This window comes from Brachyistius frenatus, unplaced genomic scaffold, assembly GCF_029030835.1.
Source record: "Brachyistius frenatus isolate BFR_SWC_R1_liver_20210118 unplaced genomic scaffold, ASM2903083v1 Contig_367, whole genome shotgun sequence".
NCBI lineage: Eukaryota > Metazoa > Chordata > Actinopteri > Embiotocidae > Brachyistius > Brachyistius frenatus.
In genome coordinates this window covers 127,396-252,538 of record NW_027210966.1, presented here as the reverse complement: position 1 = coordinate 252,538, position 125,143 = coordinate 127,396, and the positions used below count along the sequence as shown (strand labels likewise).

Here is a 125,143-nt window from a genome sequence, read left to right as displayed (position 1 = left end):
AGGAGCTTCTGGGTTCGATAGGGGGTCTGGAACTTCGTGTGGAGGATTGCATGTTCTTCCTTGAATGTAATGTTTTACATTATGGACAACATGCATAAGTTAGTCATCCTTATTATGGACGACAAACTTTACTTTCTGGTCATTGGTTTTGCAGGAATAAGGAATTCATGTTGAAAGGTATAGACGGGAATCGAACCCGGTACCTTCCAACTGAGAGACAACAACTCTGACAGCTGCACCACTGTGTTAGCTTCCATGACATGAACGGAAGTCATACTTATAGCATGTCGTCTAAAATATGACCAAAATGTCATACTATAGCATGTCGTCTACAATATGACCAAAATGTCATACTATAGCATGTCGTCTACAATATGATTCAAAAAGTCATACTATAGCATGTCGTCAGAAATTTGAAGGAAATATATCATGCTCTCGTGTGACTTTTTGTCATATTTTAGACGACATGCTATAGTGTGACTTTTTGGTCATATTTCGTACGACATGCTATAGTATGACTTTTTGGTCATATTTTTGACGACATGCTATAGTATGACTTTTTGATCATATTTTAGACGACATGCTATAGTATGACTTCATTATCATATTTTGGATGATATGCTATAATATTACTTTTTGATCACATTTGGGACGATATGCTATAAATATGACTTCCATTTAAATTATGTCAGGCAACACAACAGTGCAGTTGTCAGCGTTGTCGTCTCACAGTCTAAAGGTCTGTGTTTCGATCCCTGCCTCGGACTTTCTATGTGGAATTTGCATGTTCCTGCATAGGTAATAAGTAAATTAAAATATGTTGTCCAAAATATGGACAACTAACTTATGATTGTTATCATGCATATAGTCCATGATGTAAAACAAACATCATGTAGTCCTTTTCATCTTTTGATCCTTTCCCCAGCGAGTCTCAAACCTGGAACTTTCTGAATGGGAGGCAACAACACCAACCACTGCATCATAGATCACTCTTCCTCAACATGTTTAAAAGTTATATAAGTCAGACAAGCATGCAACAGTCATCAAAAATGTTGAAGTTTCAAGCCAGTGTTGTCATCTCACAATCAGGAGCTCCTGGGTTCGATATGGGGTCTGGAACTTAGTGTGGAGGATTGCATGTTCTTGCTTGAATGTAATGTTTTACATTATGGACAACATGCATAAGTTAGTCATCCATATTAACTTTACTTTCTGGTCATTAGTTTTGCAGGAATAAGGACTTCTTTAGCACTTTTTGGAGGACATGTCATACTATAGTATAACTTTTTTTTTTATCACATACATTGTATGACTTTTACATTTATATTTCAGAAGACATGCTATAAGTATGACTTTTTTGTCATATTTCGGACGACATGCTATAGTGTGACTTTTTTTTTATCACATTTTAGATGGCATGCTGATTGAACCGAGTACTTCCTGATTGTGAGATGACAACGCTAGCAACTGCAAAGTTGTACTGCCTTTATTGCATGTTTGTCTGACTTTTTAACTTACAGTGCATCCGGAAAGTCGTCACAGCGCTTCACTTTTCCACATTTTGTTATATTACAGCCTTATTCCAAAATGGATTAAATTCATTTTTTCCCTCAAAATTCTACACACAATACCCCATAAGGACAATGTGAAATAAAAAAAAATGAAATTTTTGCAAATCTATTAAAAATCAAAAACGAAAAAAATCACATGTACATAAGTATTCACAGCCTTTGCCATTACACTCAAAATTGAGCTCAGGTACATCCTGTTTCCACTGATCATCCTTGAGATGTTTCTACAACTTGATTGGACATGATTTGGAAAGACACACACTGTCTATATAAGGTCCCAAAGTTGACAGTGCATGTCAGAGCACAAACCAAGCCATGAAGTCCAAGGAATTGTCTGTAGACCTCCGAGACAGGATTGTATCGGGGCACAGATCTGGGGAAGGGTACAGAAAAATTTCTGCAGCATTGAAGGTCCCAATGAGCACAGTGGCCTCCATCATCCATAAATGGAAGAAGTTTGGAACCACCAGGACTCTTCCTAGAGTTGGCCGCCCAGCCAAACTGAGCAATCAGGGGAGAAGGGCCTTAGTCAGGGAGGTGACCAAGAACCCGATGGTCACTCTGACAGAGCTCCAACGTTGCTCTGTGAAGATAGAAGAACCTTCCAGAAGGACAACCATCTCTGCAGCACTCCACCAAGCAGGCTTGTATGGTAGAGTGGCCAGACGGAAGCCACTCCTCAGTAAAAGGCACATGACAGCCTGCCTGGAGTTTACCAAAAGGCACCTGTCAGACCATGAGAAACTAAATTCTCTGGTCTGATGAAACAAAGATTGAACTATTTGCCCTGAATGCCAAGCGTCATGTCTGGAGGAAACCAGGCACCGCTCATCACCTGGCCAATACCATCTCTACAGTGAAGCATGGTGGTGGCAGCATCATGCTGTGGGGATGTTTTTCAGCGGCAGGAACTGGGAGACTAGTCAGGATCGAGGGAAAGATGAATGCAGCAATGTACAGAGACATCCATGATGAAAACCTTCTCCAGAGCGCTCTGGACCTCAGACTGGGGCGAAGGTTCATCTTCCAACAGGACAACGACCCTAAAAACACAGCCAAGATAACAAAGGAATGGCTTCGGGACAACTCTGTGAATGTCCTTGAGAGGCCCAGGCAGAGCCCAGACTTGAACCCGATTGAACATCTCTGGAGAGATCTGAAAATGGCTGTGCACCGACGCTCCCCATCCAACCTGATGGAGCTTTAGAGGTCCTGCAAAGAAGAATGGGAGAAACTGCCCAAGAATAGGTTTGCCAAGCTTGTAGCATCATACTCAAAAAGACTTAAAGGCTGTAATTTCTGCCAAAGGTGCTTTATTGAGCAAAGGCTATGAATACTTATATACGTGTTATATTTTCATTCTTTATTTTTAATAGATTTGCAAAACTTTTAAACAAACTATTTTCACTTTGTCATTATGGGATATTGCGTGCAGAATTTTGAGGGAAAAAAATGAATTTAATCCATTTTGGAATAAGGCTGTAATATAACAAAATGTGGAATAAGTCAAGCGCTGTGAATACTTTCCGGATGCACTGTATATGACTTTGAAACATTTTACGTGAGAAAGCACAGTGGTGCAGTGGTTAGTGTTGTTGCTTCCAGGTTCAATTCTTACCCTTGACATGGCTTTTCATCTAAGATGTTAATGTCATCCTTCCCAAGGCTTGAACGAAAGTCATACTAATAGCATGTCGTCAGAAATAGAACAAAAATGTCATACTTCTTTAATGTCGTCCAAAATATGATTAAAAAAAAAGTCATACTATAGCATGTCGTCCAAAGTATGAGTATTTTATCACTTTTTGGACGACATGCTATAGTATGACATTTTTTCCATATTTTAGACTACATGCTATAGTATGACTTTTTAATATTTTGAATGTTATATAGCCTGTATAGCCCTTATTTTTACAGTCTGTTTTATATTACTTGAAGGGTCAATCCTATTCTTCTGTGAAAATTTAATTTTGGGATAAACAATCAAGGCTGCAAAAAACTTATTTCATTAGATAATTTCTTTGTCCTGGTATCTAGAATTGTAGATTTGAGGTGGTATTGGTACAGACTACCAAACCCTTGGTATTGTGACAGCCTTACTCTGGATACCTACAATTTGGACGGTCAAATAAAATAGCTACATGTAGATTTTGCACACGAATGTGCTAATAGACACAGCTTCAGTTTCCTTCTTCTCAACTTTTGTGTTACTATGTACCTGATGCTGTCTGAATTCGGTAAATTCCATCCATCTGCTGCTCCCCCGAGGTTAAAACAAACACGCCAAGTTGTCTGTAGCTGGATGACCCAATTCCGAGTGAGGCTGTCTCCATTAGTGGCTCTTTGTTTGTAAAAGGTTGCACACTACATTTTCAGTCTTCCATCTCATCTCACCTGAGTAGGTATCTGTGCTCGCAGAATGTTCTGCTCTGTTTCCATAGAGATACCCGCGACGGTGGTTGCCAAGTGGGGGCTCTGGCTGTCCATTGCTGGACTGGGCATCCCGGGCTGACTGGCACCCGTCTTCACATCCGACCCATTTCCGAAGGCCAGAATGGCATTTTCTGGAACACAAGAGCAGCAGAGAAATTGCTTTTAAGAATCCAATATTGTATAAATTCTGATTTTGCTGGTCTGCTTGTGGTTCCTAGAGTTTACAGAAGTAGAATGGGAGGCAGAGCCTTCAGTTTTCAGGCTCCTCTCCTGTGGAACCAACCAGCTCCCAGTTTGTGTTCGAGGGGCAGAAACCCTCTCTAGCTTTAAGATTAGACTCAAAACATTCCTTTTTGATGAAGCCTATAGTTAGGGCTGGCTCAGGTAGACCTGAACCAACCCTTAGTTATGCTGTTATAGGCCGAGGCTGCTGGGGGACCTCGTTACACGCTGAGCTTCTTTTCTTTCCTCCTACTCTTTAACTGACTCATACCTCACCATCCTTTTCTCTCCCATAGCTTTTTCTTACTGTCTGTTGTCTCCATTCAGTTCCCTCGCTCGCGTAGTTTCTCTTCTTTCTTTTGCAGATGTCCCGTCATGGAGCTGCACGTCTCGGCCCTGCGCTTGTCGTCTCCACCAACAGTTCTTCTCTTCTATCTCCATGCTGTCCTTTTCTCTCTCTGCTCTCCTCTCGCCCCAACCGGTCGAGGCAGATGGCCGCCCACCCCTGAGCCTGGTTCTGTCGGAGGTTTCTTCCTGTTAAGAGGGAGTTTTTCCTTCCCTCTGTTGGAGGTTTTTCTCCCGTAAAGAGGAGTTTTTTTCCCCCTCCTAGCTTATGTGGGAATTGTTGAATTGTTGGGTTTCTCTGTATAATATTGTAATGTCTTGCTGTAAGGACTTTAATGTGTTAAGTGCCATGAAATAACCTATGTTGTGATTTGGCGCGATATAAATAAAGTTGAATTGAATTGAATTGAATTTCCTTGTGGTTTTTCTTTTATTATAAAGCAGGTCAAAGTGCTATACAAATACTGTGAAAGATTAAAAACATGCACACAGCCTCCATTTAGCAACCGTGGCATTTGGACAAGCCCTTTGGGATTCCCTTTTTTTGAGTTTTTGATGTCACTGTGAGTTCACAAACTCACACCCATGTCAACTCGCTGCAGGGCCTAATGTGCAATCTTTTATCTGGGAAAAAAAAGGCACTGAGTGGTCATTCAGTGGACGAGCTAGCAAGATACAAGACCAAAGAAAACCTGTGGTCAGCCTATCTGTGTCACTCAGAAAAAAGTCAGCCTATCAGAACAAAGTCATTCATATCAATTCACCTTAAAGACACAAACATAAAACAACCTTTTTTTTGTAGAACTCCACAGCAAAATTCAGGAGAGATGTAAGACTATATCAAGATGTTTTTTGGTTCTAAAAGCTCCAAAAATACAGAAAAAAACAAACATGGGAAAAGTGTAAAACTAGGAACCTTTAAAGAGACATGACTGGAAGACTGATAAACACTGTTCTTGTCATCTCGGTGCTAAACAGCAAAACCTTGGTCTTTTTCACGCGAGTCATCATCTCAAGTGTTCTCTTGCTTTTCTCCTGCATGACTCTTTTCACTGTGATTGGTCACTTTATAATTACAAAGTGGGGGACGGTAATTACAACATGGTCAACTTTTCACATAGTGAGTCACCAGGCTGCTGAATGACTGAATTAAATAAGAAGCGTAAATTGCAAACAGCATTTGGCAACATTTTAGAATAAAAGCACATTTTCTTATCAACCAAAATCACGGCATGGTACTGAAAACAGGTAAGGTGTGACCAGAGTTTGCTTCTCAAAGTTTTAAAATTCAAGTATGTAAATTATTTTCTGCTCGCAGAAAGTGATGCACTGTAGGTAAAGAGAAAAGTACAAACTGTCCATGAAACAGCAGTGAATGTTCCATCTGCAGAAAGGCAATCTGGATAATGGTAGTTTAGATTGTACAAATTCAAGAAACTGCCTACAAATGTGCAACATGTTTTTCATACCTTGGGAATAAATTTAAATAAGTTATTCTTCAGGAAAATGCTGCAATCCTCAAGTCTCGTACACTACTGTCTGCCATCACACAAGACAGAAAAAAAGTGTTGTGTGAGCAGAAATTGACTTTCATATGTATGAGATTTTAATGCCACTATGGAAAAGCCTGTCGTTTTGGCCCAACAGAGCAGTGCCTGATAGGCAGATGGATGCTTTGGTTTTAATTACAAAAAAAAATAATCTCAGAGGCAAGAGCTGCCGCAAGTCAGATATAATGCAAGCCTCCTTATTGGCAAATTTGAATAGCAAAATTAGAACCCAGTTCATAATATAAAATAATGAATAATCCATTCTCCGTCAGAAGCTTTGCTAGCTGTCTCACATAAATCGCTGTAAAGCAGCATTAAAAGATAGAATTGAAAACTTTACTGAGTCAACTTGACTACATTTTTACCTTCTTGTTGAAAAAGCATCCAAAATCAACCTTGTTGATGAATTTTAAATTTCATTATTTAAATCACCGGTACTATTTACAAGAACAACAGCATGGGACAACAACAACCCAAAGTCCTACAATCAACCCCCAACTGAGCGGACAAATAAGTTACGACGATGAGTTTGAACATCAGAGTTCAATTTGTAAACTTCTCTGTGCAGTTTGTAATCGAGATGAAAGTTATACACACAACATTTGATTTTATGCATGATTGATTTTAAAGTAAGGTCAAAATGATATGAATTATGCCGTGGGATTTTCATATTTTCCAGTGCTTTTCATTCACTCAGTAAAAATCAAGGACGCACACTCTCAGACCCTCTCAACCTCGCAGGATTCTCTCTTTAGTCAAATATGAGCAGCACACAGGGTCATGGGAAGTGGCGCGCCAACGCACACAAACCATCAATATCTGCTGAAAGTCCTCTGCTGCAGTAATGGAAGTGAAAAATGGAAATTCATCATATCATTATGAAATGTTAATAATTCACTGAAATACATCTTAGAAGTGGGTGAGTGCGCTGGAGGGGAGAATTTTACAAAACAAACGATTGCAAAAACATTTTCATAAAAGACACGCCTATTATTATGACTTGTATAATAAAAGTTATGAAAGAGAGGAGAGGGAGTCGCTGATTGGATGGAAGAATGGAGCTCACTGATTGGCGACGGCTGTTGTTGCCATTAATTTACAGTTGAGAGAAAAAAAAAAAGGGGGTGGGTGGCGCTGTGCATTTACTCCATTATTTACAGCATGATAAAACAGATGTATGCTTTAGTGCCACTTGAGAATACAGTTAACTCCGTGTCCTCTGCATACGGCTGCCATCACTAGTCATGAGTGGTAAATATCAAGTCCAGTCCACAGGAAATGTGAAGTAATGACTGAACACAGACAGTTTTCCAGCTGCAGCCATTCCATCCAATGACCAAATCACCAAACAATGGTTATGTCAAATAGATTTGAAATTGCAGCCAGTGAACAATTAGCTTCAACAAAAGTGAAGTTATGTCATCTCCTGCTGCAGCGATTCGTGAACTCACATCCTGCCCTTGTGCTGTCAGCTGAAAATACCGATTTAATCTAAATTTCAAAGGTGCCATTATGTTATAGTTTCAAACTTAAAGAGCATGTTTGATAGATGGAGATGGGGAGTAGGTGGTGAGGCTCAGAGGTGATACAAATAACTGCAGTAGAGCAGGTGGGATCAATCATCTTTGATCTCTCTCATGCTTTATATGACAACAATAAGTGTCACTAATAAAGTGAGAGTACTTATACAAGTTTCCTACTTAAGTACTTTAGTTGGTAGACGCAGGTATGTAAGAGTTCTCAGTCATCCAGGTCTTGGTATTTCTAAGTGTTATCCAAAGGCACCTGGATTTTATTGACCTTGACCATTTTTTATTAAGCTTTTATTGACCTTGTGTATATCGTCAACCTGACTGAACCCCAGGCATGTCAATCAAATCAGACACGCCCCCCCTCTGCCCCCCAAACACACCTCTCTTTCCTGAAACAGTTTCACATTCATAATGACTGGAGACCTTTTCCACAGATGTTCACGTTTGAATGTAACTCAATGAGATACACAAACGCTTTCGATGTTTTGGGTTTGACTCCTCACCGAACTGAAAGAGACAACGCTTCAGGCCATGCTAAGATAATTACAGGAGTGTGAGATGCAAACAAACAGGCTTCCATTTCAGATATTTCTTCAAAGTGTTGGGTCAGACGTAAAAAGTCATTTGTAATGACAGTTTCCCAAAATGAAAAGAAACATTGGACTTCTCTAAAAAATGAATTCAAAACCTTAACATTTTTTGTCAGTTGTCTTTTAAGGTCTGATATAATGATCACTATGACTGGGAGGGATATTACAGTATGAGCAATTTGTACCGTGTATAATTTACTATCTGGGGGATGTACATGGTTTTATACGCCCCTGAAGCAAAACCATTACATCACGTTCTTGGATTTACCCCAACCCGAATGACTTATGATCTTTCGATGAATTAATATTCCATAAGCATTCATTTTCATTCGGCTAATGGGCTCCTCGCCTGCAATTGCGTTTGCATGAAAGTCACTTCAATTAAAATATGCTCAAATGACGACATGAATGAGAGATTCATCAATTAATATCCACAGCTTATACTGTAAGATGGATGTGAGTGCTTAGACATAAAAATCATACCATTATTACATCTGTTGCCAGCAAAAAAAAAAAAAAAAAAAAAACTTCAGATTTTAGAAGCAACTGACTGGTTATTAGTGATGGGATTTCAAAGCTTTCAGCGGAGTATCGGGGTGTGACATACAAACATTGATTTCTCACAGGATCATCATAAATTGATCCAATCTCCTGAGGTACTTTGCGTTCGCAAACAAAATTCTGCGGAAATCAATGCGGAGCCTCGACTCACCTCCCTCCACTGGTGAGCATCAACTAGGACACAGAGAGGGAGGGTGGCGGATGGGTGACCTGTGCGCTCCCAGCATCAGCCCTGCAGATAATTAGGGAATCTGCATGTTGCGACAAAACAGCGACGAGTCAACGGTCTGGAAAAACAGATTGAGGGGGCGCGTGTGTGTGCATATATATATATATATCCACACCTTCTGATGAGGAGGGCCGTGGACCAGCGTGCTAATGGTGCTGCAGGTCATTAGCGTCGGTGGGACAGGTGGGAAAGTGCCAGTATGCTCAGCGTGCGCAGTTAGCACTCGGCGGCGCGCGGCGACCCTCCCCGGCAGGCTGACGGATGAGAGAAGTGAGGGGTGCAACTCCAGCTGCTCCCCACCGCGCCTCGCCACCCGCCGTCGCGCAGAGATGAAGTGCCAATTGATATCTTCAGTGGTAAGCTGTTGTGACAGCTCCTTTGTAAATGTTTGGACATGGCTGTTTAAGCACCGCCATCTCGCATCTCTTTGACTTTTAAGTTTCTCCCCGAGGGCTCTTTTCTTTTTTTTTTTTGACTGACTTCATAGTTCCCCCGAGGCAACGCTGCAGAGCACATCGTGTGCATGGCCCCTGTGCTGTCCCCAATCCGCCTGCCGTATCACTGGTTACCCTCACTTCTTCCTGTTGCACTACCATTTTAACTTCCAGAAAAAAATTAGAATAATTGCAGAAATATATTAGCTTCACCTCCATCTGTCCTCTCATTTTTAACTGACACACTCGGCTTTTTAGAAAACCAAGAAGTCCAGAGATGCAGTTCTGCATAGTGATGTGGCTATTATCGTAGTGATGAGGGGGTAAGGCAGGGGCGACAGCTGTTTTCAAAACCTGAGTGCGCTCGCTCTCGAGAGGCGTATTTTCTTCCAGCAGTTTTCCTCCTCCTCTGTCTACAAACAACTGTATTCTTCCCTGCCACTATTCTCTCTGTCCGCCTCATTAGTTCGGAGGCAGGAAACCAAATTACGCTCAATTACAAAGTCACGAAAGGCCACCTGAAGTCCTGTCTCAGCAAGTAGGCCCCAGAGCAGGGAGGGCCGGCGTGGAAAAATAACTCGGAACTCAAAAAGATCAAGCAGAAGAACCGGAGAGTCTTTTGGCTCCTGTCAAAAAGAAAAGACTTAATTCTTTGTACACTGTGATTACATGTGGAACACAGAGGAGAGAAAAACATTCAGGAGCTCCCCCACGGCACATTCATTTTCCCAATTATTGGCTGGAATCCAAACTTCCCCCGTGCCAAATCATTATGTACACTTTCTCCTCAAAATAGAAGTGCAAAAAAAAAAAAAAAAAAAAGACACAAAATTTCAGCAGGGATGAGAGCACAGCGTGCATCAGCGGTCCACCAATCGCCTCCCATTAGAAACTCGTTCATCCTCATCATCACACGTGCACTGTTTGGCTTCAGCTGTTTGCTCAGCCATGAGGAGAGGAGGCTTTTTTTTTTTTTTTTTTTTTTAGCTGCAGACGCAGGGAAATGAGGCCAGTCAGTCTGTGGTTTGTTTTTCTGGCTCTCTAAGGAGCTTACAGTAAATAGCACGCAGGAGCTGCCACAGCAAGTCTGAGTGCTGACTGCAGGACGCACATGAGGAGTTTCATTGAAAAACAAGACATCCATCAGACAGGTGAAAAACATGTGTGACTACTCCGGGAGGTTTAACTCTCCACAGAATAATGTACTTGTAATCTATTTCCTTCTATTTTGAGTTGGTTCTTTAGACAACAACAACATTTCATAAATATCCTTATGTCTGTTTTTGAAATATCAAGCCATGCCTGACAGGTAAGCAACGATTCTCTTAAAGTTCATTTGTTATGTGTCTATAAGAGGCTTTTTCTTTCGCTTCATGGGACGGTGCCACAGCTGGTATCTTCAGATAAACATCAGGAAAACCAAGGAGCTGGCGGGGGACTTCTGGAGCACTGAGAGGCACATGTACAGTAAACACAAACAGCTGTATGAGGCCAGACAGATCATGTTGCTTGTTCGGAGCGGTTTGGAGCAGGAAGTGACCATATTTGGACGAGCTGGGAGCGGAGCGAGCGGTGGATCTGACTGATCTGATTGGAAACCTGACGATACCACGTCCCGCCCACCGATAGCCGTAACCTGACTGCACCACAGACCTGTCAATCAAAGACAGACACGCCCCCAAAACCACAGCTTTTTGAAGCTTATTTTCTAATGAATGACGGATCATTTTCAGATGGACCGCCAGAAAACTAATAAGGAGCGACTTTAGCTAACAACACCGGGATAACTCATGGAGAAAATGTATTGACTTTGTATTTCATGAGAGAAGTTGAATGGGAGTCTATGGAGCCGATGGTGGAATCGGGGATATGAGGCCACTTGTGTGACGTCTGATGAGAATTTCGTTGTGTTTTGTTGAAACTTATTTATATAAACCTAATAATCTGTGACCTTGTACTTAGTCAGCATATGATAGCGGTTCGCTTTGTTCTGTCACTGGTGTCATTGGTCTGTCACTGCCGGTGTTACTCACGCCGACAGCTTCGTAGGAACTTCTCTTCTTTTGTTGTTATAAAAAAAATAATAATCTCCCAAAATAAACTCCAGTGTGTGTGTGTGTGTGTGTGAGACACCAGCAGCTACAGTTTGTGTTACTTTGTCACTGGTGTCATTCTTCTGTCACTGGTGCTATAAGTCACTCAGAGGGATGATCTCCCATCATCAGAGATGTTTCGCTGCTGTTGTCGGATGAATAAAAAGCTTTGACAGACACTAAAAGGCTGCAGAGGATTGCTGGATACATCTTATGTAACAGCAGCTGCAGTTTATTAGTCACCACAATGTCTCGTTTTATCATCTGTGCTTTCACAAAGAAAACATGTTTCTATTATTGTGTCGTTTTTTTCTGCAGAGAAAAACTTCCCTGCATAGTCGAAACATATATACGTATATCACAATAATAATTTATGTTTTAAAATAAATAAATTATATCCAGCTACTGGAAATCCTGTCAGGTAAAACAGAGCTACAGAAAGTGGTTGCCGTGGACATCTCGTCCGGTGGCTTTGGTATAAATTAGCACTGCCTGCATCAGTTCGCCCTCTGTTGGAATCAACTTAAACAGCAGCAGCATTAGCCTTGAGATTCATTAACGTAATTCTGCCTTTAATGCATTTTTTTTTAGGTGTTGTTTTGTTTTCAGTTTAGGACAGCAAGCCCACGTACAGACGGATGATGCAGGTTAATATTATAACTTAATCGTTTCATGACAGCAGAACAACTTTTTACTAATTATACACACATTTCCCATGCGTACACCTACTAACGGGCATATATGGAAAAAAATTACAAAATACGGCTGGTGATTGAAAGACTGAATCAACCGTTTTGTTGAACAATAACTAGACAGAACGCTGAAATCTTTGTGCTGTCGACTGTCACATTCTGAATCGAATACAATTTGAGAAGTTGCTAATTCCAATCAAGAATGAGAAATTATGTTTGTTAATAGATTTGCTGTTTCCTTTTGGAGCCTCCCCAACGGCAAGGGGATGAGGCGGGGCTCAAAAGCACTGGGTGTGGCCTCTCTGCAGGCTTCCTGAAAGTTGGCCAATCAGAAGAAAGTGGGCTTTTAGGGAGGGGGCTCTTGATTAGACAGCAGCTAAAACGGATAATCTAAGGGGCTGCATAAAGGGCCAGTATGAGATAAATATGGATAAAAAAAACAAACTGAATCATGCAAAGCTACAAAAGCTAAAACAAAAATAACAACTGAAAATGAGCGTAATATGTCCCCTTTAAATGTCTCTAAATGGTGTTCGTTTGTTCATCTGTGAACAAAATTAACCACAAAACAGACACGCAGACGGAGATGTGAGGGCAGCAGATGAAAAAAAGTTTCATTAACTCGGTTCAGCCCGACTCCCATTTGTGTTACGGCACATCAAAGGACTTCTGCAGCATAAAAGTGTCATGGGTTATTTTGCTCACAATTACAGACTCTCCTAACTCGCACACTTGTTCTGCTTCTTTGTCGGGGGATGTTATTGTTGTTGTGTTGCCAGAGGTCTCTCTCTGTGCAGCTGGTACTCACTCAGGCAGAAGTTGTCGTGGAAAAAAGTGAGGAAGTCGTTGCATTGCTCCCTGTGGTTGCCGCTCGCTGCGCAGGAGCACCAGGGTCCCACGTTGGAGGTGGAGTTGTCAAGGTAGTTGGGAGTTATTGTGCTTCCTGTAAAAAGGAAGAAACAACACAATCTGTGTGAGGAGAGCCAAACTGAACTAATACAGCCAACACGTTGAATATGTCCTCAAGTTAGTTTACATAAATAGGAAGCAATCTGTTTGATTTACTTGAATTGAGCTGAATATTTAATATTGTTTCCTGTCTTTTGTTGTTTAAGCTGTCCCCGTTTTTGTCCTGTGCCACTCTAAGAAATTATCTACATTTAAACACCTCATAAAATGTGAAAAAAGGCAAAAACCTGTCTGACCTTAATGTCATTTTTTTTGTGCAGAATTCCAGCTCATTTAATTGTTTTGCTTGGCCTGATTATGACCTTACCCTGATTATACGATAATCAAATAAAGCATTGTCCTAATCAGGTTAAGACTGACCTATTAGTGTGCATGTAAATGTGGTCATTAAGGAATTTAAACAGAGGAACGGATGAAAGCGGAGTGAAATAAGATGCAGCGGGCAGGTTAGTTAAGGATCGAACACGGCAACATGTGATAACAAGACTACCTTCTTCGGTCAGGAAAGATGTACTGTAGGTGGAGCTTCTCTTTCAAAGGAGTATGTATTGGAAACCAGCGAACAGCAGCTAAAAATACTCTTTTCGTAGCAGGATATGACTGAAAATGTGATTCTCTTTGTAGATGTATTCACCGTATACTATATATGCATAAAATGAGACCCAGAGCTGCTTGCTTATACTGCATCAGGTCCAAGCAACAAGTAGAGGAATTTCCCAAACATACATATCCACCGCTGCAGGCAACTCGGTGGGCTCTGATAAGTGCAGTGGCCTGAAATGTGAAGCCCATCACAGATGTCGTATTCTTTTTCCTTTTATTCCTCTCCTACCTTTGGAGCTTTTTCAGCAGGAAATGATCGGGAAGTCATTCTCTTGGAAGGTTTATACAGCCATGTAGCTTGTATTTTTAAACAGGGTGAGAAATAAAAATCGCTGCACTTTAAGGCAGTGTGGCCCAAAAAAAAAAAAGAAAAGTTCTGTTCTAGACTTCCAAACAAAAACAGCTCACTCCGGCCTCTCGGTTGTCTACAATGGCTGATCACTGCTGAACAGCTCTCCCTCTTCCTTGATCTGTGTCCTTGAGTTCCCCACAAACCAAACAACCTTGTTCTCCTCTTTCTGCAGTAGCTCGGCATGGCGTTGTTGTCCTTGTCCTGTAAGGGTGTGGCTGAACTGAGTGCTTTTAAAAAGCCTTTTTCTTTTGTTGTGCATTACGTGATCTACTGTTGAGTTTTTATCTAAAACACAATAAGCCAGGTTCTCCGCCTCCGCCCCAGCTTACACTCATTGTCATGTCAGGGATAATTCTCTCAAAACAGCGGTCGATAGTTGTAATTGCACTACTTATAATGCCAACGATTTGGCTTGGGCACGCTGCAGCCACATTAATCAACGCTCCATCGATCATCGAGGCGCGCTTCTCATCACAATCCTTGATTCATTCTTTTAAGGCCCGTTCGGTGCACTCGTCTGCCTTCCTCCCTCTAAAACTTTTTTTTTTTGTTCCTGATTTATCACATTAGTGTGGGTGAGCCGGAGCTGGCGCACACAAAAGATTTAGTTCTTACCTATCAGGCCGGTGTATGCAAGTAGACATGCTCCGTAGTTCTCCTGCTTGCAGCCACTGGCACTCAGCTCGGAGGGCTGGCAATCATACTGGAACTGTGCCCAGCGGGACCTGTGGGAGCAATAACATGCCATCCATCATTTACTGGTGCTTGGCCGCTGCACACATTATGTCACCGAGTGGTGGCCAGCGCTGGTAGCTTTCTCTCAGCAGTAGGATGTGGACCCGAAAATCCCCCCCCTCCCTCTCCCCATCTCCTCAATGCTTCTCTGCCTTCCTGTACTCCCACATCTACTTCCTCTGCCCTTCAAGATTTCCCACTCTGCAGCACTTCAGCCCCCACTCCGGTCACCACTGCTGACATTCATCCCTCTTTTTCTCTCCACGCCTCTTTCCCCAGCTGATGGTCTTCTGGACGGCTGCCAGGCTGTAAAGAGTCAATGAGGGGCAAAGATAGGCCTTGGTTTTGCTCTCTAAATACCGTGAGCACTGTCTGGCGGGCCCGGCCGTGAGGAGATTAGACAAATATGGATCTTCCATATAAATTCTTCCTCCCACAGTTGCCCTGCCTCAGTCCCCACTCTTTTACCTTTCCCGTCAGACTTCGAGTATCATTACCATCATCCTCATGCAAGGCTATTATGGCCATCATATCGCCTCAACTGGCAACTGTCGACTGGCATTTGCGACGGTATCCCCCTCCGGGCACCGCGACTCTCCGCTCCACCCTCGTTTGTCATGTCGTTGTAATGATGTGCGTGAAACTCATAGGTGGTGCACTGAGCGAAGGCGTCCTCTGCAGGCTGCCGGTTAATGCCGGCTGACTGGTGCGGGGATTGGCGTGGCCACGCGCTGGCCTCAAGATGCTCGATCTATCGGAGCGGCAGCGGGGAATAATGCCTGATCAATAGCTGTGACAGATGAAGCCCTTTGTCTTCCTGACATTTGAAGAGGAACTAGATTAAATGCTGGCGACCATTTGCTGTCAGAGAGGAGAGGTTTGACGAGATGGGGTCTAAGAAGTCCATGTTGCTGAGTGAAGCACAGCCTGTGAATCTTAATGCCTTCATAAGACATTGTTAGTTCTCTGATTGGACAGTTTACAATCCATTTCAATTTGAATGAAATGTTTGTTTTCATCAGTGTCTCAAACACAGGGATTAAACTCTGAATAAATACACTTTTTCAGATAACTTATCTTGTACAGAGGGTCAGTTCTGTGCAAACTACGTACTGATCCTGATGGCGTCTTGGCTGTGTATTAATAAATATTTTCCGAGCACCCTGGCAGGAGAGTCATGTGTGAATTCCAAGTGATAATAGCTGCTCTAATAATGACTATTTCACATGGCGGCGTGTTGCCTGACTGCTCCCTTCAGAAAATTAATGCATAATTTAATTGAACTAATTAAACACAGTTAATGAGTATAACAATCAAATTAATTAAACACAACTGCCTAATTAAATCTAAATGAACATATCACACCAGCCAGACCTATCTTCCAAGATACACAATGCCATTTATTGTCCTGAGGGGGAAATTAGTATGCAAGGCCATCATATCAACAAAGCACTTTATATTGAACAACAACGGTGGTGAGGATGCTGCCACGTGTTGTAGTCAGTCAAACAAATCCCTTTGCAGCCATTTAGCTGTGGAAGCTTTACAAATATCAGTTAGCGCACTAGTCATCTTAGATATTAATCAGACAGTAGACTCTAGTTAATTTAATATACGTCTTTGTATCTTCAACTTAACAAATGTCAACAACCAAGACCTTTTTAGCAGTTTACTATGTCAGAATAAACCTCAAGGCATTCCTGAGATATCACATTCAGAGTGGGAAACAGATGTGAACTCATAGTGACCTTTGACTATTGACTTTCAAACTTCTTTCAGTTCATCCTTAAATTAAATTGAACATTTGTGACAGATTTTGAAGAAATTCCCACTAGACGTTCCTGAAATTAAAATGTTCACAAGCCTAGGCCAATATGATAGGACAGTGACCTTGACTTTCGACCTTCGACCACAAAAACCTTTTCAGTTTGTACCAAATTAAGGAGTTTGCCAAGTTTAAAGAAATTCCCTCAAAGCGTTCCAGAGATATTGCGTTCACAAGAATGGGACATGAGGTAACAGTGTCCTTGAACTTTGACCCCAAACGCTAATCAGTTCATCTTTGAGGCCAAGTGAACAATTGTGTCACATTTGAAGAAATTCCATCGGGGCATTCCTGAAATATGATGTTCACGTGAATGTGCGGCATTGAGGTCAAAATTAGCTTGACCTTTGCTCCCTAAAATCTAATCAGTTCATCCTTGGTATCAAGTGAATGGTTTTGCCAAGTTTGAAGAAATTCCCTCCATGCGTTCAAGATATCACGTTCACAAGAACGAGACGGACAACCGGAAAACATGATGCGTCCCGCTGTAGCTATCGCCAACGCGGAGGCAAGTTCTAATACTACGCAATCCTCACCCCTTCATTTATAAAGACATCACGATGGGGTTCAATCACCATCAGATAGCAGTCAACAACAACAACATACAAACAATAACAGACAAAGTTAGTGACTAGCTGGTGAGGAAAAGACCTACAACTAAATATACAGATTAAAGACACAGATATTTTTCTCTGGAGCTGGTAGATCAAAAAAGTGGAAATGGGGCTTAAATTCACCAGCTGGACAGAAACACTACTCAAATTAATGGTGATGCTGTTCTATGTCTGCTGGATGATTGTTTTCTCACACATGATCCAGCCACTTTATAAGACCTGCCATGGTTGTTGGTCTGTCAGCTAACGGCCAAAAATCAATTGATGCAGACATGAGAGATTATTCCTCATGTCTTCGCTGCAGCTCAGTTGTGCAACATTTAGAATTAATCTGATTTAGATTTTTTTTCAGAGTAAAACAGAGTCAAAGTAAAAAAAAAGAAAAGACAAAAAGACCCAGATGGTTTCCTGAAGAGTTAGCAGATCAAACCAGATCCCGGATGTGTGAGTAGCCTCCGGCAAGTGTTGACTAACAAGTTAAACACAAGATTAACTAATACTATATCAAAGCTTGTTTCTGTATTTATGTGGGAGTTTACTTTCTGCCTGTAACTGTCAAAAACATTTAACTCAGCTTTAAATCTTAGAGCTTCAGAGCAGCCTTCAGTGCACCAGGATTTTCCAAATCAACCAGGGTGTGCTGGATTAGATTGGCTATTTTAAGTTTTCAAAACAGTATCTAATCTAATGGGATGAAATGCTTTAGAAAAAGGTTTAGCATTAATGTAATGTCCACATAAATAGTAGTGATCTGTAAAACATGCAAAAAGCTTTGTGAACATTTAAGAGAAGCCACAGTTGCTGCAAAGTGTCAGTTCAGTGTGTTAACTCAGGAAGTGTGAAATGCTCTGAGCAGCCGGCAGCATGTACGACAACCTGTCTAACTCCTACCTGCACACGTAGTCTGCCTTGCAGACCCGGAGCTGGGCCAAGCAGTTGGGCTTCTCCTTGTCTTCGTAGGAGCAGGACGGCACGATGGTTTGCCTGCGGCGCTCTGCGCAGGCCGTGTCGGTGCAGGGACAGAACAGCAGCTCGTGGGTGTAGTCGGGGGGGACGCGGTCGAAGAACTTCCTCAGCGCCTTGTTGCACTTCGGTCGGTTACACGGCCCCGAGCGGGCCGATGGCTGGATGCAGGACGAGACGTACTCCGTGCGAAGCTTCTGACAAGTCTCATCTATGTTACACGCCTTGGCAGCATCCAGGCAGCGGTTCACTGTTGTTACTTCAGACTCTGCAAGATAAAGGAGACACAAATAGGAGGCAGAAAGCATTTCATCCCTCTGGTGGTTGGAGAAAATCAAGTCCCAGCCAATGCTTACAAATGATTTCAAGGCCTAATTGGAGTCTGTATTGACTTGCCACTCTCACCTCTCGACTCAGATATAGTGTTGCATTTACAGATAAATAAAAAAAAATTGCGTCCTGAGAACAAACTAAACCAACATGATGATTATATGTAATAGGCCTCCTTGTAATGAATAGAACATGAACAGTGCTTAAATGTTTCATGAGCCCAGTCACTGGATGTGTTTCAGCCAAGGCCTAATGGCTGAATATTTCATTCTGCTGGGTTAATGCAGAGTGGCAGTGCTGAAAAAGCGGCTCCTCCATCTCACCAACCGCACAACAAGTCCTGTAATTACTGCTCCTTCGCTTCCATCCATCTCTCCATCCCTCCAAGACTCGCTTTCCTGCATGTGGGCCATCCCTCACTCACCTGACTCCCTCCTGCCCTCGCCATCTTCCTCTCTCGCTGCGTGCCTGCCACTCTCAGTGCTGCTATCACCCCCGTCTCCATCTGTCTCCATTCCTCCCTGCGTTCAGCTCTCTCTTCCCTCCATTCTTCCTCAACTTTGTCCATCTCCGCCTCCCTCAGTGCCCGCGCTCCCACTGACTTCCCCGGTAATGAGCCCCTTTCATAACCGTTTTTCTTCTTGGTCCGCATTATTTCCCAATCCATCATAATGTGTGTGTGTGTGTGCTTTTCTTTTTCCCAAGAGACCTCCCGGTCAATACGGCCATGATGATGCTCAGCTCCTCTGGCTGCTCATTAGTTTGTAAAGTGCCTGTTCTCGTGTCTTCCGGTGAGTTCGACGGTTACCAAGCTGTCATATAAAATACGAATGGCCTTGGAGAGGGAGCTAACAACCCGTCGTAAAGCAGAGGTTATTCCCAAGTTAACTGCTAAGCAGCCGAGAGGGGGTCCAAGGTTGACAAATTGTGTCCAGTGGCCACAAGAATGGGAAGAAAACTACACACGTATGTTGTTAAATTCTTGTCATTATGTTTTTGTGAGCCATCAGTTACTCAGAGGAGACCCGCGGAGCGTGCAGCACCTTCATGCTTCACACACATTCACACCCCAGAGTTTCCCAGTTCATCCTTGAGCTGTCTCTCACTGGAGCCACTGGTGGCTGAGTGCACTCCTACTGTGGGTTATTCTCCAGTCTGTAATATTCAGTATTACATGTCTAAAGTCTGGTAGTATTTGGACAGAGACGTCAACCTCCAGCACAAAGCGACGGAAATGAAACAACGACGGAGGTATTTGAAATCCTGGTTTGCACTTAAAATCGATCTCTTTGTGCAACAAACACACGCTGCTGTGAGAAAGACAACACTCCTGCAGAGTAGCACCTCTTCCCCTTCCAACATGTTTAGTATATTAATATGTAACAGTCGGCCTCTCAGGAGCAACTTAATGCACCACCTGCATGTTCGCTGTCGCCTTTTCATAGATATGGAGCTAAAAGTTCAAGTTTCTACTGTACGAGATTTTTCTTCCTGTTCAAAGGGAGTTTTTTTTTCCTTCCAGCTCACTCGTGTGAATTTCAAATTTTTTTTTTTTTTTTTTCTCCTTGATAACGTTACATCATCTTTTTTCCGTTGGGGTCTAGACACGGATGTCATCACAATGGGGTCTAATCGCCAAAGACTCTCACATCCCTCACGCTTCTATCTGTTTCTGAGCTCATCAATAAAACTTTCTCTCTATTCACTCACATCGAGTCTCTCCTGATTGAACTATTGTAACTTCTGTAGTTGAGTACAAGAGTCATCGCTCATGAAGGACCACTACAAACTATTTCAAAGCCTACACAGAGTATTACATAAGACAAACTTTCAATGGTGTACTCCTAAGGTCTGTGAAAGTGATCACACTGATAACGGATAAATAATGTAGAAATGCTGCTGCCTTTTTTTTTTATATACACTAACTGAATGTTTGCACTCAGCAGTAGGGCAATGGCAGGGATAGAAGTGCAAGAACACACACTCAAACTAAAGCTTCGCACTTCACCCCTGAAGTGTTGATTTCCTCATTGCGTTACAAAGTTTGCGACCAACTTGTTGCATCAAAGAACCGAGTGAGCACCAAACTGATTGTATTTGTGCTACGATAAAGGTGCATGAGGTGGAAAATCCTTTTCGGGAAATGCAATTCCTTCCCCTCATGCAAGCCAGCGATGCATTAAAAAGCTTTTTTCTGGCTGCAGAACATCTGCTGTGTTTAAATAGAGGCAGTTTCCTAACACCGCTGACTTGACTTTAGTTAACTGATTAGTCGGTAAAGGGTGAAGCACTTTGTTATGTGAACACTCCTCGAAGTATGATGAGCTGTAGCTCCGGCTCGCATCTTTTAAAAGGGTCATTACTCTGTTTGAGGGAGAGATGCTACGAGGGTGGAAAAACATCCATTAATCACGTCTTTGTTGTTTTGGCAGTTGGCTTGTCGAGATGCGCGGCGTGGATGTCAACTTTGACCTCCAGCGGAGTTTACTGGAGTGGAATTTACGAGGAGGCAGTACAGTGCAGGTCGAGTGCTGTGCTGTGAGTCAAAGCAGCCCGGAAAACGAGCGCCGTCGTCTTAATAAGCGCATGTACGAGATCACAAAACACATGATCACGCATGTTAAAGAGGGACAATCGTTAAAACTGAAGTGTTTTCTTCTGGCTTCGGTGTGCGGTTTTTCCACGCGTATACAAACACTGTTTCTCACTAACAGGTGAGTGCGCCGTGTTTTCTGATCTGTGATCTCACTTAATTAGGCACAACGAGCCGAGAGAAACTGAATTGGTCACGGAGATGAGGATGAATGTCGCAGCGCGCGCAACGATTTTCTGGGAGCCATGAATGGCGCCGAGCTGATATCACTGCGACAATGCAGTGCTGAGACTCGCGGTGGGTTTGAAAATAGCTGGCTGAGATGTTGGTGGGAACATCCATGAAAATGAAAAGGAACCTGCGAGCACACAGGAGCTCTGCTGCGGGGGAGTATATTCCTCTACATGTCCCTGCATTCCCAGGAGGCAGTAATTACTGTGTTGTGTTAACATTTTCGGGAACAATGTGTGTCGAAATCAGATCCAAGTTGTAATAAACCGTGATCATTCTCTAACTTTATGTGCTCACATAGTTTTATGGCGCTGTCGACCACCAAAACAAACATTTCAGATGTGTCCCTCGAGGTTCAGGTCACCTCAAAGTTTAATGATCTCTGTTGTAAAGCTGTGTTTTGTAAAATGTCCATGTCTCTGTAGCCGGCTGTGAACGAGATCCAATTTCACTGCGTAATTATGGATCTGGCCATTCGGCGTATACCTCGGGTTAATTTTAATCAGCGTGCGCCGTTACTGGCTGACACTCTGCCACCTCTATGGCCCTTGTCCACTAAAGCGGGTTTTTCCTGAGTATGACATATTTTTTAAAAATTGTTTTAATGAACTGCTAGCAGCGTAACGAGGTGCTGAGCGTTTATTTTGCGTTGAACGTTCTGCGATTTTTTTTTCCCAGTCAGCGAGAGTTTAAAAATCGACTAACCAGCCGTCCAATCACAGTGAAGGAGGGGTGGGACAAACGCGCTTAACCACCGACACTAGTCGCCGATTGGTCCGCCCCTTCAGAGTTGGTGTGCAAACGCTAATACGAGCCAAATTATCAGAAATCTGAAGGTGTTAGCGACAGCCTGGCTAATGCCTCTGATCTCTGCCATGATGCCGCTGAGTACCCCGACTTTACCTTCAAGGCTGTTATGCAAACTATCTCCTGAAGTGTCCTCACACAGCTGTTAAATCATTTGCCATTCTCATCCAGGGTGGCGTAAAAAAAGCCTGTGCACTTTACTAATGTCATCTCGCATTAGTTCAGGTTTGAAATCGCAAAATGTGTGTTTGACACTGATCCCTCGTTGCTATTAGGAGCTACCAAAAATGCAAAACTACCTAGTGCAATTTTAACATCACAAGCACACTTCAAATCCCATGATAAATATAATAAACCGCACTGCTTACGTAGTGTCAGAAAAAGGAGACAGTGTGTCTCCACTTTACACCTCAACTCAATGTTATATATCAAAATATCACCGACAAACCTGATGCAACTTTTTAAAGAAAGAAAACACGCAGTTAATTTCCTCACTGTGTGAAAATATAGAGAATATTTTGACTTTTTACTCTTGTTGTTTCGGGTTAATTATGTTTATTTTATGCCCCAAAACTGCATTTAAATGTTTAAATTAAACTGTTTTCTTCCTATGAGGTGCCATTAAACTCTCGTTTTGGTTTGTGTGTGATGACAAGGTTCATTATACTTCATACCGGTATGCATGAACGCCTTTCATACTAATCACTTCATTTAAGTCATTATTTAAGTTTCACAGACTGAGCTGCACTCGTTCGGAGTCTAACGGCTTTCGGAGAAAAAACAAAAAACACTTGACTTCATGTCCCCACCAATGGAAAAAAGAAAAATCCATCTCCTCATTTGTGTGTGACCTCTTTCTTTTTCCAAACCTTCAAATGAAAAAAAAAATGCAGTGTTGTTCGAGTAAACAAACCAGCTGTGTCTTCCATTTTTTTTTTCTCGCTATCTCTGTCTCTTCTCCCTCTTAACCTCTAACCAAGGCTTTTTTTTATTCTTTCTTTTCTTCTCACTTTGTCTCTCTCTCTCCTCCTCTCTTACCTCCCCAGGTTTGCGGCTTTCAGCTGCATTAAAGTAAATAGGTAATTAATCTGTGCCTTGGGGGCTAACAGCAGCACATACCAACCCTGCGGCTTGCCCACAGGCTCAGAGGGAAGACAGAAGCAAAGTGTGGGCTGTTACTCATCAAACACTCTACAAACCCACCGGCAGAAATTATGCACAATAACAACTTGATTTGCTCTCTCTCTGACACACAACTTAGTTGGGACCCACTTATTTTTTTTGGAGGGGTGCAAAATAGATGTTTTTGAATTTCAAATGAACTTATATTTCCTGCAGCAGTGACTGAAGGGAAACTTGCCCAATTACCTGCAGCGATGGAGGCCAGACGGACGTAGTCGGAGCCCCTCTCCTCCGGTTCATACGGGTAGCTTTCCACCAGGCTGAGTCCTGCCAACACAGAGGAGACAGGTTAGTTTATGTTGTCACGGGGACTCAAGGGAGTGTACACTTTTTCAAATGCAAACTTTGACTTTGTGGAGTCCTAAATGATGCAATAACCCAAACAAATGTAGGACTGAAGGTACAATATTTCAAAGTTTTACCTAAAGTTGCAACAGATACTGTAGATGAAATTGTGCAAACGCATCATGCCTGGCTGGATAAAGCTGGCAAAAAAAAATCTGCTATTTGGTTGCTATGCTGATGCCTCACTGTACACAGCATGACAGATGACAAGAGACCAATTAGTATCATTAAAGTTGGCTTTGATAAATTGTGAAAAGAAAAAAGAAAAAAAATGTTTTTCATAATATGAGCGCACTGAAGCATAAAATAATATAATAAAGGACCTAAAACTAGGTTTTAAAACATGGCCCAGTGCAAATTTGGGTGCACAAAACTACCTTTTAATGCAGGACCGTTGTTTATATCCTGCTTTACATACTGGCGCTAATTCTCAAACAAATTAACAATCAGTGCAGTTAACAGAATGACAACAGATTTGACTGCAGTTATAAACACCTTCATATGAGATTGAAACCAATTACATGCCTTTTAAGTTGTAAAACAAGTCTGCATCTCATTTAAAAATAAAGAAAACACAAAAAGAACTCTGCCAAAGATCCCTTAAGAATGAAATGTGCTTATTGGTCAAAACACATCTAGTTTACATGATAGAAATCAAGCTAAAGGCTACGTATGAACTTTGATGACTTTAATTCATAATGATGCAGATTCTAACAGCAGTACATGTTGGGATAAACATGTAGTTCAAATGTTACAAGCCAAAGCAAACCCAGCATATTTTTTTAGAAAATGAAGTCATTATAACCATTTAATTCTATGTTTTTTGGCCTTCAAATCACACAATCAATATTCACTGTGGAGGAGCAGCTGATCATCGTATTGTTTGTTGCACATTCACTCCACCACTGATGTAAAACTCAGGCAGCTGAGCTTCACTGTTTGGCTCGTCTGTCCATGATCTCAGTGCCATGTCTTTTATGTCTTTAACATTCATGTTCGACTTCCTGAATATTCACAATGCTGCCAAACTGTTCTGCTCGTTTTCAGTTGTTTTGAATGTATGCTAAATATCTAAATTTGTAAATGTTTGATAAAAAAACGGGGTTCAAACGACAATGAGAGTGTAAAGCATCTCAAATCTGAACAAAAGTGATCAAATACAATGAGTGTGGGCAGAACAAAAGGAATCAGACCTTCAGTTTTATTTTGGACTCAATAATCACTCCTTTCCTTTCAGCCTGTGAATCAGCTGTTGAGCTGTTTGGAGGTGGAAGACTAATTCACACGTAATGGGCGGCACACCCTGGATAATCCCAATAACATACTGTACCTGCTCCCGCCCACCTTTCTGGAACACAAACCATCAGTTTCTGGGTGCATGTGTGTTGAATGCCGGTCTCACCGTGCAACACGGACTGGTGCAGGCTCCAGTAGATGCTCAGGCAGTTCTTCTCCTTCTTCATGCCCCGTTTACACTGGCAGCCGTGCAGTGGGGTGGACAGCAGCGCCGTCATGGCGTTCTCGCACTGGTTTCGCGCTCCGGGCCCCAGCTTCACGCTGCCGTCCCCCGCCACGCACTGCCTGAGGGTGCGCAGACGCGGGCTGCAGGTGTCGTCGCTGGAGCAGGTGTCCCCGGCACGCAGGCAGTCCCGCCCGCCCGCAGAGAGAGCCACTCGGGGGACTCCTGGAAGACGAGACAGACGGTAGGTTAGAGGCATGAGAAGGTCTCAGGAGATGGTCAGCGGGTTAGTTTCTCTTCATTTGTTCAATTCGACACATAAAACCACAAGTTGAGAGTGAAGGACAATGAATTATTATCTTCATTTATTCATAACCGTCTTAACTAATTTGATCTCATTGCTTATTTGACGTGGAATCACATCAGGCAAAAGACTATGATTCATTTTCAGGTTAGACCATCAATAATTCTAAAAAGTGGCATGGATCAAAATCTTTGATGAAAAAAAAAGCATAAAAACTACAAAACACATTTTATTTGTATTTATTTTCTGTGCCTCATACACTAACTCCACACATATAAAACAGCGACAGAAAAATGTATTGATGCTTGAGTACTTGCATAGTTACAAGAATTTGATTTGATTTGTTTAAATGGTTAAATTGCTGCAACCTTCGCTGACCTTCACCACCAGTTTGTTACACTGACTTCATGTTATAAATCTGCAGTTTTCATGCCGAGAAAATCTCGTCATCAACATCAGTGTTAATCAACATTATCAGTGTTAATTTGTGAGACTAGTTGAAGCTCTCCAGAGTCACACAGAATATCATAACTATATTTACAGACTCCCCATGATGAGTACACTGACTTTGATGTCTATAATTAGTGGATTACTCCTTTAATCAAAGTCTAAATCAAAACAAACTTGTTGATAAATGAGAGATTTCTGTGATTCACTGTTTACAATATCATTAAAGTGAGTTTCAGAACTGGATTATTTTTCTTACATCCCTTGTTCAGCGGCAATCAAACACGGTCAACGATGCATCTCACCACTGTATTCAAGCTCTTTTTAAAATTACAATTCATAAACCCGAGGGGGGGTTGTTATATTATTCATGAATTTATGCAGTTGTCACTGACGCCACTGACTGGATTTTGATGAAACTTGGGATGAAGACGCGTCTCGCCAATTCATCCTGACACGGTAAAAAATGTTTACTGTTGTCTTGTTTCATGTGGCACTAATTACATGCAAGCTTTATTCCCCTCAGGACAATAAAGGCTTGTTCATTCCCAGCTGTCTAAAAGAGCCCTTATTCACTCTTAAAACGGATGCAGTCCTGAGTCTGGTTTGGGATAATATTCAATATATATGTTAGCCACAAATTATTAGAGTATCAACAGGTGCATCTCTCAGTGAGATAACATTTTTTTTAAATGAATCCATTAAATCAAAGTGCTCCAGACAATAAATGAATAAGAGTGTCCAGTCATGCTAGCAGTTCCATGAGGCTGTAATTAGACTGAGTGCTGCTCTGACCGAAATGCAAACATCAGCACACCTGCGGTTCATTCACACTCCGTACAGATTACTACATCGGAACCCAGGACACTTCAGTTATTTGGCCTGCCTGGTAGATTATCAAGGGTGCACACTTGGTAGTTCTAGTATAGTTTTACAACGCCGGTCACGTGCTGTAGGTCTGCTTTCCTCTGAGTCTGTTCCCGGGGTTTCCCGTTCAAACCGAGTGCTGAGGCTAATCAACTGTTTAATACGCCTGTAGCGGCGTGATGTTATCAGCATGCGAAGGTCATTCAAAAATACAAAAATAAATTAATTTACCATAAAGGCAGGTTTATCTGAGAGCTATTTGTTGGACTCAGTTAAGGACAGTTATTGAATTATTTTCCTATCTTGTTTTTTGCAGTAAACAGATTAATATCAATATTAATTCTGGGTTAAGATATTTGCATTATTGTGTGTATTATTGAAATCAATAAGCCTGATGGGAGTGGCATCTACATTTAAAGTGGCCTCCTCAGGATGGAGGAGTCTGTGTGAGCCTGGTTACAGAGAAGGTAACAGCTACTTTGTTGAGGCACCGATGATTTACTTTTGCCACTTTTTGGTTTAGAATTAGTATTTTTTTTTTTTTGCAAAATTTGTTTGTAGTTTGTTGGTACCTTTGTCTATTTGTAAATATATTTTTGCTACCGATCTGCACTTTTCTGGGAGACGAGCACAATACATTTCACCATCACTCTACCTGCGACTACGCCATGTTTTGATTTATCTGAGGGCTGAAGCTGAACCCCGTCACGGTTTGCATTCGATTTACTGATGTTTAATGCCTTTCCTGAGTTTTGGTAATTTCCCAAAATGTATATTGTGTGGGTGTGTTCTGCACCAGATTTCATATGAAAACATCCAATATATGAGATATTTCAACCTGGTCCAAAGCGATGGATCCTGATCTCTCGGGCTGTGCTGCCTACTTGACTAAAAAACCTCAGTAACCTAACGACGGGTCAGTGAGCAAACACTCCTGCTGTGCACCAACACTGTCCTCACACACACTCAACTTTATTCTACATTCAGGTGGAGAGCTGAAACGTTTCCACACGTATCAAATATGCCAGGCTGGATTCTCATGGAATATATGTATAAAATGATGCGGGGTGCATCTCAAATATTTCAATCTGAGCGACCTGAGAGGCCATAAAAATATGTAGTCTTGAATATTTCACGGTGTAAATATATGGCCTCGATGAAAAACTGGAACATGCAGAATGAATACTGTCAGCTCGAATGGAATAAGACACTTCTTCCAACTTTAAAACTGCCTAAAGGGAAAAAAAAGGGGGAAATTGCATCTTAAGGGTTTATTAAATATCCATATACAGCAGTGAAGCTGTATTAAGGGGAACACCGTTCACTGCTCGCTTCGTATTTCATAAGGTGGCATGCAAAGTGGTAGATATTAGTTTAAAACAAGTGAGAAGAAATCCTGTCCAAAAGCGTTTCTGTGTCAGCGACTCCTTCGTGAGACTTTCTGGCAGCGAGTCGGTTTTGGTAATTAAATCTTAATCAAATTTGATTCCATCACTGCTCAATCAAGTGATACGGAGCGAAGGCAGTATATCCCAAATAAAAGGCAGCAGCTTTGGCAATTTCCACCGGCAGACACACAAAGCTGTCAGAGTCCGACATCTTCATTTGACTGCAACTCTCCCCGGGTACGACGTGCCTCCAGAGTCAATGAGATAACACAGAGAAGAAAGACTACAACATGACTGAATCCAGTCTACGGTCTTAGCATGATGCATGCTTTACTCGTGGAGGAAACGGGTTAACCGCCATGTGCTCGGTAGGAGACTTCTCAACCTTTCCGAGGAGTCGGCTAATCTGGCGGCAAGCTGTCAATAAAAGTCGAGGCAGACAGTGAGGCGAGGAGCCGGCTGCGATGGGTGTTTGGATGTTTGCGGATGCTCCTGAGAGAAAGCATCTGCCACTCAAATGAAGAGCTCATCTTCGCCGAGGTCTTGACAGGCAGCACTTATTGTGCCCCAAAAAAATATCCCCCCTCAACAAGTAATTTATTCCACTATGGAGTATTAAAAAAAAAAAAAAATCTGATTTATTTTATGGAAAGCAAAGGGAGGTAGAGGAAGAAAAGAAAAAAGTGCAGGGTGAGATAATGTCATTCGTTTTTGATGCAAATCAGCTCCACTCGAGTTTTCTCGGATCAAGAAATGGTACCTTGAAAAAAAAAAAGCAGAGGAATCTGCCTTATGTCAAGATACTTCAATTCCGCTCGCAGAAAACTCCAAATGCAGATTTGCATTGGAAATGCGCGATATTATGTCATCCTAGCAGGAGAAACAACATTTAAACATAGAGGTTTTTTTTTCTTTTTTCTTGCTCTTCTTATGTAAGTATGTTGAACTGCAGGTGGGAACAGATCCGTGGGTGGTGTGTGTGTGTGTGTGTGTGTGTGTGTGTGTGTGTGTGTGTGTGTGTGTGTGTGTGTGTGTGTGTGTGTGTGTGTGTGTGTGTGTGTGTGTGGGGTGTAGGTGGGTGTGGGTGTTCTCATATTGAAGGTGGAGCAGAGAGGAACCTTAAAGCTGGTTTGGAAAAAAAGAAAAATGAAAAAAAAAACAGCGCCTGTGAGCAGCGGCAGTGCAAATCTTATTAAATTGCAACTAATCCAGTGTGGAGAGAGGTTTGATATTTGTCTGGGAAATTAAGCAGCACTCCAGATTGCGGGCGATAACTGTTTGCCTGGAAACGGAGCCGCAGTGTGCCGGCAGTTCAAAGACAGACAGTCAAAACCAATTAGGAGGAATCAGTTGCCCTGTCATTCAGATTGGTTCCATCCTATATGCCTCCCTGTTTATCCCACTGAGGTAAATAATCTCTCTTTCCTCTCTCTCTCTCTCTCTCTTCTCTTTTCCTTTTTGTTTCTGCTTCTCTCTGATTTCCTCTCTCCCGCATCACCCTCTCCACTTATCTTCTTTTGTTTTTTCTGTTTGTGCTTTTCTTCTCATCCATCACCCGCCCCCCCAAACAATCACACCTGCTGCAGTTCAAAGAGCAGATTCTGAAATTGAAGGAATCTTTTTTTAAGGGAAAAATATTTCACAAAAACAGAACGGAATTCACTTGTCATTCCTGCGATCTCGGGTAAAAACATTTTTGCCTTCATTACAAATACAAACAACAACAGCTGTGATGTTCACAGAAAGTGAGCGACTATCCACACTGAAAGCGACTGTTCACAACTGCAACACCAGAAATCACTTCGTTACAACCAGGATATCTTACAAGAAACTCAAAATAACTGCCTGCTTATCCTTCCTTTCTCTATCTCAGCTGTGAGGACGGAGACAGAGCTCCCCTCGTCTCATTGGGTGGCTCCTCACGTCCCCCCCCCCGCCCACCTAAACCCCCGACTCCTCCAGAGCCAGCAGGCATCAGTCACTGCCATCAGCCGTGAGCTATCAGCCGGCGACAGAAAGCTTCCTTTAAAAATCTATAAGCTCCACGGAAAGGCACTGCATCCTTATAAAAGCCACATAAAGGAAGCTCAATGAGATTTTGTTTTTTGATACCTGAAGTCCGTCTCCTGTAAAGAGTTCATAGAAAGAACGGTGATGATAAAAACAGTGATGTTGATGACAAAATGAAGGACGTGTTCACATACGGTGAGCCTGACTCGGGGTGAGTCGTCATCCCAAAAAACAATTTAAATACAGATTTATCATAATCTCATTTTTGGATTATAAACCTTTTGCGTTCCTAATTTCTAGAAATTGTTGCAACTTTCATGTTTGTTTGTTTTTTTAAATACTGCTCATAAAGCACCACTGTGTATCTGTCAAAGAAGAAAATACAGTGGTGTGAAAAAGTGTTTGCCCCCTTCCTGATTTCCATTTTTTTTTTTGCATGTCTGTCACACTTAAATGTTTCAGATCATCAAACAAATTTAAATATTAGTCAAAGATAACACAAGTGAACACAAAATGCAGTTTTTAAATGAAGGTTTTTATTATTAAGGGAGAAAAACAATCCAAACCCACATGGCCCTGTGTGAAAAAGTGTTTGCCCCCTCCTGTTAAAACATAACTTAACTGTGGTTTATCACACCTGAGTTCAATTTCTCGAGCCACACCCAGGCCTGATTACTGCCACACCTGTTCTCAATCAAGAAATCACTTAAATAGGACCTGCCTGACAAAGTGAAGTAGACCAAAAGATCCTCAAAAGCTGGACATCATGCCGAGATCCAAAGAAACTCAGGAACAAATGAGAAAGAAAGTAATTGAGATATATCAGTCTGGAAAAGGTTATAAAGCCATTTTTAAAGCTTTGGGACTCCAGTGAACCACAGTGAGAGCCATTATCTACAAATGGAGAAAAGATGGAACAGTGGTGAACCTTCCCGGGAGTGGCCGGCCGACCAAAATTACCCCAAGACCCCACGACAACATCCAAAGAACTGCAGGCCTCACTTGCCTCAGTTAAGGTCAGTGTTCATGACTCCACCATAAGAAAGAGACTGGGCAGAAATGGCCTGCCTGGCAGAGTTCCAAGACCAAAACCACCGCTGAGCAAAAAGAACATTAAGGCTCGTCTCATTTTTGCCAGAAAACATCTCGATGATCCCCAAGATTTTTGGGAAAATACTCTGTGGACTGACGAGACAAAAGTTGAACTTTTTGGAAAGTGTGTGTCCCATTACATCTGGCGTAAAAAGATGCGCTGTAAAAGACTCATTGCAAGTTATCACAAACGCTTGATTGCAGTTGTTGCTGCTAAGGGTGGCCCAACCAGTTATTAGGTTTAGGGGGCAAACACTTTTTCACACAGGGCCATGTGGGTTTGGATTGTTTTTCCTCCCTTAATAATAAAAACCTTCATTTAAAAACTGCATTTTGTGTTCACTTGTGTTATCTTTGACTAATATTTAAATTTGTTTGATGATCTGAAACATTTAAATGTGACAAACATGCAAAAAAAAAAAAGAAATCAGGAAGGGGGCAAACACTTTTTCACACCACTGTATATATATATATATATATTATAAAATTGTCCTCCAAAACTTTTTTCAGTTTTTGTTTTTCATTTTCTGGTTATTAATATTCTTTTTTGAGATTTTTGAGTTTATTAATTTCTTGTAGAGCTTGGATTGGGTTGCTGCTGAGGGTTGAATTATCATGCAAACAAGCTCCCAGAAAAAAGAAGAGGGTTTCAGGATCTGAAATGAGAGGATTGTTTTATGTTTTTCTCATTTTAATATGTCTGAAACTGAATATATTTTGATTTAGATGGACAAAAAAACAAACTTTCAGGACATTATCCTCGGCTGTTTGACTCTACGAAGCTCAAGGCTTCGACAGCCACAATCTGAGTCCTTTGAGTGGGTAGATTTAGGTATCTATAACATATCCAGTTAAAGATGGAGAAAGATCCTGGTTTTGACAAATTTCATTCCAGAAATTTAACCAAAACATAATCAAGGGCCCAAGTGCCCACGCAGCCAGCTTCAAACTCATCGTTGCAGCTCCGTCTTCACAACACTGACTGAACAAAGACGTGAAGCTCACAGAAGTGATGGATGGAGTTTGTTTTTCTAAATTTTAGCGGATGCACTGTGCATGCCATTTGTCAATTCTTTTTCAATATTATTTGTCGACGAGACAAAACACATTTCTTTTCATCAGCTGCTGCACGGCTGAGTGACTCGCTGTATATGATGAATCCTGTTACGGATAACAGGCCCCTGGATTGTTTGGTAAGTCTTTGACAGTGCTACCAAGGGACCGTGCTTTAGTTAGTGTACATGCGAGTTCCTTATTAGCAAACTGCGCCTCCCCGAACACTTTTTAACCTAGATGACTTGCTGTGTTTACTGCTTCTGCTCCTTGTCCTGTTTTTTTCAGCTACTAATAACACCATCTCTCCTCAACAGCAGTGAAAAATGCAATAGTCTTCCCATAAAGGCACACACGCACATCAGCGTGAAAGAACAAACACGTTACCGTAAATTTAGTTTGCATTAAGACAATCGGTCCTCCAAACACGCTGTGAGGGTCGTTTCACTCTGTGTCATTGATTCAGCAGAACATGATGAAATCTAGAGGAGAACCAAGAGACCACTCCGGCCATGATGCAGAATACTAATTTACTTCCAGATTCCTCAGCGACTAATCCATCCCCAAAAAAAGTCAATATCATTCTGCAGCGGTTTTAAAATGTCCACGCAGCTGCGATTTGGGCATTTTTCTTCTTAGAATTACAAGTTTGTGTGGGAATCTTTCAGAGGAAAACTCTGGGAATATCTTTTTTTTTTTCCATCCCCCAATTTTTTTTAAGAATCTATTTTTCCAGCTAGAAAATAAAATGACCCTTTTGATATGGAGATCATACTTTTTGCCAAGACATTCATTATTTTTTTTAAAGTTAATAATAAATTGATTTTTGGACCGAGCTCCAGCGGTGTGAATGATACGATGAAGGGAATGAAATGATTATTCCACTGAAGTTAGATTACCAGATCAGTATTTGAAGAGAAATGAAAGACAAAAGCTCAAGACTTCAATCAGCTGCTCTAAAAAGTCTAAATTGGATATTTTTTTAAGTCAATACAAATGAGAGATATGACATGAAAGTATAAAACAATGTCAAAGAAGAGGAACAGAATTTACCATTTAAAGGTAGAAACTAGCAAAACGTGAACTTTAGTGTTGTTCAGTACAAACATGAAAAACTGGTATTTTACCGAAGTATTTCTATTCTTTTGAAGTTTTTCCTAAACCCTTCAAGGCCATTTGGGAGTTTAGAAAAAGTTGCAGTAAGAATAACATTTAGATTTTTATTCATATTTTTAATTAGTAACTACTGTTTTGAGGGAATTTATAAGTACTTGACATTTTGTACCTGAATATGTTGAAACCAATATGATACAACAGGTCTTTACAGAAATTTATCTGAAAATCCCATAATTTCATAATGCAATTATACCTACCACAATGTCAAATACACAAAAAGCACACACAAAAAAAGATTCAGTTTTAAATATGTCATCTGCATGATTATAGTCTGCATATCAAGTGACATGGAGCAATTAGAGGAAGATGAGGATGATGAGGAGGAGGAACAGACTCTTAACGTAATACTTATTGCAGGACACTCAGGTGGCAGTGATGACGAAGGATGAGGAAATCGTGAGCAACATTGGTTCACCTTTCTAAAATAAAGGTGTGTTTACTGTTGTCAATAAATTGGCATAAAAGCCTGATGTATCAAATATGATTAAAAAAAAATCATACATGTAAATTGATTTTGAGTATTTTTGTTTGTATTTTGTTAAAAACTCCAAAAAGCACGTACACATTTTTAAAAATACTATTTTTGTTTTTTACTAATATTCTGGCTTAGTCTGGCTTTATAGAGTTAAATACATTATAGAGGCAGCTGTACACTAAGACATGAATTGAAACTGGTTTATGTGAGATTCACCGGCTCATGAACCAGTCGTGTGTCCTAAAGAATTGTCACAGAGACATTTAGAGGACACAGATGAAAGCAGACTGAACCACGTCCACCCTGCCAGCTGCACCCGGCTTCACCGCACCAAAAGGCGGGTGTCATACAAGATGACAATGATCCCGACCGCAGAACGACTGGGTGTCAACAAGACGTCCCATTAGCCCTCGCTCTCATTATGTTATTCTTTTCTTCCGTTGTATTAACGTGCTGTTCGAGCACACAAAGCAGAGCAGGTGTCCCCGCGTTACGTTACTCTGAGAGACAGAAGCTTAATAACTGTTGTAGACCACATTGTTGGCAGAAAAATACACTTAAAACGTTATCAGCTTGTGAGTGAAACACTCTGCTGGGACAGGGGAGACTGGGGAGAAAATGTTTTCTTGAATTGGATCTTTTTTATTGTGCCAGGAAATCCATGGACTTGATAAAAAGAGGTGGTGTTAGTCCAGATGTAATTGTTGCCAATTTTCTCAGTTAGAGAGCAATCTGGGGAAACAAGACTATTTGTTTCATCTGTTGTCTAGCTGCTGTCACGCTGACCTTTAAAATCCTTCGTCTTGTTTGAGCGCAGTGGTTTTGACACGTGCGATCTTCAATGTTAGATCTGTGTACTGTCTGGGATGTTGGAGCTAAAGTCTGTGGAGAAGAGCTAAAATGTAGAATATAGAAAACTCTACTGGGACTGAAGTCAAGCAGGAGCTGACATTTACTTTCCCTTGTTTTAGTATGTACTCTTCGGAAACAATTAGTACAGATATTTGAAGTGACATCCTCCTGCTTTCTGTTGGGGAATCCTGCAGCGCTTTAAGGCCCGCTGGGAGATCACCTCAACATCAGTGCCTCCTGGTGGCTCCTGGGTCGGCACGGCAACAAGAAGGAGGCTTGAGGTATACCCCTTCCTAGTTTCCAAATCACCTCAAATGGCTCCTCTCACTCTCAAGGAGCAGCATTAACAAAGAGAGTCCAGCCACCTCAGCAGAGCGATATTCACCTCTGAATCCTTTCTGAACTCTTTGTGTGTTCACGACAAAGTTTGCAACCAGTAAATTGAACATTTTGGTACAAAACCAACAGTTCTCCTACCCATCAACCAAGTCTAATACTACTGCATTACACACTGAAGAAGGAACCCTTCATACTCTACCAAACTGAATACCCTACAGATCGTAACTATGCTTTTATGTCCTCTGGATGTACAGCTCAAAATAACAACATCAGCAACAGGTGTGAGAAGAGTCGTGTCTGACCTCTGCATCCCGATGATAACACCCGGAACGCGACGGGAAACATTTTTAAATCTCCGATATTAAACACATGTTTAGCAAATTCCACTTCCACTTTGATCGATAGGAGCTCCATCTGAAGTGCAATGTCCATGACCTTGGTATAGACTTTCCATGAAAGGCAAATAAGTCAGATTCCTCAGGACTGTGCAAAACTCTTTGTTTTGCTTTTTAAAACATGCATGCAAAAAACAGTGAATCTGGTTCACTGTCAGTCGAAAAATACAGAACAGGGATGTGAATCCATGAGCAGAGGTATTATAGTGTACCCTGCTGCTGTTGTTATTCTTACTAGCTTCTACTTTTTCATGCTTCCCTATTGTAACAATAGTTCCCACTGGCATTTGGCACATTTTAAGGGGGTACATTGTTGTTCTCTGGCACCGAGTTCTTTTTTTTTCTTCCATATTTCTCTAATGATATTTTTATTCTCTAGTGTTATTCGTCTCTCGCTGTCCTCTAGAGACGAGCTGCTATAAAGTCTTATTGGAGCAAAGAATGGAACTAGCAAAAAAATCGGTGGATTTAAAGTCCCGACTTTCGCGCACTTTCTTAACACACATGCCAGAATAGCTTCTCTCTCCTCCTCCCGTCTGCATCAGCTCCCATCCTCCCATTTTTTTGTTTTGTTATAAGGCCATATGGAGATGCCAAACACACACACACACACACACAAAAATGAGCAGAGACAGTTTTTCCACTTGCACACTCTGGATACTTACATGCAGTCATACAATCTTATAAATATTTAACATTTTCTCCGTGCTGCTGGCACCAATTTTTTTTTTTTATATCAAAACAGAAAATACACAAGTATGTTTTATTCTTTCTCCTGAATGTGCTCTTTGGTGAGAGCTCACCTCTTTCTGTGCACGTGTGTTGCTGTGTGCACGTGTGAAACTGAGTTTTTTTTTCTAACTGTCACCGTTTATTCGTGTTGGCTGAAAAATGACATCCTTTAATTGTAAATGTGTGTCTTCCTGTCAGCCTCCACCTCCTCCTCCTCATGTTTGTCTATTTGCAGCGTTTGTGTGTGAGCACGCTCTTACACAAACACTCGTGTACAAACATTTTTCTGCAGGCGGAAATAATCTTATTGTTTGAGTTAATCCCGAAGTGGGCAGAGCTGCAGGAACAAAGCTGCAGTTGGAAAAGTTCAGTGAGAAACAGGGAACTTTTTTGTTTTAGCATTAATCGTAGCCTTCGTCGTGTATTATCTTCTGGAGGTCAGTTAACTTACGCGTCAGGTTAATTAACCAGATTACCAGGACATCTCCAGGCTAATATGGATTGTGCAATTCCCTCCACTAATTAGCTGACCCAGATTTGATACAGCAAAGTTTCACTTTGTAGGAATGAGGAGCTGCGTCTATCATTAGCTCCCTGCACAATGCATTCAGCTTCATGGACAGAAAGGAATGTTTCTGTGGTTCCACACATGTTGCATAATGTGGGTCTGCAGAGATAAACAGATATATGGCAAAAAAAAAAAAAAAAACACAAAAAAACCCAGGAGAGACATAATGAGCATCTACACCGATGGTCGAATTCAGAGCGAGGTGTCAGACAACACACTGCACCACCATCATCAAATCAGGAAACATTTTCTTAAAGAATGCTGTTCATCCTTACACCTTACAAAGATCATGCAATTTGTCTTTTCTTTGCCACCAATCTGTGCAGTCTTCTCAGGTACAGAACATTTTGAGAGTGAATTGTGGTGTAAATATTTGCAAAGTTTACAACTTCTCTAACAGGATTTTGCTTGTTTTTTGGTCATTTGGTTCCCTGCCTACACTTAGATCTGAGATTTGGTCAATAATTCAACTGTTTCTACTGTCTTTTGAAATGTCCAGTGTTCCCAATATATTAAAACCTAAGTTTTAATTCAATTTAATTGGTGGAGATTCAAAGTTTTTTCAAAGTTTTTTGTGTCTCTCCATCCCTCCACTCGTCTCCTGTCATCTCTGTGCTGTTGATTAACTGATGAAAAGCCAGAAAATGTCACCCAAACCAGTCAAAAACTGGTGATAAGTGTCAATTAAATAATTTCAGCTGGGAAAGCTGTTGTTTATTATTATTATTTTCAAATGTCAGAGGCGCAGTTCGAGGCCCTGCTGGAAATGTTACTCCCACACCCGATGAGGAAGTGTAGTAAACATCCTGACCCAATAAACCCTGAGCTGCACTTGGCAGTCTGCTTCAGATGGGTATTTTCATCTAATGTGTTACTTATCAGTACAGTGTTACACCAACGATGCGGTTTGTGGGCTTACGCTATATGACATTTCTTGGTAGGTTTGCAGAAGTGCTAGACACCATTAGATTGGCACCAGTGTGATAGATGATCAGCCACAGACATTAGATCGATTATTGGGTATCGATAAGTACAATAAGTTCAGTGACAGTTCACTCCATAATAATACTCTGTCAGGATGGTGAGCGATGAATCTGCCGAGGTGCTGAATCTGGATCTCACAGCAATTCTCCCTAGAAATGTTCATTTAACTTTTGATTGGACATATAAACAGTTTATAAAAGTTACTTAAAAAAACGTGATCCCCATGATGCATCTTAAAAAGATTTAAACAACTTTATAAAAAAAAACATTTCTACATTACAGCCCAGCTCAGTAAAGGTTTCCTTTCAAGGACTCTAATGCGGCAATAACTGCATGACCCATCACATACAGTGGGTACGGAAAGTATTCAGACCCCTTTAAATTTTTCACTCTTTCTTTCATTGCAACCATTTGCTAAAATCAAAAAGGTTCATTTTATTTCTCATTAATGTACACTCAGCACCCCATGTTGACAGAAAAAAACAGAAATGTAGAAATTTGTGCAAATTTATTAAAAAAGAAAAACTGAAATATCACATGGTCATAAGTATTCAGACCCTTTGCTCAGTATTGAGTAGAAGCACCCTTTTGAGCTAGTACAGCCATGAGTCTTCTTGGGAATGATGCAACAAGCTTTTCACACCTGGATTTGGGGATTCTCTGCCATTCTTCCTTGCAGATCCTCTCCAGTTCCGTCAGGTTGGATGGTGAACGTTGGTGGACAGCCATTTTCAGGTCTCTCCAGAGATGCTCAATTGGGTTTAGGTCAGGGCTCTGGCTGGGCCAGTCAAGAATGGTCACAGAGTTGTTCGAAGCCACTCCTTTGTTATTTTAGCTGTGTGCTTAGGGTCATTGTCTTGTTGGAAGGTGAACCTTCGGCCCAGTCTGAGGTCCAGAGCACTCTGGAAGAGGTTTTCTTCCAGGATATCTCTGTACTTGGCCGCATTCATCTTTCCTTCAATTGCAACCAGTCGTCCTGTCCCTGCAGCTGAAAAACACCCCCATAGCATGATGCTGCCACCACCATGTTTCACTGTTGGGATTGTATTGGGCAGGTGATGAGCAGTGCCTGGTTTTCTCCACACATACCGCTTAGAATTAACGCCAAAAAGTTCAATCTTGGTCTCATCAGACCAGAGAATCTTATTTCTCATAGTCTGGGAGTCCTTCATGTGTTTTTTGGCAAACTCTATGCGGGCTTTCATATGTCTTGCACTGAGGAGAGGCTTCCGTCGGGCCACTCTGCCATAAAGCCCCGACTGGTGGAGGGCTGCAGTGATAGTTGACTTTGTGGAACTTTCTCCCATCTCCCTACTGCATCTCTGGAGCTCAGCCACAGTGATCTTTGGGTTCTTCTTTACCTCTCTCACCAAGGCTCTTCTCCCACGATTGCTCAGTTTGGCTGGACGGCCAGGTCTAGGAAGAGTTCTGGTCGTCCCAAACTTCTTCCATTTAAGGGTTATGGAGGCCACTGTGCTCTTAGGAACCTTGAGTGCTGCAGAAATTATTTTGTAACCTTGGCCAGATCTGTGCCTTGCCACAATTCTGTCTCTGAGCTCCTTGGACAGTTCCTTCGACCTCATGATTCTCATTTGCTCTGACATGCACTGTGAGCTGTAAGGTCTTATATAGACAGGTGTGTGCCTTTCCTAATCAAGTCCAATCAGTTTAATTAAACACAGCTGGACTCCAATGAAGGAGTAGAACCATCTCAAGGAGGATCAGAAGAAATGGACAGCATGTGAGTTAAATATGAGTGTCACAGCAAAGGGTCTGAATACTTATGACCATGTGATATTTCAGTTTTTCTTTTTTAATAAATTTGCACAAATTTCTACATTTCTGTTTTTTTCTGTCAAGATGGGGTGCTTAGTGTACATTAATGAGAAATAAGATGAACTTTTTTGATTTTAGCAAATGGCTGCAATGAAACAAAGAGTGAAAAATTTAAAGGGGTCTGAATACTTTCCGTACCCACTGTATGTAGTAGAAGAAGAAATACTACAGTTTAACAAGTAGTCAAGCTATGGTTTAAATCTGTAAACAATCAAACAGGAAGCTCTACTTCAGCCCCGCTCTCTGCACACAGCACAGCTCCTCACTGATTCACGTGTCCTCCAGCGCTAAAGAAATCTAGGTGACTCTTGAATTTAGGCTCTGGGGAAAATGCTAATAAGTTAGCTAAATATACAACCATTAAACTAATTCAACATGTATCAGGTCAGTTCAGCGCGCACATAAACTACACACACTCCAAACTCTGAGAGAACATCACTCCAAATGATCAAAATAAGGGAGGGTTGCTGAGACTAGCAACTGTAATATATAAAAAAAACACTGGACTGTATAACTGTGTCTTATAGCCGAGACTTCATATACTGTGATGCTTGTTGCTGCATCTAATGTGTGTCTGAGGGACTTTATTGATGAGTTCTTGTTTTTAGTTCCTTTTTTTCGTGCCTCGCCAACCATCTGCATTAGTGTTCAATCTTCCATCACACACGAGGAAATAAACCTCTCTGGAAGTTGTAGGTGTCTGTGCCTGCAGTAAAACTGCTTTAATACTCCAGTATAAAAATAAGCGAGAACATTCAGACGTATCAGACGATGAAAGTACGTATCTGTATTTTTTTTTTTTTTATCGTGGCTGCTGCAGACTGTGTGTCTGTGTAGCTTCCTGTGTTTTATAGAGCCAGCGTCTGCCTCTGCTTGTACATGCGTCCCGGTTCAGATAAGGTGACGGGTTGAGGACATGGTGATTGCGAGCCCAGGCTTTGAATGCATCACCGACCCCCAATTATAACTTTTACAAAGAGCTCTCCAAATGTATGTTTAAACCCACAGGGTGGAGGTCAGTAGACAATTAGAGTCGCAGTAAAAAAAAAAAAAGTTTTCCACAAGTGAAAAAATAACCTTGAAACTGGAAGAATCGAGCTCTTTGTTCAGCGAGATGGTTTCAAGCCTTTATGACTGAGTTGTGTTATCATTTTTTTGTTCCTCTGTGTTGATGCCCTCACCGGCCAACAATCTACTCTGCATTAATTACTGATGGTGAATAGACAGGGCTTTGATGCTTCGCTAGGCTCCGTGCTCACAAGCTCCTTGGGAGATGACCCACGATGAGCGAGGTGAGTTGATGTTTCATTATGTAAGGCGGTGGATTAAAAGCCGTTTTTTGTTTTTTTTTCGGCATGGCCTTATCTGAGCTGGGAGAGAGCGTTATGTTCCGAGTGAGATCGGCATGAAACGATAATGTGTATTGACAGATTGGCTCCTTCTGCTCTGTCGCACTTCCAGAGCAACATCATTCTGCATGAGCACATCAGCATTTTGAATCTCGTGGCAGCATCCAATGGAGTAAAGTTGGATTTCATATCTCTGTGCAAGAGTGACTTTCAAATTGAATTTCAGCCATTTTTTATTGTATTTTTCTGCTCCTGCAGAAGATGTTTATGTCAGTATTCTCCTGCTAATACCACCTGGTGAGTTTTCTCAGTTCAGGTCTGTGGTCATGAGTTTGGAGCTGGTGATGTCTTTTTAATGTAGAAAAGGAACATTGTGACAGAGGGCAAGCTGACCTGAAACAAGTCAGGACCCTGGCAGGACTCTGTTCTTCTCTTCTGTATCTACACACTCACATAAACATAGACCATGAAGACACACACATGACTACTACCTAAGACCTGCAGGGACACATCGAGTCAGACACAAGCGACCAGCGAGGCTCTCTGTTTGTGAGAAGCAATATGAAGCACCTGCAACTTCTCAGGTTCACTCGTGAAAGCCAGCTGAGAACCTCCATGTGTACCTCAGCCTCACACAAATCGCTTGATGCTTGGGTGGAAAAGACCTCGGAAACTCACATTGTTACAAAAAATACTTCACATTTTGTAAACATTTGTGATACAGCATCAAATCAGTGGACCAAAAACTGGTTTTAATAATAATAAAAAAAAAAAAAGTATTCTGTTATTTATTTAGAGAACCCTGTGGAGAAATGTTCCCTGCTCTTGCCTTGCTACACAAGGACTTCTTCAGTACTAATATGATCAGCTGATTAATCAACTACTCAATTTGGTATATTAAATATTATTCATGTACATTCACAAACAACAGTGTCAAAACATTTTTAAAGTGTTTGCTTTTTATAACCAGAAAAAAAAACTCCCAGTGAGATGGTTAAAAATGGAAATATAAATAAAAAAGACTAACTCAAGAAAGTCTGACATTAAATATGTGAGAATCCTTTCACTGTCAGGTATTATATATTGAAATGTCTAGATTGTTCCAGGCTTTCATTGACGCACGATCCAAGCAGGTAAGGTTTTCTGCAGTTATCACTACCACCTAATGTATTACTTTGTTCTTATACTTCTACCTGTGTAGTTATTCAGATTTAGTTTCCCCCAAGAAATATCAAACCGACTGGGATGACACCAAACCAAAGGCCTGTACTCATGTGACTTTAATTTTCACACTGAAGCTAAACACTTCGACTTTAAATAAGCCTTATTAAAAATTAAATATTCCTCCGACGGCGAGACAACCTTTAAATCTGTTGCCATAACCAAACAAAAACTCTCCGAAGCAGCTGCTGAACTACAAACACAGCAAAACTCCAGTAGCAGCGGTGCTAAAGATATTCACTGAAGCAGCGTTTGCTGTTGTGACAAAAAATTCTCTCATGGACCCAGTAATGATGAAACTCTGTCAGGCGAGGTGACAGCTTCCCTGGACTGAGTGCTGCGCTCTAACTGTTCGTTCTCGGCAGGGAAACCGGCTTCACACACACACACACACACGGAGCAGGAGAGGAATTGGAAGTGAGCTCGCTCGCTCTCTCTCTCTCTCTCTCTCTCTCTCTCTCTCTCTCTCTCGCTCCCTCTCTCTCCCCTTGAGTGTGAGTGTGGAGGCGGTGCAGAGAGGCTGCTGCAGCTGAAGCCAGGCGGGGCGCAGCATGCACAGCCACCTGACTTTACTCAGTGCATCTGAACAGTTCGCTTTCCAAATCAAATATGTGCTCTGAGAAAAAAAAAAAAAAAAAAAAAAAGTTATGATAAAGTACTTTTAATTAACTACTGGGAAAAAGCCTCATTAAACTGTCACGTTATTGGGAGAGTTCATCATTTTAGATACAAGGCTATTTATTTTTGTCCAATATCAACGAGCAATTTTAAAAACACACTCAGCTGTATATATTCCATATGAAGCTTTTCTTCTTTCATTGGCTCATATGTAAAGTACTATAATGCATCTGCTGTATCCGACTACTACTTCACATGAAGATGCTGATAATTTGAGAACAGTTTGACTGCTCACTTCAAACAAAAATCTTAATCAGATTTACAAATATTATACGTTTAGTATTTATGGTAATTTTTCATTGATGAAGGTACCACGAGTTCTTATTTTTCTTTTATAGTTTTGGATGTGGAGACATTAGAAAGGAAAATTACTTTTTGATATTGTTTTTCGTATTATTATTTTAAAGAAAATTTAGCACAACCAGCTTTATTTTTGTATTCTATTAATAAAAGCAGGTTCTAAGCTGTGATCCACTTGATGCAAAGTGTTGTTTCTTTCATCTCAGAAGCTTTAAATCAAGTGATTACCACTTAGACCTTTGATTACAAAGTCTTTAGTTTTTTTTTTTATATTTATGTCTATTCTAAGCCTTTGCACAACCACGCAGGTGCTTCCAGGTCCTGGCTGATTAGAGGTCCCTCTGGGCTGAGTTGAGGGCAGAGTATTGGGGTTTCATATCAGGCATTCGGTCTGCACCGGAGCCGGGGGGAGATGATGCCAAAACATCCTCTATATTCACCACAAATTGGAAGCTTTTGGAGAAATAGCAAGAGAGAAAACGCCTATTATTTGTTGGCGGAGGGGTTGATGGAAGAGGCTGTGATGAAATAACCAATTTAGGCTGGATTCACACTGGAGCACAAGTTCTGGTTTTAACTCTGTGATCCTCCCATAGATAAGTACAGACCAACAATCCATATGAAATCCGACATTAAAAAAAAAAATATCTTCAACCCAAATCTCACCAAATACTCTCCGCAGCCTCACACAATCAGATTTCCTCCTGTTTAAACAGCAAGGATGGCCTTCTGTGCACCACACACAGATAAAAGTTTGATTATCTTTTCTATTGTGAATGCAGCTTTAGTTTATGTATGCAGATGCCTCATGGAACCGATTCATGAGCTTGCAATTATGAGGTCCCATCTGCATGCAGAGCGGATTTGCCATCACCAACAGTGGAGGAGGAAATTTGCATGTGCATGTTTTAATCATAATTGGATATTTTCATCCTGGGCCTCTTTCTGCTGGCCTTTGGCGACGGACACTGAAGGCCAACAACTCCACCCCGCAAAAAAATGATCTGCTGTTCAAATCAGTATTTCCATCACGTAAGGCAAAAAAACCCCCAAAAAACAAAGAATTCACGGTATAAATAATAAAAACTAAAAATATGATTGACAGATGTGTTTGACAGTGACAGGCTCTGAGCTGAAGCATGACAATAAAACCCTGGACACTCTCTCCTCCGTTCGACTCCTCTGTGCCGTTAACAGCCTGGAGGTGATTATCGAAGCCCAGACAGCCAACATGTGATTGTATGATTCTGTTAATCTGATTCAACAAAGTCTGTAGTTCCATTTCTGCAAAAATCTCTCATGGAGGACACGATAATGATCATAAAGTCCATAGAAAAATACGCAAAACTGGGTTGAAATTTAACTCACTTCTGTTGGATGGTCCCTAATTTAAGATTTCCTGCTGAAAACCTGAAACTTCATGTTAAATCTGAAATAAAAATTTAAAAAAAATGTCGGCGGATTTAATACTTTTAATGTCTGAATACCAAACTTAAACCGACCTACACTTTGTTGAGACTGAAGAAAAAGCTTTATGATTTCTAAATGGATGCTCTTATAGACATCAATGGAAAAAGGTAGATCTCGTGTGTATGTATCTGCTCATACTGTTTCTGTATTTGGTTATATGGCTGCTACATACATGAAAATAATACAGAACGTTTCTGGGAGGTGTGGGTTTGAAAAGGAAATCAAGAACGAGTGATGTTCGCCTGTTGACTGAGACAAATGTTCTCCATTTATTACAGAGAGTGTATGAAGAACAGTGTTTCTTTTATTTACCCCCCCCCGCCCACACACACACACACACACACACACACCGCTGCAGCCACCCCCCAAAAAGGGATGTTGTTTGCTGTTGACCCGGAGAAAGCTGGAACTTCGAGGCATCGTCATGAGTTTATTCAAAAGGAGTGCCACAGGCAAGAAGAAGGATTATTTAATTCAGGGATGTGGAATTTACAAGTGTGCAGAACAAAACTTTTTAGAAAAATGTTGTGTGTGTTCACAGCCCTTAAACAGACATTTGCATTGTATGTGACGTATATGTTGTATAAGAATGAGTAGCACTGCAGTTGGAATAATCATAAATCAGATGCTGAAATATTGACAAGGTTTGGGAATTTCATGAAGGTTTGTGTCTCTGTTTCTGTCATGGTGGCCACCATTCCAGATGACCGGGCACGTGTAGTCTTCAGTACAGTTTGGTTTGGCTGTAAGTATTTGTACAGTTTGTGATATTATATAAGTATTTTTAAATGAACTTTGTGCTTTTTTTTTATGTAAGAAAAAGTACAATGTGAATGCTAGATTTAGGACTTATTCAAATTATCCCCTTAAGTAATGGAATTTGTTTAGCGACATGCGATTCGGGACAGTTGGAACTGACACTCTTCTATTATATGGAGGATTTTAATTATGAGAATTTGATTTGCTTGTATGAACTGGATTGTATTTTGTGCACTACTCTTGTGTTATTGTTATTATTATTATTCTTTTTATTTTTTATTTTATTATACCGACAGTTAAAGCCGTATGAATTGATTTTTTTTTTCCCCCACTTGGAAGCAGCCGGCTGTTTACGAGAGAAATTTGCATTAATTTAGTGATTTTTGGTCTCCATCAACATGTGAGGGAAATATCTGCCTCTTTAGCTGCTAAATGCTCCACTATGGTCTAGCTAACTTTTGTTTTTGTGTGCGTTTCGGTGCTAGGCTGATCATTTTCAGCTTCCCTGCAGAAAACAGCTGCAGCGCCGGATTAGTGAGAGCGCTGGGAATGAACTTAAACACTTTGTTAGGAGCTGTGAAAGCAAAACAATGAGCCGACAGAGCTGCAGAGCTGAAGGGAAGTCTATAATTTGCTGATGATTCTAACTTTGAAGGACATTTTTCTCGTTACACACAGTACAATTAATCCATTGTTAATAAATCAAATTATTGATTATTGTGGCTGAAGTCCAGCTTACGTTTTAAAGAGAGTTCTGTTTAAGAACGCAGCATTAAAACAACAATTTACAGTCCAGACAAGAAAAACAGGTCAAACCAACACAAAACAGAGATGATCAGACCTTCACAACATATCCAGTACAATATCTATTCTACAGAAAAGTATTTAAATTCAAGTCGCTATTTAAATAAATTAGGAAACAACAACTTTAGCCGACAGTGCAAGATCTTCACAACCACTTCTTGACGTGCAATCACCTTTAACTAATTCGGGCCGTTCTCTGTTGTTCCGAGTGCAAAGAGACTATTTAATTGCCTCCACCACAAACGGACAAAATACATTTAATGTCAGTGTAACAGTAATTAAACCAAAAAAAAAAAGGAAGAAAAAAATAGTCCGCACCCTCAAACTCCGCTGCAGATGTCAACGAGTCACTGTGAGGTTATTAGAAATGTTTACACTGTGGCATCACTGGGGAAAAAAGGGATTTCTTTGTCATTAACGCTGAACAGAATTTGCGTTTTTAGCTCTTAATTGGCTGATAATGAAACTTTTTTAATGCAAACATGTAGTTTGTCAGTTTAAACCACTTTGAAGACGTTTAACAACTCAGTTCCAACATGGTCAAAGTTTCTATCAAGCAGTTTTAAGCAGCCTTGACAGAGCAGCTGCGAACACAAAGATAATCGACCGAGGTGAAAGACGGGAAAAGAAATCGAAAATTGGATGGATGGATTTATTTCTTCAAGGTGAGAACAAAAATGTCGGGATGTCTCGAACAAAAAACATTTTCTGCTTGCTTGAGTTTTGTGATGATTTCAAACACTTGAGCGTTCACAGTTCAGAGGCCTTAATCTTTGTCATTGTGGAAATTTTGTGTGGGAAAAAAGTCCCTCAAATTTTGTACGAGCACAGAGCAGTTAACAATACCCAGTGAACTGTGGGCATTAAATCTGATCAGTTTCCCCGCTGTTTTTTTTTTTTTTTTTTTCGGGGCTCAAAATAACTGAATGTGATGCTCCACTGACCGTAGCTTGCAGCAAAACAGACTTTTGTCAGCAGGAAGCAAACCAGCATCGCATACTGTCCCTGAAACAGCCGGAATAAAATCTACCCGTTTAGAATGCACAGACGTTCAATATCAACAATCATTCTGCCGTTTAAAATCCTTTTCCAATACGGGCTCATAAATAGCCCCCCTCCCCTCACCTTTCCCCTCCTTGACACAAAGCAATATCGACGTTGAGCTATCGACGCCGACTGGTCCCAAATCTGAACAGAAGACCGACTTGTGCTCCTGCCGAAGCAATTAAAAGCCCGCCGAGACCTTCGATGGTTTGTCTTCGGCGGGAGGAGGTATCGATACGAAGAAAATGTTTGTTAAAAACAGATGCAACCAGACAGGAAGAACAAAAAAGGACCTGAACTACACTTGGTGACATACATCGGTAGAACTCAGAGTTTTTTTTTTTTTTTTTAGAGAGCAAGATGGCCACTTTGGCCACTTTGGTTTGAACGCATGCACCGAAGCAGCGTGTTTTATATGTCTGATGTCCCCTGAGATACAGATTCTCAGACTGTTTCAGCGCGCTTCGTGGGAGCCGCTATAATAACGCACAGCGCTATTGTCCCGACGTTTCAATCACCAGGTGAGCGGGGCGCTCCGGAGCCTGTTTTCATTGTGTATTGATCTGTGTTGTCCCTGGGAGAGGGACTCCTGGGAGCGAGGGGCTCATTAATCAAGCTGACACTCTGAGTGGCACACGGGGCTGAGGCAGCAGCGTCGCAGCACCGGGGCGCCACTACCAAACACCTTTTCTTCTTCTGTCCCCCTGTCTTTACTCTCCCCGAAGCCTGGTGAGCCGTGAGAAAGGCCGAGGCTGTGAGTGGGTGATGTCAGCACATGCTGCAAGCTCACTCAGCCGTTTCACCGCTGCTCAATCCCCAAAGTCCTTCATTGTCTTCTCGTGCACTTCACAGATCTCTGATATAAAGTTTCTTTTCAGAGCATTTCCATCATCACGCTTCTGATGATTGAAGGGACAGGACGCCTGTTTCCTCAAAGAGTTCGGTGAGTGTGGATGCTGCAGTACATGTAAGTATAACTGGAGATTATTATGACAAACACAACAAGTCCTCCTAAACCAAAACGACCACATCTGTCCGACTCTCGAAGCCGATCCTCAAGACTGTTTCCTGAATTAGCAAAAAAAACAACAAAAAAAACATTTGGTTATAAAAATTAGGATTTGAACCATGCTGTGCGTTAAAGTTAATACTTCTTTAAAGTTATGTAAGCTTTTTTGCCATGGCAATGGTACACATGGTGACTGCAGTCAAATCCACTGTTGTACCAAACCATCCGCCCAAGCGGCCTCCTCCCAACAAAGGAAAAACTTACATAATATATTTTCATCGTCTGAACTGCGTCCCTGCTCCGAGACACCAGACTGTCGTTTATTCTAGAAACCGAGAGAGATCCCTTTATAACGTAGCGGCGGGTCATAATAATAAGCTGCCAGCACAACAAATACCCAAGGGGTCGTGTTTTGGAGGAGGATGGTATTGACAAAACAACAAACATTTGTGCTGCACTGAAAACATCTAATGAAAGCTAAAACAAGTAAATGCAGCTTCTTTGAAAGTGGAACTGGCTCGCACCACTGCGAATCCAAAGCAACAGCATGAACAATATGCAGAAGTCTCCTCTTGTGGTTTCAAACATGCCACGTCATGGAAAGCATTCAGTGATGTAGAAAACAGAGACATACTGTAGATAAAGATGTAGCAGCAATTGTGCACCTTGTTATTTATGTCCAGAGTCGATGTTTAGTACCAATGCTGGCAGATTAATTTCTATTAACCATTCCCACCATCTTTCTTTGACAGGGTGTTGATCCCCAAAAGTGAACCATCCCCTATTTGCCACACAAAAAAGCAAGAAATAGGTGAAAAATACTGACTGTAATCTTTTTTCAAGACTCTGCGACACTGACGTTGGTGTCTCCCGATAGGGTCGGACGGAGATAACACTCAGCGTCGCTGCAGAGCACAAACTGCCTCAAACTACAGTCCAGACTGAAGTAGTGTATTTTATGTGAAGAGAGCGAGAGGGTGGTGAAGGGGATTCTCTGACTGGTTTGATTCCCCAAAACTGACCAAAGGCAGGGAAAATGTTTTGTTTGCAGACTTGCTGCTGACAAATTAAAAACTGTATTAATAGTGCAATGTTTTCGTTAGGTGGTGGGTGTACTAGCGTGATAAACTATATCCTGTTTCTCCAATTGTAAACATTCCAAGTTAAAATTAAAATAATCTATATTCTTTTAAATTCAGTTAAATGCTGCTGAGATGAAGCTGAGAAATTCCCAGATGAATATCGAGCTCATAATTGGAATCAGACGTTTCATAGCTTGCATGCTAATCTGTGTGTTGCTAATCTGCAAACTCAGAAATAAACAGGAGTGAACTGGAGCTGCAGGTGAGGATGACGCTGAGTTTTTTTTTTCCCTCCGCAGACCTCCGAGTGGAAGACAGCTGCGGTTGCTAAGAAACTTGTGACCAATCTGCAAACCCTCGGCATGAACTGTAATAATTTTCCTTCTGTCACTTTATCACCTATTATTCTAGTCACGCACACACACACACACACACATGCACACACAGACACAGACACGCACACGTACTGTACCTATAATGGCTGTCGTTGGCTGATGTCACAACACGCCATCCTCCATTGCCACCCCCCATCTCCCTCTGCACCATCATCCTTTTTTGTGATGCCCTTGTTGTCATTTTTCTTTTTCTGCCTCTGTGATGCACTTTATGACAAACCTGGTTGTTAAAAGCACTTTATAAATAGAACTGACTCGGCTCGACTCTGCGATGGGAGTCACCGACATGCAGGAACATTGTTGGCTGTCACCACCGAAGGCTGCGAGAGAGAGCGAAGTTTGGAAACCAGCCACGTACTTTCTACGACTATCTGAAGCCCGAAGAGGCAGCAACAAAACAATGTCAAGTGTGCTGCTGCTGCTTGAAATCCCTGCAGCGTCCAGGGTCATGGCGACGAGAGAAAATCAAAGGCAAAGATTGAGGGCTGACGAGTTTGTCACTTGTCACAAACTTTGATGCACACTCTGATATATAAATGATGAGTGTCTTTCTTATGGATATTTTTTTCTGGCGGGACACATTAGCTCACTGATGGAGGTGTAAATAAAGGATGGTTAAGTGAAATAGACGTTAACTGCAAAGCCATGGATCGTTATTGACAACGGGCCAGCAAACTGTTGAACCATACCAAGATAATTAGTGATGGAAAATTCACGGGAAAAAGGCATGGAGTTTCATGCTGTGCTAATTATGTTTATCTTGCTGGCATAATTACTTTTAATACCTCTTGGTTTACAAAAACACAGGCGTATCCAATTCCCTGGTAGAAAAGCTTTTCTTAACATAGCACCACCACGGAGTGTCTCCGCTCGTAATCTCCTGAGAGAAAAGTCATTACAATGAAGCACCATCCTGCTTGTTTATTTCTACCTATCTGCATCACAATGGGGTCTTGCAATGCAGAGACCATGCGGAGACACGATAAAATATGCTGTTTTTGTGCTTATTGATGCCTTGTCATGTTTCATTCCCTTCTCCCATCTGTTTACAATATGACAATAAGAACATTGTGTTCTGCCGTGGTATCCCGCTCATCATGAGCCGCTGAGTCACAATCTACCAAAATCAGACACAAAAAGGGAGCCCAAATCTTACCCTCCAGAAATTTAAAGATTTAATGCATCACAAGGGACAGCGAGGGATTTGTCTTCTGATTCAGGATGGAGGAGTGATGTGACAAACAGGAGATGGTGTACAAAGCAAAAAATGTCACAAGCTGGGGGAGGAGCGAGCAGTGGATCTGACTGATCTGATTGGAAACCTGACGATACTACGTCCAGCACACCGATAGCTGTGACCTGACTGCACCACAGGCTCTGCAGATGTCCAACTCCAACTCCAAAACACTCCTCACATTGATTACCCCCCCCCCCTCCAGAAACCTCTTGGATTCATTGGAAAATGCGACTTTCTTCCATATGTTCCAGCCCACCTCGAGCCCAGTGGTTTAGAGATGCTCTTCGTCTTCCTCGTCCACCACCTTCTTTTGACAGCACTGTGGCCGAGTGGAGTCTCGTGTTCTTTATTTAGTTAAATTCCTTGTATGTGTAAACATACCTGGCCAATAAAACTGATTCTGATTAAAGACTAAAAGAAGACACGGTGCACGGTGGAAGTGAGCTGTCACCTCTTTTAAAATATTCACTTTTCAGAAAAAAACATCTAAAAACCAATTATATCTTTTTCGTAAGGAAAAAAACAAAAACAAACTATTAGTCTGTCCAATGGCTACCAAAATAAAATACCCTCCAGATACTCTGCTGTAATCTAAACAGTGTTATATTTTGAAAAGATTTGGTATGTTGCTTGAGAAAATCATCGTCTACTCGGAGATGTGACGGTCTCCCTGATCTGCTGGTCGTCAGTCAAATTCACTGTTTTAGACAAGAGCGTCCAGGTTGGGTGATTTTCTTTTCTTTTGGAGACAGCACTTTGTTTTTTAGGGGTTGCAAGCAAAAAAGTTTCTCCTCAACAGGAACTCCTTGAGTGGCTTTTCCCACGGGGCTCCATAAAAAAAAACCTAAAAAAACACAGGGCTTCCCACAGCAGGTTTTTAGAGTCCTCATGAATAATTCTAATTAATTAAGCCAATGCGTCACAACACTGTTTCTTAGAATACTAATCATCCTGACAGAGAAATATTAGATCCCGGTGTACCTCGTGTGAACTCGTAACCCGAGCGAACATGAACATGAATTCCATGTGAATGTCACGTCACCCTTAGCATGCGGAAAATGCCACTCCGAAGTTTCCCTGGGATCCCGGCCGCCTTCCTCTGCATTTCAGGACAAACATTTCTGTTGAGTAAACATGTTTACTGGCTTATGATCTCTGATGAAATATCCCGATTTCCCCACGACTGGTGAACGTGCGTTCTCACCTCGGAGTCACACGCCTCCTCTACGTAAACCCAACCAGGTAATTTTTAGGTGAGAACAGATTTATATACCACCGAGCGGCTATCCCCGACTCATGCCTGCGAGCGTGGCCCCGGTGTTATATCAACAGATGTCAGATTGTGTCGGCGTCATAGGGCGGCAGAAAAGCACACTATGCTCTCTTCAAAACTGGGAGTGCTGCACATGACCTTGTCCATTCCAATTACAGCCGCCCTGCAGCCACTGTAATGCAGTGTTTCTATTGTCATTGGCTTGATAGGACCGTAATGTGCAGAGTGTAAACCTGCAGCTACACTGCAGGGGGTTGGGGTGGGGTGGGGGGGTGGGGAGTGGTGGGGATGGGAATCATACAGTCACGCACGCAGCTGATGTGTTCTCAGCTAGCAAGGAACAGCACCAACGGTACCTATTCCACATGATTCAAAATAAATTCATGGAAATGTAAGGGAATTGAAAATATGGCATTATTAAAGAGAGGAACGATTTAGAGAATTTAATTATTAATTTTAGCTAATGAGGAGAAGTGTTGACGTCAACTTTCACTTAGAAATTAGTAACGACATCCATGAATGGTAAAGAGATAAGAAAAACGTATCACTCAGTGCAGGATGTCTTTCCCTCAACCTAAGCATGTGGTTTTTGGTGCATAAAGCCAATTTACCTTACTTTACAATGTCTAAAACATTTCACTGACACGGTATCGTGTAGTACAAAAGCGCCCAAATTTTATACTTTTAATGGCCAAAAATGAATCTGGATGGAGGGCAGTGGGCCAAAACTAAATGTTTATGTTGTGTGAAATTACTTTGAATTAAAATGTAATATATTTTTAAACAAAATTAACATTCTGAATCTAAAATAAAACCTCAGATTAATTAAAACACAACATTTTGATCAGCTTATAGGAATTTTATTACTTTGCAGAAATGATTTTAAGACACATAAAGCAGCCACTCTTTTTTAGGAGAATAAGCATGTCAAATGACCTGGTGGGCCAAAACAAAGAAGGCGACGGCCAAAACAGGTGCATTAGCCACTTGTTCATTCATTAATACTTCTTCATTTAAGAATTGTATGACAAAAAGAAAAATATAGAATATCACCAGACCATCACAGACACTCAGTACAGTATTTGATGTGTTTAAAAGACCGCTGAAATATTTTGGTGCCTATTTTGCATTGGTTGGATTTAAAAAATTAAAAAATCTCATCACTCATTTTTCAAAAAGATATGAAAACAACCCCATCTCATATACCGCCATAATGAAGCTAAGATAGGCAGACATTTATGGGGAATAAAGCTCAATCTATTGGAAGAGAGCTGTGCAGTTTATTTAATTCAGATGGACTTTGAAGCTCCCAGTGATCCACTCTGTATTAGAAATGGATCATCCTGGTGGCCCGAGGGTTTCAGACGCTGGCCGTGTAATCTCAACGTTCACAGTTCAAGTCTGTCAGGTGACCTTTGCTTCATGTCACCTCCCTCCCTCTGCCTCCCTTTATTTCCTGTCAGCATTCTACTGCCTCCCATCAAATAAAATGAATAAATTCGTAATTTTTTTTTAGAACTGACAATATAGAAACTAATGAGGTGACCAGAAGAGGCAGGAGAAAATCTCTTTGTGGTGACACTATCTGTCCAGCTATCGAGAGGTGTACAGTAATGACGGTAAGAGCCCAAAGCTGGAGTAGACTGCAGAAAGTCTCAATAGCTTTTTTTTGTTTATGGTTCCAGGTGGTCTGTGCCCAAAGGGTGCATTTTATCAGAGAACCCATAGCTCTCCGCCACACCTCAAAAACATCATCTGCACGTTATCCTACAACAGTACACTGCTTGGTCTTTGACAACTTTATCAATTCATCATTATTTACTAATTTGAGGATAAGCTACATTTTAGAGATGATTATTGGTCAGTAAAATAGTTAATTGCAGCTGCAAATGCAAATGCTACAAATTTAGAGTTAAAATAAGAGACAAGAAATGATTAAAACTAAGTTACTTGTGTAATAGCTGATAAACTTAAACTGCATGTCAAAACCCTTATTCAAGACTGTATTGTATGACGGTAATCTTTGGTATGTTTTTGGATGTTATAGAAATAAGCTGTTTTTAATCCTCCGTCATGCTTACATTTTAAACCTACTGTGACTGAAATTCGGTACGTCCATAGTAATGAACCAGCAGATAATCATCTTGCAGCTGTGTAATTTCCCACAAGCTCTACAGGGCTTTTTTTTTGGTATCTTTTAGGTCATTGTTTTGGTTATAAAACTAGAAACTTTACTATTTTAATTCACCTTCAATACTCTATAAGTCTGTGAACTTTTGTAAACTACCTGCCGCATCACCAAACAGTAGACAGACAAAGTCAGAGACTATCTGGTGAACATAGTAACATATTTAGTCAATTTAGCAAGTAATGGATCATTAAAATGACAAATTCTTTGGTTTCATACATTTACATCTGGTTAAAAAGATAGTCAGTTGAGTCGTGTTCTCTGTAGTTAACCTTAACAAGAGTTCATATCTTTACAAATCAAAGGTCCTGATAATTTTATCCACTCACTCTGACTGTCCGACAGACCCAGCTACATAAAACTGTACTCACTGTCCGTTTGCTAAATGTAACATTGGCCACATTTAATTATCCCTCCTTTCAAGAGAATACATCTCCTAAATGAGAGAAGTCTTTTGGCCTTGCAGAATGAATTTTAATTAAGGTGTATGAGGAAACTCAATAAAGGTCATCACTTGCTCTCATCTAATCACACGCCTTTCAGACTTTTTTAAAACGTGAAAACATTCCTGCCATTCTCACAATCGCATTTTTTTCATATCTGCATTTCAATTAAACGTCTGTGGGCGAATGCATGGAATTGATTGGCCCTGAGCGAATACAAATGCAACATTCAATACTCTAACTCATAATTAACTGTAGGAGAGATCAAATGTCTTCCTTATCTGGGCCAGTCCGCTGGGACGATCCGATCGATTGTGCTTCTTGTCAGGGATTCCCAAAAGATCGTTTTAATTCTGTTTCAGCCAAATTCTGCTCACGTGTTTTAACCTTTATTTATCGGGGAAAGTTTGCTCCCGCAGACGTACTCTCTTTCATCAACAAGCTGCTTTATATTCATATACTTAGAGCTGTAAATTCATAACAGGGAGCTGCAAGGGGCTTTTTTACTGATGGAGCAGCGTTGGCTCACAAGGAGAGGAAAGGGTTAATTATTTAGACAGACCTCTTTTGTTTTAACTTTTAAAACACTGCTGACTATTTAACTCAAGCATTTTCAAAATTTTCCAGAGAAACTTGAGTTTCTTACGTGAGTGAAACAACCTGAAGATCTATGAAGGATACATTTATGGGTTTGGAGCTTATCCTTAGTTTTCACACCAGAGATGAGTGAGTCTATTTGGCCCTGAGATGGAAAGCATTTGGATGTCAAAGTGTAATCTGTTATCAGACTACGTTGAGCCTTTCAGAAAGAAGTGACGGCTCAATCTGCAACGAGCTGCAGTGCGATCGGCCTCATCAAAGACGAACGCTTGCGTATTGTCGAGACTGGAGATAAAAGAGCGATACGACTCCAGGATCGTGGATAAAGCCCGACATTTCTCACCAAAGTCTGTACAGTTTGGTTGGATTTATGGTATTTCAAACATATTACCCCCATCTTTACATCTTTACATGTGCCTTTGACAAATAAAATATACCCTCTGTGAGCTCTGTGGCACTATCTGATGTGATTTATAGTAATGCATCTATGGTCGCTCCATCATCTACGCTGCGATGTCATCACTCAGCGCCAGATGTATCCAAAGAGCAGAGGGATATAAAACACAATTACGATGGATTTGTCGACACCTCAAGTGGACTCGGGCCTCGGATATGTGTAGATCCTCCGCATTAGCCGTGCAATTACACTATTATACCATGTTGCATTGAAAAAAATCATACGGGAAATTTACAGCAGATGCTTAATCTAGAGGGGGAAGAAAGTACACAGAGCTGCAGGTACAAAAAAAGAAAGAACCCAAGGACACAGGCACTCTATTACAGACGTCAATGACAGCCATTCTCTCCTCACAGCCCAGGAACAAAAAGCTGGCTGGATGCAGCTGTGTGTCGCTTTGTTGCAGCAGTCAAGAGAGCTCATCCCTCACCGACGTGGATGGTGGGACAGACCGCCTCGGTGCAGCTGAGCAGAATCCAATTGCGGACTTTGGTTTGACTGAAGTCATTGTTAAAAGTTCCCTTCTCTTCCTCTTCTCTCTGCATCGCAGCTCGACAAAAAAATCAAGTGCTGCGAGGGGGCTTGGCGGCCTCTCGTCTTCCTTCAACGGGCAGACACATTTTTCAATTATGCACACAAGGGAAGGGAATTAGAGGCCTAATCCTGGCCTAATCCCCAAACAAACAGATCTATGGCCTCCATTTCCAGCAAAGCCACCCTGGCTGCCCCCTCTAACCCCACCTCTGTCTCCTCCTGGTAAATCTCCGCCCTCCACTCACCCGGTCAGAGTTGGAAGTCCTTTCGGCTCTAATAGTTCCTTAAGTTGAGCTCAGTGAGCATTAGCCGTATTTGAATGGTACTTAGAATCAGTTCAACCTACCACCTGCGACTGTCGTTAGATATCTGCTTCTTATTAAAATTTGAAAAAAGCAGGGAATGTACTAACTCACCCACTTACAGGTGGTAATTTGATGCCCAGGCAGGCCCGATTCAATTGCTTTGCCCTTCCCGATGAAGATAGGAATTTATCTTAGCAGGTATTCGCTGCATACTTCTCTCTGCTGATCACATTATAATCATCCAACAACTAGATATCTTTTAAAGCCTCATCTGTAGAGCTGCTTTCTGCTCAGTGGGCATCCACATGTATTAAATAATCAGGTCTGTGGACAACATGTAGCGTGGCAATACAATCTAATAGAAGTGCTCAGTACATGGGCAAAATAGTCTTTAACACAGCGACATCCCACTGCGATGAGCATTGTGTTACCTGGTGGTGAAAATGCTTACTGAAAGGCAGAGAAAGCTACAGAAACAATCACAATGTGATAATCATTATGAAACTAACATCCAGGGAGGTGATTGATGAGCCTTTAAATAACAACGGTAACACTTCTGAATTATCAAGGATTCATGCATGGCTCAAGCATTACTTCATGCATTCATACCTCATGAATCACCAGGAAGAAACATGAGTTTGAAGTCTTTCATTCATTATCTCATGCCAACTGGTCCACCAAAGCAAAACGTGAGATTGCCACACTTTGGGCTGTCTAGGCGCGAAAGTTTCATGTTTTGAAAGCGTGAAACTTATGCGCATGTAAATGTCATGTGACATCGGTTTTAACCCTAACCCTTTTTCTCCTAACCCCAACCGTGCGTTTATTTAGTAAACTCAACCACAGGTTTTTGCTAAAACTTTCATTGTCCTGTAAGTCGCATGGCTGTAAGCGTGCTGTAGTTTTCATTTTTGTCCACTACAGAAAAACATGCAACTTTCACACCTAGACAGCGCAAAGCGTGGCTATCCCACGTTGTGCTTTAGTGGACCAGCGTTGTGCTCATGCATGATTGACAATACATTAACTTAAGCATTAGCTCCACGATGCACAGCTTGGTGCAGTGGTCCAAAATCTTTTGCAAAAAATTCATCATGATCATGTTTAATGAATCATAATAATTGATGATGTACATACCTTAGGTAATGCTTTAATTAATGTGTTGGTCATGCATGAGATCATGAATGAAAATCATTTGAAGTCATGTTACTTCCTGAACATTCATGTATGAACAAATGCGTACTTCGTGCATGAATCCTTGACAATTTATCAAACGGCAACAAACTAAAGACAGGATTCAATAGTGAACTGAAGATAGTCGAAGTCATACCTACCATAAATAAGGTCACCTAAGGTCAAATTTCGAAGTAAAACTGATAGGTTTAGGTTAACACGGTCCTGACATGATAAAATCACGGTTCACTGCTGGTAGGCATCGGGATGCAAACACGATTTCTGGTGCATAAGTGAGAATATTTTCTACACGCAACTTTTCACTGCAGCTCCCTCATCAATATGTTATGAGGACGTTACACTCCCTCTACCTTTGGCTATAAAAGAGGACAGTTATTTCTTGCACAACCAAAAAAGGAAGCCACTTCTCGACAACCCAAACATACGTGAAGGCAGGCCCAAAGTGTTCATATTTGTATTGAGCAGCCAAACTCAAAGAAGTCCTCCTTGTAATGATTTGAATATGAATGATTGCACTCTTTCAAACAAGCTGTCCTCGTAGGCATTCACGGCACCGCACTAAATTGTGTACACAAACAGTGATGGAGGCAGAAATGGAATAAATAAAGAGAACTTTAAACCCTGCTTACGATCTCACCTTTTCAAATGGGGACAGTCTTTATGGGGAAGTCTTATAAAGCATTGGAAAGGTTTCAGACAACTCCATCTATCCAATAAGCACTTAGGCTAAAGACTGCCGACGTCTCTATTTGCAGTGATACGAATGCTGATGCAATTATTTACGTCTGAAATTCAAATGGATGTGCAAGTACTTGAAGTGCGCAGTCTAAAGATCTTGAATTGGCAACGTGACCCGCATAAAAGAGGTAGAAGAAGAAAGTTATTTGATTGTGAGACGCAAACTCTGCAAACACACAAAAACAGTGTATCTCCCCATAACCATTATGCACGTACACCTGATCAATCCATCACACAAACAGAGTCTGGCCATAAGCTCCCTCCCGTGTTTTGATTCTGTCTGTGAGCAGTTCCAGCCGATCCGAGGGTGGTCAGATCTCTCTCATTTCCCTTGACTTGTACAAGCAATCGATTCCACTCAGAGACGAAAGCCGCCGCTCATTCCCTCTGCCAGCCCCGCTCCTAACTTCACTTGCCATATCGCTCCATCACGCTCTGAATGCAGATGAGTCCGGGGGGGTTGTTAGAAGTGAACAGAGACGAAATGTTTTACCTGTAAAATGTTCCAGAAATACACATCATCACGAGGGCTTGTCTCCAATTAAAGAATATGCTGTAGTGAGGTGTCACCTTGCGAGCGAATCGGTTTTGTCAGCTCCATCTGCTTGGTTTCAGAATCATAGAGCTCTCGACGACAAAGAAGTATATTGAAGACCAAACTGTTTGCAGCAGTAGAGAAGAAAACCTCCTCTGTACCTTGATGGGAACCAACGTGGGTTAAAAACGTTTTAAAGGGAACAATTAACAGTATTAAACTAAATATCTGTAAAAAAAAAATAAAAAAACACTGCCAAGTTTCTTTCAGGCTTTTGTTTTTACAACAAAGCATGCGCCAGCTCGAAACTTTAAATATTTAAATGCACAAAACAGGAAGAAAAAAAAAGATTCTGTGAGAGATAACATGATTACGTATCCAAATGTTAGACTGATAATACTGTCAGATATATGGAAGGAGATTAAGATGCATGCATTTTTCATGGTTTTTCAGGTTAAAGTTTGTGGCCTTAAAGCTCCCGTCGTGCACCGCGGGCTCAGATCGCAGTGGGTCGTAATGTTGGAAACAAATCAGCCGTTGCAAAGCTCTGAAAAGACTTCCTTCCAGGTTTCACGCTGATGATAATTATTACTTAAAATCTGCAGTGAGGTCCAAAACAATCTTCCTCATCACAGTTTACATAAAAGACAGATCGCCCCAGACTTTCCTGATGAACCCGACGTTCCTCATAAATCTTCTGCCTGGATTCATTTCAAGCAAATTACTTCCACGCAGTGGGCTGAGAGACCTTTACATGCCTTTGAATTTTGCGGTAGGGTGAACAAAGTTGGGGGCTGTAAGGTCAGAGGTCAGCAACGTAGTATATGTCATCACTGCCGGGTGATAACCTTGGACTTCAGCTGTGTCGGCTTTTCTAAAGAGAGCTTTGTTTTCATGTTGACCACAATGCGTTTTTTTTTTTAGTTTATCTGATGGGCTTTTAAATGGATTTTGATGACCTCAAAGGTTAGAATACTTTTTTGTAAATAGAAAAAGATATAATCATCAAATAAAAATCGGGGAATTTGGAGTTGCAAAGAGGCTTCATGATAGTGTAATGTCTTCTCGTAAAAGTCGTCCCTGGACAACCGTCACTACGTGATCGCACTTTGTTTCTGCTGCTCCAACTTAAAACCACTTAAATCCTTCAACATACTGACATTGCATGGAGGAGAACACCGCGATACCTGTAAAATCTCAACGACTTCGGCAGCTCTGCGTTTAATTTGTTTCACAGGGACTAATAAGAGATGTGTCTGAAATGAGCTCGGGCTTCAGAGAATCTGCGGCTGTGCCCTCGGGGAAGCATTGTGCCAATGTATACAGGACGCACATAAAAAACAAAAAAAGAAAAGGAGGAAGTTGTTTCATGGCATGGCTTTATGTGAACCATAATTACTGCCTGAAGTTCTCATCAGCTCACCAGTGCTGACACAGGAGTTTCATGGGGGAACGGCAAAGATGAAAGGATCCGAGCTGTCAATAAAAGATGTATTTTCAAACGAGGAGTTGTGCTGCCTGCTATTGTAAAATATTTGTTTCATCCACTGTCAAGATGCGGCGGCTTTGACATGTAGTCTTTAACATCGGCTGCCTGTAATGCTGCTAATCTAAGAATTGAGGCTTATGGCACATTGTAAGAGGCTTTCCATTGAAATGGGAGGTTACATGCTGATTTGAAAAAAAAATTACCAATTTTCCAGGGCTTTTTTTTTTTGTTGAAAAAAATGATATATAATGTAAATGATTTTGACTGGAATCTGAATAAACCTCTCTTTTTGAGCTACTGAACGATTTCTTTAATATGGGTTTAAGCGCATAAATGATCGTCACTTCAGGTTTTGTTGGAGCAGATTAATCCCATCCGCCCCTACGACGTCATACAGAATGCATGCACTATATATGAGATTCTGCCACGCTGCATGAGGGACAGTATGTTGAAACTATATCCCTCCATAATATAAATGTACCTGCGTAAAGGGGCAACACCGAGTTTCTAATTATATTCCCTTGAACTTGCGGCGAGTGCCGAATGAGAAATCGTTCCTGTCGTTTCATTTTCTACTACTACTGCTTCTGTATTAGTGCTACTTAATATCCCCAAGGTCATAACATTTGATAGATCATAATGTCAGCCGGGCTGGTCATAACTACCCCCCCCTTCTCACCCCTCCTCCCCTGGCAGCTACAGTCTGCTCACATCAGCACCTTAATTGACGGGGAGAGGGGCAGACGGCGCGCTCGGGCCGAGCCAATCAATTGTGACAAACAAATTAGAGACGAGTTTGAATGATTAAGTTATGTATTGATTTTGATTTAAACATTAGCACCTCATGTACTCGGCGGGATTAGATGGAAAGACAAAATTTAATCAATGCTTCCTTGTACATATCAATGGGGTTTAGCGTATGAAGGGTTGAGTCAATGAGGGTAATAAGGAGGCCCCGCGGACCAAACATGCTGCTTTTGAATCGTGGCTGGCTGATTATGGATTATGCACAATAAGTGGAATAACATGCATTATGATTACAAACATTTAGTCAGTTCTTTATTACTTTAATTCTAGCTTTCAGTTCATTTTCTTAAAGGGATTTTCTATCATGGCTGACCTCAAGAGGGAAAACTGATCTTATAGAGTAAATCCAAAAGGATTTTTTTTTACTTACTTTTACTTGTACTATAAAATGACCATAATATAACTTCAAGTGGCTGATAGCGCTCTTGATCAAAACTAATGACTCAATTACTCGGTGCTCTCAGGTCCTGGAAATTCGAGTTTTCAAGCTCACGTCTTGGCCTGCTTTGGAAGGACATGCACACAGAAATACATAAGAGCTGTGACAAAATATTCTCACTGGGGATATAGTAGGTTTCTGAGAGAATCATGTACATTTTGTCTGATTGTTTGATATTTGTGCAAATATGGACATCCAAATCCTTTTTAACACTTATTAACAGCTATTTTCAGTCAAACATTTCAAATAAGTCATGTAAAAGTTGTTTTTGTGTATCAGTTACTGTCCTGATTTCAAACTACAGGCTACCTGTTGCTCTTCCAGCTTCTGTAATTCAATCCAGAAATAAATGAGAATGATTTAAATTTTTAGCAAAATTAAACACTTAATTTGTTCGCGTACTAAGAATTTATTGTGTCGCTGAAATTTGATTAGGGATTTCCATAACTGGGTACATTATCCATTATTTCTTCTGCTTTAAATTTGTACATTAAAATTTGTCCATGGATTGATTTGCAAATAAGGGAAAAAAACACAATCTTAATACACAAATATAAATAAACCAAAGTTCCATGTGCACCTTACTTAAATTTCTTTGGCAAATGACAGAAAAGTGGATCACAAGAAAGAAACCCACGAGGAGAGCATGCAAACTTCACATCTCAATAACTGACATAAATTGTGTGAATGAACCATACGGCACATCATGCAGGTCCTTGTATCTAATGATGAGCCATAACATACACACAACAGGGACATATAGAACTGGATAACATCTATATTTTGTAGTTTTGGCAACCCTCCATCTTTGTTTGACTTTCTGGACAAACTGGATGACAGTTTGGATCATCAGTGATTCTATTTACAACGAGCAAGTAACAGACAGTTTATAATTGATTACGTTTTGAGAGCGTCCCACAAACATTCAGCTTTGAACTAATGGTAAAGGAATCCTTCTGCTGTGATTCAGAGTTGGCAGCTGATACTCAGCACAACTAACGCAGGTTTAGTTCCAACAAAGTGGCTGTCCTGCACTAAAAATAGGTGCTTCATGAATTCCCATTAAAACTGATTCCCTAAACTGTGAGGTGTATGTGCGTGCGTGCCTGTGCATGCATTTATCTCTGTGTGTGTGTATGCGTGTGTTCCACAGAGAATTCAGCGACCTGGTTTCCATGAAACATCTCAGCATTGACGCCATCTTAGTCCATCAGCTCACAATAAAATAAAGATGGGTTGCACGAGGACTCTTTTGGGAAATGGGACGTGGCAAAGCAGAGAAATAACCAGCAGAGTCTGGAAGCGTAATGAAAGAAATGCAAAAACATGAAACACAATTACCAGTGTGTACCATAATAAGAGCATTCACTCACTTACAAATTCTGCCTCTGTTGGAGTTTACAAGCTTTCAAAGATAAATAATCTCTGGAATTCTCTGGATGTGATGACTGGTGTTACCGACTCCCATTTCCTGTGCCGTGTACATCACCAACAATAAATTCAGGTGGAGAGAGATAGGACCCGTCAATACTGAAACAAAGAAGGAAGATTTGTATTTTTGGAAAACCTGAAAATTTAACAACTACAGGTAGAAAATAAAAAGACAACAAAACCAACAAAAAGCTTTCAGAGGAGTTGTGAGCTACATGCTAACATTAGCGATCCAGCATGCTTGCAATGACAATATAAACCGTACTCACTAAATTTAGCAGATTAGCATGTTAACACTTGCTCGTACCGAATTAAATATTAACCTCATGATGGTACAAGAGCAAAGTTATTACAAAATTATGCTGAGGGGAACATGGATGTAAAAAAATAAAGAAGAATATTCAATACCTTAAAGCTTTCATTAGTACGATTGACATAGAATAGATAGCGGTATATGTATCATCCCTCAGCTGATGACATCACGATTCCCTAAAGTTGCAGTTCACGTCGGCGATCCACTACAAACCTTCGAGTGTTTGCACTTGTTTTTTGGTTGTTGTTTTTTAGAAACATTCTGTGTAGTAGACAGGCGTTGATTGGAGCGCCGTTTGTCTGTTCTGAGAGCCTTTAGCTGCGGGGCAAACTTTCAAAACTGTCTAAATAGTGTTGAACCCACTCTGATGGGTGTGAATCCCAAACTTTAAAGCACTGGCAAAGCGTTGATGTTTACTTTCTGAGATTTCCATAAATTAAGGCTGCTATTTTGATGCATGAGGGAATCTGATTACTTCAAATGAATGTGAACATGTTAAAATTGCTGCTTTTTAAGCCATCAAGGTTAATCCAACGTTACATCATCAAGAGGTCAAGCAACAAAAGACTGCAGCTTTCCCCAGAGAGGGTGAAGTGACTCTACACATGGACACATTGGGTAATTATAACCGGGTAATTGGCACTTTAACCGGACACTAACGAAGAGAGGTGAGAGCAGGATGTCAGCGAACGGCAGCGGGACGAGGGAAAAGTGTTGAGCGGTCGGTTGGTCCGGTGGAGATGATGAGGAGTGACACAGTGTGCCAGCAGCAGCAGCCCGGCGAGAGGAGTCAGCGCTGATGCAGGATTTACACTCGTCACACAGCGAAGTGGCCCTGTCATGGACCGCGATGATGACAATGACACGGGTGGCGAGTCTGTCAGCAGCTCTGGAGAAACGGAGTGCATGTGTGTGATGCAAGTGTGTGTGTGTGTGTGTGTGTGTGTGTGTGTGTGTGTGTGTGTGTGTGTGTGTGTGTGTGTGTGTGTGTGTGTGTGTGTGTGTGTGTGTGTGTGTGTGTGTGTACACTGTGCAGTAGATAATGAGTGAGGCTGGACAAGTATTTTCGGTATTTTGGGTATTTTCGTACACGTACAGTAGGTGTGTGCATTTTTGTTTTTGAGTTGGAAAGTAACTCATGAAAAGTCAAGAGCTGGAGTTCAACGCTCGGGTGTTCACATTGAGGGACATCTACTTCTACGGCCGGAAACACACACTGCCTGCATGGCATGTTTTCATTTTGGCGTCCATGTTAGCAGATTTATAAAATAGACCCGACGTATATTTTTTACAACGTGCAATTCCCAGCTAAAATATACAGGGAAGCCATCTGTGATCATGTGCACTATATCATAATAGGTAAAAACCCAGTGTAGGCTCTAATTACATCATGACGACATTTTAGCAGGTAAACGGTGGCGTTTTCTTTGCTGCACTTTCTCTCCCCTTCTGTATCGCTCCTCTGTCTCGGTGTGAGTGCCTGTATGTGTCGGTGTGTCTCGCTACGAACGCGGGCAAACAAAAAACTCTTCAGTTGTCGGACATCAAAAGTTGAATACTGAAAGCCGCTATCAAGGAAAACTCATGATTCAATGGCAGCACAGCAGCTGAAATGAAGCCGGTTTGGACACACACGCAACCGAGGGTCCCAGGCCTAACTTCAATACAGAGTTCGCTCATGTAACTTACAATAATTTTCATTATCAATTAAACGACAGACATTTTTCAATTAATCATATGATTATGACATTATAGTAAGAGCTGGTAGAAAAAAGGACAATCACGTTAACGTCCTGCAATGTCTTCTTTTGTCTGACCAACAGTCCAAATCAAAAGATGTAAAATTTGTAATGGTACAAAAAGAAAAGGTGCAACTGCTTACATGCAGTTAGTACAAGTATACATTTGGCATTTTTGCTTGATAAATTACTACAATTACTACTAAAATTAATCCACTAATTGCTTTCATAACCCTGCTTAATACTTCCTGAAGTTTACGTTACTGTAAGTAAAAGTAGGACTTCTATTCGTGGGATTTTTGGTGTATATATGTGTGAAGTGTGGATGACAATGTGTGCATCCTGTTCTTTGTGTAGATGTCTGTCAAAATGTCAGCAGCGTCTTTTGCAGATTTGTGTTTCGGCCTGCGAACCCTGTCTGACTGCAGGTGCATGATTGAATATTTGTAGGTGTACAGTGTGTGTGTGTGTGTGTGTGTGTGTGTGTGTGTGTGTGTGTGTGTGTGTGTGTGTGTGTGTGTGTGTGTGTGTGTGTGTGTGTGTGTGTGTGTGTGTGTGTGTGTGTGTGTGTGTGTGTGTGTGTGTGTGTAGCTATCATATCAGTGAATACACACATGCAGCTTCTTATTAATGCTATCAGTTAAAACGATTCCTGCCTTTGTGAGCTGCCTTAAACTGCACGTAGAAGAATTCACTAACTCCTGACTACAGGCATCTCCTTCCAGCTTAAACAGGGTAATACCTCATAAATAATGTCTGTAAGGCCACTGTAATGATGAGGAATAAGAAATACCCACAGGCATGTATCATCATGAACATCAAGCACCTCGAGTGGCTGTGATAAAGTATCCCGAGGGTCAGGACCGACTTATCAGATCTTGATTTGGGGGGAGAACACCTCTTGTAAACAATGACAAATGGTGTCATGTGCCTTCATACATTATCCTCAGTTTCTGTCTTAAACCGAGTGAACCATTTATTCTTCCCACAATTTTTCGATCTTTCTATTTTCTTCTGGGGGCAAGTTTGCTGAACGCGCTCATTTGCAACAACGGCTTGCTTCATATTCACACAGCTGCACACACTGTAGCCTGAGGTTCCGCTGAGCAGAATCACAACTCTCACAACTGAGTAAAATGCATTGCTAAAGGCGCATTGATTGGAGCTCTTCACTGAGGACGGAGCATTTCTTATTCACATTCCACAAGTGGATTTATGAGGCATGTTTAAGCCTTCGCAATTTAGCAGCATTTGACAGTTTAACCAACATTTAGAGGGCTGAAAGATGTTTCGTTATCTTCTGTATTGAAGTGCATTCTTAGTTGGTTTGTTTTGGCCACTTGCAAACAGCAGAAAAAAGCAGTGTTGACATATTCTCAACTTAAATTGTTAAATGTCCCAGCAAATAGTTACCTATTAGTTCAGCAGACCCAAAGTAGCATAATGTAGTATCTGTGTTTTTAACCACCTGGTAAATGAAAGTCCTATTCACTCAACTTTTATTTTGGTTTCTTACAACACTTAAGGGAAATATCTAACTCTTCAGTGACTAAATGCTGTTGTTCTGCTAGTTGCTAACTAAGCAGCTAGTATATAGCGAGTTTATCAAAACCTTTCTGAGTGGTGAGACTGAACCAAACAGTAAAATTATGGCCGAAAACAAATCAGTGAGCTAAAACACCCAAAAACCCAGAAAACTCAAATTGGGAGATAATTCTCGCCAAATTCTTCACAACAAACAACAACTTTCACTTTCACAATATAATCTGATATATTGTTAATCTCAAAATAGTAGTTAATTTATTGGCTTTAAGGTATGAATCTTTAAGATTTTCATTTATTAAAGGTCTGTTAAATCACTACCTATCTCCTAAACCTAAACACAATGGGGATGAAGACTGTGGCCCACCAAAAGTGGTGATTCCACCAGAGAGGGTGGTCGGAGCTAACAGGTTCAACTGATGTCACACAGGTGATCTTTGGGAAGTGAAGTCCAAACACTCAGCTGTAAATGTCACTTATCACCATTGGTGCCACCAAAGAAAACAAAACAGATGTCTGAGATTATAAATTTAAAGCTACATTACTTGGTGGAGTTTTTTGTCCCTAAAGTGGCCAAAACACTCCACCACAAGCCCAAAAGCGCAAACCTGACATTTTAAGATTTTAGCTAAAACAATTGTTTGGACAAATGTAAGTCTAATATTCACGTTCTTGTTAGGCCTGGTTTGACCTCTGGCAACTCTTGAATTAAATATCTAATGCTTTATTTTGCTTGGTGTGCCACTACGATGCCCCCTGCTGGGCCACACAGCAAATGTGCAATACAAAAATCCAAAACAATGAGCTAAAAGAGGCTGAAAAGCACTGCAGAGCTACAGACTTGGAAGTTATTTATTCTACTTTAAATATTGTACTGTGGTTAATTGTCAGTAGACTAATATACTAATTAGTCAACATTGTTTAAAAGACTAATTACTGTACTGCTGGACTGTAACAGTACATTATAGAGAAATTCATGTTCAGGTGAGTGGGAGGGGAATCAGCGCTCGCAGGCAGCGGTGGGTCTATTTCAATTTGCTGCTGGTAGCTGTTGCAAATCAATAACTTCCCTGTGTGGCCGGTTTCAAAACGTTGAAGTGCATTAGACTTCACTCCATGGGACCTGGGATTGTGCAAACAGCCAAAAGTAGCACTCCAGAAAGGGATATTAATGGGTCGGCGTGTTGACAAGGTGGCAGAAAGTCATAGACTGTGCAAGAGAAATCATTTGAATTGCAAAGAAGATGTAATTACAAATCCAAATGTTTCAGCATTTGAGCCATTCCCTGCCAGTGTCACTGTCACTTCTTATTTATAATTCCTTCCTCTTTGCAATTCAAATCCTTTCCCCCCTACACACACGATAGTGAACATTTAGTATTCTTTGGTTGAAGTGATCATATTTTTTGCAAGAACAGAAGAGGGAGAGAGAAAGAGAGAGAGAGAGAGAGAGAGAGAGAGAGAGAGAGAGAGAGAGAGAGAGAGAGAGTGGAAATGATCCTCTTCTGATACACAGGAGCCATCTGGACACATGCAAGTACATATGCACAGATGAATACTTGCATTAAAGATTAAAGAGGCTTCATATATTTCTCAGGCAGATTGCTGTAGCTCGGTTTTACTTTGGGGACTCAATATACACCACATGCTCTCTATATACTGTCAGTGTTCGTTTGTGCTTTGCAGCATTGCATCGTTGATTCTAATGCTAACATGTCGGAGCCGAGGTTTAGGGCGTCAATATGTTGTTGATTTCATGCCAAATAAATGGATTATTTCCCAAAGCTAATTATTCTGATAGGGGTAGGTACGATTTTTATATTGTCTGTTGTCCGTTTCCATACAGTTCCCCCCGCATAGTTTCTGTGCAGATATCCCTGGAGCTACATCTCTCTGGTCTGTGACTGCTGGCCCCACTAACACTCTATGCTGTTCTTTTCTCTCTTTGCTCTCCCCTCGACCCAACCGGTTGAGGCAGGTGGCCATCCACCTCTGAGCCTGGTTCTGTCGGATGTTTCTTGCTGTTAAAAGGATGTTTTTCCTTCCCTCTGTTGGAGGTTTTCCTCCCTTAAAAGGGGAGTTTTTCCCTCCTAGCTTACATGGGAATTGTTTAATTGTTGGGTTCCTCTGTATAATGTTGTAAAGGTCTGTTGTAAGGACTTTACTGTGTTAAGTGCCATGAAATAACCTGTGTTGTTTTTTGGCGCTATATAAATAAAATTAAGGGACACAAAAGTCTCCACTGAAATTATTTCATAGTATAGTAACAGCAACTCCCTCAGGCAGTGATTTCTTATTAAATACATTAAATAGTACAGATAAATAGAGAATGTATTACTGCATTGTGATTAAGAATTGCCTGATTTACAGACTGTTTTTAATATGGACATATTTCAAGTGAATGGCATCTCTGGCCGGTGTCCAACCTCTGCTCAGAGGCCAATCGTCTGCCCAGTCAAGTGAGCTAATCCCATCTGACAGCACATATTAGCACTTTACAGTGTGTCTACAAGGGGCACAATATATAGGATAAAGGGGAACAAAGTGAGACGCTGAGATTTGTTTCTTTAAATATGTGGTCTTGTGAGCGCTCTGCTTCAGAGTCTGTCTGCGCCGACCAAATGCTCTGGATGTGACTCTATAGAAAGCGTGCCACGTGTTCAAACACTTAGGTTCGAGCACATCAGTCATGGACGGTGATTTATTGACTAAATCTCTGGCTCTGCATTCACATCAGGACCGAAGCTGCTGCCCCCCACATCCCAGAGGGCTGCGCTGCATGCTCTGGCCTGGGGCAAGAGCATGGAGGCTCGGTGGCCTTGCTTCTGGGAGGAATATAATAGCAAACACTTTTTTAAGGAGCTCTACGCATCTTCTAGCTTACTCGTTGTCACCCGCTCATTGACTTAGTCATTCACACACTTTCTCATCCATTCAGTTACTCACCAACACGCTCGGTCACTCGCTGGCTGATTCAGTCCCTCACTAAACTCTGACTCATTGACTTCTGACATCACGGCAGTACGAATAAAAGTGAATGGACCTCCAAACAGCCTTGTGAAAGCCTTCGTGATCCGTGTCACCCGCAGACAACCCTGTTTTCAGGGAAGGCCGTGTTTCTATTTAAGAATAAATGTCCAACAAGACATGGCCATATCCGTCTGTCAGCTTCACTTAAATTTTGGATAAAATCAAACGGATTCCCCACTGATTTCATTTGAAGTTTGCACGCACGAGTCCACCTTCTCGCTCAGATCTACTGCAGGTTTAAAACGTTTGTTCTGCTCACAGAACGTCCGGACAAATCCCACCAATGTGTTCATTTTTACCGCTTACATTTTCTGTAATTAAATAGACAACTTGTGATGTGCATTTTGCATGTTCCAACTTCCTGTTTTCTTGTGTTATTAATGGCTGCAAAACAACATCGCAAAACAACTCATACCTGCAAACATAACACAATTAATATTAATGTCACCACCGACTGCTTTATGTTATTTTGTGTTGTGACAATGAAAATAAAAGCTTCTAAATCGGTGGCAGGATCTTTACAGGAAGACTTGTTTTGGGGCTCTGTGTGTGTGTGTGTGTGTGTGTGTGTGTGTGTGTGTGTGTGTGTGTGTGTGTGTGTGTGTGTGTGTGTGTGTGTGTGTGTGTGTGTGTGTGTGTGTGTGTGTGTGTGTGTGTGTGTTTTCTCGTGCTCGTTTTCATCGGGTCCTAGTTTCACACAGCTGCATCAGGATGTTTATACGCCAGCTGATCTGAGCGGGCTGCAGCCGATCCGTTGGGATGCGTGTCCTTGTTCAGTTTGCACCTTTACGGTGTTGCGGGGACCTATAGGGGCCGGAAGATGTGGAAACAGCATGAACAGAGGGGCCAGATCAAGTGTGCATGTGTTCTCTCTGCTGGGTCGGCTTCTCTCGCGGGCGTACAGTTTCATTTGTGGCTGTGAATAATGCAGCTGCACCCCCTGCCCCCGCGCCCCCTCGCTCTGCCTGTCGACGGGGCAGGTCTTGAGATAAGGTCTACATGTATTTACATTCAAAGCGCTACCTGCTTTCTGTTCGTGACCAGACGTGCTGGAAAAGGATAAGAATGACAAAGACATGAAGGCTGGAAACGTCCCGGTGGCCTCTAAGTGTTCATATGTTTCCACTGCAGAATTATCTTATGTTTAACCAGCTGGCCAAAAAAAACACTCAAGTTGTCTTTTTCAAATAAAGGAAAAGGACAAAATGTGTTTGAGGCCGAGTCACATTCTGCAGTTATTTCCATGTGTTTTCTCTGTAAGATCAGTCTTTGGAAGAGATGCTTATTCTCGTCCCTCACTGAAGTTGAGATAAATTACCGAGTTCTGGGTCACTGCTATCAATATCCTGCCTTCATCCGTCTGTTGGGTCCAACTTTTAGTCATTAATTTAGTGCCACGGTGGAAAATTAAAGAATTAAAGATGATGTGACAAAGAGGAGTTAAAGTACAGGTAGTTTTCAAGGTTGCTGGCTTCATTTTTACAATAAAAATCATTTTACTGCAGAGATAAAGGAAACATAACAGTGTTTAGTGGTAGCATTATTTCAATTTATTTATCTGCGAAGACTATGCAAGCATTTAAGTGAGGACAAGGCTGTCCCTAATGTCTGTATGGGTCAATGCCACATCGCTCTAAAGCAGAGTGGAGTATCAGGTGTTACTACAAACTCCCTTTGCAACAGTTCCCTTAAAATCAGGGGCTGTTGTTAGCATGTTAGCATGCTTCTCATTTAATCAGCAGCAAACAACTCATTTGATGAGCTCAACTCCTAAATTATTATCAGAAATGCCCGGTGGTTTTTATTTTAATTGCAAAATCACCACGCAACATGATCCCAAACCACTTTACAATAACAAGACAACAAGCAGCAAGGAAATAACGTAACAAAAAACACATTCAAAACAGTTGGGTTGCAAGAAAGAAAAATACTTTTTTCAAAAATGTAGATATTAAGTTAAAAGTCAGCCAGTGAAATTTGTTTTCTTCCCTTCCACTATTTGTGCATTACCATTTTCAACATCCCCGTTGCTATGGGAAACAACAACAGCCGCAACCTCCAAGCAATAATCTGAATGGTGAAAAGTTTTGACTAAGATGTCGCCGTGGAGATGGTCAATGTCTGGCTATGATAGACTATTTAATTGGGAAATCTGGACATTCAGGGCTCAACAGCAGCTTCTATCATGTTTACATGTTAAACAATTGGGTAATGTTTGATATCATCTTACTAAATGTGACGTGTTACAGTGATTTTCTGATGAATTTGTTAAGGTAAAATAAGATTTGAGTCTGATTTTAATAGCATTCCGTAGGTGTCGGCTGAGTTCACAGTCCTGTCTCAGGAGACTGAGATGCAGCAGTGATATAAAAACTACAAGTTGTTCTTCAACCCCCTCGCAGACAAATCCTGTCTCAAACACAGCAGCGTGTTCGGCTAAGTTACTGCTTTATGTCGTACAGTGTCTCCTCTTACTTAATGTCCTGATATCCTCGCGTCACCTTCTCTCAAGTCACTGTTACAGGTGTAATTGAAAAAAAGACTTTACATGTCAATTATAATAAAATCGTCTCTATATGAATGAGGTTATAAAACGGTTAGATAATTACATAAACGACACCTCTCCTGCTAATCTTGTTATCATATGATGTGATTATAGCAGATCGGCTCTTTATGAAGCACCTCTGACAGAATGACAATATTGTTTCTTCTTCTCGCTGATATCTTATCAGCAGCACATCCGCACCCTGATTTCACCTGCAGGGATGTGACGAACGTGTTTAGATGTCCTTAATAGTCTTTGCTAATGGGACTACAATTGGACTATTAAATGCATTGTCATCTCCAGAACATTAAAAAAAAAAAAAAATGAACCATTAGCAATCGTTTGTGTGCGTTTTTAATCCGTGTTTTCGTTATTTTTCTGGTGAAAACTTCCCGTCCCTGCAGCTGTATCAAATGTCTGCACTGCATTTAACTACCTGGCTGATCAACTGATTGATGCAAGCTGAAATCTGGTCCGATATCATACGATCCTTATCCATACCTTTGAAATCAAATTGGCACGTGTAAGCAGGTGAAACGCCTTTGGTGACAGCGAGGAACAGTCAGGTAAGGCACGGGACAGGTCGGAGCCCCCCGCGGCAAGACAGGCAGGCAGAGCATTTTATCTGAAAGAGATTACTGAAGGCAGCCATGGCCTCTATACCTCTGCTGCCAGGGTGCCCTCGCTTTGATCTTAACTTCTCCTGAATGGTAATCACCTGGGAAAAGGTCCCAATTATCTCCCTGAAACTCTCAGAGGTACAGTGTCCCTGTCGCTCTCCCGCCGCCGCGGATTACACACAGACACACGGACACAGGCAGTCACAGAGACACGTATATACTGTGTTCAAACACCAGCACACGTACTTTAATGCTACAATCTCTCCCTCCATAACATCTGACCCAAACCTTGAAAGACTACTTTGGCATGTTTGGAAAATGTGCATGTTTGCCATCTCACCAGAAACTGGAGAAGATGATGAATTTCATGTTCGTGTGTTCAGCAGGGAGACTAGTCCACAGATTGCATTTGGCCTAACTGAGTAAAAACACTGGAAGTATGGAGACACAACATCCAACAAATAAAAAGGAGCCATATGCTTTCATTCAACTCGCCTTATTTGCATGTTGTAGCTTATTAGCACATGAATAAACCAACAGCGCATCAAAGAATCATCTGGGTTTTGTTGAGAATTTGGAAATTGTGCGCAAATTTGCAAAACAAATATGAGATACAACAAATAAATGTGAGAGTTGTGAGGTTGTTTATAACAGAGGTAGGAAAGTGCTGTGTCCCTGAATGTAGTGTTTCCACTCTGCTGCACTAAACAAATGTTTAATTTCTGAGCCAAACTTACAGTTATAAGTTATGTTCATCCTCTCCTTCATAAATAAATGTATAGCTTTAACACATTCACAAATTTCAGCTTGATGATTTTCTTTTTTCTAATTTTGACTCTCCTCAGCTACTGCTTTTTTGTGTAACTTGTTCTTAAAAGTGTTATAAACATCTCTTGCACATGATTAATCCAACACAGCGAAGCCTTTTTTATTTGCATTAACCTGCAGCGCAGAACTTTTGTCTCCTCTTCTGCCAGAGAGATTAACACCCAAATCCCTGTTTACATATGCTTACATCATAGCCGCCGCAACCTATACTGTCGCCGCTGTATAAACACGGATAAATGAATAAAAAGGTGTCACAACCCTTCAGAACTCCCTCCATCCAGCTCAATAATATTCATAAAGTCTAGAAAAGCTGCGTGATTAAATTGGAAGTTAGCCGGCTCAGCCCATGGACCATGTTTGACCTCAGACCCCTTAAATCCAACATCTCAGCGCGTAAGATGCACAACGAAGAATCCAACTTAACACGTGAACTGTGTCCTCTCCTCTTTGGAAAGGGTCTCGAACCGAACTGTGCAGCCATCAGCCCTCAGGCTCAAACACGTGCTGCACAAATACTCAGTCAGCAGGGTCGCTGGGAGATATCTTCTACCTTGACGAACCAGGAAATTACAGGTTGTTTTCATTTCATTTTATCAAAGCGCAGCAGTTGAAAAAGGAAAAGCACGGCCCGGCAGACGGATCTGAGTGCGGGTCAGCAGGTGGTGGAAATACGCGGCGTCTAATTTTACACAGGAGGTCCAGAGATGATGCCAGCAACAGAGAGGTGTGGAACGGTTGATTGAGATTAAAGAGTCTGCCTCTGCCTTTGAGGGCTGGCTGATTGTGATTGGGTAGCAGATCAGAGGAGAGACAGAGAGTAAAACGGATGGATGGAAGGATAGATAGGTGAATGAATTGGCATTGTCGGGTAGGTGTGCGGACACCAGATAGATGGTGTGTGTGTGTGGGCATGGACGGATCTGGGCGGTCGCACTTTACATAACAGCAGCTTTTCACCGCGGGATCACAGGAAGAGATAAAAACACAATTCCAGCAGGCTGAGGAGACGTGTGATCGGCCGAGTATTTCACAAAGTCGATAAACTATTTTTCCTGACAAAACATTGCAAATCTCAACACAGCCAAAGGCCTCGGTAAAATATTCCCTGAGTTTCGCTGCAGCGCTGCCTGGTATATCGGGGATGCGGCTTTTCCCTGAGTCACTTCTCATAATGTGATTTTCGCCCTTGAAAATGTAATCACACCCTTAAAATAAGGCTCAAAGTACACTAATCCCCTCCAGTGTGCCTAAGTGCTGTGGTGAGATAAAAAAAAAATTTTTAAAAAAAAGGAGCATTGAATCCCTCATCTTTTCTTTATGACCATGTTAATTGTACTAGTTTATTCAACAGTATCATGATAATCCCAAGTAAGATGGAATACACCAACATTTTTACAGGGCAAAACAATTTTCAAACATGGACTCACTGCAAAATCTTAACCTGAATGCTCGGCACTAACTTAAAAAGATCATCATTGAATTTCTAAATTCAGGAAATATTAAATTTTGCACTTTAAAGTCGGGGTTTTAGTGGATATGAATACCTTCCTCTCACTTTCATGTAAATGTATTTAATGTTTCTACAGCAAAATTACAACATTATCGCTCACTTAATCCTAAAAATCTATTTATTTTCTCTGTCTCCTATTTGTTTCAAGCAGATGTCACTAAGTCTAGAGGCACTGCTCTATCAACGTTTGCACAGCCACTCTGAAGGACGGACCAATCATTGACCAGTGTTGGTGGTGAAATGCATTTGTGCCGGCCCTCCTTCACTGTGACTGGATGGCTGGTTACAGTGACGAGAGCAGCGTTAACATTTTTCAACTCTGTGAACCAATAAAAACGCTGTACGTTCAGCACCTCATTGACCTGCTGGTTTTCATTGAAAGTAAATTAAAAAAAAATTGAAAAACACTTTGGTGGACACTGTAAGTAGTAGCAGCGTTGGCAGAATGTCGGCCGGTTTCGGCGCATGTTGATTGGTTAAAATTAACCCGAGGTCTACGCACAGAAGGATGGGTGGGCTGGTCTCTTTTTCTTAAATAGTATAAACTACAACATTAAAACCTTTCTCTGAACATATATATGTGTCATTTACATGGTAGACTAGACTTCCTGTGCTATGAAAGACTCTGCATTGTCATGGTGATTAACTGTAATGAGATTCACGCAGTGAAATAAGGTCTGGGCTACGTGTTTTTACGATAACTGCAAAATGTAGAACCAGTCTAAGTCTGAAGCTGCCTCAACTTTCTGACATAAAATGTGACACATCACCATAACAGCTGACTGGTTTTTGATACTGGTGCTGTAGAAGAGATCATCAGTTCAAAGTGACGCTGCAAGAGAGAAACCAAGACGTTCCAAATTCCCAAATTGAAACTGTGCAGCACATTGTGTATTTAATTTCAAGCCGTCCATGCACGCTATATGCAGTGCCAGATGTTTTGTTTCAGCATTCTGTGTAGCCTGCATACTTTCTAGGGCCATCAGCAGTAATTGAAAAACATGTGCTGCCTTCAACAGTTGAGTTTATTTTTGGCATGTGTACTTTGACGTGATCATTGTTTTTCTCCCCGAGCAAGTCACCCAAAGCTGTCCACAGAGCTGCACTCTGTTTTTCTATGCACCTTGCAAATGCCAGCTTGTAGAGTAAGGCCCTTAAAATTACAGTGGAGACAAATTTCTCAGATTTTATTCCAAATCACCATCAGAAAAGCAGAATATTAGGCCTAAGTTTAAGGAACTACATCCTGGTTCTCAAGAAAACTGTTTAAAATGTAAGTATTCTTGATATTAGATGCTTTTTTTTGTGGTTAATAATTGTATTATCATTCAGCACATTACTTTAAATGTTTTTGCGCGCTTCATATTGGTGTTTTCCGATTTTTCAGCAATTATATCAAACAGGGATCTTACTAATTACAGAAGAATATTGATGAATCACAATGTCTTGTAAGGGCTGTGTTTACATCAAGGATAAAGTCAATTAAATAGTAAGATATGCAGTATAGTTTTCTACTCTGCTTGGTCTATTCTAGACTTTTAGACAAGGGGCCAGAGCTTCCTACAAAATAACACATTAAGATGCTGACTTGATAAAGACTTCACAAAGGGATGATCCTCTGATAATTACAATATACTTTTTGGTCTTTCTGTACAGATAAGAGGGAATAGAGTTCTGTCTCTGGTCAGATTAGTCATGGCCACACTCGACTGTACTACACAAAGTTGTAGCGAATGAATCTTTGAGTGTAAATAATTGAGTCCGAGTAGAAATAAATCATCATAAAGACAAAAATAAAGTAGGTTTTCTGTCATAGCAGCTCATACATGATGTATGGTAGAAGTTAGTGTGACAAACCTCAACAATTTAACAGAGATTTTTTTCTGATTGGAGACTTCAAATTGTTAGCAAGAAATCTGTTAGTTAAAGGACATTAAAAACACCCAGCTGCATTACAAAAAAAGTAGGATGCATTGTTTTATGGACTCAACCTAAATTTGAGATTAAAAACAGTAAAATACTGGAACTTAAAGACTAATATTCAAGCTTTATGTTGTTATCCAGGAATCAAATTATTTTGAATTAAAAAAAAGACAGTTTTAAGGTTTAATCTCAGTTCGTGCATCTAAACTGCACAAATTTCCGTAAAACTCATTTAGAGCAAAAAAAAAAAAATACTGACTTGGTTCTACAAAACATAAATCCATCCCAAATTATACCCCCGATGCAATTAGAGCACCCTGAACGTCCCTGTTGTTTGGTGTTACGTTGAATGCTAAACTACAGAAGTGCCAGGCAGCATGCAGGTGTGGGAGATGGAGATAGATGTCCGTCAATGATATAATGGACTGTCAGTTCGTCTTAAACATTCAGCGGGGGGGGGGGGTGTTCCCTGCAGAGGAGGGCTAATGGTGAAGTATTTGCATAGCTGGCAGTGCTGGCCTTGTTAGCTGTACCTGACGCCTTGGCTTCTCTATTGAAATTTCCCTCCCTTCAGATCAGCTCATCTCTCGTGTGATTACGCAGAGGGCACATAGGAATCCTTGAGTTCTTATTTACATACACATGATCATAAAAGCTAATAAAATATTCATAAAAACACACCGCGATCATACGTTGATGAGCAAAGCACACCGAGGTCTCTCAATATGCTGCAGATTTATATATGCAAAGTCCAGATATGCAACAACAACAAAAAAAGCTCACATCTACAACCACTCACGTATATACTTACGCATACAAAACGCATTCACACATGCACACAGAATTATATTGTATTCTGCTCTCATTATTTTCATCTTTGGCTGTGGATGGCTGCTGGATCCCCCTTCGTTTCGATTACTGTATTGATTTTTGAGTGTTGAAACACTGTGGGGAATCACAGCATTCTCTACTCTGTAACAAATAGATAAACATGTTTTAAGAGCACCAGGTTGCTCCTCTGTTGTGTTTCTATTTGAGACGGGGCGCCCTGCCAGAGCACACCTGCCCTCTGAACCCCCGGACAGTCCCTCAATGCATCATTAGTAAATGGACTGACCTTTACATCAACATACAAACAACAACTTATTCAGGTCGAGTCCCCGTAAAGGCATCCGCAGTGCGTTGAATTAAAAGCAGTGACAGGATGATGGATAATCCACATAAGCGAGGTGGCCCCAGACTCGGTTCGCTAACCGGTGCTCCCTGCCTCTGGGCAGAGGTAGACTGCCGGCGCGGAGATGCCCTATTTCTGCAGGAAATAGAAGAAGAAGCAGAGGGAACAAGCTGCAGAAAGGGAAGCCCTGGGTGTGATCACCTTGATAACAGTGGTAGCTGGGAACTGGGGGGATGTTAATGTGAAGAGGAGAACAGCAGGCTCTGGGTTTAATAGCGATTTACCACCCCAGTATCACCTGAGCCCCTCCTACAGCCCCAAATGAGCCCCTCTAATTGGACTGATTTGGCTGACCAGTGCAGCCTCTGCCAGCCAGCAGCCCTGGAGGAATGAGAAGAAAGGGAGCGAGGAAGAAAGGAGGAGGAGGAGAAGGAGTAGAAGGAGGAGATGGAGAGGGCGGAGGGAGAGGAGGAGCAGGCGATGCTGTCTGGCTGCAGATGAGCTCCAGTTACAAGAGCTGTTAGCCACCCTGTTAAACTGCTCTTCTTATCTTAACACCAGGAAATAGATCACTAAACTCCTTTGTTTAAATTGGATTCTGGAGGAAGAAATCATTACATGAGAAATGCCTCCCAGGAACGCTGCTGCTTTATCCGTAAGTCCTGAGGTGGCGTGGAACTTATCTCCACGAGTGCCGTTTCCCGGCTCTGAAAACTGATTTCCAGCTCTGCAGCGCATCTCTCTGAACGTTTTCATTTTTCCTGTTTATCTAAGGTCAAAGGTCACAGCATGGTGCCAAAGCGTCCGAATGTAAACTTTTGTGAAAATGCCTATACTTTGAGAAATGCTGCATCTTGTTGCACGGTGGTTTTCATTTTTCTGTGACGGGACCCTGCAAAGTCAAACCAAACTGCCAATTCCCTGCTATGAAAGAGCGGTAAACAGCGTGGTGTTTATTTTCAGGTGGTTTCTGTACATTTTATCCACCGGGTTTCTGTCCCTTTATGAGCGAGCTGTGATGGAGGCCATGCGCCAAGGTTTTGTGTATCTTCGATGTCTCTGACGGTGAAATGATAAGAAACAATAACCACAAAAGCTGACAGGCATCAACAGACACAAAGTGAGCTTGTTCATTCAGGAGCTGACGAGTATCTTGATGAGCTTTATGTTGTCTAAAAATTCACCGCTTTAGCCCGAAACTGACACCACGGAGTCAGTAAACCACACATTTCAAAACAGTCAGATTACAATGGTAGCGACAGAAACAAAGACAGTAAGTCATTTCACTGGGCGACCACTGCACGTTATCGCCTGTGCGATGAGTGTATAAGTAAATACTACATTTTTTAGTCGACATATCTGTAAAAGTACTGAGATCTTTACAAAAAAAACCAGCAGGTTCTCCATGAGGACTCTTATCAGTACAAGAATAAGAGTTTACAGACATGCAGTACATCTAAGTACAGCCTAAAACAGCTTTATTCTGTACGTTCACAGTGAAACATGGGTCTTTAGTAAACCCTAAATAGTTGACAAGTTCACATTGTATCCAAGCAAGGGGATTTTGTTATTTGAGGCTAGAAACTCTCCATCTTGCAGCTGCAACAATGAACGCAAAATCAATCAATCTCTGGATTATTTGTAGGAGCTTGCAGTTTTGCAAAATTTCTGTAATTTTTCTGAAATTACTCAATAAAAGCTCTGCTGAAGGCACTGCAGCACAATGTAAGACTTTCCCAACAAAACCTACTTCATCAACAAAAACTACTTCTCATTTCCAATCAGCACGGCTCTTCAACCTCTCTGCTCATCATCACAACAAACCACATGTTGGTTGACTGGAAACAGCAGAAATGGAGGCGATGTATTCTATATTCAGGAATATTTTTGTAACCTTGAGCCCTGTGGTTCTTTAAGTTTAGAAAATAAAAAAGACTAGGATGATAACTTAAATATTTCATGCCATTTCAATGATGTCCAGTTTGGTTATTATCAAAAGGAGCGATAAGATATCATGAAGGTTCTCGATTTTTGATTGCCGTGCAAGAAATTTGCTATCAAAACACATTTTTTTTGCTTGCATGGTAATAAAACAAAAATACCTTCGTAGATATGACCTTGACTTGTAATTTTTGTACAAAGTTGTGTCGCAATATTTGAAAGAAGCTGTTACAAAATCAAATGTTTTAGACTGCAACTATCACAAAAAGACTGACATGTGTCTTCATATCATAACGGTAAAGTTTCTGTGCCATCAAAAGTTTTGCACTTCTAAACAACAGATCTCATGGTGAAAACTCAACAGACTTATGGCAGCACTGATGACATCCACTTCTAAGTAAAACTTCCTCGTTTTGTAGCTCCGTCACTTCTAGTCTTGACGCTCCATTAGCAACTTGTTTTGTTTGTGTTTGTTTACTTTAGTGGGTCATTTGTGTTGCCTTGATATCAGACATGTCGACGCCGACGTTTTTCTTCCCTCAGCTGTCAACAGGCTAAACTAAAACTAGCTGACAGGCAACGAGGGAGACTGCTAGCAATGCCCACAGGTTCCTGGATGTGTATCTGTTAGAAAAAAAAACAACAATAAAAAAACTCCACTAGCAACGCCTTCAACCGGCAGCCAGTAAACCACTAAGCACTGTCTTGTATTCATTAGTGGGCCATTTTGTGTCGTCTCTGGCTGGCATCGGGGTTGGGGGTGGGGGTGGGGGCTGGCGAGTGACAGGTTGGTGACAAGGCCTTCATCACCATCGTGGGCACGGCGAGGCCCCAGTCGCAGCACGTCCCAGTCGCTTGGCTGTGTGTTGTGCAGCCCAGATCTGTCCCAGCTGTCTCGCTGCCTCTCAGCTGTGACTGGGTAGCGAATCCGGAGCCAGACGTGATAAATATTCCATCTGCTGAGAGCCCGCCTCCCTCCCATGATCCCCTGTAGAATGAGCCATGAAAAGACCAGCCTGCCTGCTGCCTGTCTCCGTGCATGTGTTTTTCCTCAGAGCCATGTCACTCTCTCTGTCTTTGAGTTTGTCAGTCTGTCTGCTTGTCTGTCTGTCCTCCTGTCTGTCTCCTCCGCTCTCTGTTTGCCTTTCTTTAAACCTGCCTGTCTATTTGTTCTTGTTTAGTTTTTTTTTGCCCCCCAGGTATATCAGCCTGTGCAGATGTCTGTCTGAATCCACCATGAACATGAATCCCTCATATTAATCCTGCTCCACTAATATGGAAATGTGAATAATTCATATATTATCTTAAAGGTGTTCCTTTGTGCCATGATGGAAAAAGTTCCCCCGCTGTATTACTTCACCCTCACTTCTCTGCGGTCTATTATTTTATTATGCGGCTCTTTTTGATGGACACAGGAATATTTATTGCATCTAATATTCTCTGCCCCGCTGCTCTGAACCCTTCAGGTCTCCTCTTTTGATGGCTTGTCATGTTGTTGATCAAGAAATTTTAAGATTATTTGGCTCAGAAAAACTCACTGGAAGTCATTGCGGATAAATCTGTCAGCTACAACGACTCTGACGTGTCCTCTGGATGACTTCTTACCATTTAGCTGCAACGCTACCTGTTTGCATGCCGAGTCTCTCTTTTCCAAAAAAACAACAACAATGTGCTCCTTGTTCGTCTGCCTGCTACATTTTTGCCCCCGCTGCCTTCATGCTATGTTCTCAGTTTGCGTGGTATTTTTTTTTTACATTTTTTTTTTGGAGAAGAGCCTGGGCAGCCAGCGGGGGGAAATCCGCGGGAGGAGGGGGGGGGGGAGCAGGACTGATTTCCCAGAGAGAACCAACTCCACCTTTTAAACATCTTATCATTTAGCAGGGCCGAGACAAAGCGGAATATGTAGCACCGCTGGGACACCTCATTCCGCCGAGTCGACGCCTCTGGGTGGGTGACCTTCAGGGATCACAGAGTAAATCCTTACATTCATCTGTCGCACCACCCTATCTCAACGTGATAGGGAGCTCGAGCTTTGATAGCGACCCCCTATTCAAAGTTTAATGATCTCCAGGGCTCAGGCTAAGTCCTCGGATGGAGCCGTGGTCCCATCCTGTCCTCGTGCTCCTCATCTTGATGTACAGGCGGATCGTGGACGAAAAAGCAGTACAAAAAGATTTGACGCACTGAGCAGTGGGGGTGACAGAAGTTGATCCAGTAGCCCAGGCAGAACAGATTAGGTGTTTCCACAATCTCGGAGGTTAACTGGGCTTCACCTGACTGGTTTTATTGCAAAAGAAGATCTCTGCCGTTTATAAAAAGGAACAATAGGTAGTATTTTTACTGTCTCATACACCAAATGTCTTTGATGTCTGCAGGGGGTTAATAAGGTCGGTGGTGACACTGCAGGGTGCTGCGTCACTTCAAAGAGACGTGTAGGAGGACTTATATCCGTTGTGTAGATATTCTGTCTAAGTATGACGAGAAAATCGTTGAAAAATATAGAATATAAAGACATTTTTAAGTAAATGTCTGTGTTTACTGGAAGACACAGCTCAATTTACAGCACAAAACACCCCAAAATCCACAGAGATCAATTAAGTAACGTCTCGCCAAATAAAAACCGAACACATTCTTCACTGCAGACTGAGAGGTCAAGTGCTATAAAAAGGAACAGCATGTATATTCACTTCACTGTTGATAGTTAAAAGCCACCGTGTGGAGCGCTGGTTAGCGAGCAATGTGTGGGCCAGCCTGCTTATGTGGATTATCCATCATCCTGTCACCGCTTTTAATTCGACGCAGCGTAGACGCCTTCGAGGTGACTTGACCTGAATAAGTTGCGTTTCAAAAACTCATTGCAACAATGTCATGCAATAGCCCGGATGTATGGACAGCATCAGTATTTAGAGGAAAGAAACGTCCTAATGCTGCTCTTAACAAACCCGGATTCAAAGAAAAACACAAACCAACTGTCGTGGTTGTCCAAAATTGTATCGGTCATATCTGTTATATTAATTCTAAAACCAACTCAAAGTTAGTGATACAAAAATGTTTATAGAAGACTATGAAACAGAAATATTTCCAGTAAGCAGCTAAACCTTGCAGATAAATTCATTGTTTCTAATTTTGACTTGCAATGTTATGCTGATCAACATAATATTAATATAATTTTGGACAACCAGAACAGGTGTTTTGTGTTTTTCGTTGAATCCGGGTTTGTTAATATAAGTTTTTTCCACGACAATATACATCTGTTGGTACCAGAGATAACATAAAATGGGATTAAAAAAGGTTTGCTGTACAGATAGTGTGTCCTCTAAACCATTAACATGCAGCATGGCATCTCTTTCATACAAGTAAAGTCCAGTTCATGGTTTCTGCAGCCCCATCTGTGGGCATCTGCATGCATCCCAAAAATTGGGACCACACAGTTAGTACACCAAATAATAACACCTTTACAAACAGGATCAACTAAAACTTCAGAGATGAAAGAGAAACAATAAATAATAAGCATTCACTTCATTTGTGGTTTGCAGATTTCTTTTACTTTAGTTTTTGTTGCTCTATAAGACCACATATCCACCTCTGCATGAAGACATCAGCATGCATGAGCGACTCGCTCAATTTCAGCAGTGGGAGAGTGATTGCTTAATGCACTCGGTGCCGCTGGGAGGTCTTGGTGGCTCAGATTGCTTCAGAGTCGGTTACAAGACAACAAAAGGTTTTTCTAACAAGACTGTCCCTTTAATTATTCAGAAATGACAAATAAGTATTCTTTGGTGCCCACCGTCCCTGCCTCCTCCATAAAAGACATTAGGGATACGCTGTTAAACTTTAAACTGACGTTGTTTCCCTCCTACTGCGGCGGATGGGAAAAAAAACCAAAAAAAAACTTTCATCATATCAGTGTCTCTGTTGCTGTCCAAGTGTCTGTTAGCCTCCATTAAACAGAGAAACCAGATCCTGCTGGTTGGTAGCAGAAGAGGGGAGGAAAATGAGCTTCTGTCGCTGTGTTCTCCATCAGCTGTGCAACAGTAAAGTAAATGCAAGTACCACTTTTAACTCAACCCAAAGCCCTTCTGTGGCTGGCCTACAAAGAACTCCCTCTGGAGATCCTATTTGGAGTAAAATTCAAGGATGTTGGTCAATTAGCTTTGAAAGAAAAATGCTTTATGATTAAAAAAAAAATTACTGTTCTTAATGTGCTTTACTTCTACATAAACGGGAACATAAATCAAAGGCACACACAGATTTTGTAGTCTTATCAATTATCTAGTTATATAGAAAAACTCTTTGTTTTCCTGTAAGAAGGAAAACTGATACAAAGTTTGCATCTTTGAGAAGTTGTGTTTAAATCCCCAGACTGGATATAAAGTCTGATGAGATTTTCTTCTCCTGTATATATCTTTTGGATACTTTACAGTTTTGACTCATTTCTTTCAGCTATGATAACAGTTTGCTGACACATAAATAAAAATCCTGCATTCAAAATCTTACTTAAGTAAAAAAAAGAATCGAGTATTTATACAAAAAGTTATAGGAAGAGTACTCATTAGGCCGATTTTTTTTTTTTTTTTTTTTGATGTAAATAATGCAAGCTGTGAATAACTTATTGGAGTAAAAAGGACAATATTTGCTAAATCTCTAAATTGTACTTAAGTACAAAATAAAAGCAAGAAGTTACTTTCCACCACTGTAGGCATCATCAGGCCAGAGCACCTGCTGAAGTATTAATGACGCACCTGATAATGTCTAACACCAACACCCCATTTCCACCTGGCATCAACATGCCTCCTGGTGGGATCAGATCACAAGTGGCCAGCTGAAGTCCAGGTGTGAAAACACCCAGATTTTGGAGGTGGCTTGAGACGCTTGTTGCCGCATTCGTTTAGCAGCGTGTACACACACACACACACACACACACACACACACACACACACACACACACACACACACACACACACACACACACACACAGTGTGTCCTCAATCCGTCCCGGGCCACACTGGAAGACCGCCTGGCGAAGCTGAACTGTACCGAAAGCAGGAGAGTTGTACTGCAAACTCGCAGCTACAAAGACGCTTTTTTTTTTTTTCATTTTAAAACAAGTTGCAACATGAGGCTTGTTCCACCAAAACCTCTTGTGGGTTTAGTTGTTTTCCTTTCGGTTATCTTTCGGACAATTTCCTTGATCCACAGCAGCAGAGACGCACCGGAATGATGACTTAATCTTCCCCGGATCATTGGGATTCTGACGTTCAGGTTCTTGTTCTTGCGCTTATTTACTTGTATATTTTCGTGACGTAGCCTACGTGTTCATTTGCATACAGAGCAGGGAAGTGGGATCCAAGGAAATGCCAGTGGGAAACAGATTGCTCAAAGCTGGCCACTTGTGATCTGATCTCGTTGAAAAAAGATGGAAACAGCCTCTAACGTCCATTTGACAGAATATGCCAAACTTCTCGATACAGCTGTCTTGACAAAAATGGCACATCGATCAAACACCGTTCAAGTTGTTTTCCTGATCTGAACGAGGACCTAAAGGACTAAAGAGTGCAGAACAGTCAATGCAGACTTTCAACACTTGACAGTTTTCAATGCACACTGCAGCAGACATCCCCTGGTCTGTCAGATAATTGGTACTTCAGTCTCAAGATATCAGTATTGATTTTGTCCACAATGATCAAACTTTTATACGCAGCCTTACAAGCTCGGGAAGTAACCTTTCTTTTAATAAGAGTTTCAGTATAATAACACACCAATGATAACACCTACTTGTACAGAATCAATGCTGGCGAACAACTAAAACCAATTATGTCTCTTCCCCCCACTCACACCAATAGATAACATGCCTTTGAACAATTTCCAAAATGCATATGTGGCACTTTGGAATATGAACACTTCAAGCAGAATATTGTTGCATCTGTGGTGAGTAGGCAGCTGAGTCGCAGAGCGTCATCTGTGTTTTCACACTGAAGAATAAGCAGGAGGAGTGTGGAAGACTTCAAAGCGGCTTTTTTTGTGCCACCAGAGTATTCCGTGGATAATAGACTTAAGGGGAAGATTTATCAAACAGCACACTTGAGGACTCTAAAGTGAGATGTGAATACGAGTGAGAGGGAGTTTGAGGGGTGGGGTTGTGTGTGTGTGTGTGTGTGTGTGTGTGTGTGTGTGTGTGTGTGTGTGTGTGTGTGTGTGTGTGTGTGTGTGTGTGTGTGTGTGTGTGTGTGTGTGTGTGTTTTCGCAGGCATTTGTACTTTTTGTGTCTGTGTGTGTGTGCTTTCTAGGTGCGATTAAGACCGAAGGCAGGTTCACGGGTGCCATCTTTAGTTCTGAATTTCTGAAATAAATATGATGATGAGCGGCCAACGCAAACACGTGCACACACACACACACACACACACACACACACACACACACCATCTCCCTCACAAGCCATCCACCTACAAACAGACTCGGAGGGGGCAACGGGGTGTGTGTGTGTGTGTGTGTGTGTGTGTGTGTGTGTGTGTGTGTGTGTGTGTGTGTGTGTGTGTGTGTGTGTGTGTGTGTGTGTGTGTGTGTGTGTGTCTTGGGGGGAGGGGGCAGCTTATTTATGCAAACCTCTCCTGTTGATCTCTGCCAACTTTGATACATGATGAATAATTTCCATCAGTCATCATCCAGTCCGCCGGCAGATCAGTCACAGTGAAGCCATATTGAAAAAACCTTGGGCGTGCGCTCATGCCCCATCATCAGGCTGCAGATGTAAACATTTGAATTGACTTGATGATTAAGCACGACAGCCGACAGGTAGAATAATGGCCTAATACATATCAATATCAAGCAGGGGTCTTTCCTATTACTGCCTCACAGAGAAGTCATTAATTGTGCAATGTTCATGAGAAATATGCAAATAAGCCGTTGACATTCTGATATGTAAATGTTGTCAGTCTTTTTTTCTTTCTTTTTTTTATAATGAAGAGTGGAGATAATCCACTTGCTTGTACGGAGCTCCACGAGAGCAGAAATACTAACTCCCAGAATTATATTACACTTTCTACATTGATTTATTGTATTTTTCATGAAAGTCTCCATACGTTCATTAGACCCAAAAAACAACAACAAAAGAGTCAAAACCGTTTCCCATTATCCACTTCTTCACTTTAATCTGTTCTTTGCAGAAAATTAAAAGCATATTTTAGTCTAATCGGTTTTATAATTTGAAGCTACAGGCAACACTGAAAAACTCAGACTTTGTGTGTGAAACTCACTGCTGATCTCAACGCGAACACAGATCGTGACAGACTGGGCCGGCAGTGTGCGAGTACTGATTGCAGGTTGTGAAGGTTGTGGGCGGCTGACGATGACAGGTGAGGTCAGGAGGACCTTGCAATGGTCCTGTAATGATACCAGCCGCTGAGGCAGGGAGAGGGTGATGGTGCGACTTACATTTCATTTAGCTGACGCTTTTATCCAAAGCGACTTACAATAAGCAAGTCTTCACGGAGACAGAAGCAGACTAGGCTGTAGTTGCCCATTAAAGTGTCTTTTATCTTAAACACAACATTAAACACCGGATTTTATAAGAAAGAGGAACATCTCAGTTGTGTGTAACATCATAGGAGGATGACGCTGCAGTTTAGCGAGTTGCTTGGTGAGAAGTTGGTGAAGCTGGACGCTTTCGTGCAACAAGTTAAGAAAACAGGCTTTCAGGGAGCTCAAAAACACTGAAGGAAGATTTGCCAGGTCAAATCCAGGATTGAAACTCAGCTCAAGTGCACTTCAACAAAAATATGTGTCCGGTAAACAGATTTTACACTCAAAGTTGTCCACATTTAACGTGAGTGAAGTGCACACACGTGAAACACAGTAAAACTGCAAAGTGCGCTGTTGTTTTTGTGCTGCAGGGGGTTTGATTTTATTCTCTATATATACGTTTATCAAGACACACTATGAAAGTTTGTGCTTTGGGTATTGCTGCAGGACTCGGGATACAATGCTGAATGCAGCATAAAGAGAAAAGAGAAGCTTTAGGATCTGCTAATAATAATATAAGCCTGCAAAGAGATTAAAAAAAAAAAGAAGAAGGATTTTAACGCAACTAATTGGGCAGCAGAAACTCTGGAGGCACCAGGAAGCAATAGGAGATAACCAGTTGAAGAACTTCATTACCCAGACATCATTATGTTCTCCTCGGATCTAAACTCAGAGTAATGATGACATAAAAAATAAAAAAATAAAAAAGCTCCTGCCAGCGACCAGCACTTCAATTTCATCAGAGCAAACAAGATGAGGCTGAACATCTTAGTCCGGGAGAAGGAGACTCTCCTGCAATATCCAGTTGGCCATTTCCCCCTCATAGAACCCAGCAGTCCTGATTTATGGACATAAATAGGAATCTGAGGAAAGGATTTAGGAGGAAGGTAAATTTCAGTGTTAAGACAAGTTGACAGGAAAAAGAAACGGATTAAGGTCAAATGGAGGGAAAGGTCGTGCAGAGAAAGGTAAAGTCAGAGCGAGGGAGACAGAGAAGGCGGAGGGGAGTAAAGGTGAGACGAGCAATGATAGTGCCGAGGCTTAATTACAGGTCCGTCCCCCTGTTCTCCGGGTCAGACCATGATTCACAGCCAACGGACAAGCAGCCGTGTGTGTGTGTGTGTGTGTGTGTGTGTGTGTGTGTGTGTGTGTGTGTGTGTGTGTGTGTGTGTGTGTGTGTGTGTGTGTGTGTGTGTGTGTGTGTGTGTGTGTGTGTGGGTGTGGGTGTGGGTGTCGGAGAGGTGGGCAACCAGCCACCAGCTGCACAGAAAGTCCATAACCTTCAAACCTTCAAAGATACAAACTCAAACAACTGTAAATAGTATTGTCATTGTGGGGGAACACAGGGAGAGGAAGGAGAGAACGGCGGGAACGATGGGCAGAGGAGGTCAAGTGACACAAAGGGCAGGAGGGAGAGAAAAAGTAAAGGTGATGAGTAAATATGACTTGTGTAGGAAGACGGATGCAAAAAAATTTATTTGATCTTGTATCACTTTGAATAAATGTTCTTACTTTGACATCGATAGCAGCTTTGTTTAGATGCGCTTAAGGAACTGTATGATTGACAGCTTCTTAAACGCCATGTAAACAAAACACAAGCATGCAAGCATGAGTTTTTTTTTTTATTTAGCTGGGTTTTCTAATGGACGCCGTATTGTAAACAAAGCTGCACCCGGTCTGCATGCTCTTCTCACTCCGAGCTCAAACAATCAGGAAGCAGCGACTTCTCTCACTAAAATACACACGCTATGCTCATAAAAAAGGTTGAGGTCATTAGTGACCTGCGGCATGTATAAAGACAAATTTACAGTAAAGGTTGCGACACAGAGTGCGAACGCATTCTTCAATTTCCTGTCTAAACCTGGTTTTCTTCGGCACATGCACACATTTTTCTGATTCTGCTTTTCTATACGAGGGCTGTAATTTCTGTTGCATTAGTGCTCATGCGAACATTTTCTGTAGCAACAGGACCGTATTTAGCCTTAGTAATAATTGGTTGCTAAATAGTCTTTGACTCCTCAATTACAAAAATGGATCGACGGCGAAATACAGCCAATATCCAAGCTGCACGCGACAAGCAAATCAGTGAGTTTAATCCATGTTATCAAGGTGAACAAGAGTTTCGACCGAATACATACAAGGCGGATCAGATTCACATGAAACACTTTAACCCCACTCATTACATCAGCACATTTACACTTCTAACTGGAGCCGAGGAGGAGGACTTTTCTTCTCACTGATCGTTTAACATCAACACTGAGAAACACAGAGGGGAAAAGATTTTTGCTAATATCTTGAACCTTACGACTCAGAGAGAAGGTTCGGGAATTTGCCGCATATAAATTAAGATAACGTGTATCAGAGTTGAAGACTGAAACGCGATGGGGAGGAAGAGTGAGATCATCTAACTTCAGTTAGGGACAGACTGAGATACACATATTGTAATTTAACCGAGAAAGAAGAAGAGTGCTTGAACAACCTGAGGGACAGCGATAAGAGGATGAATTCAGTGTACGTGAGCTCAGATGTACTGAAAGCGGTGGCACAAAGCAGAACAGAGAGGAAAAGATTGAATTCCATATTTACAGAGGTAACTTTAAACTCCAAAAAATGAATAGATGGTGGTAAAACATAACCGTAAAGAAGTTTGGAGGGGGTGAGATGAAGGAAAATACTGTGCAAATTACTGAATAAGTGACACGGAGATTAGATTTCCGGAGTAGAAGCGGTGGTCATGTACACCTATACATGAGGAGGTCTAATCCATGATGGTGAAACACACCACAGGCTGTGAGGTCCAAAGGCCCTTCAGTCTCCAAAACAACACACAACACCTCCCTCCCTCCCTCCATCCATCCATCAATTGTCCTTCAGATGACTCATCTCTCCGCCATCTGACGAGCACATCGCTGCAAAGCTTCGCTCCAATCAACTCTGAGCCAAGACGATAAAGGTTTCTGGCATTGTTCACGGCGAGATAATGGTCAATGTTTAACAGTGACTAAACGTCGGTCATCATCAGACAAATATCAGAACTGTAACTGTGAATATGAGTAAGCAGACATAAAGGATTTTTGAGAGAAAAAGGTAAAAATGCTTCTTCAGAAAGCCCAAACAACACTTTTCTTTCACTTCGCTGTGATTACAGGTGTGAATCAGAGAGCGTTTTGTGCTTTTCCGGGTCACTGACACACATCATGTCAGAGGAGTTGTCAAACTCCTGCAGGAGAGGACCGAAAAAACATCAAAGCAGTGAAGGGTTAGCTTTGGTATAAGTACATTGTGCCACGATGTCAGACAGAAAACACGCATTTGTGCAACGTCTGTTTCTCAGCGAAGTACGGACAAAAGAAACTCATATAAGACTCACTTAACAAATTAATCCCGGTGCAAAACCTCCCATTCATGACACGAAAAGAAAAACGAGCAGAACTGCAGCTGTGGTCTGATGCATCTGCAGAGTGTAAATGAAAAGCCATTTGGTTTTGGCAGTGTCACACCATTACGCTTTTAGGCAGCTGTTTAAAAGTGTGATTCATTGTGTATTTTAAAGTGCATAATTCATACAGTATGTGGTCAGTATGCATATCTACGTCTGTTATGTCAATGTGGATGTATTTATATACTCATGTGTGCGTGACAACGAACAGTGACGTCGTCCGTTGGTTTGTGAACGGCCGTTGTGAATCACCGAGTTTGGATTTTGACCGGCGCCATCTTGCTAGTTCGGAGCAGTTTGGAGCAGGAAGTGACCATATTTGAACGAGCTCGGGGAGGAGCGAGCGGTGGATCTGACGAATCTGACTGAAAACCCGGCGATACTACGTCCCGCCCACGATAGCTGTAACCTGACTGCACAACAGGCCTGTCAATCAAACAGACACACCCCCAAAAACACATCTTTTTGAGGCTTATTACATAAATAGCCTCAATAACCCATAATGCAATGCGGCTACAGGATGTTTTGTGGTTGTAAGGATGTAATTTTAGTTTTCAACGAGAAAAACTAGCTCTGCTGCTGCTGATAATGTTATTGTTTTCATTATCGCCCAAAAAATCTGGAAGGAACGAGTCCAGACTGTTTCACCGCAGGATGCTGAAAGATTTTTGTAAAAAGCACTGAAGTGTTGTATGATGAAAAACACAAATAAGTTGTTGGGCAGTAATTCCTGGAGCCACCTGGAAATCACAGATAACGCTAACGCGTCCAAAGGAGTAATTTTCCTCTTAGTGCTTTGATTAAAGGCACCTTGACAGCCCTTAAGGGGAAGGCAGAGTTTTTAATTTACACTCCCCATCCACAGAGTTGAACCTGCGAACTTACGATCACAAAAAGAAAAAACTGTTCGTTAGGCGACGCTGCGATGCCATAAATTCCTGAAAACCACTTCTGAAGCAGCTCCATCTTTTTCCTTCCCGTTGAAGGTCTGTAGAGAATATAATAGGAAGTGAAAAACAACATGCGCATTGACACAGACTCCGATTAAGGTCTTCACATTCTGTTAAATGGAACTGAGTGGGAAATCAATTATGTGAAATTAGCTTAACTATCCTGCTAGCTGTTAGGAATGCAACGCGAGAGCCGAGGCGAGAGGGGAGAGAGATGCCTTTTTAAGTGTCAGAATAGCTTTAGCGTCGCGGGATCACACCTCACGTGGATTTCGGCGGTGGTGAGGGAGGAATGAAGACAGATGTAAAAGATCAAATGGTGCTGCAGTAAATATGAGGGGAAAGTGAAGACGATCGCCCAGAGGCATTATTGTGGTTGTGTTTGATGATGCTGACAGACATAATAGAGTTCTACAAATGTTTAAAAAGCCTCGGCGGAAGCACAGCTGCTTTGAAACCATATATATATATATATATATATATATATATATATAAAGTGAAGGAGGGTAGCGAGGGAAAAAGTGAAGAGAGGGGTGCAAATAACCACTCGCCGAAATATTCCACCGAGAACAAAATGTTTGAAAAACTGCTGTGGGAAAGCATTAGAGCATTACTTCAGTCCACCAGGGAGAGAAAACAGACAACGGCTCACTCCCCCCTAATCTGAGACTTCCTGCTGCCTCAGCTCAGCCTCCGAGATCTTTTCTCTCCCATAGCACCGAAAAGGCGAGAAAAAAAAAAAAAAAAAAAAGCAGAAAAAGAAAAGGGAGTCAAAGCTGAGGTGAGGTGAGGAGGTGAGAGGTCCCTGCCTCCCTCAGAACGGAGATCTCACCTTGAAAAGCCCCCCTCCCACCCCACCCCAATCAATCTTTCATTGCCGTCTCCCAGCAGCTGGCCTCTCACCCCCCCCCCCCGCCAGCCCCCACCCCCCTCCCCCACACACACACCTCACCCCTCGCACGCACACACACACACCTCCTCTTTCTCCTCCTCCTCCTCTCAGACTCCATCGCTCTTTGGCATCATGGACCCCGAGCGATGGCTGCTTCACTGAATCGCTCTGATGCTGTGTTTACAGACCCACCTGCCATTTTGCTATCTGCTGCTCTGTAACAGCGTAGCAACAGACACCCGAGCGACGCTGCTGACACCATGTCAGGAAGACCGTGAAAGCAAACACACGAGTACAATACACACATCCTCCTGCGTCTGTATATATATCTGGAATACATACGGCTAGGTCTAAAAACAAATCTCATAAAGTATTCAGTTTGAGCTGCAGGGAGGCCATGAGTTGTGCTGACAGCAACTTTAATGGGATCTGTTGTTGGAAATAAGTTAATTAATCTTGTCCACTTTCTCTCAACTTCCTCCTTCTACTGCTTTGTTTCTGGTTCACCCCACTCCATCACCTTTTAATCCTTCTCTCATTTCATTTCGTCTCTGATGCTGAACTCTCGTCTCCAAAGTGTCCCCTCTTCTCTATTTCTGTCTCTCTGCATTTCTCGGAGACAAGAGCATTAAGAATGGGGGGGCCAAGAGGGATATTTCTCGAGGGACCCGCAGACATGAAACACAATGTGCGCGCGCTTATACATCTTCACATTTTCTTCACAGTTGCCTGCACAACACACTTGGCATTTGGAAACAATGCAGCTCCTGTCTGCTGAATTATCACTGGAGGTTTTTTTTTACGCCGGTTATTTTCAAGCCGTCGACGACAGCTCTGCTTCCCATTTTGCGGGAGCGTCGGGAGAAGAGGGAATAAACACGGGAAGCTGTTGGCGTGTTCGCAAACATTACTTGCCGTTAATGAAAGTCAGTGAGCAAAGACGGGAGATAAAAAAAACGGAGCCAGCAACAGGTAACATCTATTTGATGAAGTGTGCAGCGAGGAGAGTCAAATTAATCACGCGCGAGTCGTTATAAAGAAACGTCCAGATGGAGTTTAACAAAGCCAAAAACAGATAGAGGAACTAAAAAGAGAGATCATGAATAAATATCAGCAACATACTTCTGAGGAATAAACATGCTTTTCCTTCACTTTTACATACTCATTAAATTTCAAGTAACATGTGCAGGGCATACTTATCATGTCCTGGCCTTACACTTGTATCAAATGGGAATCCTGCATTAGTAATTAATGGTGTTGATCTTGTCGAGATTTCCCACCGGGTCAGATATGTTCTTCATCTCCTCGGGTGGATGTTGTTGCAGCGTTTTGTCTGGTAAACATCACCAACAAAAAAAACTGATTCCACCAGGGGTAATTACAGCAACCGCTAGAAACAAATCAGCACAGCCAGCAGTGAAATGCCCTGATTTAACAAAGTAGGATATTAAAGCCAGCAGACCTGGATGCAATAAAGTGGCACTAAAGGACAGTTGGAAATTACAGGGCTGAGGAACAGTCCCAGTTCATTGGTTTTATTGACCAACGCACACATCGACCATTACTTTGGGGTCATTACACAAAATGATTCAGATACAATCCAATATTGTCAATAACAGGAGAGAGAGCTTCTATCTGCAAGAGGAAGTCGACTTTTAAAATTCAAAAGGCAGACACAAACACGGGTCAACGCTGATTTGTTGATCTAGTTTGGGTTGATAACAGCTCAGTTTTTGGCCAACAGAGTCAGTAATGAATTGAGGGAGATGTCGGGCTTACAGCCACTCATCCAGCAGCTGTGTAAAGCCCTGGTTCGCTAATACCACTCCACCTTTGCACAGGTTTATGGCCACGGATCAGCAAGCTCAGTAACAAGGCTGACAGAGGCTTCTAACAAGTCAGGAGACAGGCAAACAGATGAACCTGGCAGCTCCTGTCTTCGGAGGGAGCGGCGAGGGGAGGGAGGGTTTGGAGATAAATGGGAATCATCCAGTCAAGCGTGGCTGGACATGCGAGTCCATCTCAATGGACTCTAATGACTCGGTTAGGGAGCAGTGTGACGTGACTCTGGTGAGAGGATTTAATAAGCAAAAAAGGGGGAGAAATTTCAGCAGTCCTATTCGAGGGCCACGGGTGGCGTGAAGGAACGATGATCCTGATCACTGGGCTGACCACTTTCAAAACACGGATGTCAGACGTGAACACGTAGAAGACAGATTCATGTCTACCTGTACTCTCCACACATGCTCGAGCAGAGACGGACAGACACCAAAAAAAAAATTGTCAAGTCGACCGACATCTGACAGAAAGCAGAAAAGACAGTTTATCCATATAAATGAGGGTTTTGCAATCACTGTTTGGAACAACATTCAAGCGATACAGAGTCGATGAAAACCTTAACATTGACTTTTTTTTTTAAAACAAACAGTGTGAAGCAGGTGTTTCCTGACGTCTGTCAAAACTAGTTTCTCCTAAAAAAAAAAAATAAAAAAAAAAAAAAAGTTTCCCCTGGTGAAAAGCTTCCATTTGATTCCTGGCCAGCAAATAAAATGACTTCAGTTTGTGCGGACTGTTTTCCATTTCTACACTATTTCATGCAACAAACTGGGTAGTTAAAGTGAGCAGACAGGTTTTAATCTGTTCAGGACCTTTACTTCATGTCTGTTATGTGGTGGAGTATTTTTCCAGGACCCAAATGCAAGCACACAGACTCAAGGTCTCAAGTTCCAAAAATACAGTCTTTATTGTCCAAAAACTAACAAAAAAACTACAAACCAAAACGTGGCACCGAGCGTGTCCACTTTACGTCCAGTCGGGAGGGCAGCTCAACCGACAGCTCCAGGGGGACACGGGTAACAGGGCAGCCGGCAGACCAGCGGAAGGGACGGCGTCAACAATCCTCCAAGCCGGGAGGGCAACTCCACCGACTGGTGATTTTGACCGGGATATCCGCAGGAGACACAGAGACCGGAGGAACGGGAACGGGAACAGGACTGACAGAGAGCTGACGGGGAGCAGACGGAAGACGGACGGGGGGCTAACAAAAATGCACCGATAACCAGAGTTGTGCAGGGGCAGGTTACATATAGTCTGGGGAGGAGATCAGGGAGATGCAGCACACCTGCAGGTGGTGATCAGGGGTGAGTGGCTGCATTTGCTGGGACCGGTGAGGGGCGTGGCCACAGGAGGTGAGTGGCGTGGCCACAGACAAAGACAGGGGACACAGGAGGAGAGGTGATCGAGGGCAAAACGGAGGACAAAACTGAACTCCTGACAATGTCATTCATCCCGTGAATCTTTTCTTTTCTACTAAAGACTTGAAATATTAGAATAGTCATTATAATTGAAAAAAATTACTGGTGCCTGGTTGTAATGCGTTACTACCATCAGAAGGTGGCGGTAATGCGTCTACAAGCTGTTTGCCAGCTGCCATTAAATAACATAAAGGGAGGAAGATCATGCTGCTATCAGGGATCCAGAGCTTTGCAGGTCAAGTTTGTAAAGACGACTGTCAGTAGCCAAAAATTCTATTAAACATCGAAAAGTTCAGTGTGAATTTTGAATTGTAGTTATTCTTGAAATACCCATCTCTAGTACTAAAGTATATGTCCTTTACTTTGTTTTTCATTCTACTTTATACCTTCATTCAGATAAGGTGATAATACTTAATAAACACATATGATAAGAATATAAAATACACTGATTTTAGGAGTGGGTGGTCCTTTTTAGTTGGTTCCCCTTCACCAAAAAGGCAGTATGTTGTCAAATGGGAATGAACTGCAGTTATACAGTATATTACCTATCTACTTTATTGGAAAAAGCTATTTTTACATTTTGTAAACTGCAAAGCTGGGGATGCTCCCGGCTCTTGATTGAACTGCCAACCCCCATGATTAATGGAGCGATGCCACGGTTTGAGAATAAGCCATCAAATGTTCGGCCTCGTTTGTCACATTTCAGATAAATTGTTAGCAGTTGAATCAAAGTGAAAATGCTTTCGTCTAAACTAATTTCAATAACTGATTCACCTCCAAACGGGGAGAATTATTAGATATTTCACAACAAAGCTGTACTGGAAACTGTTATACATTAAATAAAAGTAGCTCAACAGGAAAATGCTCTGATATTATAACAATCCAATAATGTAACATAAAAAAATCTGGCAAGCTTGTTGTTGTCGTACATTTTGTTAATAAAACTTCTATTCCTCTACTCAAGTTAGACTTTAAATGCTAGACTTACTGTATAATTGAGTATTTTAACATTGTTATATTGGCATTTGTGTTTTTGCAAAGTATTTAAATGCTTTTTACCACTGTGCACGTAAAGAAAAAATACCATAATAATGACGTTTTTTAACAAAGATAACATTCCATCATCATCTTTATGTTACCTGATGGGACAATAACATATTCACTGGAGCCAATCAACAAAGAGAAACACTTCCTGCTTCGGGAAGACTAGAAAAAACAATTCAAGTATTCCTAAAGTAGGCAAACATTTCTACAAGCTCATCTTCATATAACAAACTATGGGGGTTGGGTGAATATAAACTCAGCATCATGTTATAGACGAACAGATGATGCCATAATGTAATATTGTCTGCCATCCGATGTACAAATCTCGTAAACAATTGCTTCAAAATTAGTCAAAGACCGCACGCCGCATGGTTGATATCACAATGACTGAAAAAAACCAACTAATCACTGTATGCAAATATCATCAAACTGTGAATAGCGGGAGGACAGATTTATCATTTAGCTAATCAGGAGGACCAGCAGAGAAGTGCTACAGTCAAGACGTGTGTTCACATATTTCCATATGTTTCCTTCACGCCAAAAGTGTAAGCAATTTCCAGGGAGACGAGGAAGGTTGTAAATATCCTCATCATCATCGTCGTGTTAATTTGCTGCCATCCCCTTTTCTTTTTCTTTTATCCCAGTGTTGCATAATTCACAGTTTAACAGCCAAATTGATAGAGGAGGAAATTGAACCAACATTATTGCCGTATGTGAATAAGTAATAATAAAAATGGGGACCGGAGGGGGCAACAAAGCCCCGCAGACGCTGAGCAACTCATTCATTCCGGTTGTCACGATGAGACGCGCAATAAAACCTTCGCCGCTCCTCATCATCGATCACGGCTCCGGCCCTGGCAGATTCTTGGCTCCCTACGTCTGAGGCCGGCCTCTCTTGCAGTGTACAACAACACAGCTCCCGGAGCGGCGGAGTAGCGGGACACCATGTAAGTCCTTAAACAATATTGATGGCAGCTGAAAGCTCATGAACCCCGGGACGGCTGGGGTGCACGCCGAGGAGTATTCTTCTGTGGCTCGATGGCTTTCATCCAATCTAGTGGTTATCAAGAATCGGACAGCATCTTGTTCTGTGCCGTGAGCACGTAACGCCGGGTTTGTTCAGGTTGCTGATCAGACAAGAGGTCACGGCAGCTGACAGGGTGGGTGGAGGGGGGAGGGGCTTTCACTTTATCTGCTGCCTTGTATAGGACGAAGGCGATGATAGCCAATCTACTGCGACGCCGCCACTCATGCTCTACTTTACTGTTTAGCTTGGTGTCCATTACCTTACTCAGATACCATCGAGTGCTATCCGAGCGAGTCAAGTGGCTCCGACCTCCGGGGCTATCTACTCATAATCCTATATCTCCACGACAGAAGCACCATTAAGAAAACCTGCCAGAGCTTTGATGGTGTTTGAAGAGCTCAGAATCCTTCGACGGACGTGTTTTATTGAGCACTGGTGAGAAATCAAATGCCTGCCCATCAGGGGGCCATAAATGGTGCTGCGAATTATCAAATAATTGAAATCAGGGAAAGGTCACCGGCGTGATGGCGAGTGACCTTCGATCAATGGCAGGGAGGTTGGGTCACACTTCAGTAGCACAGCCCAAAGCCACGGAGGAGGGTGAGGATCCAGGATCACAGAGGGACAGGCAGGAGGGGGAATGGCAATGGATGGAGTTAAAAGCAGCTAATTAAACCTAAAGATGAGATGCGAAGCGGCCGAGGGGACGGAGGCGAGCCAGCAGCCGTCTGGAAAACACTTCCAATATTTCCTCTCACTCTTTCTTCGGTTTTTCTTCCTCTCCTCTCGCTGATTACTCAGTTCCTCCCCCCTCCGCTCGGCTGTTTGATCTCGCCGTGGCGAGTCAACCGGCAGACGGGTTTTATATCTTATATTCAGTGTTCCAGATCAGGGAGCGTGTCATAATTTTTTTTTTTTTTTTTAAGTCTTCTCAAAATAAATGAGGCTCTCTAAAGGCGAATGCAAATGACGGCGGTGGAGGCTGAGACAACGCCGGCCGTTGCAACAGACATCGATAATTTGATTTGAAGAAAATCGGTGTGTATTTGAGGGTTTGAGGCGGCGACGGTGAGTAACTGCAGTCTATCTTCCTCTTACTTCTGTTCCAAAACGCCCGATTTGATTCAGACAGGTGTAGGTGTTAACTGTCCTCCTCCGCGCCAATATTCGCTTTTGTTGCTTCTTCCGTTCGTCATCTCCACGCTGCTTTACTAGTGTTACTGGAAAGAGAGAGAGAGAGAGAGAGAGAGAGAGAGAAAGCCGCCTGTTTGGCAGACTGTAACACCACAATGACCCGTAATGGATAACACCGGGGGAAAATGTTTTCAATTTTCAAATGAGATGAAAATGACTTTGGCAACGGATGCCAGTGATAATTGGCTGGAGATGCTGCTGCAGTACAAAAAGGACGTGCGTGAGTGTTATCAATATTTTTTAAGAAACCCTCGGAGCAAAGTGGCCAGTTTCTGAATGAACTGATCATCCTACTCAACAAACATAAAGAAAAAAAAAATCAATATCTCTGTTAACTGTCCATTCCTCCAAATTAGAGCCACCAAAAGGCCCGTGGTCAACACATGTCATCATCTCTAAAACACAGGCTGTGACTGCTGTGATTGACTGGCACACCAACACACGCCCACTACCTAATTGCGATTTGCTGAGAGGAAGACAAAGAGAGGCGGCTTGCTTGTCAGCGACAGGATGCCGTGAGGCCTGGGGAAATTGAATTCAAATCAAGAAGGATTTAATTAGACCACTTTGTATCTTTCATTGCCACAGAATCCTATTTACATTCATTCTTGGGTTACTAAGCCTCCCTACCTTAGTTATACTGGCTCGGCTAATCTTCAAGTCTTAAAAAAAAAAAGAAAGAAAGGAAAAATAGTATACGATGTGTTCGAGGCGTTGAGATCAGGGATGTATTTAATCGCTCAGAGTTTCATCTAATCCTCAACTACATGTATCATAGAAAAGCATCCAAATGGTGGATCACCACAAAAAACATGCAAGAGAGTCATAACCTGCTCTATATGTAACGCATCCCCTCCCTTGTCCATAAGTAAGGCAATGCAATCCAAATCTACAGAAACGGGTACATGCACCAGATGAAACGGGAAAGAAAAGCATCTAATTCCTTATTACATTGTGTGCAGCATGTCAATCATGACACTCTAAAATCCCCCTTTAAAATAAAAAAATGTATTTAGATGTGCTGGAACAAAAAGACCTTGAAGGCAGGATTTATCAGCTTAGCTAAAGGGAGATGATCCACTGAGTGCAGATAGGAAGGGGCTGCCCCGTCTTATTCTCAGCTTATACAGAGACACGCAGAAAAGCGGCGTATGATTTTCACATGGAATCCATCTGGAAGGCCTGCAGGACATACATTCACTGATAGTTTAAAAAAAGAGCAGTTTAACATGATAAAACCGACATTAAACTTGCTCTCACCTGACTCCCTCACTGCTAACGCCTCGATCTGTTCATGCATTCCCCCCGATGTTTTAGCGATAATGCTTTTCAGTTTGAGGCGGGAAGTTTATTGTCAGTCCCGTCAAGTACAACTACATGTTTAGTGTTAAACAGGTTATTAAAAAAAATTCCCCTTGTGGATTAATGAAGTATCTATCTATCTATCTATCTATCTATCTATCTATCTATCTATCTATCTATCTATCTATCTATCTATCTATCTATCTATCTATCTATCTATCTATCTATCTATCTATCTATCTATCTATCTATATTGACAAACTATCACAACTCTGCAGGTCCCTTCAGTTTAAACTCCCGATGTAAACATAGTAGATTAGATTAGATTAGATTAGACTTTATTAATCCCACAGTGGGGAAATTTAGTCGTCACAGCAGCATGTACACAGTATGAACAAATTTACAATTATGTATGAAATAAACAAAATAAGATAGATAAAAAAATATATATATATTTTTAGAAAAAAATGAATTTCCTGCACTGAGGGGGCAGCAGTCTGCCACTGAAGGAGCTGCTTGAAGCTCCTACAAGTCTCATGGAGGTGGTGAGAGGTGTTGTATCATAGCATCAGTAAAAACAAATTACCCAACGCCAAACAACAACAAAGTTATAGAGACTAGCTCATTGACAATTTGAGTATTTAGTTACTAAAGAGCCAAAGATTTCCATAAGACTTGGTGGAGACCAAACCAGAGCTAAAAGATGAGTGAATATACAACACAAATTATAATGAATGCAAATGTTGGCAAAAATCAAATAGTTTGTTGATATTGCTTCTCACTGCTGTACACTTTTGTTATAGTTTGATAATCAGAAGGATTTTCTATTTTGTTTCTCCTCATCCATTCTCACTGGCATTGTGTTCATATGATTTCTGTTTTAAGGATTTTGGCTTTAGTTTTTTTAGTTTAATAAATGTATTTATATCAAGGACCATGTACAAAATACATTAACTTGAAAAACAGGAACAATGCCTTGTACCAGTTTTAGCTAGTGGCTAATTCCCATCTGCAGTAAAATAAAGAGCAAAACCAACTGTCTCAACTACAAATGGACCAACAGCCTGTTGACACCCATATAGAGAAAGACTCAGTCTATAGAAATAAACTCAAAACACAAGACGATTTACATTATCTTGTTTTGGACCAACAAACCAGTAGTGAATGATGCATCATTTCAAATCAACATGGAGGCCCTAGGTGGCCCCCAATCAGCATTGTACACCATATGCACCAAAACTCACCACTGCTGCAACTACATTTAGAAAAAAAACCTCTCGTCTTATCGTTTTCGCACTCAGCTACCCAAACAGGTCACTGATTGGTCCGCCCTTCAGGGTGGCTGTTCAAACTTCAACGTGAACAAGGGTACAAGACGACACTCACAGTGAAGAAAACTGAAGTTATGAGCAATAGTCTGGCATATCCGAGCTTGAATGTTTTATAATGTGTCTGCAAAGTGGAGTTTCTCTCTTCAGGTTGGCCGTTAGAAGTGTGGGCAACAGAATTTTAACTTTTCTATTTGGACGTTTGCAACTCAGGAAACCTTGGGAGTCGCAGATGACTTCACTTCAAATTTTGATGTACACAAACTTTAGCAAAGAAAATAATTTTTTTTCTCATTATTTGTACTGATGATTCACCCAACAACGGGATGCTATCCTGAAATAACTCCAACTTCACTGCTCCGATGTAGCTTAAAATGCTCCAAACGTCACCATCAATAGGATGTAATTTAGATGAGCACACACAGGGTCACAAAAACACAAACTGATACTGCACAACATATGGTACTTATGTAATATTGAATGCATGCTGTAGCCTAACAGTCAAATTTGACGTTGTGTGATAAATAGTCCTGGAAATAAGACAGCATTAAAAACTGTCCAATCGTTACTGCCAACAAACTGTTTTTTTTTCTCATTTAGTATTTTTATCAAATCTTGAACATCTTTCAAATTTTTATTTTTTTCCTTCTTCAGCCTGTTTTTCCATCTGCCTGTGTGATGATGTGGAACATGTGAGACAAAAAGATATAATCAGCTGAGTGGCCCACAACAGACTACAGAGTGGAAAGCGTGTAAGAGTGTCGAGCTGCAAACGCTTTCATTAGCCCTCATAAATGTTACCTGGCACATATCTGAGACAGGTTGGGTGGATCGCCCGCAGCGATTTGGCCCCTTCCTACACATCCCCATCCTCCTCCGCCTCCCCACGCTTCAGTCAGTTGACAGCCTGGCACTGAACATGATTCCTGAATGTCGATTTTCACACTCCTCCTCTATTTCTATCTCGACAGCCTGAGCGGAACGCCACCACAGAAACTGCGGCTCTGATTAGAAACCAATTAGCTCCCCAGATCCCGGGGGCCGGTGCCGAAGAGGCTGCAGGATGTCATCTCGATTCGGCTCTTGCTCCGGACGGAGCGCTCTGCTCTCATTTGCTGCGAGTTCACAGGGAAAAGTAAGATGACAAGCGGAAGAGCTACTCCTTTAATATGACCTGACCTGAATGTGAGAAACAGGCGGAGATTGATAAGCTTTGGGCCCTAGTTTGTGTTTCTCATGTAAATCACCTTTTTATATCTTTGGCCTGAGCATTGATGATTACCTTTGAGTCAGTAAAAAACAAGACACTGTTTTCATTAAAGGAAACTTTGATAAAAGCTCCAGTTTGTTTAAAAAAAAAAAAAAGAGTAAAAAAAAAAAAAAAATCATATTCATAATCCTTGCAGACTATTCTGCTGCTACAATAAACCAAAAAAATGGTACCAAAAATCTGGCAGCAGTGGAATCAGCTTTTTTCGTCATTTTTCAAACTTTCAAATACTTGCAAACTTTTCTGTAAAAGTTCCACAAAGTGGTCTGTTTCAGTAGCAGAATGCGCTCCATTTTCTAACATAACATGTCAATGTGTTTCTTCGCAGATGACTGTGCAGTTCGTGTAACTAATAAAAGAAGTTGCAGAAGAGCTTCCCTCTCTATGAATTCATGTCTTCTATATGGGAACAAAATAAGTAGCATGAAGCAGCAGAAAAGTGGCTGATTAACTTCTGCAGACACACTGGAGATGGACTGAATACAGAACTAACAACCCTCAAAGTAAAAGACTCGTTCTGCATCATAAACCACCAAAAAATAGCTTCCCCACTGACCCGAACAAAGATGTGGAAGGGTAAATCGGTTCCACACTACTCACTATCTCCAGGCAGGTTCTGAGTCAACAGTCGTGTTCGTAATGAAAAAAAATGACAAAAAAATTAAGTGCAGCAGGCAGTAACTGTAATGGGACGGCATGTGTGATTAACGCTCGGGATCGTGTGAATGGAAGCCGTGGCCTTGTGATTATCCAAGATATTTTTTTTCCCTCCGGCCTTGTCTGTGTGAAACGAGAACATGATTGTCACCTCCTGCACGGCTCTCAATAAGGCGGCGCGGTAATAAAAGCCTTTATTGTGTGGGGCTTAATAATGGTGTGCACCAGGTTGCAATGAGACACTGAAAGTTACTTCTACTTAAATACGCATTGATAGACACACTTACGGGGCCGTAAGTAGTTGCGAGCACTTAATGAAGGGCCTTGAAACCTTGCAAGCTTGTTTCATTACCGCTTCTCATTGAAGCTGCCAAGTCAGCTCAGTGCTACCTCCCAGCCCTCCAGCCCCAACGGCCCCACCCCACCTCACAAAACTTTATTCTTCTGATTAATTGCAGCCTTTTAGGCTCGCTCACAATCAGCCCGGACCATTTTGCAGCCTTTTCATTACAAAGTTAAACGTCTGCCGATGAGAATACAGTGGCAGTAAATGCCATATCCTTTCAGCACGGCAAGGGCAGGGTAATTGTGTCTGTGGCATAATCGTCCCTCGACAAAAGCCAGTGGAAATGACAGGGTTTTAACATAATAAGGAGCACTGTCATTTTGGTTTCACCCTGCAAAATCCTCCCCACCAGCATTAGTGCTGCAGTTTTGATTCCCTCTATTTCAGACAATGTTTATCTTCATCTTAGAGCCTCCATTTTTTTCTCTTTCCTTCACTGCCGATTGCCTGTAATTGCATCCATCTGCTCTTTATACATATAGAGTTACTTGTCCTGGCAGAGATAACAGAGGGCAGCGAGGAAAAGCAGCAAGACGGCAAAGAACAAACCGGCTACAAATGTCAACTGGTCACCAGTGAAAGACACGCGGCTGTTTAAAAGGCAAAACTTTTCTCTTGTTTTGACTTTTCTGTATTTTTAATCTCTGCAAGTAGACAGTTGACAAATTAAATCAATAAATCACGCAGGATGGATGGAGTGTCAGAAATGATATCTGTAAATGTGAAGATTGGGGGGTGCAGATTGGAGGAAATGCATCTCCGTATCTCCACTATAGGGGATGTGCAGCAACAAATGTTCTGCATAAACAACAATCACAGAAATAAAAGTAAGGTGAGGATCCAATGAGCAAATCATTCGAGGTGAGACGCCCTACAGAGGATACGTATCTCCTCCACATTAGATGCCCGGCGACAGCTCCAGCCTCACAGAAAAATAAATCCCTTCCCTCGGTGTCACACACGGCTTATTCACATTCACACCCTCCTCCTTCCTGCTACGTTTGCTCCTGTAATTCTATGACAATATTCGCCTGCTTCTCTCTGTCAGTGGAACTTGAAGCCACGGAGAAGTAACCACTACAACAGATATTAGGAAACTGTGTGATGCTGCAGCCACTATGGGGAACCTGGTGTGTGTGTGTGAGAGAGAGAGAGAGAGAGAGAGAGAGAGAGAGAGAGAGAGAGAGAGAGAGAGAGAGAGAGAGAGAGAGACTGAGTATGAATTATACATGTTTCCGAAGGGTGGCGGTGAGGGGGTGGGCTTTGCATTTGTCAGAATAAATGCATAAAGCGCATTCTTGCAAAAAGCCCATAATATTAACTGTCACAATTCAAGGTTACCAAACATGCAAGGAGCAAATTATTCATTCTCACACAAAGCACAGTGATTAGCTGAATAACTGCTGACAGCAACACGAGGAGTCGGGTTTACACTGGAGGCCATTTTGTGCGAAGGTGTGTGAGAGTCAGGGAGGGTTAATTTGTGTTAAGATTGTGTGTGGATTGTTAATTACGGAGCTGTTTGTGTGCAGTGAAATGTTCATCTTATGATCAGTGGGGTTTATTTCACCGTCCCGCTTCACTTCATCAGATCCTGAAACACTCCTTCAGTCACTGAACAAAAGTCGAGATTTAATTTGGGTTAGCTGCAGCACCGGCATCAGTCTCTTTATTTTGTCACTCACATCAGTGCCAGGTAGAGTAACGGGTCATCCGAGAGGTCTGAGGTCACAGGTTTTCATGCCAATGTTTTAGGACAACTTTAGATGATACTATAAGAGAAATGTGAATGGAGTATCTCCACATCTCTACATCTTTATTGGAGCTGCCGTAACTGACAGTGGAGACACATGATGTTATAATAAAAGGAGATTATGTTCAGACTGCAGGCAAATCAGATCTTTAGGACAGACTGCCCACACTGTTATTTGCAAGTGAGCACATCGGATTCGATATGTCCAGACATCACCGACCTATCTGCATGGGTTGCCGTGGTAACAACCTACGCGCAGCTACGCTGGTCACGTAGCTTTCCAACACGGAAGTGGCAGCAGACGATTTGTTTCGGCTTCTGTCCGTAGAGTGTTTGTTGACGTTGTCCGATAGCGCTCTGCTAGCGGTAGCACAGATTCTGTCGATAGAGTCTCTGAAAATGACGTCGTCATCGTGTGTTGCGTTACGAGTGACGTAATAAAAGTGATCGCAGCTCATAGAACGTCCGAACTGAGACACATCTGTACATTTCTGACTGTAATCCCATTTCAAACCTGCTGCAAATGTGGTTTGGATCCAGACTGCAAAAACACAACAAATGTCAGATTTGTGCTGGCAATCTGAACATAGCCAAACATGGATCCGTCAGGTTACGGCTGTAAGAGGTTCGAAGTGAATCCCTGCGTTCAACAGAGTTCTTCCCCGAGAATCAGAGCAAAGCTTCGAGCCTTAAAGCCACGACCTGTCTCTTACATTCAACAATCATACAGACAGACCATTTTTTTTTACACCGAGTGTCGCCTTGATTCACCAGGAAGCTCGGAGGCCGGAAGGTTGAGGTTTGTTTTTTAAAACCGCATCCTCGTCTAAATTCAACAAAATCCTGCAGATGTTGAAAAGATGAACTGAAACAGAAAATGTAAGAGATCACACATCACTTGTTTTAGAGACAGGAAGTAAAAGGTAAGGTGAGGTAAGAAAAGCAACCGCGCAAAGAACGCCCACCGAAGACTTCATTGAAAATGAAACACCTGATATCGTGCAGCGTTGAGCGTATCTGCAGCTCTGCTTGCAGGATGATAACATACCGAACGACTGCTTTAAAATTCTCCTCAACTGGACTGGAAAGTTAATCAGTAAATAATTACCTTGTGAGGAATGGTAATCAGCAGTCGGTTTACTCAGTGCTCTAGTCAAAAACACTGTAATTACTTTTTTGGGGTAACTTTGCTCTAGAGTCCTCAAAATATGAACTCATAACGACTGTTTTGTTCTAATCACTGATTTGAAAAGCTATACTGACATTATCAATAAAAAAATTAAAAAAAAAAAGTGATTAGTTCCAGCATGAAATGACTGACGGTAATATCAGTAATTTTGTTAAATCTACAATCAGATTCTCTGATTCTCTGATTAATTACATCCAATAATTTAGCACCATCATTTTTTAGTTTCAGTCATGCATTTTGACCACCCGACTAACTGATGACAGCTAACATTTAGAAACAGAATGCACATAATCAGCTATGGGCCAAAATAGGCCGATATAAAAACAGCAGCGGTTGCCCTTTTCAGTCTACTGGGGCTCTTTAATGGAGGTGATGCTGCCCAAACTCCACACACACACACACACACACACACACACACACACACACACACACACACACACACACACACACACACACACACACACACACACACACACACACACACACACACACACACACCTGGAGGAATCTAATCCATCTATTTTGTCTTTGTGAAAGGTCCCTGCAGTTTAACGTAGCCTCAAATTTTTCATACCTTCCTCCCGCTGCTGCTGGAAACTATCACCATGAACTCATGCTGGGAAAAATATGGCACCTTCAAGTAGTCGTTTGTGTATTCTGATGATTACAACTCGCCAGCCAATTACTGTTGTGTCTATATTGAAGCGGTACGAACCCCTCCGCCACGTCGCAAAAAACGGCGAGGTCGGGTGTGTTCATTTAGTCCATACCACTTGTAGGAGAATAATATGCAGATAAACCTGGTCAACTAATTACAGTAATGATTCCAAAATGTGCCGAGCGGTGCGGGCAGATAATCACTGAAGCATCACGAGACGCAGCAGTAATATGCTAATTTAGATCTGGAGTAAATAGATGCTTGTTATTTTGGTTTTTTGGTTTTTTTTTTCCCCTTTCGTTTTGTGTTCCACAAGATTGGCCCTACAATTGAACAAAATGCAAAAAACACAGTGCGCTAATGCTGCATACATCCAACTCACACACCATGCTTCACCAGAAAGAGACATTCATTACACTGGATGGAGATTATTGCAGCTGCGGACACCACGGGCGTTTTTTTTTTTTTTTTTTTAAAGCTTAGTTTGGCCCCCGGAAAGTTGCAGAGGACCATGTATTTATCACCGCGGAGCTCTGAGAGGAGAGCTACATGTAAACACATACAGCCAGTGTGTCCTCTTAACCTAAAGATCCCGCTGAGCTGCTCCACAAACACACAAGAGCTGGCGCTGTTTTCAGTGCACTCAGGGACCCCAAAAAGTTGTGGAAGGAACCGAGTCTGCTTGGAACATTTCTCACTAAACTTTTGCAGGCAAATTCATGCTCTCTGCACCCGCATGTCCGCGAGGTTCCACGTGATGTAAATGTAGACATCTGCTCAAATCTGTGAGGGTCCAGCTCTCTGCAGACGTCCACATGCAGACGAAAGTTTGTAACTGCAAGTCCACCGACTGAGCAAACAGCAGAATATCAAAATGGATGTTTGATCCACTGCTCCACACCTTTAATTCAACTTTAAAAGAGAACAAAAGGACACAGATGGTGTTGCAGTCTTATAAAAGATCTCTCCTTGAATACGTCACCATCACTTTAACGACCGTAGCCCCCCCCACCCCCTTCCAAATCCACGACCGTGAAGCAATAACGTGCATCACATGCAGTCAAAGGAACAATAGAGTAGATCCTTGTTCAGTTTGTAGTTGAAGGAGCTTTGATTTGTGCATGCTTTCCAACGATGGAGCCCAAACTGTAATACATTCTCCAGAAATGCTGCACTATGCAAGTCCACAAACTCCGCCTCGTAAGTCCAGTTGAACTGTATAGCACACCAACGTGAGAGTCCTGAATTGTAGCATGAATGAAATCACGTGTATGAAAAAGCATGATTTAGCCTTCTAATTTAGATCCCTCCGTTATGGATTCAAACCAGCCACCTTCATCTTCTTCCTCTGCAACCTTCAGGCTGAAGCTGCCTCCCTTTGATCTCCACCTCTGTGTGCGTTTGCTTCCCCGTGTGGCTGACGGATGGGATCATGAGGCCCTGGTTGAGAGAGATTGCCATTCTGACACATCTGTTTGACAAGGTGAGAATATCTGTGAAAGAAAAGACGAGGAGCGACTGCCCCCGTACCCCACCTCCCCTCCCTCCCGCTCCCACTCACCCACCCACCCGGCTCATGTCTTGAGCGACAGCACCGTGCGGTGACACACATTTTACATATGATGTGAAAAGTGAGGGAAGAAGACAGCGGGGGACGTATTAGTGTGACTTCCTTTACGAGATGCGTTCAGAGTTTGAGGTGCTGGAACAGCTCGTCTCGGAGACCCGGTGCACTCCCAGTATGCAGGCTCCTGTCAGTAGAGCCTTGAGAGTGGCTGAAATTACAGCTGCAGCGAGGGGGGAAATGAAGCCTTAGACGTAGAGCTATCATCATGGAGGCTATAAATCTCACAAATACAAATCCCTCCATCTGTACATCCTGTTTCCTGCCCGTATTCGCTCTGCAGGGAGTTTTCTTTTTTTGTTTGTTATCCATGGACATTTTTTGTCAGAACAGAGTGCAGTAACATTAGAAGAAGTTGAGCTTGTACCACATATGGATCTGACAAGCAGAAAACAACACTGTCATTGAAAATGACTTGCACCACCTGGCACAATGAAGTGAGCAGGATTTGGGTAAAGAAGATGTGTGTGTGTGTGTGTGTGTGTGTGTGTGTGTGTGTGTGTGTGTGTGTGTGTGTGTGTGTGTGTGTGTGTGTGTGTGTGTGTGTGTGTGTGTGTCTGCAGTGCTGGTGGTCATCACTCATGAATTCAGCATGTGATTTGATGATACACACTTTGAGTGGTGCATTTTAAGCTCCTTATTACACAAACATTATGCCCGCGCTCACACACGCACACCACTTCGCCCCTCCACCATACACAACACACAAAGTCACCTGCAAAGGCAGGCGCATAAGCACGCACGCCACGCGCACGCATATTACACGCTCACACCTAACTAGGCTGGCACGCGCGCGCGCGCACACCAACAGTTTGACACACACTTGTCTGCATCGGCATTTACGCAGTCTAGCTGGAGAACAGCGGCGGCGGCGGCATTCTTATCTGCGTCCTCTCACATCCATCTGCTGTTGTTGGGAAATCATTTATATATATGGAGCGCATAAACGGGACCGCTGCCTGCAGGGCGACACAGGAAAAACTGCTCCACAAAGCTGAGAAAAGACATGCAAGCATCTCTTCTGTCTGCCTGAGCAGAGTCACGCCGCTTCATCACTTCCAGGCACACATCAGATCATATGTGAAGGCTTTCTTGTGTGGTCTTTAAAAAAAAATATTTTAAAACAGAATCGCTCCTTTTTCCTCCTCTGCAGCCAAGTCCATCCTTTCACATTCACACAACTGACTGATCTTGGGGAGAAAACAAGATCTCATCATGTAACTTTGGCAAAAAGCGAAGCGCACAAGGACGCGTTAAAGAGCACCTTCATTAACGAGCACGAAAACGGGTCAAACATGAGCTGACGCGACCATTCTCAGGACAAACACATTCACACAAGTTCAACTGGACTGAATTTAATTCCAAGTGTTGTTCAACTCACCAATAAGAGCCAGCTGTAAAAAGTACAGTCCGAGGAAGTCCATCATGGAGTGCGACATTAATTCAAACGGATGCAATCCGGGGCGAGTGATGATGTGCGAGAATAAAAAGCCCTCTGTTTGCTGAGGATGGCACCGAAATTAAAGACCGAAAGAATCGCAGCTATTTCTCAAGTGATGACTGACCACTCAGGCTTACGCCGGAATCCACAGCACTACGTGAAAAAACATGAGCGGAGCAGAACATCATTTTTTAACAGTCAAACTTTTGTCACGGTGGAGAAATGGGTTCCAGCCGCGCCGGATCCACAGCGATGTGAGACGAAGGGGAAGGGGGGGGGGGGGAAACAGTTCGTTCCTTACGGGGAACAAATCTTGCGCATATTGAACATCCCTGGCCGTTTCATCCGTCCGTGCTGAGCGGCTGCTGCTTCTCTTCGCCTCCACCTGCGCGCCGCCTGGAAAATGCGGATGAATCACGGGCGCGTTGCTGTGCGCACTCCGACCTGCGAGTCACAGTCCCTGTGATCCTCTGCTCCCAGGCGGGCCGGCTGGAGACGCCCAGCCCAGCTCGTTTAAAAAAAAATCCAATCTTGGCAAAACTTGAAATAGGACGAGTTAAATCGATAGCCTATTTCATACTGCCATAAAATGGAAACAACAAACCCGCGTAAAATGGTGCATAGTCTGCATGGGTGGGTAGATCGTATCCACACTTCTCTGAAAAGTAGGTTATTCCCCCCTCGGAAAAAAAAAAGAGAGAAACTACCACAGTTATCCTGAACGAGAATCATTAATTCAGAGGCAGTTGAGAAAATCTTTTAGGGGCCCTACAGAGCAAGAGGCAGTAAAAACAGAGCGAGGCTGACTCAGTGTCTGTGCCTCTTAATGTTGAAAATGAAGAGACCATCTTGCAGCCAGCATGGGCTGTTTGAGGCTACCTTCTGTCTAACGTGCTCACGCTGGTCTCTTCTTTCAAATCAGAACAAAGATCCATCTATTTTGATCTGGGTTTTGGGGACGGCGGGGCCTGTTTGACACTCCACACAAGCTCCACAATTATTATTTTAAGACATAGCCTACTTTTTTATCTACAAATATTTGTTTGCCCTTCATGCACCCTGAATAAGCCTGCAAAAGCTGCAGTGCAGCGGGAGAATATTCACGTTACTGACAGCTGTTTCTTCCTGAATTATTTCCAAGCCGTTAAACTTAACTCTCTAGATGAGAAATTAATTTTTGAGCTGTTTGGGGTTGTTTTGCCTCATTCCAAGAATGAGCTCATTCTTGGAATTGTTATAGCATCTCTGGGACACTTTCATCCCAAACCTTATTTTTGTAAAAAAAAAAATAATGACAAAAATTGAAAAAAAAAAAGGCTGACACTCCGTGAAACGTGGGAAGCATCGTACTGGGTTTCTAAAGAATAAGCTGCACAACCCCTAGACACTACAAACTCCGTTGTCAGTGTTTCAGTTTTGTGTAAAAGAGAGTGGGCAGTCTGTTCCTCTCAGGATTTGCTTCTGCTGAGACAGTGGGCAGGTTGAGAGGGCAGATACTGCAGGAGGTGAGATGTGTCTAAGAGGATTGGTTCTCCAAGGCCAGTAGCATGTGTTGCTCTCTGAGGCCACTGCAGCTTTTTTTTTTAAACTTTCATTACATTTGCAGAGATTTTAGCCTAAATCCTCTTTTAATTATGTAATTATGCTCAAAACACATGCACAACACACTGTCAGGTTTAAAACATATCATCCCATGCCAGAGAGAGAGTGAAACTGGAAATTTAGATAAATTACACATTTTAAGTGTGGCGTGTGTGAACATTATTTCGGTAAAGTGAGGTGAAACCACAGGCTGTATATAAAAGTGTCCGTAGATTCTGCGTCTGAAAAATGATGCCAATGCAGAAGTTCCTTAAGCCGCAATACCACTGAGTGCCACTAGAGGGCGGCTCCAAAAAGCCTCTTGCTGCATAGATCCCCATTCAACCTCTCTAATGAAATTCTCAGTCAATAAAATTTCTCCACCAGTTATCTCGGTGTTGTTTGCTAAAGTCACTCCTTCTTATTAGTTGTCCGGTGGTCCATCTGAAAATAATCCCTCATTATTTAGAAAGTAAACCTCAAAAAGTTGTGTTTTGGGGCGGCGTGTCAGTTTGATTGACAGGCCTGCAGTGCAGTCAGGTTACAGCTATTGGTGGGCGGGACATAGTATCACCGGGTGTCCAATCAGATCAGTCAGATCCACCACTTGCTGCTCCTCAGCTCGTCCAAATATGGTCACTTCCTGCTCCAAACCGCTCCGAACTAGCAAGATGGTGACGGACAAAATACAAACTGGAGACTTCATAATGGCCGTTCACAAACCAATGAGGGACGTCAATGCTGATTGCTGCTTCGATGAAACACACAGCCACACATTTACACTAAATGCAGAATCCTTTCGTCTGCCATTTGTCAGGCTGTAACTATCGTTTGTTAATGTCAAAGTTAAACATTTCAGCAAATAATAATCAAAAAAACGAGTTACTGGTCATTCAGTGTCATTCACTGCATGCCAGAGACTGTTGACACCACATTTGGCCAGTCAGCAGAAGATTTATGTGACGAGAGCAAGAAATAAAAAGATTTTGTCTGCTGCAGCTCTGCTCTCTGTTAAAACAGGTGTAGGTTTTAAATAGAAACGCTGCCAAGTGCAGGTTTAACAAGCAAGAAAACAAAGAAACTGTTTTGTACAGTGACACTGGAGGGGAGAAAAGTCTGAGGTTTGGATTTGCCTGGCAGTTACCCAGCAGAGCATCAACTGAGGAGCTCCACAGTATCAGCTGCTAGTGCTTATCTGCCTTGCTCAAGGGCAAATTGGCTGCAGTTTCCAGTGGAAGACAGAACAATCCTTATTTCAGAACTTCAAAAAGCAGTGTTTCCAAGAAGGCTATCAAACTTCAACCTAGCCGTTCCTTCCTTCTAACGTCGCCTGAATTACAGTGTTTGCCAAAAAAAAAAAAAAAAAGATGGTGTATTGATCACCGGCGCTACCCTTTGAATCAAATCCTCTTTGGATCGAATCCTTGCAGACAAATATTTTCTGCATCCCTGAATCTGCTTCAGCTCCCTCTCCCGTGACTCCAAAAAAGCCACCTCGCCCTTAAAAAATACTTGCGTCGCTGATGTCATAAGCCGGGAGAGAGGATGTGGGACAGAGCTCCTGCGAAGGTTGTAGGAGCATCTCTCCACGGCTGATTGGGAGGTGTTAATGCATTCAAATCAATGCCAGCTCCTAAAGTGTTGTCTTTTTATATAGATAGAATTAGAAACAAAAAACATCCAGAGAAAGAGAGGTGTGGCGCTGCACCATCTACACATCGCCGTCTCACTGTGACTCCACGATTGTGTCGGAGCCACTTTGTAGTCCGGCTATTGACCAGTGATGGAGCTGAATCAGATGAGGGAACAGTCTTCAAGGCCGTAGTACGTATACGCAAGGACTGGCTGCGCGATGGAGCGACAGTTACATGACGCTCTGATGTGTGAAACTTGTCTCATGGTCACAGAATGTTTTACTCTCATCTTCGAGTTAAACCTTTACACGAATGTCTGCTTCTTCAATCTTTTAATATCCAGAAGGTCATCCACTTTTCTATCATTTACATCATGAGCTATGACACATTATAATAAGTTACGCAACAGTGCAGCAGACAGACACACAAACTGAACTCTTTCCACGCCTTTAATCAGCATCCGTCATGTGAAATCTTCAGAAATAATACGAAGAAGCTCCCCCCAGCCGAGTTGGTCTGACCCACCTGACTGTAATTTGGAACTGAGAGCATCAAGTGGAAACAAGGGTTAAAGAAGCGGCCACTGACGCACTGCCCTTCTCCATCACCTTTCTCTCTCTCTCTCTCCATTAGAGGTTTGCACTTGAAGTAATTTTGTTAAAGTTCATGAACTGCAACGCTGCTTTGTGAACAATGAGTCCGCGAACAGCAGCTGGAATCGCGAATGTTTAAACGGCAGCCTTTAGTTGGATTCATACTCGCCCCAGGAGATTAATGTCGGCTCTGACATTAAGAGTACATTAAGGCTGCACGACCCTGGATAAAATAAGAATTATGATTTTTTTTTTTGTCTTAGAATTGAGATCACGGGTTTTTTTTTTTACAATATAAAACAAATACTGCTTTTATTTACCTGACACAGAAAACAACTAAAAAATAAGGATATAAAATATTATAGTAAATTAATAGCTATATTATTAATCTCACCATTAAAATACATACATAAATATAATAAATAAACAATAAAATGCTGCTCCTGGGTCTAATCAAACACTGACAACCAAATTTAACCTTTCACCTCATCTTTTTCTGAGCGTTGTCATTTTTTGTTTGTGTCTCACTCACTCAGTTTATTTTGCTGTCGGGTTCTGCTGCTGCGCATTATGTGGCGTAAAGCTGCGTTGCTATTGCCTGAGGGGGCATGGGAGCGCTTGTTTTGATCCAGCTGATGTGCCAAATCATAATTTAAAAATGAGATTGCAGAGAGGCAGGAATCAATTAATTGTGCCGCCCTTGGCGTACGTTTGGACCTAAAGTTGTATCATGCTGAAATTCACCTGTTGACATCACTAACACAACTCTTAATGGATGTATCATGTATGATCAGGCTCTAACGTGCTTTAATTAGCCAGTATTTCCTCTATAGTAACTATGTTTACATCCTTTCATTTATACTGAGATGTAAACGTGTAAAGCGGAGTCTACCTCCTGAATAAACTCTTGATTTCTAGTCACTGTGTTTACATTTTATCACTCTCTGTTATAGACAGAGGTGAAGGGGTGTGTATGAAGTGAACAGTGCAGATGGCTTCGACAGCTGTAATTAATAATAACTGAACTCTTTTTCAACTTCCTTAGTGTCGTCTTCACTCTCAACAATATCCATCAACGTCTGCAGTGTGTAGAGGAAACACAAGCAGCCACAGCTGACTAATCATCGTTATAGTAGACCCCATGTGGCATCTCTTTGTTAGACCATAGCACATATCTACAACTATTGATTGACATGACATAAATTCAGTGAATTTAACATTTTTGCTTGATAAATGACCAAAAGCTCTAATTTCTGATAACCTCATTTTGCTAGTACTACTGTATTAATTATGTTCCTAAAAGGGACCAAATAAGTTTTGAGGTCTTGAACCTCCAATCGATCTGATCGTCACGCCAAACAAACTGCCTGTTTGACACAAAGGTGCTGTTTCACTGCAGCTTCGGTCACGAGCAGAGCATTTTTCACTATATTCCTTTTAACAGCTCATTTTGGTTCGATTCAGCTCATAACATTTTACTCGTCCTCCCCCCGGGCAGAATTACAGCAGAAACAACGGACGGTCATGGGCTGATGGGACTTCCCTGGCCGTCACACTGATTCGGTCCCATTTTTTTAAATCCCTTCTCGGCTGTGGGCAGCATTATCGAGCCGCAATGCTGCAGAACATTCCCAGTGTGTTATAAAGGCTTTAAAGGCGGCGGAAGCGTCGCTTGTGAGCGTTGATATGAAATCTGAGCAGAATGAGACTCAGCGTGTCTCATTTGATGTCCGAGTCTTTTTAGTGAGACTCAGTTGATAGAATTCTACGAAAAGCATAAACAATAAACTCTGTGTGCTGAACGAGTTGACTGACTATTAATCTGAACCGCACTGCAGTTTCAACTTTTGAAACTTAAACTTTATTATCGTGATGGTAAGTAAAAAAAAAACAAAAAAAACAAGCGCATTGATTTAAGTGCTAAAGTACAATTCTGAAGTACACGTATGCGAGTAGGTGGCAGCTATTGCAAACATGCCGCTCAAAGTTGATTATCATCTTCCTACATCCATTTTCCTCAGATATTATATAACATATATTAATTTTACATCTATTGCCTGTCTGTCCATCCCTCCCCTGTTGCTATTCCTAAAGTTTTCTTCTTGTTTTTCTCTTAAACATTTACTTGATAACATTTCCAAGGCAAATGTAGTATTTTTGTACTCCACTACATTTATATAAAACGTATTAATAAGCTTATAAAATCTGATGCATTGTTTTAGATTAATGCACCCAAAAAAACATAAGAGACTAGTGATCTGACTAAACCTAGTACATATGTCTTCTTGCATCCAATTTTTTCAGGGGGGAATTTGTGGACAATATTTTAGGCTGATATATTCAGTGTCAATAAATTTTAGATGAAGACACTTTTAGACAAAGTATTTCTCAGCAGCAGAGAGAGGACTTTGACAGCAGTACAGAGACTATATTGTACTGTATTAATAAGTGACCACTGGTTGGACTTTGTGTGATGACCACAGTATTTCTAAAGTCCTGGTAATGGATGTGGTCACGGGTTTATTTCAGCTGACCCAGGCAGAAAATCAAGGCAACGTGTCACTATATTCAATCCAATTGGATTTATATGGCACCATATCACAAAATTTAACACGGTGAGGTTGTTACAAAAGAACCTTACAGCCTTATAGATGCTGAAGATGCCTGGAAGGACGCAGGTGCACTCCTTTGAAAATAACATCCTTGCTTTGCGCAGCGTTGCACCAGATTTGGTGGGAAAGCAAGGTTAAGATTAGCACCACATGCACCGCGACAACATTAAAATACTCCATACACATCAATTAATCAATAACTCTGCTCTCTGAAAGGGGACATTGTTTGATAAAGAATACTTTTACTTCACAAACTTCAAGGATATTTTGTTGTTGTACTTTTAGGGCCTGCTTTCCTAAAGGTCTGCGTGTGTAAAATCACGTGCAAACTCCACACCACCCGCAAAAAAATGTCCAAGCAGATTTACTAACTACGTGCAGTGAGGATTGCGTCTTTCAAATGTGCAATTTTAACACACGTTTTGCACGTTTGCCTGCATGCATGTGTAATATTGGGTGTTTCTGCTTGAAGGTGCAAAATACTGGGAGGGAACATGCAAATAGAACAATTTAGCACCTGCAACAATATTTACTAAACCTGGAAGTAGAAACAGGAGAAGTGATTGCGTGTGTATTTTAGTGAAAGGTACTGAAAGGTTTGTATTAATCAGGTGCGCAAATCTGGAGAGACGGCTGCTCTTATTGTGGTGAAAAGGAAACGCAGAGAAATCAAAGAATACGTTGAGAACGTGGTTTTACACCCGTGGAAAAAAAATTCAGATGACAGAGGCGAAGATTATTCAGACATATCGTTTGTCCAGCGGTGATATTCCTGAGTTATTGAATGAACTGAATGATGGTTGACAGCCAACAACAAGGAGGAGCCATGCAATACCAGTAATTAAAAAACTTCTTACGACTCAGCATTTTCAGTGTGCTGTCACAGTTTCCTGAATGTGTCTCACAGAATTCACAGGTAGCTTCATAAGGCTCTCGAGCACTTGCGAAGCACTGAATGAAAAGTCACCTGCTCATCACAGAAAGATCTGGACCTGCTGATCAGTGTTTGTTAGAGGATCTTATCCACCGTTCCTCCTGTTTTATTAGCCGACGTTTTATTATTAAGCCTTTTTTTCGCCTTTTTGTTTTTCCCACAGTATTGACTTTCTTGCTGATAATCTCCTATATAGCATTTTGTCCTTGTTGTATTTATATTTATTCATTTCAATGGGATCAGATTTCCTTTTCCTTTTGCGGTCGCTCTGTTTTCCATTGCTGGAATCAATTGAACACACGCAACAGCCTCATTAAAATACAGCGATTTGCACCTGATTTCAATGACGCAATTACTTAGTAAATCACCCACAAAACGGGTGCAAAAAAATGTGCAAACTTTTGGAAGGAACAAGCAATTTAGTACCCGTTATTTGAGATCTTAGTAAATCAGGCCCTAAGAGTAATATATGTGAGTGTACGAAGGGAACACAGTGACTCTCTGTCCTTCCGACTGGATGGTGTGTAAGTTTCCAACAACTGGAGCTACAACAATGTTTATAGGCAGGTGACATATTTCTGCTTTGGCCCCTGTAGCGTGGGGCGAGTCATCGAAATGCCAACTCGTCACTCGCCTTTACAACAACAATGAAATCCCCTTTGAAGATGAAGCTGAATATGAGAAGCCTCGCCTGCAGAGGTGCCAGCGTACTGCAGCATCAGCTTCTGCTCTGACTGCAGGCTCAAGCTGTAACCAGACACTGGCAGGAAAAAAGGAAAAACTAAAACGCAGAAGAAGAAACGAGGCTGGGGGATGTTTGGCATGTGGTGTCATTACAATCATATGTGGTCATCGCAGCGGGCAGGTGATGAGACGCCGATGTGTCCGAGAAAAAGAAGTGTGAGGCGTGAAAAACACCAACACAAAAAACTGTTTGCCCTTGGCAACTGCGTGGCTGTTTTCGTGATGTGTTCGGAGAGACATATTTCAGATGCACAGCAAGGATGCGTGGAAATGGATAAATCAATGAGGCCATCTGGGGAGAGGAAGTCAAGATGAGAAACGGTTTCATGCTGACGTTCACTCGACAGTAGCCTCACAGATCTAATTATTCCATTCATTACCGAGATGTAAAAAGAGTCTTGTTATTTTCGTGACACAAATGAAACGATTTTCCTTTTTGATTTTCTTTTAAGGAAGTTATAGGTCATGCAATATCTGTGAGAGCGTCTTCATATCTTCACATCTAAAGGAGCCATTTAATGAATGCTTTTTGGACAGAGTTTCACTCAGAGATCAGGGTTTAAAATGTGAGATAAAAAAAATTAACTTTGCCAAATGACGTGAAGAAGATAAATCTGGCACGATGAACAAAACATACAATGAAACAATGGAGACTAGACGGCCTTGGTTACTGCAGCATGTCTAAATTAAGGCTCCAGTTGCCATGTGTATGACTGAATGTCATCATTGTCATTGTCTGCCCTCTCCAGCTGAGTCAGTAGTACACACACACACACACACACACACACACACACACACACACACACACACACACACACACACACACACACACACACACATAATGACACCTCTCACTCCTCCTGTCTCTCTCAGAGTGCAGCCTGATTAGAAAGCAATGTCACAGCAATAAACTATATAAACAGCACAATCAAAATCAGCAGGTTTCACACAACAACAGAGCTCAAACTGAATTATCTGTTAAAAAAAAAAAAAAAAAAAAAAAATAAGAAAAGAAAAGAAAAATGGAAAATGATTCATTCTATCATGTGATAACTTATCTAAACTGTCATGACAATGTGTTGCTAAAACCACAGTCGGTATGTAAAAGTGGACATAGCTGCTGGGTCCGATGCAGAAGTGCCTTAAGCTGCAATACCACAAAGTGCCACTAGAGGTTGGCTACAAAAAGCCCCCGGCTCCATAACTCCCATTTAATTTCTCTCATTAAATATCAAGTCAATACAATACTCCTTCTTAAAATATTTTCTGGCTTCAAAAAGACATGTTTTGGGGGGCGTATCCGTTTGATTGACAGGCCTGTGGTGCAGTCACGTTACAGCTATCGGTGGGCGGGACGTAGTATTGTCAGGTTTCCAATCAGATCGAGTCAGATCCACCTGCTAGCTCCTCCCCTGCTCGTCTACATATGGTCACTTCCTGCTCCAAACCGCTCAGAACTAGGTTATGAGGTTGTACATTATTGGAAAATAGACCACAATTCAACTGTTACAACCACTGAGCATTGAGCTGATTATGACCAATGAACAACAAAATTGACATAGCAAGCCGCATACTGTGATGTTTAATGTAGATAATATTCCTGAAATTGATGAATACATAACATTCAAACTGAGTCATACAGGGTAAAGGCTCGGCATGTTGCTGCCATCAGGAGAAACGTCCCCTGTGTCCACATTCTCCCCCTTTATTCAGCTGAGCGAGCCTGCCTATATTTACTCCGACAGGATACACCAGTTGCACATCGAGCATATTTTATACCCAAACCACTAAACTGGCAGCATTACTCTCAAACGCACTGAAAAAGAAGTTAATTACCTACAATCACATCCATAATCTCAGCAAGTATTATTACTCTCCTTTGATAGTATACATATTATAGAAAACGTGTGTGGAATTAATCATTTATAAATGGGAGCTCATTTAGCTTCGGTGCTGAGGAAATCGAGTGCAAATGTCACGGCAACATTTAACCTTCACCTCACCTGACAGACACTAATGTTTCCATAGCAATGTGCAAAACCTGTGAAGACGAATCAACCAACCAACAACAAAACCATCCGGCTCAAAGTTTTAATCCTTCAAGCTTTTCATGAAATCGAACCAAGTTTTGATACATTTAATCATCAGAATTTCTTCTTCAATAGCAGTTAAATGTAATTCCCTATATATGCAGGGGTCTTTACCATTTTGCCATATGTCACTGAGGTTCTGCACACTGTGATCATCCAACAGTCATTTTAGTATTTTTCTGACAGTAGATCAGTCTTAAATATTGCAGGGACTAAGGGAAGGAGGATGGGGGGAGGAAGAGGAAGGAGCAGTCACAGTAAGCTGTGAAGATGTAAAGCTGCAGGCGACACATCTCCTCCACAAAGTAACCAACTTCACCGTGTCCCATTGTTGTATGAAAAAACTGCTCGCACTGTTTACAGCATGAAATCCGACTGCAGCTGCAACAACTGGCTGACGTCTTTCTTAAAACATCAGTCTGCTTGGCTGCACCATCAACAGATACCCGGTTGTTTTTCTTTTTTGTTTTTTCTGTGAAAAATAGTTGCTCAAGGAATTTTGGCTGCCCAATGAATTCTGGGACATGTAGTGTTCAAACACACCGCCAAAAAAAAAGGAATTTTTGAGATTACAATGTTAAATTCATGTCAAACGTCACCGCCTCTAGCATGCTTAGCTAAACACTTGGGCATTTATAATTAATTAGATGTTGCCTACCGTAACTTTAACTGCATTTATCACCTTAGTTTTCACCTCCCATTTCCTTCTCCAGGATTAACCTCTTTAGTCAAATGAATTAGTCGTCACTCTACTAATTCACTAATGGTGCGTGAGGGAAGAAGGATGAGCTGGTGAAGGTCACAAGTCCACCAGTTTCTCTTTATCCAAACTGAAGTCTTACATTTACTGCTCTCTCGCCTCTCATGTGTATTTTACTCTCCTATTTGATTTCTTAAGGCTGTACTAATGATTGTGCGGTTGCAAAAAATTTTGCTTATTTTTTCCTATATGCTAAAATTTGGCTACTTCATGGTGCTTTTTACCCTGAAATCAAATCTCTTAGGATTTTTTTTATTATCAGGCATGGTTTTTATGTGGCAGAGTGTATTACTTATTCATAAATATGGCTGTTGTTACACTTAAAATATTTACAAACCTACTTTTAAAATGAAGCAGTGTATGATATTTGGCCTCAGGAACATCATTCTTCAAACAGCAACAGCACACAGAAGGACTCGCAGAACAAAACCACTTTGGTTGAGAAAACAATTCTGAAAACAAATTTGGATTCACGGTGCAAAACTGCCTTTTTTTTTTTTTTTTTTGCATTGGAAAAGATCTTTGCTAACCAGCGTTATCAAACTGAGAATACACACAACATCCTGGAATATACCAAGTCTAACTAGACTAGTGGAAGTAAATACTTGGACAGCATCCGCAGAAGTCACTACATGAAACCACACAGGCACCCACCACGGCGGAAACATTTCTACTTTTCAGTGTCAACATCTCCAAAACACTTCCAGAGCAGTGGACCTCTAAATGTGCCGCTGGGGGACCTGATGTCCGGTCAGGCGAGTAAAGTTTTCCACCCGATGCTCTTCATATCAATAATTACTAAATGGCAACATTATCTGTCAAATTAGAGAAGCAAGAAAAAGAAGCTGGCTCCAACATCAACTTCTTTCAATACACAAGTTAAAGAGTGCTGCGTCCCCAGGGCAGCCAAATAAAGTGCTGAACTCATGAATAGGCAGAAAATATGAAAATGTGACGTTTCTTACAAACTGAATTCTTGGTTTTAATGTTCTTGTTCCAAGTTTGATCAGAAGTGAGTTCAGGGGGTCTTCTCTATGGAATCAACTTTCTCACTTTTATTCATTGGAAAGTCAACAAATGAAGCATAATATAAGGCATGTAATGTGAGTTTAGTCTATTAAAGCCGTTTATCACAGTCTGCTTCAATGTGTTTTTACTCTGTGATGTTCAAGCCATACCATTGGCAACCAGTGGTTTAATCAGTAGCATTATGTTGCATTTCATGAGCTTATCATGTGTTTTATATCTATATCTTAATCTGAAATGTAACTGCTATCAGATATAGTAAAGTAAAAAGTACTATAATGGAGTGGAGTTGATGCCACAGTATGGCCTGTTTGACAAAAGCCATAAAATCTATCTTTATAAAGGCTTTAAAGTCATAAAACCACTTGTTGGATCAATATTTTCCATATTGCTTGAATCTAATTAGTTTATTTTTTTGTCTCTGTCTTGTATATTAAATATCGACTGGCTAAATTTTGTCCAAAAAAAACAGGAAAGAGGAACGCAGAAAATGCCAAACAATGACAGAGATTATACAGGCACATCAAGTTGAATTTAAATTTAATCTAAACCAACAGAAATCCTTTAATTTCAACTCGTATTTAATTTTAGAATTCATTTATTCCACAAATTTTTTTTTTTTCAATAAACAGCTTAATATGAGGGTGACAAATACAAATTTGTGCAATACAAATACAGTCTCTACTTGCACTAATCTCTTCCCGTATTATTTAACCAGGGGAACTTGATTGAGCACGCACGCTCTGTTCCAGCAGCTCCCTGCTTCACACGCACACAATTACACTCGCAGCTGGGAGCTCCCCAGTACGTCAATGCAAAGTCGCACTGATGAACACGCAGGAGCTGCACTGGAGCAGTGTGGGGTTGAGGGCATGTCAACACTAGTTGTTGAATTACTCATTAACTCTCCTCCCATGGTTAGAAAACGTCGGCTGGGTTTCTAAGCATCGACTCTCCGGTCACGATCCTGTTTTTTGACCTTCTCCCTCGACTGTTACCCCTTAGATTCATATTATCTCATTCTAGTAATAAAACACTGATCATTATAATAAAACCTGATAGAATAATAAACCAAAGTAAGGAGTAGATTGTGTGTTACATCGGCGCAAATACAGAATTTTGTGTTAAGGAAAGTACAGCTTTGCCTCCATGTTCTGTAAAAACATGTCAGTGCACAACTATGTTAATGAGGATGTTTCCTGCAGGTTGTGGCAGTTGATGCATGCCGAAGCAGCAGGTGAAAGATGTAAGTAGTACTGTGGCTTGTTAATTTGTGTATTAGCTGACTCAGACTTGTGCTGCTTTCCAACCGAATATCAACCCGTGAGATAGCTACGCTACGGGCTGTCTAGGCGTGAAAGTTACACGTTTTGTAAGCGTTTTTCTTTAGTTGTTTTTTTTCGTTCCTAACCCCAACCACGTGTTTTTGCAAAAATATATATTTTTTTTACTGTAAATCACATGGCTCAAAGCATGCAGTTGGTTTTTATTTTCGTCCACTACAGGACAATGTGTAACTTTCACACCTAGACATTCCAAAGTGTGGCTATTTCACGTTT

The 125,143-nt window shown here is 41.7% G+C and overlaps 1 protein-coding gene across 1 annotated transcript; it reads right to left on the bottom strand.

Annotated features, from left to right (window-relative positions):
* Positions 1–3,941: 3,941 nt before the first annotated feature.
* On the bottom strand, positions 3,942–112,369 carry gfra4a (GDNF family receptor alpha 4a). The gene is made up of 7 exons (XM_069724243.1): positions 111,551–112,369; positions 25,204–25,485; positions 23,643–23,723; positions 18,242–18,581; positions 14,792–14,901; positions 13,061–13,195; positions 3,942–4,135 (listed from the first exon to the last, which is right to left on the bottom strand). Exons 1-7 carry the CDS (start codon positions 111,606–111,608, stop codon positions 3,957–3,959), a joined length of 1,185 nt encoding a protein of 394 aa, XP_069580344.1. The 5' UTR covers positions 111,609–112,369; the 3' UTR covers positions 3,942–3,956.
* Between the last annotated feature and the right edge of the window lie 12,774 nt (positions 112,370–125,143).

Excerpts from the sequence above, each read along its gene's own strand:
- gfra4a (XM_069724243.1), bottom strand. The coding sequence starts at position 111,608 with ATGTCGCACTCCATGATGGACTTCCTCGGACTGTACTTTTTACAGCTG. Across the intron at positions 18,582-23,642 it reads TCTGGCCTCCATCGCTGCAG|AGTCTGAAGTAACAACAGTG; the intron begins GTAATTGGGCAA and ends TTTATCTTGCAG. Across the intron at positions 4,136-13,060 it reads CCACGACAACTTCTGCCTGA|AAAATGCCATTCTGGCCTTC; the intron begins GTGAGTACCAGC and ends CTTGTGTTCCAG.